Source organism: Adiantum capillus-veneris, chromosome 18 (assembly GCF_014529385.1).
Source record: "Adiantum capillus-veneris isolate H3 chromosome 18, ASM1452938v2, whole genome shotgun sequence".
NCBI classification, from domain to species: Eukaryota; Viridiplantae; Streptophyta; class Polypodiopsida; order Polypodiales; family Pteridaceae; genus Adiantum; species Adiantum capillus-veneris.
The window spans coordinates 46,063,143-46,207,321 of NC_140948.1; the positions used below are offsets into that span (position 1 = coordinate 46,063,143).

The window sequence follows — 144,179 nt, forward strand, 5'->3', positions numbered from 1 at the left end:
ATGAAATATTTCCCTATGTTGTACAACACATGGATGTGTCTGCTAGAATTACTAAATGGCTAGTTTGTCTGCAAGAGTTTGACTACACGGTATAGGTAGAAAGCACGACCAGGGCAAGTTTGGGGGGACTTATGACCTACCAAGTCTTTGAAGGGAAGGAGAAGCAATCTAAGGAAGGAGAAGTCCGATTACCTCTAGTACCACCGATGGTAGAAGGAGCATACTCTCTCTACTTTGATGGAGCCTACAAGCGAGCGTCCGACAAAGCAGCTGCAGGCATAGTGGTCTTTGATGACAAAGGGACAAAGGTATTTTCGTTGGGCCAATTGTTAGATTCACATTCTAACAATGAATCTGAGTATGCAGCACTAACCAAGGGTCTACAATGGTGAGTCTCGCAAGGTGTACAATGCCTTAATGTATTTGCGGATGCTCTACTTCTGGTAAGGCAAGTAAATGGAGCATGGACATGCAAGAATCCTAGTTTAAGGACTCACTTAAGTGGTGTAAAAACCTTGTTGGGTAAGTTTGAAGAAGTTCAAATACACCATATCCCAAGGTCTCAAAACCAAGAAGCAGATGCCCTAGCAAGTGAAAGACTACAGAAAGTGGTGGTTGGAGCAATAAAACTAAAGCTCCCTCTATTTCAAGGAAGTGATGCCTTGCCTGACATCATGCATTTTTTGGAAACAGGGGAATGCCCATCAGATTTAACAAAGGGACAGAAGCAATGGCTGACGCGGAAGGCCACAAGGTATCGACTCATCAATGACGGTTTGTACTGTAAGGGTAAGGACCAAATACTCAGGAAGGTCCCTCTCTCTCAGGAAATCACGGGAGTAATTGCCAACTGTCACGACGGGGTTTGTGGTGGTCACTTTGCCCTAGACATAACAAGTAGGAAAATCTTGCAGGCAGGCTTCATATGGCCTAGCCTCAACCGTGATGTACACCACTGGTGCAAAACATGTAAGTTGTGTCAAAAGGCCGGCACTAGGTCACTTATGCTTGAACCACAGACACCTATTCTCTCATATGGCCCATTTGAAAAATGGGGTATCGATGCCATTGGGCCATTACCTAGGGCCAACTCAGGAAAAATCTACATTATCATCGGGGTCGACTACATGACTAGATGGGCAGAGGCTACAGCCACCACTAGAATCACAACGGTAGAGGTAGCTAAATTTATCTACGAGCACATATGCTGTAGGTTTGGCACACCTTTAGAGATCATCTCTGATAGAGGGCCAGGTTTCAGAGCAGACTTGGTAGGAGAATTAATGCAGAAACTGGGCATTACAAGGAGGCACTCTTCACCATATTACCCTCAATGTAATGGCCTAGTTGAAAAGGTAAATGGAATGGTTTCTAAAATTACTACCAAGCAGGTAAACCATCATCCTGGAGACTGGTATAAGTATCTACTACCAGCTTTATGGGCCTATAGAACTTCATTTCGTACATCCTTGGGATTCACACCGTATCATCTTGTATTTGGTAAGGAAGCAATCTTGCCCATTGAAGTGCAACTACAAAGTCTCAGAGTAATGGCAAGCCAGCTTCAACAGCCCAACATGCATTTGAGAGATCACATCATCAACTTGGAAAGACTGCAGCTGGACAGAGAAGAAGCAATAAATTATTATGCAGCACAAGCAGAGCATAGACGGCTTAGTTTTAACGAGCATCTCCAGAAAAAAGAATTGAAGAAAGGAATGTTGGTGCTCCGCTACGACAATCGCTTCGACACGCACAAGGATAAGAAACTCCTACTCCGATGGGAAGGTCCTTTCATCGTCAGGAAAAAGTATGTCAATGGAAGCTACCACCTTATGGAGGCTGATGGAAAACTTCATAAAACCAGGGTAAATGGTTGGCAACTTAAACCTTATTTTCTTCGATTTGACCAGGCTCCACCAATTGACATTCCAGATGAGGACACACCATCAGCCGCCATCTCTGACGATAAAGATCAAACAGATGAGCTAGAGACATGAATGCCTCTAGCCAAAAGGGGAGGGCTAATGATGGGGGCTTTTCACAAGCCAAGCTCCCATACCCCTCTTCTCTCGTCTCCACCCCATGAAAACCCCCTCTTAGGGAGGGAGTGATAAAAGGCATTGGAAAAAGTAAGAAAAAAAATAAAGTATGATTATGTAAATATATAAGAAAGGTAAAATAGGCCACCTCATGCCTGCGGGGTAGCCCATCCCCACCTTGCCTCCTTTTTCTTCACTGTTGCCCCGCCGTGTGTCCCTTTTCCTCTCCTCCACTCAAAAGGTCAACCCCCTCTCTCTTCCCCTTGTCCTTTCTCCTTTCTCTCTCCCCTCAATCTACCCCACCTCTCACCAATAATGCATTATAACTCACCAATAATGCATCCTAACTCACATGCAACTTACCCTATCTTCCAAAATAGTATACCCCACCCCCTCTTTCTCTCTCCTATCATATCCCATGACCCAAATACCCCCCTCTCTCTCTAAAGGGCGCCATATCTCTTGTCTTGTACCTAATTAACCTTCCCCACACTCACACACACTCAGTTTCACTGAAAAAGGTGCCCACATACCCATCCCCACCCAGTGGTTACCTGATTTTTCTTGTGTTCACACACATCTGCACACAGATTCACCTCTGAACACACTCCCCTCTCTCCCCTCTTGTAATTACTTTATTCTCCATGTCACCTCTCACTTTTTTTCATCAACCCATCTCTCTCTCTTAGTCTCTCTCTCATGAGACTGCTGTTCTGGCACATATACACACAGCCAGACAAGTGGGGCCCACAGTCACATGGCCTATGTAGATAATGATTTCTTCATTTCTAAATTCTAGAATTCCTTACCCCTCCTCCCCTATATAAAGAGGGGTCACCATCACACTAAAGACACACACAACATCACCAAAGAACACACTATGCACTGTGTGTGCCTAGTGCACACACACACACCCATACCATCACCATCACCGCAATCACCATGCTTGTCTTGAGCATGACCTCTACACCCTTGGCTATGGAAGATGAAGGGCAACTAAATGAAGGATGATGGCCATAACCCTCGTGCGAGTCTTCGCTATCAACTCCCACCTATCCGCCATGTGCTCTACCACTCTCTCCCTTATTATTCCCCTACCCTATGCTCCCCATTTCATCGCCTTATTCTCTAAATAAAGCTTGAGGTTTTGTGAGTATGTTTCCTTGCAATGTTTTGCCCATGTGAGGTGTGCGGAATCGCCACCTATTCTTGTGTTTGGAGTGAGCTTGTGTATGTGTGAAGGGTGTGCGGATTCGCCATCCTTTTGTGGTGCCTAAGTACTAAGCCGCTATACCCCCTCCCTCACTCTCTCTCTCTCTCTCACTTGATCTCATCCCCTTTCCTCTTCATCATTACTCCCAAGCATCCATCTCTCTTGGATGAAAACTTTGTTATGGTGGTGTGTTGTTTGCGTCCTAGCCGCTGAAGCTAGTTGGTGCCCCTGTTTGCTTTACCATGACAGGCTCGAGGCGCGCCATTCGGTCCCCGGTGTTTTAGAGGCCGTCGGGGTTTGGGGTTCGCTTTGCTCCCGTCAGTGCCACCAAGTCTTGTTGATGCCTTGCACAATCCTTGCTTAGGACCTTTCTCCTGACATTTACAAATTGCTACAATGGTATGGATTGCCAAATAAGAAAGTAAGCTCAAACATGTATGGACAACAAGATAACCTCAAGAATTTTGATATATCAGCAAAACACATGATATACAAGCATGACTTCTTACCCACATTTATCACAACACAAGGTAGACACAAGGATCACCATCAATGGTTCTATAGTTAGACTCATCAACATGGTCTACCTATAGAAAGTAATGGGCCTTATCGTGCCAAGTCGCTCACTCGCGGCTTCACATTGATAAATTTACAAAATTATCTTGTCAAGTTGCTCGTTAGTGGCTTCACATTGATTGTTGTACATATTATCTCTTTATGCGTAGATCATCTTACTATTTTAAGTAGTGAAGAAGAGGACGAGCTTTTAGCCTCCATCTCCAATTGTGCCATGTCTTGGTTGTGTGTGTGTGTGTGTGTGTGTGTGTGTGTGTGTGTGTGTGTGTGTGTGTGTGTGTGTGTGTGTGTGTGTGTGTGTGTGAGAGAGAGAGAGAGAGAGAGAGAGAGAGAGATCGTGTGTGTGTATGTGTAGCTGTTTAAATTTAGATAATAAGACATAATTGAACTTTTACATTCAAAAGACAGTTGGCAATGGAACAAAGAACAGACAAGTATAGAAACAACTCAGTATTAGAATCATTTATGTACAAGGTTTGTAGGAATGAGGTCCCATTCTAGTATACAGATAGTAGGAAAACTTTCCAAATCATAAGTGAGTGTGCAATCCAGTGTAGGTCAGCTTGCCAAAGTCAAAAAAAGCCTCCAAGATAAGATAGTCCTTACCTGCATCCATCCAAACAAGACAACAGATATGTTAGCCTTGGATGTGTTTTACAGGTATCAATGGACTATACCAATCGTTATACATGTCCATCTTACAAACTTTTTAAAAAAACTTACAAGCTAAGTCCATATTTATGAAAAATGTTTTCTTTATTTTTTTTAATCCCAAAGTTTTCAGTAAAGTAGTGTCATTTTGATTAGAAGGCCATCATCCCTTCTAATCCAAGTGTCTGAATCCCCCCTTTTTTATTATTATTTTTATCAGTTATGTCAATTCCATCAAAAGAAGTTTTTCTTAAAAAAAGTTCCATTTTAGATATCTTATATAGTATCAAGCCTGCTTAAGTTTGTTTTTAGGTTAGATACCCATCTTGGTAGATGGACTCCAAATTATCCAAAAATCTATATTTACTTTTCTTAAGCACTCCAAGTAGCACGGAGCTTTGATATAAGCCAAGTCTTGAGCCAAATCCAAGAATTATAAGAAGAAATATACCATGCTTAACATCAATATCCAAAGCTACAAAAAGGAGTAACATCCGCCCAAGAGAATGCAGAAACTGTAATGTTAACCCAAAGTAAACACCAAGTATCGCAATATTGTGCAATCAAGCCCAACAAGCCTAAGAACCCATAAAAGTGCGCAGTAAGTCAACAAGGCACCATTACCTATGTATGTACCATAGCCAACCTAAAATAGTGCGCAGAAACTGTGATGTTAACCCAAAGTAAAGACCAAGTACTGCAATATTGTGCAATCGGGCCCAACAAGCCTAAGCACCCATAACAGTGCGCAGTAAGACAACAAGGCACCATTACCTTTGTATGTACCAGAGCCAACCTAAAACAATGCGCAATAGGATAGAAACACACCATCACCCATGTATGTACCCATAGCCAATCGATACGCGAGGCCTATCAAGGTTTCTCTATGTTAGTGCTAAATAACCTATGTAAAAGCGACAGTAGTAAATAAATCACAGTGGTTTTTGATGCTCATTAAGCTCCCCAAAGCATGTCTAGTAAAACTGCCGACAGAGTATTCGCCATGCTATGTAAAGTGGCAACACAATCCCCTAAAAAAACCCAATGTTTGACATAGAGCAATCCTCCAAAATAGAAACCAGTTTTCAGAGATTTTCAACAGCCACAACCGGTATCTCATACCCCCAAAAAAAACTACAATAATCATGACGTTTAACAGCAACCCTATTAGTGGAAGGGAAAAAAGCATGTTAAAATACCATTACAATATATATTTTTTTTCTCCAACCAAGGACCTTAACCATGTTATGTTTATACAGAGCAGCAACCTCATAAAGTACCACATTAGCTATAGCACCACTATCATAATGAAATTGCCCTTTAAACCAGTAGATATCTCAAGAAAAAACAATTTGTACCATAATCTACAACAGCATGTTGTTGTTTAATCATGGCCCTATTAGCTACAGCATGTGGTAACACCATAGTAACTATGCCATGTTATGATAATCCATGTGTGCTTCTCATCTAAGAGCATCATAACCCGATAACAGAGCAAGAGCAACATAAAAAACTGTCCTCAACAGTAGTTTTTCTCAAAAAAAACTGCAATCATAAAACGCGTGGCCAAGGAAGCGGGCCTGTGTGCTAGACGAAGTGAGCTCCATGCTTTAGTATGACGCTGAATTTTCCAGGCAAGGCAACAACAAAACAAAGCTAAGTGAGGGCCAGAGAGGTGCCCTCACTTCATTATATAAAGGAAGGAGGGGGAGAGGCGGTCCGCTTAGATCAAAGCCATGAGTAGAATCGCCATGAGTATACCGACTGTATTACACGACAATGAGGCCGTCTCTAGTTGTAGAGAGAGCCCCTGCGCCTTCACGGCAAATGACGGTAGTAGGGTAGTAAACCATAAAGAAAAACCTATTTGTAGGTAATATATCCGGACCTAGTCCCATGGTGTGGGGTTTTTTTTATAAAAAAAACCAGAAACTATAGCTAAGTAGTAATGTGTGTGTGTGTGTGTGTGTGTGTGTGTGTGTGTGTGTGTGTGTGTGTGTGTGTGTGTGTGTGTGTGTGTGTGTGTGTGTGTGTGTGTGTGTGTGTGTGTGTGTGTACCTGCCCTAACACAGGCGCCATACACAATGGGTCGATAGTAGGCCCATTGTGCATGGGCCTACTACCTAATTAGAGATATGAGATTGGTTAAAGTGTAACCCAGGTCAATTATGATGGGTGAGAGATTGTGTAATTATGTCACAAACCTAGTTTCTATTAAACCCATTGAGGCAATACTTTCTGATTAGTAAATTAATATCCTCCCAGGCAAGGAAATAATTAGAGGACAAATAGAAAATTAAGTGTAGTAGGCTGATACATGAGCTAATGGTAGCCTTGTAAGGCCTATTGCTATTCCTTTTTACAAACTCCACAAGTGGCAATTTTAGAAGATCTCTTTGCCAAACAAACCTTAGGTCATATCCTCCGACAGACGGAACATGAAGAGAGATAGAAAGGTTAAGGAATTGGACTGATGTGAAAAAAGCCCTAGTGGATGTAATGATCCCATGTAAAGATGTAGGTTTAATTTTAAGGCCGTTAGGATAAATTAGACAAATTTCTTTGAGGAAAGCCTTATTGTTGACACTTAATAAGTCATCCATATATCTAAAGGTATGTATGAACCATGAAAGATTATTTTTGCAAGATTCCATGGCTTTGAGAAACCATTCATACTCGAAGACAACAAGGTAGATATTACACATAAGTGGAGAACATGAGAACCCCATGGGGATGCCTAAGCATTGGTTGAAGCAAAGACTGCCGGAAACTATAGTACAGTTATTAAGCAGCCATGAGATGTAAAAGCAAAGCTTTTCCTCATTGAAGTGTAAGGAGTGTAAGGAGTGATTTTTTTTAATCCACCTGGGTTTTTTGGATAGAGATATGTAAAAAAGTTTCTTCTTCCTAGCATTGGAGAAAGCCATTTTAATCACCTTGGCAAGAAAGGTCTTAAGGCCAAGATCCCCATCAAGGGGAATATTTTCGTAGCATTGTGTAATATCCGCAGAAAAAATATGAAAGATTTGTTGTGGAAGGTTAAGCGAGACTTCAGTAGAGTTTTTCGTAAGCCAAAAGGGGTTGTACTGTATATGAAGGAAGTCATGGCATATTTTTTGTTTAGTGGCACAAATAAGCTCAAATTTGGCTAGTATAAGATCAAGGCAAAGCGTAATATCCTTGGTGATATCAGTAAAGATACCATTGGAAGCATCCGATATCCATCCGAACTTATGCTTATGAATCTTATAGGTGGGAAATAATACTAGTAGCTTAGTGTTCTGTACAAGATATCCTAGATTCCCTAGGCATTTTGAGATGTTATTGGTCACTGTTTGTAGTGAAGAGTTAATACTACAGAATTTCTTTCCAAATACTTGATCGCGGGCAGCCTTCCAAGCAAGGTATTTGCAAATAACGGATGCTTTTTTCAAGCCCAACAACAAACCGTTTATCAGAGATATTTTGAAAATCAAAAGCTAGCTGTGATGTAAGCCCTGTAGGATTCATGCGAGGATAACCATTTTCTAGGTATTTGTGATATTTTTTGAAAGAAGCATTCCTTCACAACTTTCTTTAAGTCCGGTAGGACTGTCATCTCCAGTTGGAGAGCACTGACAAGGTTAGTGAGGCAGCTTAGTATAGCTGATAGAGCAAGGTAGGGATTTTTGGGAAAGTTAGGTATATGATTGAGCCCATTGGCCAATATTCTACGTACTTCAATATTTTCAATAATGCTAAGATCGCATGTACATTTGGGAATAGAATCACGCCAAAGAAATTCATTACTGTAAACCAAATTCTTAACGGGTTGTTGATACTTCCATCCTATGAGTATATTATCAAGTAATCTGTGATTGCCAAAAAATAGTTCAAAGCACTCACAAAAAGGTTTTTTGGTTGAATCCAATCGAGAAGTACATTGTGAAAGAGACAGTGTATGTAGATATATTACAAGGTCCCCAACCTGCCAATACCAAGATCGGGATGGGATCCTTGACAAGTCTCTAAGTCTGATAAAAATCAGAGTCTCTAAACAAGAAAAATCCAAGGAATAGACCTTTACCATTGACAATGGCTTGGGTCTATAGCCTTAGAAGAAGACCTAGTCCTATCTCGCAGCGAAAACGGGACAATGTATTAAAAGTCCAAAAAAACTATTTCGGCCCTATAACTGCTACAATTGGGCTAAGGTATCCTCAACCAACGCTTTTTTCCCCCTAACAGATGTGAGGGCACAGCCGCTGGTGGACTCCTCTTCCAAGTGAAGAAGTTTTCTAAACGTTTTAGTGCGCAAGGATGGATAGTTACCTGACTAATCAGGTCCACCCGTCCATGATTGACAACCTTAGTCAATCCCCACTTACCACCCCGCACTCATACATGATTCATTTGTTATTTAGTTACTACCATGTTCTTATCACAATTAAAATAATGATTCCTTTTATCCTTCATAACAGGATTTTATTAAAACAACCCTTGAAAACAGTATTGAAAACATTCTTTTAGCAAACAGACATCTTTAAACTTAAGACAGGGTACTATCAATCAAAACATTGTCCATAATAACCATGACCAGTACTCTTCTTGTCTCAAGATCACCTAAGGGTGAAAAAACGGCACCCATTCCTTATTCACAATCCGGAGTGGATAAACCCCCATCCAAGGTTCTGGGTGCCCATACACCAAACCTGTTGCCCATACAACCGGGTGGCTCCCCTAGGATAAGAAACGGTATCCTAACTTATGTAGAAAGTCAACGTTCATGGGGGTAACCAACTTATCCGAGAAAGCCAATCATTATCATCAATTTATACTAAGGAGTCGGAGGTGTCTTGAGACGAGGTGTCTTAAGGATGATCAATCATATCTTTCCTAATTCAACCAATTTTAACCCAAACAATTTTTCCTACATTATAAACAAATGCACGTTGGAAGTTACCTTCTATTTTTGGTCAATTATTCATTTCCTGATTCTTACTCACTTCTTACGTATGCAATGCTAACTTATAAAAGAACTTAAACTATTTAAAGACTTAATTGAATAATGAAAAACCCACCTGGGATTGATTGGTCATTTACTTCTGCACTGGCGCCTGAAGACTCTCCTCCGTAGGCCTACTACTAGGCCCGGCTTCGTCGTCATGCGACGCTGTAGTTCGTTTTGGAGCTACGTCCTCATCATCAGATGTAGGATTTTCTCGGGTCCTTTAAGGTGCCATAACCTCTTACCTTTATAAAAAGGACGTCTAATCATTAGGTAAATAATTCAAAATCTAGACTTTAACCTATGTATTCAATCGTAACCCATCCAAGGTTAATTTTATAGTTTTAATTGGTAAATTCTTAACCTAGTAATTTCTTATTTGTCTATATAGGCATGATAACTTTTCCACAGCTTCCCTAAGGGTTTTCTAAGCTATCCTAATTTTCAATATCCTTTTTCCTAATTTTTCCATCGAATTTTAAGCTTGGAATCCACTTATTTTGAGCTTAATATTTATTCTATTTATTTTCTCTTAAAGATTTCATTTCTTCAACTTTATATCATAGGTTTACACTTACTATAATTTTCCTAAAAACTTTTGACCACAAGGTCTATTTATTTTAATTAATCTTTTGCTAAAAATAGGACTTTTGATCAATTATAATTTTCTAAACTCACTAATTAACTATGGTATATTTATCACAAGTAGATAAGGATATTTTTAACCTCTGGTAATTATCTTATTATTTTCTAATTTAATTATATAATTTCCATCTTCATTTTTCAGCTAAATTTAGGATAATTTGACTTAAATAAATATTTATACTACTTTTCTAACCTTGACATATTTAGCACGGTCTCTTTATTATGTAATCTAACTCTGATAAATAGAATGTAATCATATAACATAATATACTAATTTTCTCCTTTAAATCTCAACCAAAATTGGTATATTTTGACTTAGATAACTATCTATACTAAGTTTCTAACCTTGACATAATTATCATGTCCTTTTCATCATGTAATATAACTCTGATAAATAGCATGTAATCATATAGCATGATTTATTAATTTTCCTCTTTAGTTTTTAGCTAGAATTAGTATAATTTAACTTAGATAAATATCTATACTACTTTTCTAACCTTGACATAATTATCACGGCTTCTTTCTTCTGATAAATAGCATGTAATCATAGCACATGATTTACTAATTTCTCCCTTTAATTTATCCTCAATAATAGTGGTTTTCTACTAGGATAATTATCTATGGTTAAAATAATTATCACGGGTTACATAAGCTTTAATTTACCTTTGATAATTATCTCATAGCTTTTTGGTTTGATTTGCTAATTTTTTTCTTTTATTTTTACCTAAAAATAGTGTAATTCTGCTGAAATAATTAGGTAAATTAATTATCTAAGGTTAATATAATTATCACAAGTATCTTAACATATGATTAACCTTTGATAAATAACTCAAAGCATTTTGAATCAATTTGTTAATTTATCCCTTTTAATTTGTCCTAAAAACAGTGTAATTTTGCTGAGATAATTAGGTAAACTAATTATCTAAGATTAACATAATTATCACGGGTTTTCAAACATGTAATTAACCTCTAATAAATAAATCAAAGCATTTTGAATCAATTTGCTAATTTCTCTCTTTTAATTTTTTCCAAAAACAATTAAATTTTGCTAAGATAATTAGGTAAATTAATTTTATGAGGCTAACATAATTATCAAGGGTTTCTTTATATGTAATTAACCTCTGATAAATAACTTAAAGCATTTTAAATCAATTTGCTAATTTTTCTCTTTTATTTTGGCCTAAAAATAGTGTAATTCTACTAAAATAATTAGGTAAATTCATTATCTAAGGTTAACATAATTATCACAGGTTTTTTAACATGTACGTAACCTCTGATAAATAACACAAAGCATTTTGAATCAATTTCCTAATTTCCCTCTTTTAAGTTTTTCTACAAATAGTGGAATTTTGCTAAGATAATTAGGTAAATTAATTATCAAAGGTTAACATAATTATCACGGGTTTTGTAACATGTGATTAACCTTTGATAAATAACTCAAAGCATTTTGAATCAATTTGATTATTTTTCCCTTTAGTTTTCTCTAAAAAATTATGTATTCTGCTTAATTAATTATGAAAATTACTCAAAAATTTATAAGATAATTTTTCTAGCTTAATGACAGTCTAATACAGTTCTGATAATTATCTCAACTTAATCTAAACTTAATTAATATATATCCCATTAATTTATGATTAATATGGATAATTTCAATCCTAATATAATATAATAATTAATTAGCTTAATATCCCTAAGCTTAATTACAACAATCAGTAGAAAATATTTAATTAAGAGAGGATTTTTTAGTATATATATGATTAATCTTTAATTTATTAAGAAAATAGGTTAACTTAGCTTTGGTAATTAAGAAGGATTAGGCTAATTACCATTTAATTTAACCAACTAGAGCTTGATCTCTAATGATTTCTGTGTAGCGGTCTCTCTAGATGAGAGAGTGTGTGTCAAGGCTCCGAGTCTATCAAATTGTGAAGGAAGGGGTCCTATTTATAGTTTTCTAGCACTCATAAGCTCTTCACAGGCTGGAAAAAGTAGTTGCTTGCAGCTCAAGCAGCCCTACAGCTCTAGATGGTACCCCTTGCTACTAAATGAGTCCCTGGCAGATCAGTGATGACCCTCCCATTACCTGCCAGCTTTTAAAATATCAATTCTGCTATATTTTGTCCTATTTTTTCTTAATTGATAAATATCTTGTAAATATATAGGAGGCCTTTAATAAAGTCTATGCTTGATGATTACTCCAACCCTTCAATTTTTCTTAATAATTTAATTTACATTGAATCTTCCGGAAGGACTAGCGGGGTCAGTTTTTGTCTGAATTTAAATCTTATAATTTCTAGCCCTGGGTTTGCTGTGCTTAAGATTCCAAAAATACCAATATTTGCCACGGTCGGACAATTCTACATTGCTTTTTCAATAATCATATCAGTTTGATTAAACTTTATACAATCTCTAAGGTTTCAGAAACTGGAAACCTTACAATCACCCCAACTTAAAAATTTGAGACGCCCTCATCTCAACTGAAATTGGGAAAATCTTTGAGAAGAGAAATTCATCCTCCCAAGTGGCATCTTCGAAGGGATAACCTTTCCACTTTACCAAATGTTACTGATTACTCTAAGAGTTCTTTCTAGTTTCTGGTTGGAGTTGCTTGCTAGTCAATTTTTCCTCAAGAAACTCTTAGTGTTGAGCCCATCTTTAAAACCTTTACAAACCGTTTGTATAATCTCAAAAACCAGGTTAAATCACCCCAACTTAAAAATTTGAGATACCCTCATCTCAACCGAAATTGGAAAAATCTTTGAGAAGAGAAATTCATCCTCCCAAGTGGCATCTTCGAAGGGATAACCTTTCCACTTTACCAAATGTTACTGATTACTCTAAGAGTTCTTTCTAGTTTCTGGGTGGAGTTGCTTGCTAGTCAATTTTTCCTCAAGAAACTCTTAGTGTTGAGCCCATCTTAAAAACCTTTACAAACCATTTTTATCATCTCAAAAACCAGGTTAAATCAATTCCATAAAAGATCCGTTTATCCACCTTGTCAACATGAATGCGCTCGGTCTAGCTGACCATTCAAATCAATAGTGGGGATTTGGGTTCCAACTACTCAATAGTGGGGATTTCCTTAACATTGATCAACTCTTACGAGAGTTTGCTGAGTAATTCTCCAAAAGAGAAATCAAGAACAATACAATTCTTAGATCTATGCATTCATGCAAAAGGAAAATGAAAAAGTAAAGGAAGCTTCCCTTCGTTTCAAGCGGTATATCAAAAGATGTCCAATGGGAGAGCTACCACAAGATGATCGCTTATCGATTCTCTTTATTGAGGGCTTGAGAAACGCGCTCGGTCTAGTTGACCTTCTAGGGTTAACCCAAATCCCTCATACTATGTATGGAAATCCGTCACTTGTTCCGCTCTTAAGACTTGCTTAAAGATGGAAACATGTGCGTAAGGATATTCTCATTCACTGTACTTCTTTGGTGCGCATTTAGACACTTGGGAAGTTTGCATTCTTTGATTTTCTGCAACCATCCTCACTCTAGGTTCTACACCCATAGCATCTCTCATTTCATATCCACTGACCGGTGCTCTGGAGGGATTCGTTTGGTTGCCCTTCCTTTTGGTCTTATGTCATGACTTTTTTGCTCTGATATCTAGCATTCTTGTATTGAAGATAGTGTTTGCGATGGTACTACCTCGATGTGTTGACATAGGAACCCGAGAATCCAGGGATCCCAATGGTTTAGGTGCAAATAGATGAGGTCAACTGAATGAGTCCTCCACATGAGATTTCAAGGGACTAGCTGTCATAGTTTTTGGTTTTGTTGTCTCTGAAACAGCAGGTCTGTGCAAGCTAGGGGTGAAATAGTACTGATGGAGTGGGCCCCCAAAGTATGTATAGCCCTCCATCTCATTACGACTTACTTCTTAAAGTACTTGTCTAACATGATAACATGCATGTCTCTCTTGATTTCCAATGTAAACACGTATGAACATTTTTGCTTGGTTAACTCCCTCACGTTGGGCTCTTCACATCTGTCGTAGAGAATTTTCTCTTCGTTATCATACTTGTATAATCCCACATGCGTATTATCAATGTTGACACGTATAGCCACATTTTACCCACCTTAACTTGGCACTCGGATTGTCCAAAGTTGGTGGTTTTTCTTCAGGTTCGCATCAACTTTCTCTTTGGTCCTTGAAAACCCCAATTTGTCCACAATGAAAGGATTTAGCACAACTATAAAAACGTTTCTCTCTTCATCAAAGTATCAATCACCACTGTAATCTATCAGCACTATGAACTTAAGCTCAGCAGGTTGCGATGGTCCCACTCCCATTTTGGTCTCTTCTTTAAAACTCATATTTCTTTATCCCTCAGTCATATGGTGATACGATCTCTCCGATGAAGTGTCAAAAAGACTCTCTTCCAACATTCTCTCTAAGATGGGTTTGGTCCCTTGATTGATGCTACCCTCGGTGGAAATATGACTTGCTTAGTCTCTATTGTTAGGACTTCTGTTCTGATACAATTTGTCTGATCGCAAATACATCAAGAAAGCGAAGCTTACAAAACCCTAACCTCTTACCTTTTGTGGTGCATTTAGTCCTTCGATTGAAGACAAGTCCACACAACTCTCCTCCGCTTATCTTGCACAAAATTCACTTTGTGGCTATAGCTTTACAACCGCTGGGTTAGTCAAAATCTGCAGAAATCAAAAATTGGTCGCGCTTTTGTCACAATTTCTATTTTGCTTGTAATTTGCCCAATACAACTCCAAATTGAATTTTGAAAAGACCACTGTACTCACCAAGACTTGGGCTAGCTCTGGTATTGGTCTAGACTCTAGGGGGTCATGGATCGCGTCCATGTACACAAGACAAATTTTCTTTGAAACTTGACATACAGAGCTCCCCAAGCCTCTTGATGGTTGCTAGGTAAACTTTAGATTATTAGATGACCTTTAGTTCTCCCAAAAGTCCCCTGATTAGTCTATTTTGTTAATTTGGGCCTTGATCGTCTCCGGCTAGTTTTGAGCCTCCTTTGAGTATATTTTACTACCCTTGTTTTGGGGAAAAAACAATTGTTTTGACCACTGCTACAAATCTGAGAAGTCACAGTCCCAAAAGCTCTCAGGGGGGTCATGGATAGGGATCCATGTTCCTCCATGTTTGGACTCAAAACTTGGTCAATTTGTTACTTGAGGTCTATGTGAACCACCTATCTACTTCTTTTTGGATTTGAACCCTTTTTTCCTTCACATGAGTTACATTTGGTGTCTGCTTGTAGTTTTTGACTTACTGCTTGTTTTTTGTCTTTTGGTCAACCTTTTTTTGTTTTTTTTGGTATGATGGTCCTCACCAAAGTTGTTATAAATGATATCAATTTTTCACTGGTCAAATCTTAGTGTGTAATTTTTCAGGGGGCCATGGATCGCGATCCATATTCCATAGCATTTGGACATGAAGTTTTGTTAATTGTATATCCAAACCATGTAAACGTGACCTTTTATATTCTTTTTAAAATTGGATATCAAACAATCAAAAATTCACAATTTTAGTGTACTTCCAAGGTTCTTTGTGTTTTTTTGCCCAATTTCCTTGATTTAGTTGAGCTTTTGTGTCAGTTTTTTCACCAAAAGTTTATAGCTAGAGCTTGGAATCACTCTGGACCAAGTGGTATCAGTTTCTACCAAAAATGTCACAATGGGGTCATAGATTGCGATCTATGTTCGTGCACACCAGTCAACATGGAACTTTCCAGATTCGCTCTCTGTGGTTTGGTTATGGCTTTTTTACACTTCTTTTTTAGTTTTGGTCAGCTTGGAGTTTTAACCATCAAATTTTCAGTATTTCGGAGTTTATGATCGTTTCGACCAAAATATGGTTTTTGACATTTTTTGCCCTGATCTTTCAGCCCAAATTTGATGGTGATAGCTTCTACTTACCCTACTCCTAAGTACAGAATTGAAATATGAAAGGAAAACAGACAAAACAATATAAATTGAAGTCGAAATTGAAAACGGTACAGCACTCAGAAAGTAATGAGAAAATCGAAGAATGAAATGCTTTCGGCTCTCACTCACAACCCTCTTACCTCTCGAGAATAGATCTAGCGAGTCCTCGACTCCTAGACTCTACCAAGCACTAAACCTTGTGTTTAGTTGCTTGACTGCTAAAGTTTAAGTATAATGGAAATCGAAATCAAAGTTTCTAAGTGAAAGCTACGACTCGATCACTCACCACCTAAGGATCACTATCCCCGACAGCGGCACCAATGTTCGTGGATCGTCGCGGACGTCTATAGCATAGCTTTCCGGTACTAACATAATATCAGTACTCGAGAAAGCGACTCGGATGGGGCGCAAAGACTCTTTGAGGTTGTCAAACTCGAACAAGTGAGCCGACGGAATAACTCAATACCTAACACATGCAAATCTCTAGCTCTTGGATCTGGCAATGTACTTATGTCCTACCTCACCACACACAGTCATCAACCCATTTCAACACTCGAACGGAGTCTGAATGCTACAAAACTTTAAGAGAAGGTCAAGGACACTTAAGGTCACTATCCTACCAACTTTGGTCGCATTTTGAGGAGGTCCCAAAATCACGATCCATCATAATTTAGGTATCAAAACTACAACAGAACACATCAAATAGGTTGCCCTAGGGTTTAGGGACACTCTCCTATAGTCAAAATGTCAAAAAACACTCATTAATTCACTCAAATCAACAGATTTAGCCTTCTAATTCATAGTCAAAAATCTCAATACAATTGATAATGAGCATACTTGAATAAAAAAGCATCGAAAAAGGAACACATTGCAAGTTTCAGAATTGAAATGTCATTACCAAAACTCTAAGATATGTGGATTACAAGTTGTAGAGAAGAACTGGCTCTCAGCTGTACGCTTTCAACCTTTCAAAAACTTTATATCATTCCTCTTTTCCCACTTTATAACTTTGACTTTATACCTAGGGCTCTTTTGGCCAATGGCCAACCGTACCGGACGCAGATTCATTATAGATTTTACCCTCAGCTTCTCAAAGCTTATCCATCTTTCAATCAAAGATGATCAAAACAATTACAAGGCTTTCGGAAAAAGAAAGAGTATATTGAAATTTTAGGCTTAAGGAAGAAGAGGTCGACTTGAAGGGCGTCCGCTTGGCTTGACTACTAACATCTTCTAGTTTGAAGTACTAAACCCATTGAGTGGATGCTTTCCCATGGATGTATCCCGAGACATAGCTCACATTGGTTGAACCATGTATATCGTGTGTGCTCTCTCTTTCTCTCTCTACTATATAATCTCTCGTGTGAAAATTCTCTCTCTGTATTAAGTAACCTACTTTAGTATCTACTTAGCTACGTCGTATTTTCTAACAATATAAATTTAGGTTCAAAATGAGATAATTGGAACTGAAATGTTATTTTTCTCTTATTGGCCTATATTTGCATTTGTGACATATTTAAGAATCTTAATTCTATAATATGAGTTGATCACTCATAGCGATAAACAACATGGTTGAAGTTCTAGGTGCAAAGGCGTCTTAACAAAACTAATCTCAATGCAATTTTAATCCAAGTGAGAGGTGTTATTATACCCAAAGTTAAGAAGAGACAATTGAAGATCCATGTTAGTACTATTGGTTGCTTTGGATTTTTAAACACCTTCTACAAGCAAGATTGTAGCACGCTCCATCTTCTGTTATAAATCTTTGAAGAGGGCAACCCAAAAATGGTTGCAGACATGGATCTCGTGGTTCATTGAAAAATCTTAGTAAATTCATGGTTTGGAAGATAGGTAGTCTTCATAGAAGGCTTAGGAGCTTAAGGTGCAAAAGCAATCTTGCAAGGTAAAAATATGATTGATACAAAACGAGTGGGTGAGGATTTTTAAAACCTTTTTCAAAAAGATGAACTACATTTTGCGCATGCATTTATTTCTATTTCCTTGCCATCAATATTGTAGCTCCCCATCTTTTTCTAGCTTATATGCAATTTTAGTTTTTAATTTAGCACTTTCCAATTACTTTAATTTAATCTCAATACGGTACACCCACTTTCATGAGAGCTTCATCACATTGCAATGATTGTAGAAAGAATTTCTTGTATACCCCTACCTAAATTTTAATTATGAATCTAATAAAAGATATTCTATATAGTTATGTGGGTAAAAATTATACTCTCCTAAATGCAATGTAATTAGCTATACTTCTAGTCCTACCTTTTTTTTTCTTGTGGTGGGTTGTTTGTGTGTGTGTGTGTGTGTGTGTGTGTGTGTGTGTGTGTGAAACCGGGGGGGGGGGGGGGAGTTTCAAATAGCATTAGGATAATCCATCGTTTGATGAGGTTTCTATAGGTAGCTCATTTTTAGGACGAGCACTTTGCCTAAATTTGTCTAGTATACTCTTCCATTTTCCTGCTAATAAAGCTTACTCAAGAGAAAAGCGATAACCTACAAAGTACAAATAGTGAAAGCCCTGTGGAGCCAATGATTTTGATTTTCTTACCAAAAACAAAATTCATGTGAAGTACAATAGAACAACAATTGAAAATTCAAATTGGGGTTTTTCTTGAAATCTGTAATAGAAAGTGTAGGGGTAAAGGCATTCCGCCTCTGCCTAGGACCGGGCAATCGACCACCAGCCACGCGCCCACTGAACATCTTTCCTTATTCTTCATATACCAAAAGAATAAAGAGCTCCTCTCACTTCTTGACGGTTGTTTCACCCACACAACACAGTCTTGCTTCACCCCTTTCCTACATGCACCGCACCGCACCGCGCACACGTGTATCCGCACATGAGCACATTTTCAAAAAGCAAGACTTTAAGAAATTTAAAAGTACACTACAAGTTTGTAAATTATTTGTAGTTTTTGCCATTTGACATCACTTCACAGTAAAAGCTAAGGTGAAAAATAACATGTTTTTAAAAGAACCTTAAATTCCATTGTTAAAACTTGTTATGCTAACCAAAGCGCAAAAGTCTTAGATGGTTATTGTGAGTATTGTTAGATAAATGTATTATCATTTGTATGAGACCTGAACATTTTTGTGTAGAGATAATTCATCTCTCCAAATTAAACCCTAGATGTAAGCATTTTTATATCTCCAAATTAAACCCTAAATGTAAACATTTTTGTGTAGGGATAATTCATATCTCCAACTTAAACCCTAAATGTAAGCATTTTCAATTTAAGATTCATCTTACTTGGTGTTGTAATCACTCAGTGTAATTTCACACAATTTTTATATATTACATTTTTTCTTTAGCTTCGAGAGAAATCTTCACAAGTTGACATGTTGTGGCCAGCTTGAAATTTGCAAGTGAAAGAGCATTCAAAGCACTTTATTTCCTGTTAGTTGTTTCCTTGAGCAATTTTGAAGGTTTCAACAATATAACAGTTTCAAAAGGCACATTTTTTTATACAGTTTGGCCTCAAAGTGAGCCACCAACAATCTACATAAATCAACCATTTGTGTTAAATATTCTAAATATTACAATTATTTAGCTTCGTTACTTTCAAAAGAAATCTTCACAAGATGGGATGTGGTTTCACCTAGCACCAAAAATATACCTCTTAGCTCAAATCAAATGGGATACCCAACTTATGAAAAGTTCCAATCACCTAGAGAGATTTATCTATTTTATTTCTTTTTAAAACTCTTATCAAGCTAAGGGCCTCTCTTTGCTTCCCAAAGGCCTCGTATGAGACTCTTCAAGTGGCATGGAACAATATGCACCATTTGGTGGCAATTACGGTGGAGAGATACTTTAGCAATTTCTCTGACAACACCAGCTATTCTGAATCTGACTTACTATAAATACAAAGCCAAGTTCAAGAACTTGTGGTAAAAATGGGTTGTATCCTTGCCAGGTCAAGAAGGTGCTCCAAATTTCCTGATGCGGTCCGGAATGAATCCTCAACATTCAAAGGACTCCTTGATTGCAATTATCAGCTCTATCTACATCCTTGTAAGGTCACCCCCTGTACTCTTAACATTGCTACCTCGATTGGACTAGCTACAAAGAGAAGAGGATTATTTTCACGTTTTAGCTACTCCAGAAGACCCCATAGATCTATCCGACAAGTCTTGAACTCAATACCTGATTCTCATGAGGAAAACAGGATAACCGATCTGCCACACTTGGATGATAGAAAGGTTATTGCCTATTCCTCCCTAAGCGACACACACACACACCACACACACAGAGTAACAAATGGTAGCATCCCCCACCTGAACTAGTGGCTGCCTTCTCTCTGAGGAATGTTCAAAGAAACCTGAAACCTGCCACCCAGAGAGACAAAAATGGGCTGTCAGGATGCTTCTGTTTTACAAAAACAAACTGAAGCTACAAGGCAACACTTTCTTTCAACAAACTTCTTTCACCCACACACACACAAATGTTACCCACGTGCATGCACACACATGAGAATTTAAAACGTCGTAAGAAGAATCCCAAGAGACCTAATAGACCTATCCGAGAAGAAGAAGAAGAAGAATAGTATTTTAACATCGTAGGAAACTATCCCAAGAGACCTTACAGAAAGAGAGAGAGAGAGAGAGAGAGAGAGTAAACTTACAATCCCTTGTTGCCCCCTTTAAGGACGTGCTCAGAAATCAGGGAAAAAATTATGAGCCATACACGATCCCCAAAAATGAGTACTACTCAAATAAGTGGGCTTTACAATACAGGGGTAGCTAATTTACTGTGCTCACAAGTATATGATCAGAACAAGTGGGAAGACTAGGGCCAAAGTTTATGTTAATACAAAGAGAGGATCATATCTCCGAAGCCTCGGGGCAAGTATCAATCCTTCCGCAACTTCGCTAATATCTGATGACCGTAGTATGATGCTCCTTTTGTACTCCAGGAGCAGTTCTTTGACTTTCCCCTCCACTAATACCGTAATGTACATTGATAAGAATTGCTGCAGCTTCCTGCCTTTCAGTATACGATTTTAGCTTGGCAATTGAGAATTGGATTTCGGAAGGAGGGCTTCAACAAGTTCGACGTTGAGCATCACAGGAAGCGGCGGCATTGGATTGGTAATACCAGGCATGTCTTTGATGCTGCAAACAAAAACAGCTTGAAGTTAAAGACCATCATAAATAACGATTGCAGTTGCATTGTCTTGAATTTCATGCTCCAAATTCATCATATGAATTTAGTGAGAAAAAGAAAAGGCGGAAATTGAGAAGGGCTTCCAAGAGTGTCCACACATAATGCCGAATTCTACACTACATGATGGAAAGATTTGACAGCCATGTACCTCCATAAAGGGTACCAAACAGGAAATTCAAATCAGTTGATGCACTTGAAATGTAAGCAAACACATTGAGGACATGCGCTATGACATGATTCCATAAAGGGCACAAACAGGAAATTCAAATCAGTTGATGCACTTGAAAATGTAAGCAAACACATTGAGGACATGCGCTATGACATGATTTTTATGAATGGCATTAAGCAAACACATTGTGGACGTGCATTATGACATTGAATGGCCACAGAAGAAAAAAATATATCCTCGACAAGCCAGGCCATGCATGTAGACAAAGCTCCGGTCTCTTTGTTGCTGTCAAGTCACCTCTAAGGAGAAAAAACCGTCACAACTCAAATGCCACCAATGCAAGACAACATAGATCCTCACTACTACAGATCTAAGAAGCCACGATACTTTCAAGAAAAATGCAAAATCAAATGTATTAGTACTGTTATTTAGAAACCAGGACAATCTTTTTTTTTGGTAAAATAAAAATCGGTTTGAGTTTTCATGGAAAACAGTATTATACATGGCGATAATAGTAACCCAAGGGGATTATATGAGCAAACCTGTTGGAAATGGCCATGATATTATCCCTGAACCGAACCAGAAGTTCAGTATTCTCCTGCAGCTGCAGTAACATTTGAATTCAATAATTATCACACATACCAATAGTCATGTTTTAAGTAATTCAGGGATAAACAGTGCACCTTGCAAGCTGTAAGGTTTGCCTTTATCTGGCTTATGATCTGTGTATTTTGCTCAAGCAATTGCCCTGCTGTCCCTCCAATAGCTAGAATGTACAAAAAGTTTTCATAATAACAGTACGCTGATTTCTGAAGTGCGAAGTGGAGTAGTTCGATGTGCATTATTTGTTAAACCAAACCAAGCCTTCACAGCAACAAAAAGAGACTCCGCAATTTGCACAATGTCAGGGCTTTTATGCAACAAAAACTACTAAGTGTTTGGATGCTTGCCAACTTGCTTTTGAAATGTGGAAAAATGGATACTGCAAATGTACATAGTGGAGTTTGACAGTTTACGCCGGGCAATGTGTGCATACAGAACCAAGAGGTTAGGCCATTGGAGGCCGCTTTGTTGCCTTTTAAATGCCCTAGAGTTCTTGTAAGAGGTTTCATGAGTGTGAAGAAATAAGTGTAGTATGGGAGGGCATACATCTTGCACAGAAAGTTTACTGGCATAGCGCCAGGGTATGTTCGTCAACTGCAGCGTGTATCCTTATAAAGACTGCCGCTTGAAAGGGGCAATGCAGTAGAGTAAGCAAGGCTCTGACATTTTGGAGGATGAAGCTACAGTACACTCTGAGCGGATGTTGATGCAAAAAAGGATGAACCCTACAGCAAAAGGAGAAATGCTACATGCATTGTCGTATCCAATAAAGTTGTATGCTTTCTGAACTCCCAAACCTTTCCATCGCCTGAGTGGACTTATTTTCATCTCTAAAAATAAGTCTCGGTGGGAGAAGAATTTGCCATTGGTGAAGTTTGCTTACAACAACGCTGTTCACACTTCCACAGAAAAGGCACCATTTGAGATTGTCAAGGGTTGCAAAAAGGTTACTTCTACTTTATGCGCGAAGGACAAGATATTTCAGGCTTTGCAAAAGTCTCAAGAACGGCATAAGAAGGCAGCAGAAAAGCTCGACGCTTCTTAGATTGAAAGGCACTCCTTAGAAAGAAGGGTAAGGAGAGGCTTTTTCCAAAGTTAAGTATGTGATACTATGGAGCCTTCCAAATTTCTGAAAAGATAAACGATGTGCCCTTCACAATAAAGTTGCCACAGAATTAATAGAAACAGAGGGACAGGGAACGAACTCCTAGGGTCCGGGGACAGTCGAAGACGAGAATCGGGGATGAACAGGCATCTCCACTTGGCCTGTCAGGTGCAGCAAAATTTTCAACAGCATAGATCTCAAGAGCCACTACCACCAAATTCGTATTGCTCCTGAAGACATGCATAAGACTGCATTCCGAACAACCTTCGGATTGTACGAGTTTCTAGTAATGCCTTTCAGCCTTACTAACGCTCCAGCAACTTTCATCAAATGATGGACCGAATTTTTCATCATCATTGACAATTCACAAGAATCTTCTTTGACAACATTCTAGTCTATACAAAGGAGGAACACAAACAGACATCTGCAGACTCACTTGGCTGATGAGCAGCTGAGCAAAGAGGACCCTCGGACTTTGTACTTTGCTCAAGCATTTAATATAAAAATAAATACTCAAAGGGGTGCCAATCTTTGGGGCAATAACTCTAGGCACGGAACTATACCGGGCCGTGTCGACTCTATTTAAACTGTGATAAAGTTTTGTAAAATGTTTTAAGTTATTCTCTTGTGTGTCGTGCCAAATTTCCAACTTGGGGTGCCGAAGTCTGTTACATACATCATCAAGAATTGAAATCTCTATCCGAGATGTACCCTGAGGACCCCGATTTCGGTGAAATCTGGCAACAGCTACAAACTAGTACTGAAATTTTCCCTATTCTATTAAAGATGGTTATTTTCATCGGGCTCTTTGTGTGGCGCGTCCACTTAGAACAAAGGTCATAGATGAAGCACATGCTTCTCCTTACGCACGACGCAGAGGTAAAATGCACAACACACGCCGTAGAAAGATTTTTATTTTGGCCAACACTACGAGCTGACGTAGATAGATATGTCAAAGAATGTGTACCATGCCAAAAAGCTAAGTATGATCGCCATAAAACTCCTGGCTTGCTTCAACCCCGACCGGTACCCCAAGTTCCATGGATTTCATAATGGATTTACCACGAGCTTCGAATGGAAATGATGCAATCTGGACTATTATAGACAGATTCAGTAAGCAAGCTCATTTCATTCCAGTAAGAAAGAACAATAAAGTTGATCACGTGACCAAAGTCTTTCTGGCCCAGATTTTTAAGCATCATGACATGCCCAAAACAATTATCAATGATCGCGATCCACAAATGACCAGAAATTTCTGGCAAGCACTTTTTAGGAACTTAGAAAGTAAGCTGAATTTCTCCTCGGCTTAACATCCTCAAACAGATGGACAAAGAGAAATCGCTAACTCCACAGTCGTAGACATTTTAAAGTGCTATGTCTCACATAACCAACGAGAATGGGAGAAATATCTGCCTCCAAAATTTGCCTATAATAACACTGTACATTCCTCTACAGGAATAGCTCCTTTTGAAGTTATTTATGGCAAACCACATCTTCCCCCCATCCTTCTCGCCAAGGATAAGATATTCGCAACGGATGAATTTGTTCGAGATCTATATACCGCTTACACTCAAGTGAAGCGTGCTATCCTTAGATCTCAAGAAAAGCATAAGAAAGCAGCAAATAAACATCGTCGAGATCTCAAGCTCACTGAAGGACTATTTGTTCTTCTCAACTTTGATAAAGAGCGACTTAAGAATCAGGCCAATCAAATCGGGAAAGTTGTAAAACTTTCCACCAAATATTATGGCATGTTTAAGCTTACAGAGCAAATAAATGGCGTAGCATTTAGATTGGATCTTCTAGAGAATTGGAAAATCCATAATGCTTTTCACATGAGTCTTCTGCAACCTTTCATTGGCAAACCTCCTCTAGAACCAGTTAGAAAAGATCCCCCTGAGGTAGATGAAACTGAAGAAATACTTCTTCCAGAATAAATCATACACCATCAGGAGCGCCAATTAAAGTTTGAAAAACTCATTGTAAGTGCTTAGTAAAGTTTAAGAATTACTCCCCTCAGTGGATGACAGAATCAAAATTGCAAGATTTCTCAGACATCCTGCATAAGCATCATGAAGCCTTGCAATCGAGGACAACTGTTTAGAAGCCAGAAAAATGTAATATTTTTAGGTACGGCTACAATTAAATGAAAATGATTTTTGTACACACAGAATGAATATATGAATTTATTGGTACCAATCATCAATGGGTAAATTTTCCGATGCAATGCGCCATCTAGAAACTTATCCATGTCTGGATAGTATGATAAGTAGAACAGTAGCCGGACGTAGTGCAAAATAGTTCAGAACAAGCACATGAATAGGTGGTGTCCCCAGTTCCCTCAGAAAAGCTAAAATTTAATAGTTTTTGTGGTGGCCGCCCATGAAGTGGGTGCCCCTTCCGATACTTCTTTATATTGCTTCAACTCAATCCAAGCCGGTACTCCACACTCTGCACCTTCACCCGAAAGCGTGCTAGAGAATAAGCCCATGGCACATATTTAAAGGCCCTTTGCCTATGAAAGCAGATACATGAAAAGCTTCAAGCTCAAAAGCATATGGTCCAAAAGCGTTGAGCCCAAAAAGCTGCCAACCCGTTTTGTAGAAATCCATACAGCTACCATGTCAACATACTGCAGCGTGAAACGCAGAATTCCATACACCTGCCATGTGGCACTTGTCAGTACGAATTGCGGACCAACTGATTGCGCACTCTTTTCTTTAATATCCTTTGTGTCACTTCGGCCCCATCGGACGGGGTCCCATAAGTTGGTGGGAACTCTTCTTTAAAAATAGGCCACTCAGCAAGATTTACACCACTCTACTACTTCACACAGTGTCTAGGGCACTTCCTTGTATGGCTAATGTCTCCAGGCTGGCCACCCATAGCATAGGTTGTACCTTGTCCACCGGCCCAAGTTTGGGGCCAGCCGTCCACTTGAGTTGGGTGCCCACCTTGGGCACTCATATATATGGGGCCAAGGGGGTACACATTTCATTATCATCTAATCATTGTACGGGTCTCTTGTTCTGGTAGTCACTGCCTTTCTCCATCTCTGGCGTTTTGTGTTTCTGTCTCACTCTCTCTCCTCTCTCACGCTTCCATACACGCACCTCTCATAGTAGCACAGCTATTTATAGTCTAGGTGCTTTCCGCATCAGGTTCTCCCTCCCAGGAAGAAGATCAGCTAGAGTTTTGCATTAGCCAAGCAACCAATGGAGCTTTTCTGTTGCGGAGAAACCCTTCTCCACTTGTGTTTTTTGCTCTCCCACATAGCGATCACCTCCATGTAGAAAGTGTTGACCTCTACAGGCTTTTTCGTCGCAGAAAACCCCCTCCCTACCACCTGCGGTTTTGGCCAGATCTACGCTTTTGACTAGCTGTTGCGTTTTGCAGAAGAGGGGGAGCGCTAGCCTATGCCCATTATGGATCTTGCAACCACCATTTCGGCTTGGCATCCGGTGCCTTGCCGGCCCTAATACTCTCCATATACCACTGTTACAACCATACTTCCTTGCTGTTTTCTCTGTTTTCAGCCCTCCAGGGGTTGCTACATTGATTCCCCACCCTCCCAAAACCCCCTGCACCGCTCCAGACCTCGCCGGGAGCGTACGAGCCCGCTGAAAATCGCTGGACAGCACCACCTCCCAGTTGCGTTTTTGGGTGGATAGCAGCTACATGGTTAGTGTTTTTCACAGAGAATGAAGTTACCTCCTACCTCGACACCATTCGGTGGTGGTCCGTGTAGTCTCTCAATGACTGTTGCAGAGTAATTTCGATATCGGCTTGATCATCAAACACAACACCTGTGTGGGAGAGGATCTTGGATCTCTTCTTGGACAGGTTCATTGCTTGGATCTAGACTAGAGTGGTACTTCAGTGCTTTGGACTCTCTTGGAGAGTTTACCCGCGAGATGCATGAGATCAGGCATCCCACGACTACATCCGGAGTCACCCGGAGCTTGGCTTGGATGGTAGGGCACTTGCTCTTCTACACTCCTGATGTCACAATTGTGACTATGTTACAGTATTACACCTACTCCTAGTTGCAGATACGCAAAGTGCCATGCCAAGGAGAACCCCTACGCTTGGATGGTCACGATCCTTTGCTCAAGAGACGTGCCTCTTCACCAAAAGCCACACTCCTTCGACGACTAGTCACACCCCTTCGCTCTACGGTTGCAACTCTTCGTCCAATGGTTGCAGCTCTTCGCCGAAAGGATGTGTCTTTACGTCTAAAGTCGTGTCTCTTCACCATGGGACATGGCTTTTCATTTATGTCTCTTCGTCTCCTATATAAGGAGCCTATTGTACTCAGTTTCAAGCATTCATTCATTCAATCAATCAAACACACATTCAATGTCTTGAGTCTCAGTTTGATCTTAAGTATGAAGTCTTAAGTCTTAATAATAGGATTAGCACCACTAATCCTCACAATGGTATCAAAGCAAAAAAAAATCCTGAGACCTGAAGGTTGTGAGCCTCTCACCCTCGCCGCTACCCTCTTCCCCCCTCTTCCGGTGTTGCATGGAAGCAGAAGAAAGGTGGTACACATACACAAACAATCATGAGGTAACATGAATTTGTCTGTTCCAATTGCATAAATACAGGACAGAAACACAAATGTGTGTGTGGTGTATCCGGTGAATTTTTGGAAGCCCTCTGCTCGTGACCCTTCGTGTGCCTCTTCATCACATTGTGCCCTTTCGTGCATGAGTTCGCACCCCTTCACAACGTCACGTGAACGGTGAGCAATTCCATCATGCAAATATCCCTTCACTTTGGTGGCACCCCTTCCCCAAGAGACTCATAGATAGGGCGTGTCTCCTGAAGATAACCGGCAGGGGCTATGTCCCCCTTCGCCTCCAAGGGACACGCGCACATACACCCCCTAGATGTTGGAGCGCTAAAATTCAGCAAGCTGACATCAAAATTGAGCGGAAACAAGTCCCTGTTCAAAATCCAGGAAAGAGATTCACTCCTCTTATGACTCTCTAGAGGCCAGCGCTGCAGGGTCACACCTCTTCAAGGGACGGCACCCCTCCACTTTGGTTTCCCCCCAAGGGTTGCATTCATCTGCCCCTTCAATATTGTGCGCATCGTTTCAATCTCCAAGAGGCAGCCTACTTAGAATCCACTTCCGCTGGCATCCATTTTTTTTTCTTACACAAGCAACTTACGATTTGGGCTTAATTAACCAACGCATTCACTTTTGGCCGCAGGAGAAACAATATTGGCTGGATACTTTCAACTTATGTGGCATAATTTATTAACTTTGTTGGATCACACAAATATGGGTCACAGCAGCGTTTGACAGCATTTGCGCAATCTGCTCTACTCGCTCTTTTCCGGCAGCCCTCTCACCTCGTTGCGATCCGTGCATACATTGCTCCCGAACCTGTACTAGAGTCATCCATACACTTCTTACCGAGCCAGCTCCTCAAGGACCCATTGCGAGCATCAGTTGGAGGCCCCATCCAAGAAGAGTAGCATATGTATGTGACACATCATCACGCCACACAAGATTCCAGTTACTTTCTCTGAGCAATCAGTATGGCTAGATCATAAGATGGCGACAACCATATTATGCCTGAAGATCCGATAGAAATTCTCAAAGGGCAGATCCAACAAGCTATCTCTATTGTTACATCGATGGCATCACGTTTAAACATGCTTCCGGATTATACTTCTTTGCACTCCCCGAAGCCTACACAGTCAATTTCCTCATCAACGGCTTCAATGGCCGACCAAGAAGAACCGCTTACACCAAAGGTTTCGCATGCAAAATTGTATCACCCAAAGCATGATTTCTTAGAGACAACTAGACACAAAGTACCTTCGTGCGAGCTGCCAAAGTCTCAGCATGAATGTTCTTGGAAATGCTACAGTTCTAAGCAACCAACTTCTTTTCGGAATCATCAGCAACACAAGCAGCAATATGAAGCTTCATCAGCGATATCAAGATGGGCTTACTTAGTGGCACATATATCCGACCCTAGTCGAGTACTCGGTCGTGAACGCCACGACGCTGGACAAGTTTTCCCCCGCGAGCCATGCCCTACATTTAAGCCTTTCTTGTCTGTTGGTGGTAAAGTTGAAGATTTATTGATCCTTTCCTTGTCCAAGAGGATTCTTCAAGATTCTTCAGAGGTCTAAGAGGCAACAACTCCCTCGACCTCCCCCTTCTCAATTGAAAGCCTTAATACCCGCTGAAACAGCTGAAGATTCAGAAGATTCCAATCCTTGTGTGACAACCAACAAGCGCATAACCCCTTCTTTGGCCGTGTTCCAGGCGGAAAAAATCTCCTCGTCACTGCCCTTGCAGAATAAAGTCTTTGTTTCTGAACAGATACCAAATGCAATGAAGAATGATAATATTTCAAACTTGAAGATACCAATCCTTACCTTCAACGTTGCAAAGGATAAATCAGATGCAGACTCTTGCAACACGAGTTCAGTCACTACAATTGAATCTTTGGACACAACTTGTTCCATTGATAAACCTTTACAGATGGATAAACCTCCAAACACTACTCTGTCTCAATCTACGACATCCCTTCAAGAGGATTTTACTCTTCCAGACAAACCAATGGAATACCTTGCAGATTTCCAACCATTGGTCATCATTCAACAGAAAACTCAAGTCAGTTTACCAATAGTTTCACTTGAAGCAGATAAAGATTCAATTTTTTATTGGACAAAGCTTGAAGTTACAAATGATTTTGACAAAGGCACTAATCAAGTTGCAGATATGATCAGTTTTCAGTTTGGCAAAATAGTCATGGTCAATAATAGTGCCATGATATGGGACTTAACAGTTACAGCTTTGGATGCAGAAGCAAGCAGGAATACATTTCCTTCTCCCGGAGTTTCTACAACTACCCTTGGTTTTAATTTAAATAGGAGGGAAGGTCACGATTGTGACTATGTTACAGTATTACACCTACTCCTAGTTGCAGATACGCAAATTGCCATGCCAAGGAGAACCCCTACGCTTGGATGGTCACGACCCTTCGCTCAAGAGACGTGCCTCTTCGTCAAAAGCCACACGCCTTCGACTACTAGTCAGACCCCTTCGCTCTACAATTGCGACTCTTCGTCCAATGGTTGCAGCTCTTCACCGAAAGGATGTGTCTTTACGTCTAAAGTCGCATCTCTTCACCAGGAGACGTGTCTTTTCATTTATGTCTTTCGTCTCCTATATAAGGAGCTTATTGTACTCACTTTCAAGCATTCATTCATTCGTTCAATCAATCAAACACACATTCAATGTCTTGAGTCTCAGTTTGATCTCAAGTATGAAGTATTAAGTCTTAATAATAGGATTAGCACCACTAATCCTCACACCTGATCCTTTACATTGCTACCTACAGAGTTGCTTACACTCACCCTCGGTAACCTTACAGCAGACTTACCTCGGTAGTAGGCCACTCCCAGCTCATTCACATTGAGTGCTACACCGAGTCAAGTTTGTTGGCATTGTTGGCACGGATTATGTTTCGGTTGACACCGAAGGATTGGGGGCAGGAGATACAGGCAAGATGGGGCAGACAGATTGGTTTGGCCTTTCCTCTTCTCAGAGATTATTGACAACGCAGACTTCTTCGTCTCGCTTCCCTACTTCTCCAGGATGATTACGGTGCAGACAACTGGTCTGACCACACCTCTTCTCAGAGGCTCTTCACAACACAGACTGTCGAGTCTGGCGGTCCCCCGGTGACTGCTGCAGCTTACGGTAGCTTCTACAATGCAGACTATTTAGTCTAGCTTTCCTTGTTTCGAAGGAGTTTACGACGCAGATTGCTACATCTGGCCTTCCTGGAGTTTTACACAAGCTAGCCACCTGGCCACACTGGGTTACAGGTTCATGCATTGACAGGCTTCTGGTCATTCTCATGATGGTTCCTAAGTTTCCCCATTTTCTCCATACGGTTTGACTACAGACACCACAGATCCTATAAGGCAGGACACTTGCACGTCTATTGGCACTTCTTTTACGACAAGGGATTGTTTTCACACTAAGTTCGGGACCTTCACACAGTATCTTTACCCTGTATCGACAAAAAGCAGTTTGCTACACTGCTCGTGACGGCATCTTTCCATGGAGATTTCTTGGCGGTCGGGACACCCCACACTGCTGCTACACTCGCGGAGTATTGTCCTTCGGTGGACATCGCAACAAACATCTTCATTATTTGCCTCACATCTTCGGCTTCACGGGGTTTGTTCAGCATCCGACGTTGAGAGGGAGTGTTAGATTTACACCACTCTGCTGCTTCACACAAGTCTAGGGCACTTCCTTGTACGGCTAGTGTCTCTAGGTTGGCCACCCATAGCATAGGTTGTACCTTATCCGGACGCTCGAGTTTGGGACCGACCGCCCACTTGAGTTGGGCACCCACCTTGGACACTCCTATATATAGGGTCAGGGGGGTACACATTTCATTATCATTTGATCATTGTACGGGTCTTGTCACGATTGTGACTATGTTGCAGTATTACATCTACTCCTAGTTGCAGATACGTGAAGTGCCATGCCAAGGAGGACCCCTACGCTTGGATGGTCACGACCCTTCGCTCAAGAGACGTGCCTCTTCGCCAAAAGCCATACTCCTTCGACAACTAGTCGCACCCCTTCGCTCTACGGGTGCGATTCTTCGTCCAATGGTTGTAGCTCTTTGCCGAAAGGATGTGTCTTTACGTCTAAAGTCATGTGTCTTCACCAAGAGACATGTCTTTTCATTTATGTCTCTTCGTCTCCTATATAAGGAGCCTATTGTACTCAGTTTCAATAAGTCATCAATCAATCAAACACAGAGTCTTCTGAGTCTTGTTTCTGAGTTCAGTTCAAGTTTCTTAAGTCTTAATCATGAGTTTAAGTACTTAACTAAGGATTCACACCTAGAATCCTTACAGTCATAGTAAATTCTTTCTAGGACCCGAACGTTGTGAGCCTCTCACCCTCGCCGCTACCCTCTCCCCCCCCTTCTCGGGGTTGCATGGAAGCAGAAGAAAGATGGAATTCCACTTCTTCGTTGATGGTATGAGGTAGCTTAAATTTATTCTGTTCTAATTCTATACATAACGAACAGCAATACAAATGTGTGTGCGCGAGCGTACCGGTGATAATGACCCTTCATGAGGAGGTCCGACCCTTCAATTCCGAGAGTTTGCACCCCTTCACGCGAAAAGGCACTGACCCTGCAAGCAGCCACACCTTCTCTTTGCCCGCACCCCTTCACCAGGAGTAACCCCTCTTCCCCAGCGCTGGAGGCTGCTGAAAATTCTGAATTGCTAGGCTAAATTTTTGCAACGCTACTGGCTGCACCCCTTTGCTGCTTGCCCCTTGCGCACCCCTTTCCTCTCGGGTAGGCAGAGAAAAGTGGGCTGATAAGGCAGAGAAAGCTGGGCTGATTATGTAGAAAACGCCAGGCTGCTTATGCTGAAAACGCTTGACTGATTACGTTGAAACGCTGGCTGGGCTGCCACCTCTCGCTGGCATACCTCTTCGCTGCCCTTTATTATACATAAAACCTCAGCAGCATACAATTTCTAAAACCAGCAGCGCCAGCCTTTTAAGCAGCGCAAGCCTTTTGCGTAAACTCCAGCAGCATAATACTTTAAAAAAACTCAGCCCAAAGGTTTTCATTTAAATTGGCCAGCCAGCCTCAATTTTTCAAAAGCCCATGTGGACACAACCTCTAAACTTACCCAATGTGAACTCACTAAGAGTTATATTAAAAGAAAATGGGACAACAATGTAGTTTTTTCCTTGTGGGCAACCGTATTCCTCGTGTGTTCTCTTCCCACATAGCCCTCGCCACTGGCTCCTTGCACGTATGGGGCTCCCCTCTACCATGGACAAGGACTTCGACGTTCCAATACCCTGTCTCTTGTACATAGATAAAGTTCTCACAAGCAAACTGTGGCAAATTTGTTCCCTTCACGAGATTCTTGTCATTCCGAATTCACCCTACCCAAGCCAGAGGTTATCATTATTCTCGATTCCCCAACTCCAAAGCCGAAACCCGTTCTAGACGCAATTTCCGCTCCCGAAGTATCAGTTCTTAAGCTTATTCAGAGAAACAGTTACTTTCGCTGAACAGTCGGCATGGCTGAATCACAAGATGACGACGACAATATATTACCCGAGGACCCAATAGCAATTTTCAAAAAGGAGATGGCAGGAATTTCATCAAGCCTCGCATCGATTCACACGATCGGATGCAAATGCAAACCCCTTCTCGGAGTCAACCAACAACTTCTCGGACAATACATACATCTTCTTCAGACGCTTCAGTGATCGACCAAAAAGAACCACTCAAACATAAGCCTTCGGAACCGAAATTTTCTCACCCAAAGCATGGTTTCTTAGAGACAACTAGACACAAAGTACCTTCGTGCGAGCAACAAAAATCTCAGCATGAATATTCTTGGAAATGCTACAGTTCTAAGCAACCAACTTCTTATTGGAATCGTCAGCCCCAATAGAAGCAGCAATATGAAGCTTCCAATGGATCATCAACGATATCAAGATGGGCTTACTTAGTGGCAAGTATATCCGACCCTAGTCAAGTACTCGATCGTGAACGCCGTGACGCTGGACAAGTTCCCCTTCGCGAGCCATGCCCCACAAGTTCAAGATTTATTGATCCTTTCCTTGTCCAAGAGGATTCTTCAGAGGTCTAAGAGGCAACAGCTCCCTCGACCTCCCCCTTCTCAATTGGAAGCCTTGATACCCGCTAAAACAGCTAAAGATTCAGAAGATTCCAGTTCTTGTGTGACAACCAACAAGCACATAACCCCTTCTTTGGCCGTGTTCCACGCAGAAAAATTCTCCTCGTACTGCCCTTGCAGAATAAAGTCTTTGTTTCAGAACAGATACCAAATGCAATGGAGAATGATAATATTTCAAACTTGAAGATACCAATCCTTACCTTCAACGTTGCAAAGGATAAATCAAATGCAGACTCTAGCAACACAACTTCAGTCGCTGCAATTGAATCTTTGGACACAACTTGTTCCATTGATTAACCTTTACAGATGGATAAACCTCCAAACACTACTCTGTCTCAATCTTCGACATCCCTTCAAGAGGATTTTACTCTTCCAGACAAACCAATGGAATACCTTACAGATTTCCAACCAGTGGTCATTATTCAACAAAAAACTCAAGTCAGTTTACAAATAATTTCACTCGAAGCAGATATAGATTCAATCTTTTTTTGGACAAAGCTCGAAGTTACAAATGACTTTGACAAAGGCGATAATCAAGTTGCAGATGTGATACTCATACTTTTGACAAAGATGAGACAAGTTGCAGATATGATCAAATTTCAGTTTGGCAAAATAGTCATGGTCAATAACACTGCCATGACGTGGGACTTAACAGAAAGAGCTTTGGATGCAAAAGCACAACAACAATACATTTCCTTCTCCCGGAGTTTCTTCAACTACCTTGGGTTTTATTTAAAGAGGAAGGGAATGTCACGATTGTGACTATGTTGCAGTATCACATCTACTCCTAGTTGCAGATACGCGAAGTGCCATGCCAAGGAGGACCCCTACGCTTGGATGGTCACGACCCTTCGCTCAAGAGACGTGCCTCTTCGCCAAAAGCAACACTCCTTCGACGACTAGTCACACCCCTTCGCTCTACGGGTGCGATTCTTCCTCCAATGGTTGTAGCTCTTCGCCGAAAGGATGTGTCTTTACGTCTAAAGTCATGTCTCTTCACCAAGAGACATGTCTTTTCATTTATGTCTCTTCGTCTCCTATATAAGGAGCCTATTGTACTCAGTTTCAATAAGTCATCAATCAATCAAACACAGAGTCTTCTGAGTCTTGTTTCTGAGTACAGTTCAAGTTTCTTAAGTCTTAATCATGAGTTTAAGTACTTACTTAAGGATTAGCACCTAGAATCCTTACACGTCTCTTGTTTAGGTACTCAGATCACACCGTTTCCCCATCTCTCTCTCTCTCTCTCTCTCTCTCTCTCTCTCTCTCTCTCTCTCTCTCTCTCTCTCTCTCTCTCTCTCTCTCTCTCTCTCTCTCTCTCTCTCTCTTTTCCGGTACACACACTCACATCTCTGACCAAACCAACTTCCCCAAAGTCTCTCTAAACTCACTCTCTAACAATCTCCAAACTGTATGATATCCATGAAATGATTGGCCTCAACCATCATTTGCTCCTACATGGTGTCATAAACAGCCTCCCTCGTCCAAAAGAAGACCTCATGTAAAGCCTGAACCTTGATTTTGATCATGGGAGCTCCCTTAGGGCCAAGGAAAGAGTGACGTGATCCTAACTGCTGCAACAAAAACATGATTACACACAGTGATCCACTCCTCAAAGAGACATCTGGAGATCTCCATGGACCAAACACATAAGACTCTTCAGGCAAGATCTCAGATAATGGGACATCTGTTGGTGATGCAAAGCCTGTTGAGTAGTCAAACTCCTCCGCAAAATGAGAGGACTCACTATCCTGCTTTCCCTCAATAGCTCCTACTGTAAGGGGCACCTAAGATTGAATCTCCAAGAGATCCAAAGTCTGTTGAACTAGCTTATTCTTGGGCAACTCCTGCTGGTCCCGAACTACCACCAACTGCTGATCCTCCTACTCTTATCCCTCTATCTAGGTGCTCTGGGTCCTCCTCTTGATCCTCATCCGGTAACCTCTCCTCTGGAGGTCTATCTAGAGGTTGCTCCGCCACACCCAACCTCTGTCCCACTACCCGTCACTATCTTTATCTTCGTCTCTGTGTCTGATCAACACTATACTGCTAATGAGCACTCTGTTTCTGCTTACTCTCACCCGTTTGATCTCTATCATTGCACATCTCTCTCATGAAGTAAAAGGATCCTTGGATACGCAATGAGCACTCATCCTAAGTTATCACCATAAATTCACTTCCTTTGCATATTACAGTAGTCAAAAGTATGGTGGTTGCTTAAAGTGGGGAGTTGTTCGTCACACCTCTCTCTCTCTCTCTCTCTCTCTCTCTCTCTCTCTCTCTCTCTCTCTCTCTCTCTCTCTCTCTCTCTCTCTCTCTCTCTCTCTCTCTCTCTCTCTCTCTCTCTCTCTAACAATGTCAGACTTTGTAAATAATTAATTATTTACGAGAAAATATTTATCTAATTAGTTGTGCACGTCAGAATAGAACTAGCAGTTCTACGGCCTCACGTGGCCCAAATTTGGGCCAGAGCTCCTCAGGGAGATCCTAGCAGAAAATACCCTGAAGCCCTAGTGATTGGGAAATCGGGTCTTCAATAAAGGGGTAAATAGTAGCCTCAGATTTCAGGCTCAGAAACATACGCACGTCAATGCAAGCACAGGAATGAGATGGGGTCCTTAGAACAGTAACCCTTAGGCCTGAATTATTTTTACGCCCTTAGGATAAGTCAGTTAAAAATATTTTTTGTTTATGCTGGACCAAATGGCCGGACAAGTGCGAACAGGTAATGCCAGAGCGGTGCCGATATGACATTGAGCTGGGAAATAGCTAACATTTTCATTGGTTGCATCTGTGTGTGTAGTTGTGGTTCAATTTGCATTTCATTAATAGTTTGTCAACTTTTAAATGTGAAAGTTGAAGGGTTTTTAAGTTATTAAGTGTACCACTTGGCACACTTACCAATGCAAACTAACTCTTTCACTCTCTCTCTTCCTAGCACCACCTCTTCCTACTGGCTTGATAAGAGCACCCCCTCCCCGACTTCTCAATGTTGCCAGTGCTCCTACCCCCCCTATTGTGAGTATGCTCTACGCATTGGAGCCCTCCATGGAAGCTTGAGAGCAGCCCCTTGCGACATATGTGGCGGCCTCGTGCTCCCATTGTTTAGAACAAGGATTCTCATAGCCATAGCCAGCTTTTGGTGAAGTTTCATCGCAAAAAATTGCAACAGGCACTCTCTTCGTAGAGTGTGGTGGCTGTAAATTCTTTGTTTTCAGCCCTTAATCATCTCTTTTAGTGTGAATCTCAGCGAAGTACTCATAGAATCTAGTACTTCTCTACCTACACTACGTAGTACGCATACACAAAGTTTGGTGCGATTCCATTGCGAAAAAGGTCTCTATTTCGGCATAGGAACGTGCTCAGGTAACATTTTCAGGTTAAGTGCAGAAAATTTCAGCAAGCATGTGTGCATGCATTTTGCGTGTTTCTCCCTTGTTTTTATTGCAGGAATGATTATGCATAAAGGGACACAATTAGCGGAAGGTAGACTCTCATTTTCGAGAGCTTCCGTTGAGCTTTGTGGAAGATAGACTCTCGTTTCTGAGAGCTTCCCAAAATCTCACATCAGAGGGAAACCCTCTCAGCAGTCAGAGAGTAGTTTCCTCACTCTCTCAGTCAGAAGCAGAAAAGAAAGAATAGAGGACGGGCTTTTGCCCCGTTCTTGTGCTTGTAAAGATTCTCCCTTAGTAATAAAGATAATCTCTTTATGGGGGGCCTTCTGGTCCCCAATGAAGTGTCAAGCTCTCTCTCTCTCTCTCTCTCTCTCTCTCTCTCTCTCTCTCTCTCTCTCTCTCTCTCTCTCTCTCTCTCTCTCTCTCTCTCCAATTCTCTTTATTTGAAGTATAATTAAAAGTCAGTTCACGCTTGCGTATTTTTGTGACAGTGGTATCAGAGCAAGGTCATCTCTCTCTTTCCTAAGGGATTGACGACTCTTGGCAGACTGCAGAAATGAAAGGACGCGAGATAGAGTTCTCTATCCTTCAACAGCAGGTGGCAGAGTTGCAAAAGTCTCTCTCCCATCCAGAAGTCCAGAAGATTCTCCATACCCTTGAGAAAGGGAAGGAGAAAGTGCAGATGGGGTCAGGAGAAATCCCGCAGAACCCAAAGATGCAAGAACCAAAGAAAGATCCTTTAATTGGAACCTCCCGCATGCACGAGAGGCAGAGGAAACCTCCAAAACGTCATGTGCGGTTTAATCCAAAGGTTCAAGAGCAGGATCCTCTTGATTCTTCTCAATTCTCTTTCATGAAGGATCTGGATGACATAGTCGCTAACATAGTCGCTCCAGAAGACATGTTTCTTGACGATCTGTCGCAGCAAAAAGTGCATTCAAGGGAAAGGACTCATGTCCACAAGGAGTCTAAGCATAGAAAGGAGCACCATAAGAGGAAGCACCACAAGCGGAAAACATTCAAGTCAGTTGATAACGATGTAAAATTCGACACCTACGGTGTGATAATGACAAAGCTTTAGCTTTCATCCGCCAATTTGAAGTTGCATTTGCAAAAGGGAACTTTAAAGAAAGATTCAAGCTTCGCCATGTCAGTATGTACTTGAAAGGCACCGCCAACAATTGGTGGTTAACCCTGATCCTAGAAAAACGCAAGCCCCAAGATTGGACTGCTTTCAAGAAGGAGTTCTACGCACAACTCCTTCCTCTAGACAATGAGGAAGAGGTAAAGAAAGAATGGGATCGACTCTCACAGTCAGAGAACGAAACTGTTCCACGCTATGTGGATAGGTTTTGGGACATTCTCTTGAAAGTCACTCCATTCAAGAAGATTTGAAGATTCGGAGAAGATGCGCAAGTTTGAAGCAGGATTGCATGAAGCCTTGCAAAAGACTATGAAGCTTTACCCTCGGGGTAACTTGCAGATACTTATGGAATCAGCTCGCATAGCTAATGGAATACATGACAAGGGTACTCCCAGGAAGATGGAGCAAAGCACCTATCATGCCAAGCAGAAAGCTCTCCATGAACAATCTACCTTTACTTCTTCTTCTCAAAAGAAGAAAAGAACCGCCTCCGATGCAGAAGCAAAGCCAAATCAGCCTTAGAAAGAGAAATATCTCTCTCCTGCTGAATTGAGAACCTACATCAGCGAAGGAAGATGCTTCAAGTGTGGACAAATTGGACATATGAAGGGTGATTGCCCTACCAAAACCCCGCAACCACCTTCTTCCAATGCAATCCCCAATGTACAGGGGAATACAACCAAGGATGGAAAAGAAAGAGCTCTTCTCAAAGCATGGGGTAGCATCAACAACCAGCGGGCTCTTATTCTGTTTGATCCTGGCAGTACAAACAATTTCATCTCTACAAAGCTAGCTGATGACCTGAATTTACAGCCTAACCGTTTTGGAGTTTCTATTCAATCACAATCTGCTTTCAAAGGACAGAACTCCAGCTCTACTCCAATCATAGGGAAGTTGAATTTAAAGGCCGACAACTACAAAGATCAAGAGTCTTTCTTACTAGCTTCACTTGAAGGGTGTGATGTCATCTTGGGAATGCCTTGGCATTACAAGATGCATCCCATTCTTGACTATGTTCAGAAAACTTTATCCTTTGATCATAAAGGAAAGCAATATCTTGTACTTGCAAATGCAGGTGATTGGCGTATCCCCATCGCCAATCACATTGCAATCAAGAAAGTAATGAAAAAGTGTGTTTTAGCGTACTTAATTTTTGCAAGAGAGAGAGACAAGAGAGAGAGAGATGTGTCTGCTTCACAACTTTCTTCCTCTTTAGAGCAAAAAAGAATTAAGTTATTAGAAAGTTTTGAAGATTGTTTTGCAGATGAACTTTCAAATGAATTTCCACCTTCTCGACCTGAGAATCATACAATTGATTTGATCCCAAGAAGTTCTCCTCCAGATCAGCCCCCTTATCAAGTTAGTCTAATGCAGCAAGAGGAAATCCTCAAACAGGTCAACGAACTTTTGGAGAAGGGCTTAATAAGGCCTAGTACTTCTCCATATTGTTCACCTGTCTTGCTAGTACAGAAAAAGGATGGCACATTCCACATGTGCATAGACTATAGATCTCTAAACAAGATCACAATCAAGAATTGATTTCCAATCCCTCGAATTGATGACATTATTGATAAGTTACAAGGAGCAAGTGTCTTTACTCGTATAGACTTGAAGAGCGGGTATTATCAAATCCGCATAGCTCCTCAGGATGTGCATAAGACTACATTTAGAACAACCTTCGGATTGTATGAATTCTTAGTGATGCCTTTTGGACTCACTAATGCACCAGCCACATTCAACAGAATGATGGATAGAATCTTTCACTCATATAGAAAATTTACAGGAGTTTTCTTCGATGACGTCTTAATCTTCTCAGAGACGGAAGAAGAACACTATAAGCATCTTGTATTAGTGTTTGAAGAATTACGCAAACACAAATTACTTGTGAATGCTAAGAAGAGTGAGTTCTTTCTACAAGAAATTCACTACTTGGGCCATATAGTATCTCACAATCAGGTGAGAATGGACCCAAGTAAGATTCAAGCAGTTGTAGAATGGCCTACTCCAACTACAATACATGGCGTACGAAGTTTTCTCGGCCTCTGTTCCTATTATCGGCGTTTCATTTGATCCTTTGCCGCCATAGCGAGTCCTCTCCATGATCTGACAAAGAAGCGGATTCCCTTCTATTGGGGACCAGGACAAAAACAATCTTTTGAAAAGCTTAAGTATCTACTTAGTCACAGACCTGTTCTCACCGTCCCTCACCTTCGCAAACCTTTCGAGGTGTACTACGATGCATCTCGAGATTGTGTAGGAGCAGTTTTGAACCAAGAGGGTCACGCCATAGCCTACGAAAGTCGGCGCCTTAAAGATGCAGAGTTGCATGCTTCCATATATGAGAAAGAGCTAATGGCAGTAATTCATGCTCTTTCCATTAGGAAACATTATTTTATAATCAAAACAGACCATCAAAGTCTTCGCTACTTTCTCACACAGAGAAAGTTATCAGAAAAGCAGATGCAATGGGCCAACTTTCTTTCAATGTTCCATTTTCAAATTTTACACACTTCTGGAACAAAGAATGCGGTTGCAGATGCTCTCTCCAGGCGTCCCAAGATTAATGCACTGACAACTATCTATCATGAAGAACTAGAATCTCTCAGTGAGATGTATTCTCAAGATCCAGACTGAGGAAATCCTTAAACCTGAACAGATAATACACCACTCTGAGAGACAACTAAAGTCCGGGAACCTTCATTGAAAGTATTTAGTCAAGTTCAAAAATTACACCCCTATAGATGCAAAGTGGATGACTGTGTCCAATCTCAAGGACTACCCAGACATCTTACACAGTTATGGTGACGCTCTACAGTTGTGGTCAACTGTTTAGAACCAAGAGGGATGTAACAATGTCAGACTTTGTAAATAATTAATTATTTACGAGAAAATAATTATCTAATTAGTTGTGTGCACATCAGAATAGAACTAGCAGTCCTACGGCCTCAGGTTTGTCCAAATTTGGGCCACAGCACCTCAGGGAGATCCTAGCAAAGCCTTGAAGCCCTAGTGATTGGGAAATCGGGTCTTCAATAAAGAGGTAAATTATAACAAACTGCTGACGTGTCGAAACCTAATTCTGCTCAAACCCTAACCCTAAAATCAGAAACCCTAATTCTGTTAAAAACCTAACCCTAAAGTTGAAACCCTAACCCTAAAGTCAGAAACCCTAATTTTGTCCAAAACCCTAATTTTGCTGAATCCCTAACCCTAAAATCAAAAACCCTAATTCTAACCAAAACCCTAACCCTAAAATCAGAAACCCTAACCCTAACCTTGATTGCTGACGTGGCGGGCTGACACGTGGCCTGCTGTACGGACACCAGCACGATTTACGAAAAGCTGGCAGCTTTTGGCATTGCTTTTTGGACCAGGAGCTTTTGATTTTTGAAGGCTTTTCACTGTAATTGCTTTTTAGGCCAAGGGCCTTTGAATATGAGGTTAGGGCTCATTCTTTGGCATGCTTCTTGGAGAAGGTGCAAAGTCTAGAGTACCGGCTTGCACTGTTGTTAGGTGCAACGGAATGATTGTTTGCGCTTTGCTCAAGATGAGTGCTCCGAACCGTGCTCAAGGTTCCTTTTGTTCTTATGGAAGGTAGAACCTTCCGTTCTTAATGAGAGAATGCTATGATCACAAACAAAGTGAATGGACGATGTGCGTGCAAGTGTATGAGACTGAGAGATAGAGAGAGAAGAGAGATACGACACCAGAGACGTTGTAAAACCCTCCTCCGAAGGCCCCACTCTCGTCGGCGAGAGTGGTCTACTTATGATTGCACAATCTGGTACAATGGTGATGCATGAGACTGATGCAAGTCTAGGCTATGTCGACGAAGACGACGGTGATGACAAAGTCGACCTTAAGGGCTGAAATCTGCAATCTTTTGTCTGCTGTCCAAAAACGCTATGGGCTGAAATCTGCTAATCTTCTATCTGCTGAATTCTGACTCTATGTCGACGACGATGTTGATGGCGACCATGCGACGACAACGCGCTGAAAATGCAGATGCTGAAATCTGCATTTTCCGGGCTGAAACTGTAAACCTTGCGGAAATTGACCGTGCGGCGAGGAACTGCTGCGGGAAGGTGAGATCTGCGACGTTCGGGACTTGATTGCGAAGTCTAACTGCTGAAAACTGAAAACGGTGGTCCTAGGGCTGATTCTGTCGCGATAGATCTGCAAAACGCTGAGGTTGCTGGCAGATGCAAAAACGCTAGGGCTGAAAATGGGGTTTCTGTCGCCGGGATTCTGCAAATGCAAAAACGCTAGGCTGATCTGTTGTGTTCTTGTTCGCCAGGGATCTGCAAGAGCAAAACGCTGGCTAATCTGCGGTGGCCTGCTGATCCAAAAACGCTAGGCTGGTGCTTGGGAGCAAAAACGCTAGGTCACTTGGGGGGTTCTGCTAGGGTTCTGTTGAGAAGGTGCCTGTTGAGCATGTGCTCTTGCTGCCTCTTCTGCCATTTAGTGCTAACTTGCGTTTGCTTATATACAAACTTAGCAAAATTGCCCTACCTAATTTTGTTGGAAAGTCACTTAAAAATAATAAGTGAAAAATGTCAAAAATAGGGAAAATAGGCTAAATGCACTAGAAAATTCCCCTGACTGAATCTGGTGGATTCTGAAGGAAATACTGATGATCATGCTGTGTGCAACCAGAGGATATGCATCTACACTAAGTGATTGGGCATGCACGGTCTACGAATAGACTCACAAAAGTGCCAAATCACTTCTAAATCTGGACTGACTGGACTGACTGAACCCTGGTCATGTTGTAGCTTGTCCACGGACACATATGGTTGGATGTGTCACGTGACATCCCCTCCTTTTCAAAGTGAAATACTGATACCGAACTGTATAGCGTCGAGGGAGATCGCCAATAGCATCCAGAATCTTGGAAGGGACTCTTCGCCGGCCCACTCTGATGTGAGTCGTGCGGTACTTGAACTTCATAAAGGTCTGCAACGCTTGTTTCTTTGGGCCGCGCCGAAAGCGACACAAAGTCTTATGTGGCTCCTTCAATGCTTCAACTTCGTCGAGTGTCATGCTTCTTCCTTCTTCAAAAATCTCCATGGCTGAAAATTCCTGAAACCATTTCCAACACAAAATCATGAACATACCTATTCCATATAAAATGAGTGGAAAAAATCTCGTCTTCCTCAAAGGCTGTGCATGCAATGTAGATGAACATAGAGACGGAGTGCTAAACCGTTCACCACATACACGCAAACAATGAGATCGAATCTTTGTCTTTTAATCTAGAGCAATCAACTCTGGCAATTCACAACAAAAATGCCCATGCTTGGTGCTCATACTTTCATGTGCTCTTTCTACAATTGTGTCATGCCAAGGAAGAGACATGGAATGTGACTTCCTTACATCCATACTTTTCAGCTTTTCATGAAAAATCCGCATACATTCGTGCTCATCCATGAGAGAAACGTGCTCAACATACAATATGTCATGCCTAGGAAAAGGGATCACATAACAATGCTGACTAAAATACAGGAAACGATCACGAATGAAACACTCGAACCATGCGTGCTCAATCATGCGAACACATAATGATTCCTGTGAGGGTTCTTTGGACCTAGGCTCGAGAGCCAAGATCGGTTCTTCTTGAATGATCGAATCGTCCTGTGGGGGTTCTTTGGACCTCGACTCGAAAGCCAAGATCGGTTCTTCATGATTGATCGAACTACAACGAGGTTAGCTTCGCTAGAAAAAGCATCCACTAAGACATCATCCTTGTGAACAATCACATCATCTTCATGCAACTCATCATGCTTGTGAGAAATCACATCTTGATCATGCAAATCACCATGCTTGTCAGTGTCATCCAAATCATCATGCTTATCATTGTCATTCAAATCATTATGCAAATCATTGGCATCCAAATCATCATGCTTATCATTGTCCTTCAAATCATCATCGTGCTTCCCATAATCATGCAAATCCTGTGTATCATGCTTGGGAGAAGAAGATACTGAGAGAGTCTCCTTTCCCCAAATCTCTTGCATCTGTGCCTGAACTTCAGAATAGAGTCGCAAGAACTCTTTGTTTTGTCGGTCGCTTTGTTCTTGTATTGCTTTGGCTTCCAAGTCGTACTTACGCTCTATGGCGGCCATTCCTTCTTTGTATTCACGATCTATGGCTGCCCTTTGTTCTTCGTAGGCCTTTCTTTCTACTTCTCTTTCTGCTTTTCTTTCTTCGCGTTCTAACTATCTTTCCTTAAACAACTGCTTCAACTCCTCCATAGGAGTTAATACAATCCTTGTCGTAGATGGGGAAGGGTCGGAAAAACCTCCTGGTGGGGAAAATTCTTCTTCGCCTCTCTCATGCTCATCACCTCCAAGCGAAGTATCCATTCCGCTTCGAGTCATGACCATTCTGCAATCGTGGGTTCTTGTGGGTCTTGAGGTTCTTGAGGTTCTTGAGGTTTTCTTTCGCTTGCAAACCGCGTTTGAGAAGGATCTTCTCTTCACCCGAGTTCTCCTCTTTTCCGCGGGCGCACCCCTTGGCGGCCTTGCGCTCACACCAAGGTTGCTTTTTCCCACCTCACGTCGATTGGCCGGCCGCTAAGTACACGGTCCGCTCTCAATGAGTGAAAAGAGACACAAGGGGAGGCTGGACAAGCCCTTCTTTCTTGGGATTCCTGTCACTCTTCAAAAAACACGATTAGCAATCGACACGCCCAAGCGAACTTGGGTTCGTGCGACCGCAACAAGCAAAAAAAATTCTTGTGATTCTTGTGGTTCTTTCCTTGAGTGATACAGAACACTGCCAAAGCTCTAATACCAATGTTAGGTGCAGCGGAATGATTGTTTGCGCTTTGCTCAAGATGAGTGCTCCAAACCGTGCTCAAGGTTCCTTTTGTTCTTATGGAAGGTAGAACCTTCCGTTCTTAATGAGAGAATGCTATGATCACAAACAAAGTGAATGGACACTATGCGTGCAAGTGTATGAGACTGAGAGATAGAGAGAGAAGAGAGATACGACACCAGAGACGTTGTAAAACCCTCCTCCGAAGGCCCCACTCTCGTCGGCGAGAGTGGTCTACTTATGATTGCACAATCTGGTACAATGGTGATGCATGAGACTGATGCAAGTCTAGGCTATGTCGACGAAGACGACAGTGATGACAAAGTCGACCTTAAGGGCTGAAATCTGCAATCTTTTGTCTGCTGTCCAAAAACGCTATGGGCTGAAATCTGCTAATCTTCTATCTGCTGAATTCTGACTCTATGTCGACGACGATGTGTTCTTGCCGCCAAGGATCTGCAAGAGCAAAACGCAGGCTAATCTGCAGTGGCCTGATCCAAAAACGCTAGGTTGTTGCTTGGGAGCAAAAACGCTAGGTCACTTGGGGGGTTGTCGAAACCCTAATTCTGTTCAAGCCCTAACCCTAAAATCAAAAACCCTAATTCTATCCGAAACCCTAATTTTGCCCAAAACCCTAACCCTAAAATCTAAAACCCTAACCCTAATCCTAACACTGATTTGCTGACGTGACAAGCTGACACGTGGCCTGCTGTACAGACACCAACACGATTTACGAAAAGCTGGCAGCTTTTGGCATTGCTTTTTGGACCAGGAGCTTTTGAGTTTTGAAGGCTTTTCACTCTAATTGCTTTTTAGGCCAAGGGCCTTTATATATGAGGTTAGGGCTCATTCTCTGGCATGCTTCTTGGAGAAGGTGCAGAGTCTGGAGTACCGGCTTGTACTGTGTTGATGCAATATAAAGAAATACCGAAAAGGGCGCCAAGGTTTGGGGCCAATACTCTTTGGAATGGAATTCCGCCACTTCGTGTCGCGTGTCGTTTCTCTCTACTTCAATTCAATTGTTATTTGAAGTGCTTAAAGTTGTTCAGTCTGTTCTTTTCTATTGGCATGTGGTGCCCATCTTGTGACATAAATAGTAGCCTCAGATTTCAAGCTCAGAAACATACGCGCGTCAATGCAAGCACACGAACGAGATGGGGTCCTTAGAACAATAGCCCTAAGGCCTGAATTATTTTTACGGCCTTAGGATAAGTCAGTTAAAAAAAAAAATTATGCTGGACCAAATGGCCGGACAAGTGCGAACAGGTAATGCCAGAGCGGCGCCGGTATGGCATTTCGCTGGAGAATAGCTAACATTTTCATTGGTTGCATCTGTGTGTGCAGTTGTGGTTAAATTTGCACATTTCATTAATAGTTTGTCAACTTTTAAATGTGAAAGTTGAAAGGTTTTTAAGTTATTAAGTAAGTGTGCCACTTGGCACACTTACCAATGCAAACTAACTATTTCACTCTCACTCTTACCCTCTCTCTCTCTTCCTAGTGCCCCCTCTTCCTACTGGCTTGATAAGAGCACCCCCTCCCCCACTTCTCAGTGTTGGCAGTGCTCCTACCCCCCCTATTGTGAGTATGCTCTACGCATTGGAGCCCTCCACGGAAGCTTGAGAGCAGCCCCTTGCGACAAGTGGTGGCCTCGTGCTCCCATTGTCTAGAACAAGGGTTCTCATAGCCATAGCCAGCTTTTGGTGAAGTTTCATCGCGAGAAGTTGCAGCAGGCACTCTCTTCGTAGAGTGTGGTGGCTGTAAATTCTCTGTTTTCAGCCCTTAATCATCTCTTTTAGTGTGAATTTCAGCGAAGTACTCATAGAATCTGGTTCTTCTCTACCTACACCACGCGTACACAAAGTTTGGTGCAATTCCATCGCAAAAAGGTCTCTATTTCGGCATTGGAACGTGCTCAGGTAACATTTTCAGGTTATGTGCAGAAAATTACAGCAAGCGTGTGTGCGTGCATTTTGCGTGTTTCTCCCTTGTTTTTATTGCAGGAATGATTATGCATAAGGGGACACAGTTAGCGGAAGGTAGACTCTCATTTTCGAGAGCTTCTGTAGAGTTTTGTGGAAGATAGACTCTCGTTTCCAAGAACTTCCCAAAATCTCACAGCAGAGGGAAATCCTCTCAGTAGTCAGAGAGTAGTTTCCTCACTCTCTCAATCAGAAGCAGAAAAGAAAGAATAGAGGACGGGATTTTGCCCCGTTCTTGTGCTTGTAAAGATTCTCCCTTAGTAATAAGGATAATCTCTTTATGGGGGGGGGGGGAGACCAGCCCATCTTCTGGTCCCCAATGAAGTGCCAACCTTTCTCTCTCTCTCCAATTCTCTTGAGTATTTGAAGTATAATTAAAAGTCAGTTCACGCTTCCGTATTTTTGTGACACTCTCTATCCCGTATTTTTGTGACTCTCTCTCTCTCTCTCTCTCTCTCTCTCTCTCTCTCTCTCTCTCTCTCTCTCTCTCTCTCTCTCTCTCTCTCTCTCATACACACACACACACACACAGTGGCTACATGAAATTGTAATGGATCTTTGCGCCTTGATGTAGGGGCCTTTGAGGATAGTTTCAGAGGGAGAGGCATCATTTTCTACTCTGTGATGCATCAAGCCCCGGGGCAGTTCATGCCCCATGTGAGCACTTGCAGACAGGAGACTCGGTCAGAGCGTAGAGGACGAGGTTCAGGAAGAGTGGCAGTCTTATTCAGGGAGGAGCTACAATCTCTGATACATATAGCTCGGAGGATGAGCATGCTAGGTACATGTGGGTGAGACTGAAGGCAGAGACAGGCAGATATCTCTACATTGCTATTTGCTATTTCCCTCCTAGTACGTCAGTATATGCATCACCTAGAGGACAGTTCCCCTTCTCTATTTTACAGAGATGGCAACATTATTATCTTGGGGGATTTCAATGCTAGGACTGCCCATCACCATACAGTATTCTATGATACCTCAGAGGAGTTGATGCGGGAGCTTGATATTACAGAAACGGGCATGTCTAGATTATCACAAGATGAAGAGCACACTGAGTATGGCAGATACTTGATTAATATGGGGACTCCACATGGATTGGCCATTGTGAATGGCCTACAGAGATTCTCTGCACAGCTGGTGGTTTTACATGCTTTCCACATTGGCATGGCGCTAGTACAGTGGATTATGTTATGGCTCCGCCGGGACTCATTCCTTCCTTTCACGATTTCGTGGTGGGAACTAGGCCGGTTGGGGTAGCAGTCGATCATGCTATCTTGTCTTTCACTCTATGGTTTCAGCTCAACACAGCTCCATTGGGAGAGGCCTCCACACATACTCGGTATACCTTCACAAGGGAGACGGATCACGTGTACACTAATGAGATATACATGTAGCTATGCACTCAGGAGCCACGACGACCACTAGATGAGCTCACCCAGTTTCTGACAGAGACGCTACATGATGCAACATCAGAGGCATATCCCCACAGCCAACCTAACGCAGACGATGTGGGAGCATGCCTCAGAACAGTTAGTATGATGAGGAGTGTAGAGAGGCGAGGATCATATTACAGAGAGAGGTGCTCATCGGTACTACTACACATAGACAGTCACGGATTATCTTCCGCCGCCTAGTGCGACGAAAGAAGAGGGCTTACCTATCTCAATTAGAGAATGATCTGTACCAGTTGTTTATGAGTCAGGACTGTAGTGAGGCATGGAGGCTTTTCAATGAGCACTCTTCACCGCCAGCCATCACTTCCACAGAGACATGGGGGGAATATGCTACATCTCTCTATACAGCATCGGGGAAGCCACCTTTGCTTGACCCTCTAGAGGCATGCCCAGAAACATGTACTTTTTTTTACTGCTGAGAGGGTAAGGAAAGCCATTCACAAGATGAAGATAGGAAGAGCACAGGATCATGATGGTCTGGTAGCAAAGCACTTTATCCATGCCAGAGATATGCTTACAGAGCCTCTTGCTATGATGTTTAATAGAGCCTGAGACTTGGAGTCTGTCCACTATTGTGTCTATCTTCAAGTTCGCAGATCCTATGCTTCCTGAGAATTACCGAACCATCATGGTTGATCACACTCTGGCTAGGCTATATGCATCAATTCTTGAGCATGAGTTGAGTGGATGGGCAGAGAGAGAGGGCATACGAGCAGCAGGACAGGCAAGGTTCAAGAGAGGTTTCTCCACTCGACCAGATTTTGACACTCATAGCCATTACTGAGGAGGGTAGACACCATGGCAAGAGGATATATTGTAGCTTTGTGGATTTCCACAAAGCCTTTGATACAGTGCCACGAGCCAGACTCATACGCAGATCGCAAGACATGGGGATGCCCACAGAACTAATCTGGGGGATCTTACCTTTATACAAGACAGTGGTAGGACAGGTACGCACTACTCAAGGCATGTCCGACATGGTTCACTCCACCATTGGGGTGAAGTAAGGTTGTCCCCTATCTCCGACTCTCTTTGGGATATATATAGATGAGTTTTCATATTATGTACATACAGAGGGTGATAGAGGTGCTCAGCTTGCAGGGACATGGATTCCGTTACTATTATATGTTGATGATATTATGCTGATCTCCGATTCTCCAGAGGGGATGCAGCGTCATTTGGATGCATTGCATGTATTTGCACGAGACAGTGGATTGTCTGTGAACCTTGGTAAGACCAAGGTAATGGTATTTTAACACCACGGCGTAGTGGGTAAGGAGGTCCGTCCCCACTTATACATATGGTCGAGAGACTGTGGAGTATGCAGATACATACACTTATCTTGGGGCAGTTTTCAGTGCTCTAGTATTTTCTTTGAGGCGTGCAACAGATACGCGATTGACCAGAGCCTATGTAGCATTGGGGAGACTTGAGAGGATATGTTCGCAGGTTCAGTTCCAGGAACCTCGGACAAAACTTAGGCTCTTTTGACACTTTGGTCACTTCGGCCATGATGTACGGAGTGGAGATATGGGGCCCCTCAGTTGATCATCATAGCAGAGCTGGCAGTACTGATGGATGGAGATGTATGGAGAAGCCCTTGGTGTCTATGATTTCTCGGATGATTAGGGCCAAGGCCTCAGTACCACATGACATTGTTAGGGCGGAGCTCGCTGCTCCTCCATTGGTAGTGGAGGCACTCACTCGATCAGTTTCATTTATGCATAGCACTTGGGCTCTCCCTAGAGACAGATATGCTCGATTAGCAATAGTCTTCGCGACAGCTGGCATTACAGGGAGATAGATCATGTTGGTATGTAGAGATGGCATCTTGGTTTCAGTTACATGGCTTTAGTATGGACCGGCTACCCCCAATTCAGTACTCTCTGGATGCACCCTCCATCTCCCTCACTAGGACAGAGATTACCAGGCTCATCAGACAAGACTTGAATCTTGATTCAGTTCGATACGAAGAGGACATGGATACAACCTACACATGAGCTAGGTACGAAGATGACTTTCTATAGAGAGTAACTTCTCCAACTCACGGAGGATGGTTTTGTGATCAGACCAGGATACATGGATACTCATCTATCCCATGGGATACGATGTGCTATTGGTCAGATACGCACATCCTCACATCACCTAGAGATCGAGACAAGCAGATTTAGAGGAGTACCCGCTAAGTCCAGGATTTATCAAGTGTGCCAAATAGAGCTAGAGACAGAGCTACATTACATATGTCACTGCCCAATATACTATGAGATACGAGGCCGCTTTCACTGTCTATTCACAGCGGGTTTTGGGCCACTTTCTAGAGTCATGAGATACCAGGATCAGAGATGCCTCGGATTATACTTACTAGAGATTCGCAAACACAGAGAGGACCTCTTGAAGAGGGGCACAATGAGAGAGATCCAGCACAACGGAAGATTACAAATTTCTTTCAGTCACAGACAGAGGATTCGAGCAACCCCCACAGCATAACAACACCAGAGGCACCAAACGCATACTGCTTGATCGGGCGATAGATTGGGACGGTCCCGTCACCCACGGATGAGGGGGCCCTCTCGATATCGACACAGATTGCAACAGATGATCCATACTATACTAGCACGACATAGGAGCCGTCCCAGATACTGATGTATATGTATATGATGCCTCGACTCAAAGAGCTCCATTGTATCAGCTCATACTTCGTATTCCCTTTGTATCAACTTTCACCCCACCCCTACCCACTATTTTCTTCTCAGTTTTTTGTACTTTTTGTACCCAGACCAGGTATTAGATTCACCACATGTAACCTTTTGGTCTCATAGGTCATTTTGGCCTTTTGAAGATGTTAGTATTACATTTCATTTCTCTCTCTCAAAACACACCTCTCGCTGCACTCTTGAAAATTGCAACTTAGCAAAGTACACCTGAGTGATATAGTGTCACCAACCAGTGGCAATTCCATTTTTGTTTATTTTCTCTTTCTTTGGGGAATTTCATTTGTTTTACCTTTTGGAAACACCCCTCTGGAAATCTAACTGACCTGCATTGCATAGCCAGTGTGGAACTGTTCAAAGAGAGTCCAGGCCTGAGGGCTAGAGAGCACTAAGGTTGGACAAAGACTATGGCTAGCGAAAGTGGGATCATTGGCCAGCCAAAGCAGAATCCTTTGCTACATAGGCTACATTTCAGTTCTGGGTGTGGCTGCAATGTACAAAGAGGGTCAGATGACCTAAAAGAATGTAATGGCAAAAACTTCTAAATTTTAGGGACTGCTATTTTTGGACGGCAAAATGTCTTCGCGTCATTACGTGCAGTTTGACATGGGGATCATTTTGTTACTCTGTGGCCAAGTCAACAGAGGCTGCAGGTGAGATATTTTTAGACCCGAGGGTCTAAAGCGGGAAAATGCACAAATGAGTGACACTTGACACTCTGAAGCCAGTTTACTACTTAAAGAGAAGGCAAAAACGTGATTTTCAGCTGTGAGCTCGTTTTTGAGTGCTGTCACAGGTGGGAGAGCTTCAATGGAGTGCTAGCTTACCCTCTATGTACAGTGAGGTGCAGGATGTCATGACCTGCACACCTCTCACTGCTCTCTCTCTCCCCTATTCTTTATGGTTATGCCCCTCTAGTGGGCTTTTCATTTGACCAATGTACAGTTATGTGGTTCATGCGCGATTGCCGAGGCAAGAGCCTCTTGCACAGGTACTGGATTAGCTAGCGGCTAATCCCCCGTAGGTGCAGGTGAATTCGGATAGGTTTCACGTGCGAAATCCCGTCCGATTCAAAGGGCAAGTAGCCCTACAAGTGCGGGAGCTCGAGGACTTGCTACAGATGCGACCGGCACGCAAAACGGAGCCCGAAACAGTGAATTACAGCCTGCTGTGTATTTTTGCAGGTTTAGGGTTTTGGCCCTAAACGGACCCTAATACCCCCAGGAGGTTCGGGGACGCGAGGGGACCGCTGTACAGGTGATCTGGCGCATTTTCAGGGCTGAAAACAGAGAATTCAGCATGCTGCAGATTCTCGCCAGGTTTTGCAAAGTGCCCGTATGCGTCGGGAAAGTCATTCAATGCATGGGAATACTGACTGTGAAGGGTCCTAGTACAGTTATGCTGCCGAAATCAGGCCGGAACAATTGAAATTCAGCCAACCTTGTGCGGGGCAGCTTGTAGGGAACCACAGCATTTATTCCCTCTTTTAAAGAATAAAGAAATACCGAAAGGGGCGCCTATTTAGGGGCCAATCTGGTGTCTGACTCGCATACAGATGCATTCTTGCATCTGTATCCCATTCCCCTCTCTTGTGTCATTATAGCACAAGTAGAATAGACGACTAATAATGGGTAAAAGCTAAATCAAGGTTTGAAGTAAAGTCTACCGCCCTTTTTGAAGTTAACAGGCCGGTTACATATAGCCTATTGTAACAAAAGAGTGCCACCTAAGAGTATGTGTAAGTCAAAAGACATTAGGGCATTCACCATGAGAGGTGCATTAAGACTCAAAGACTCGACTCTGGATTTGATGAGTTCTATCTAGATGTATCGAGCAGAGGCTCAACCTAGGGTTGGCTAGGCCCAGGGCAGCAACACTCCTCTCAATTCATTTACTCAAAAAGCAAATCTAAAGTCTGTTGGAGAGAAGAGACAAGCATGAAACAATGGTACAATATTCTTTCAAGTAGCTTGTGGTTTAAAAGTTGACAAGAGAGACTAGAAAACTGAGGGGCACCGAGCCAGTGCAGGGTATACCTTCATTGGGGATGCCATCATCACTCTCCAATGACAACACAGGGGCTGCATATGCAGGTGCCGTGGCACGAAGAGGAGCAGGAACCACAACAGGTTTAGAGTCTACTGGCTTGTCCTGCAAGCATAGCATGCAACGCGAGAAAAATAAGTTTTCTGCATATAAAACATAAGCTACGTTGACCTGAGCTGCAGCTCAAAACAGAAGTTTTTCAAGCAAGAAAACACTACCTTCTTATCCTTGCTCTTTTTAGGTGGATTCTGTTCTTCAGCTTTTCGCCTTTTCTCATTGTCTCTCTTCTGTAGGTCCTCATGAAAAGAAAAAAAAGGATTACCAACTTGAACTGTACTCTGTAAAATCAAAGCATGTACCAAAAACTTACCAACATCCACCTACATCGCAAGGCCACATCACGGACTGTCTTCTCAGAAAGTGTTGCAGCAATCTTAATATACTTGTTAATTGGTAATTCTGAAGCATACCTACCACAAGAGAGCTTGACAATGATGTTAGAAGAAATAGAAAATTACTTTATAGTTGAAGCATGCTGACACTTGGCCTCTTATTCAAATTACTCACAGCCAAAATCACATCAACCTACTTAAGACCTATACACTATGGAGATGTCTGACACAATTCAAAGAGTGAGCCTCTCATGCTTTGAAGTTGTTAAAAGCTCCTCTCAAGAATCCTGGCAACCTATGACTCCATGAGACCATGACCACAATTGCCGTGAATTATGCAAAAGCAGGCATCTGCGATCATATAGAAAGGCAATAAGACCGTAACGCCAGACACGAAGACAACTGTGACAGTATTTGTAACAGGATAGAACTTGCAATTGTGTTAAAGTGGTAGCGGTGTTTGCACAAATCAGCGGCAACAGGTACACACCACTCCAGGATGGTGGACACCAGGCAACTCCATATTCCACTCACAAACATGAAGGGGCAGCTCTTGTCATGGGCAGCCAAGTCACCCTTAGACTCTAAACCAGAAACCAGCCAAGGGGTGAAAAGAACGTGACACAAATACCCTATGCCTCAACACAACGCACTCACCCTGGACTTGGGATCATACAGCATACACACATATAAGAGGAAGAAACGCTAGTGTATCGGTACAGGAATAGAGGGTGCTGGTCACAAGGCAAAGAATAGAAAAGCAAGGATAAAAACATCTTATCTCTAAAAGCTACAGGTGCATGCCGCTCTCCAGAATGGTGGACAGCGCTCCAATTCCAGAATCCATTGACAAACCAATGGGGCAGCTGTCACCAGCGTGTGACTACTATCTATCCTTTTTGTTGATTTCTTTCTTATTATCTATTTACTTTCACTTTTTGGAAACACCCCTCGGGAAATCTAACTGCCCTGCATTACATAGCTAGTGTGGAACTGTCCAGAGGGAGTCCAGGCCTGAGGGCAAAAGAGCACTAAGGTTGGACAAGGACTATGGTTAGCCAAGTGGGGTCATTGACTAGCCAAAGTGGAATCCTTTGCTACAGAGGCTACATTTCAGTTCTAGATGTGGCCGCAGTGTACAAAGAGGGTCGGATGACCTAGAAAGATACAATGGCAGTATCTCCTAAAATTTAGGGAACTGCTATTTTGGGACCTGAAAATGTGTTGGCGTCATTACCTCCGGAATGACAAAGGGAACATTTTCTTACTCTGCCGTGAAGTCAACTAGGCAACCGGTTGGGATATTTTTAGGCGGCAACCCCGAAACGGGAAAATGCTTGTAAATGTGCCAAGTGGCACATTCTGGTGCACTTGCCTCATGCAACAAGAAGTGGCGCTGAATTTGAAGAGGGGAGAGCCTCATTTTCAGATTTTGTCACAGGTTAAGAGCTATGGAGTGCTTGCTTTCCCTCTTATGCACAGTGCGGTGCCAGGAGTGATGCCCTGCACGCTACGCACTGCCCTCTCTCTCCCCTTTGGCAGTATGTTATGCCCCTCTAGTGGGCTCTTCATTTGACCAATGTACAGTTGTGTGGGTTCATGCGCGATTGCCGAGGCAAGAGCCTCTTGCACAGGTACTGGATTAGCTAGCGGCTAATCCCCCCGCAGGTACAAGTGAATTCGGAGAGGTTTCACGCCAGAAATCTCGTCCGATTCAAAGGGCAAGTGGCCCTACAGGTGCGGGAGCTCGAGGACTTGCTACGGATGCGACCGGCACGCGAAACGGAGCCCGAAACAGTGAATTACAGTCTGCTGTGTATTTTTGCAGGTTTAGGGTTTTGGCCCTAAACGGACCCTAATACCCCCAGGAGGTTCGGGGACGCAAGGGGACCGTTGTACAGGTGATCTGGCGCATTTTCAGGGCTGAAAACAGAGAATTCAGCGTGCTGCAGATTCTCGCCAGGTTTTGCAAAGTGCCTGTATGCATCGGGAAAGTCAGTCAATGCGTGGGAATACTTACTGTGAAGGGTTCTAGTACAGTTATGCTGCCAAAATCGGGCTGGAACAGTGGAAATTCAGCCGAGTTTGTGCGGGGCAGCTTGTAGGGAACCACAACGTTTATTCCCTCTTTTGAACAATAAAGAAATACCGAAAGGGGCGCCTAAGTTAGGGGCCAATCTGGTGTCCGTCTACTCATACAGGTGCAATCTAGCAGCCTGTATCCCTCTCCCCTTTGTTGTGTCTTGAAAGTACAGGTAAAATAGACGGCTAATAATGGGTGAAAGCTAAATCAAGGTTTGAAGTAAAATCTACCGCCCTTTTTGGATTGAGCAGGCCGGTTTCATGGTTCCATCGACGGGATTAAATCACTTTTTCCCATAGAAGTGAGCCTTGGTCAGTTTTGGGCTTGAAGACACAGGGGATTATAGACCAGACTCAGGGAATTGCAATTATGGCTAACAGACCAGATGATGTGACTGAAGAGGTCTCCTCTTCATAGGGTCAACAGACACATGAAGTGGGTGAGTCCTCAAGACCACCACAGACAGATGATGATATATTCAGGACCCAGTAAGCTACTGCTGTCGCTATGTTCACACAAGTAATGCAGAATCCGAGGTTTTTAGCCTTTCTGCAACCTCCTGTTCCGTCTCAGCAAGTTGGGTCACTGGATCATATTCAAAAGCCTGTTAAGGCTCGAGCACAGGTGATTCATACCGCACAGTCAATGGAAACACCTGTACACTTGACGGAGAACATGCAGTCTCCACAACCTATGCCTAAGGTGCAAGAACAGGTGGCTGAGATGCCAGTTTTTCAAGCTGTACCAGTTCAGCCCGCCACCTTTCAGCAGCCTATAGCTGGTTCTAATGGGCAGGGAAGCAACCTACAGGCTATGCAACAGGTCTTCCCACCACCTTCAGTACACCCTGGCTATTTTGGAGGTGGATCGGTATTCCAGAGCATGGCTGGTCATGCACCTGGAAATCAGTTTTACACGCCAGAAACAGTGTTCGGGGGTGCTCAAACGATGATGCCTAACCCCATGTACAGTGTCATGGGTATGCAACCAGGGTTTCAGAGCACTCAGGGCCAATTTGGGATGCCACAGGCAAATTTTGGTATGGCTGGAATTACAAATCAGCAGCCAAATATGGCATTTCCAGGTCAAGTTAATAGCGGCCAAGGAACACAGATGAACCCTAATAGTGTTCCCATGTTTCAGTCACTTCCATATGACAATTTAACGTCGTTGGAGAGGCCAACTCCGTACAAAGAAGGTGGCAAAGGTGTGACATTCACGACCTTTACAGGGTTTGATGACAGGAAGAAGGCTCTCTCATTCCTCCAGCAGTTTGACAAGGCCTATGCAGGGGGAAACTTTACAGAGGCTTCAAAGGTCCGCAAGGCAGCCACTTTCTTGACAGGGAATGCGGGACAATGGTGGACAACTTTATTGCTTCAAGGGCAAGCTCCGTCCACATGGATTTACTTCAAGCAGATTTTTGCAACAGCATGGTTATCTGATGACTTTGAAGCAGATGTCATGACAGAATGGCACCAGCTAAATGCTGCCACTTGCAGAAATCTGGATGATTACAATCGGAAGTTTTGGAAAGCTCTACTTCCAGTAACTTCCTATAGGTTTGTGCCATTGACAGAACAGATTGAAAAATACTGTTGTGGCCTACCCAAAGGATTGAGAAAATACTGCACGAAGACAAAAGTCACTACTTTGACGCCGCTCATCGAGGTAGCAAACACTGGCAATGGTTTGCTCAAGGGAGAAGATTGTGAATTTAACACTGGCGTCAACGCAGGATCAAGCCAGAAAAATTCAGCCAAGAAGCACATTCCCAATGAGGCTCCAAAAGGGACTCAGGAGTCAGCCAACGCAGGGAAAGATAAAGCTACGGCTGAATCAGAAAAAGGACCAACGAAGAAATGGAAAAAACTTTTTCCCCGCAAGTCAGAAGAGCAAAAGAAAGTCCTGAGGACAGAGAACAAATGCTTTATATGTGAGCAGCCTGGCCACATTGCTTACAACTGTCCTACAAAGAAAAGGCCAGCTGATTCTGATGACAAGGAAGACAGGAAAGGAAAGAAGCCCATGGCTGGTCTAGTGCCAGATATGGTGGGCGACAAGCCAAATTCAGATGCAAGTGAGCTTTGCAGAGCATGGGGAAAGGTCAGGGATCAAACAGTGCTCATCTTCTTTGATCCAGGTGCCAAAGCCAACTTCATTTCCCCAGAATTGGCTTCAAAGTTGGGAATCAGACCGGAAGAGATGGGGTATACAGCAGAGGCAGGTTTGGCATGTCCTGGCCATACAGAGGCTGTGACACCCATCATTGGAAAGTTGCGTCTACATATCCAGTCCTATGTAGATGCTGAAGAATTTTACATCATGCCACTGGACGGATGTGATGTGTTGCTAGGTATTCCTTGGTTGTTTCGTGTACAGGGAATCATGGATGCCTACAACAAAAAGATCACTGTACAGAGCAGGGGAAAGACTCACATTCTAGATGTAAAGCTTAAAGGGGAGTCTATTCCTACTGTATCAGCTTCTGCTATTACTTCTGTAATGAAAAAGCATCTTTCTGCGTACTTGGTTTTTGCACGTGAAGTGTCAGATTGTGATGAATCAAATTTATATGTGCTAGATAAAGAAAGGTCAATGTTTTTACAACAGTATAGTGACTGTTTTTCCGATTCATTACCGTCTCAATTACCGCCAGAGAGACCCGAGGACCATGCGATAGATTTGGTGCCAGGCAGTAGCCCACCAAATAAGCCTCCGAACAGGGTTAGTGCGGCTCAGCAGAAAGAGATAATGGGCCAAGTACAGGAGTTGTTAGAAAAGGGGCTGATTCAGCCTAGTTCATCTCCATTCTGTTCTCCAGTGTTGTTGGTGCAGAAAAAGGATAGCTCATGGCGTATGTGCATCGACTACCGTGCACTGAACAAGAATACCATCAAGAATAGGTTCCCTATACCTAGAATTGATGATATTATGGACAAATTAGAAGAAGCAGCTATGTTCAGCAGGATAGATCTAAAGAGTGGGTACCATCAGATCCGCATTAGATCAGAGGATGTGCACAAGACTGCTTTTAGAACGACGTTTGGCCTTTACGAATTTTTAGTGATGCCCTTTGGTCTCACAAATGCTCCTGCTACGTTCAATAGGATGATGGACAGAATTTTCCATCCACACCAGCAGTTTGTTGGTACATTCTTTGATGACATGATAGTCTACTCAAAGAATGAAGAGGAGCATAGGCATCACTTGGCCATTGTGTTCAAAGAGCTACGCAGTCATAGGTTGCTCATCAATGCAAAGAAAAGTGAGTTTTTTCTGGAAGAGATTCACTTTCTGGGACACATTGCCTCAAAGGATGGTGTCAGAATGGATCCTGCAAAAGTTGAAGCGATCAAGTCATGGCCAAATTTGAAGACGGTGCATGATGTCCGAAGCTTTTTGGGACTATGCTCCTATTACAGAAGGTTTATCCGAAATTTCACTGAGATTGCTTCACCTTTACATGCTCTTCAAAAGAAGGCAGTCACTTTTAGATGGACACACAAAGAGATTTCAGCTTTTAATCTCTTAAAGGAAAAGATGACTTCAGATCCAGTCATTGTGTTGCCAGATCTTAGGAAGTCATTTGTGGTCCAGTGTGATGCCTGCGGTAGTAGCATTGGTGCAGTGCTAATGCAAGATGGCAGGGTAGTAGCCTATGAGAGCAGAATTTTGCAAGGGCCAGAGATGACCATCCAGGTCTATGAGAAAGAGTTACTGGCTGTGATTCATGCGCTCTTAAGTTGGAAACACTACCTGCTAGGTGCAGACTTTGTTGTCCAAACGGACCATCAGACCTTGCGATACTTCTTGACACAAACAAAGTTATCTGAGAAGCATATGCGATGGGCAAATATCTTGTCCATGTTCCATTTTCAGATTGTGCATGTGGAAGGCAAGAAGAACGTTGTGGCTGATGCCTTGTCAAGGAAGCCACAAATTTCAGCTGTGTCAATTCCTTATCATCATGAACTTGATGATATGAGAGAACAGTATGCAAATGATGAAGATTTTGCAAGGGTCTTCGAGCAACTAATGGATGGACAACGTCATGAACACTATCTTCTTAAAGACGGGTTCATGATGATGCACGGCAGATTGTGTGTCACAAAGCCATTGCGACGCAAAGTTATGGAAGAGAGTCATGTCCCACTGTATGCAAGGCATCGTGGTATTGATGCTACAGTTAAAGCGGTTGAGACATTCTTCTATTTGCCTACATTGAGAAGGGATGTGGATGCCTTTGTGCGAGAATGCCTAATATGCCAAAAGGTCAAGTTTGACAGGCAAAAGGCACCAGGGTTATTGCAACCACTACCTATTCCAGATAAACCATGGGAAAGTATTGCTATGGATTTTATCTTCGATCTTCCGAGAACGCAGACAGGAAATGATGGTATTTGGACCATTATTTGCAGATTCAGCAAACAGGCTCATTTTATTCCTGTCAAGAAGAAGATAAAGCCAGATCACATGGCACGCTTCTTTATGAGCAATATTTTCAAGTATCATGGCATGCCACAGTCAATTGTTAGCGACCGTGATCCACGCATGACAAGTTTGTTCTGGAGAGGTTTGTTTGAGAATATGGGCACAACGCTCAAATTCTCTTCGTCATTTCATCCTCAAACAGATGGGCAGTCAGAAGAGGCAAATTCTACTGTCCTAGATTTGCTGAAGTGTTTTGTGTCAGAGCATAAAGGAAAGTGGGAGCAGTATTTGCCATTGGTGGAGTATGCATACAATAATACAGTGCATTCATCAACTGGCAAGGCACCTTTTGAGATAGTTGAAGGTGGCAAGAAAGTTCTTCCCATACTGCATACAAAGGACAAGATATTTGAAGCAGATAAGTATGTTCAGGACATGGATGAAATGTACAAGAAGGTCAAAGTGGCCTTAGAAAAGACTCAGGCAAAGCAAAAGAAAGCAGCTGATCGTCACCGTCGTGAAGTGGTATATTCACTTGGTGATTGGGTGCTTTTACGCTTTGAAAAGGCAAGGTTAAAGAAGATGAAGGGCAAGGAAAGACTGTTTCCAAAGCTCAGCATGCGTTACTATGGGCCTTTTCAAGTATGCGACATAATCAGTGATGTTGCATATAGGCTGAAATTGCCTGACAATTGGAAGATTCACAATGCGTTTCATGTGAGTCTTCTCAGACCCTATGTGGGTGATGTGCCAAAGGATATGCCAGCTGAAGATCAGCCGGAAGTCGAGGAACTTGACGAGATCTTGGTCCCTGAACAGATTTTGGCACACAAAGAAAGGAAAGTGAAAGGCAAGGTTGCTAGGCGTTACTTGGTAAAGTTCAGAAACTATCCACCAATGGATGCTAAGTGGATGGAAGAAGGTGAACTTGCAGAGTCACCAACTGTGTTATCACTTTACCTTGAAGCCTTCGGTTTGCAACCTACCTTGACCCCTTGAGTTTCAAAGCTACATGGATTGTCAGTGTGACAATGGCTTCTGAAACAAATGATGTACATGGTATTTAAAGTGAGCTCAAATCAAATACCTGTTACATGAATGTTAGAGCTGTACAGATTGTCAGTTTGACAATTGCTCTTATGGAATGTCCAAAACTTTGGTTAGTGCTATAGAAGTGAGTATTTCTTGTCAGTTTGTCAAGGATACAGTGATTGCTTCTATTGAAGAGAGTACATGTGTAACTGCATTCTTAAACTGTCGGTTTGGGTATGCTCGAGAGTGTTACGGGATCCAACGTGTACTATAAGACAGTGGCAAAATGTGCAGCTACCATTTTGTCATTGGAAAGTTCGTGACTCAAAGCAATGGCAGAGTGCGCAGCTACCACTATGTCATTGGGACAGGGTTCACACGCAGGCAATACATGAGTTGACGAGGTGTTGAATACACCAGGGTTGACAATGAGCATGTATGTGTCGTACATGTGTCGACAGGTGTTGAATACATCAGTGTTGACTAGGAGCATGAACGACATAGATGCAAACGAGGACGTTTGAGATTTCAAGAGCGGGTATGTCACCAGCGTGTGACTACTATCTATCCTTTTTGTTGATTTCTTTCTTATTATCTATTTACTTTCACTTTTTGGAAACACCCCTCGGGAAATCTAACTGCCCTGCATTGCATAGCTAGTGTGGAACTGTCCAGAGGGAGTCCAGGCCTGAGGGCAAAAGAGCACTAAGGTTGGACAAGGACTATGGTTAGCCAAGTGGGATCATTGACTAGCCAAAGTGGAATCCTTTGCTACAGAGGCTACATTTCAGTTCTAGTTGTGGCCGCAGTGTACAAAGAGGGTCGGATGACCTAGAAAGATACAATGGCAGTATCTCCTAAAATTTAAGAAACTGCTATTTTGGGACCTGAAAATGTGTCGGCGTCATTACCTCCTGAATGACAAAGGGAACATTTTCTTACTCTGCCGTGAAGTCAACTAGGCAACCGGTTGGGATATTTTTAGGCGGCAACCCCAAAACGGGAAAATGCTTGTAAATGTGCCAAGTGGCACATTCTGGTGCACTTGCCTCATGCAACAAGAAGTGGCGCTGAATTTGAAGAGGGGAGAGCCTCATTTTCAGATTTTGTAACAGGTTAAGAGCTATGGAGTGCTTGCTTTCCCTCTTATGCACAGTGCGGTGCCAGGAGTGATGCCCTGCACGCTACGCACTGCCCTCTCTCTCCCCTTTGGCAGTATGTTATGCCCCTCTAGTGGGCTCTTCATTTGACCAATGTACAGTTGTGTGGGTTCATGCGCGATTGCCGAGGCAAGAGCCTCTTGCACAGGTACTGGATTAGCTAGCGGCTAATCCCCCCGCAGGTACAAGTGAATTCGGAGAGGTTTCACGCCAGAAATCTCGTCCGATTCAAAGGGCAAGTGGCCCTACAGGTGCGGGAGCTCGAGGACTTGCTACGGATGCGACCGGCACGTGAAACGGAGCCCGAAACAGTGAATTACAGTCTGCTGTGTATTTTTGCAGGTTTAGGGTTTTGGCCCTAAACGGACCCTAATACCCCCAAGAGGTTCGGGGACGCAAGGGGACCGTTGTACAGGTGATCTGGCGCATTTTCAGGGCTGAAAACAGAGAATTCAGCGTGCTGCAGATTCTCGCCAGGTTTTGCAAAGTGCCTGTATGCATCGGGAAAGTCAGTCAATGCGTGGGAATACTGACTGTGAAGGGTTCTAGTACAGTTATGCTGCCGAAATCGGGCTGGAACAGTGGAAATTCAGCCGAGTTTGTGCGGGGCAGCTTGTAGGGAACCACAACGTTTATTCCCTCTTTTGAACAATAAAGAAATACCGAAAGGGGCGCCTAAGTTAGGGGCCAATCTGGTGTCCGTCTACTCATACAGGTGCAATCTAGCAGCCTGTATCCCTCTCCCCTTTGTTGTGTCTTGAAAGTACAGGTAAAATAGACAACTAATAATGGGTGAAAGCTAAATCAAGGTTTGAAGTAAAATCTACCGCCCTTTTTGGATTGAACAGGCCGGTTTCAGCAGCTCCTGTCATGGGCAGCCAGTCACCCTAACCCTTGGACTTTAAACCAGCCAAGCTGTGACACAAATGCCCTCTAGCCTCAATACAACCCACTCGGGGGTCATACAGCACACACACAAACACACACGCACGCACGCACACATACACACAGAAACAATAGTGTCCGTGCAAGAATAGAGGATGCCGGTCACACGGCGAAGAGTAGAACCCTTGAAAAGCAAGGTGAGTCTACACTATGAAAGGTAAAGCAGCCTCAGGTTTTCGGATTGTATACAACGGATCTCCGAGTACACCACAGAGATTTACCACCTTCAAGAGTTGCGGAGGACAGTGTGAACGACTTGGACCAGCACTCGATGTGGCTTCTTTGGAAATCTCGATCAGCATACAAACTTGCTCCGGATGGCTTGTCCCCGACTGGCCAGTTGGAGTGGTTCCCAAATGCAAGCTTCCAGAGGGTTTTCGGGAATGCATGGCCAGCTGATTGGAGTTCAATTGGCTCAAGTTTGACCTAGAATGGGAGCAGTTTTACACTCCACCTTCCTCATGCTACCAATGCAGCGGGGGATGAGGGGGAGTTCCTCACGAACAATCATAATATATACCCCTCTCAAATGCTTTTACTAGTTCTGGTAAGTGATATGCACGGGAGGCAACTTACTTCTCCTTCCGAGTTCCTTGGGCACAATGTCACGGACGCACCTTACTTCTCCTTCCGAGTTCCTTGAGCACAATGTCACGTGCGCACTTCACTTGCACCACGTGGACAAGCTACTACTACAGTCTAGCGTCAGTCTTAGCAAGCTTAGGATCTAGCCTGGCATTTTGTGAGCCTCGAGAAGGACGTGCATGATCAGGCAAGTCATAGTTGCATACCCTCACTTGCACAGTTAAGTCACTTAAGCATATAGGCATATGAACAGTCACTTAAGTCATTTATTAATAAGTGACTTTGACATGACAGTACTATGCTGAAATGTTTGCCCATCTCATCTGCTTGTTGGACAATTTTAGATGAGATAAAAAAATACTAGAGGCTCTATGTGCACTATAGAGTCTGCACCAAGCAAGCAATGCTTCCGTTAACTCCAAGCATGAATCACTGCTTAGAAGCTCTCTAATGAATCTGTGCAACGCTCTCTAACTTAAGAAAATACAACTCTCATAAGCTACCACGTGGCCATCTATCACGTGCACATCTAACCCTACGTGCATGAGGACAAGATGTAACTCCTTGTGAGCTAGTATGTAGGGCATGCATGTCCAGGCACTTTAGCGTAGTTGTCACGTGCGCACTTCACTTGCGCCATGTGGACACGCTTCTGCCATAGTCTAGCATGCGTGTTAGCTTAGGACTGAGCCTGGCACCTTTGTGAGCCTCTAGCAGGACGAGCATGTCCAGGCCAATCACATTTGCATACCCTCTCTTGCACAAGAACAGTCATTTCATTGTCCAAGCATTTTATCGCGTGAACCATCTCTTATAAGTCATTTTATTAAAAGTGACTTTTGGAATTCTTTTTGTAAGTTTGTTGGAAAAGTAGGTAGGGCAAATTGCTAAAGATCTATAAAAGAAACCCATTCGGCACTCAATAGAAGCAGAAGAAGCAGGGACACAAGGAGGCAGGCACCCAGCAGGCAGGCAATACCTCAACAAGAGCCCTAGCGTTTTCTCAAGAACAAGAAGACCCAGATCAGCCTGGCGTTTTCAGATTTCAGCAGACAGCCCAGCGTTTTCAGTTTTCAGCCTTGATGCCGTCATCGTTGACACCATCGTCATCGTCGTCGAAGTCCCTATCTTGACGATGACACCATCGCCATCGTCATCGCAAATCCCTATCTTGACGACGACACCTTCATCATCGTCATCGTCATCGTCATCGTCATCGTCATCGTCATCGCAGTCCCAAACTTGATGACGACACCATCGTCGTCATCGTCACAATCACCATCGTCGTCGTCATCGACTTCATCGTCGTTGACATAGACCAGCAGTACCCATCGTCGACGTCACCATCTTCGACATAGACCCCGTCGTCAACATCACCCCGACATCCCTACGTCGTCTTTTTTCTCTCTCTCGTCTCTCTTTCTTTCAGTTCCTTTCAGTTCTTCCAAGTGAAGTAAAGTGTCCCTTGTGTTTGTGTGCGGAGTACTAGATCCGAGCAAATCCTTATTCTCTTCCGCTGCACCTGACATTGGTATCAGAGCTCTTTGCGTGCTTCGGGCTCACGAACTCAAGGGAAGAAACATCAAGAGCCAAGAACCTCAAGAACTCAAGAACTCAAGAACCCAAGCAAGACCAAGAACCCAAGGAACCTCTCCCAAAAAAAAAAATCCCGAAGAATCTTTGAGTCCCGACAATGGACTTACCAGATCCCATCTTCATTACCATGTCTTTGAAGGAAGATCGACATCGGATACACGAGAACCCAAATCTTGAGTACCAAGATCTCCTAGCCTTGTATGCGGATATGGAAGGAGTTGGAGACAGGATCCCTAACCTCTTTTGCATTCACATTCGCATGTAGCGTGCATCCATTTGCCTCATCATTGAACCTTTGGAAAGGACTCCGGAACCAAACCTCAGTCCATTAGCACCGGTAATGTTTTCACCACAGTAAGTGTTCCGGGAACACCTCTTGCTACAGCAGGCAGAGTCAGCACTATCTGGTATAGAGCCCAAGCTGATATTCCACAATCATAGTAAGACTAGACAGTGCCCCTTCCACGGTGTTTGCATCGCCAGCAATACCCACAACACCCACAGCACCCGCAGTACCATCAGTCCCTGGTTTCGAAGGAATTTTGATCAGTGATGCATCCACAGCATCAGAAGCATTCATCAGTCCGCATCAGAAGTACAGAAAGAAGTTCAACAGCTGTGCCTCACTTTTAACAAGGGGGATGTCACGTACGCACTTCACTTGTGCCACGTGGACACGCTTCTACCATAGTCTAGCATGCGTGTTAGCTTAGGACTGAGCCTGGCACCTTTGTGAGCCTCTAGCAGGACGTGCATGTCCAGGCCAATCACACTTGCATACCCTCTCTTGCACAAGAACAGTCATTTCATCATCCAGGCATTTTATCGCGTGAACCATCTCTTATAAGTCATTTTATTAAAAGTGACTTTTGGAATTCTTTTTGTAAGTTTGTTGGAAAAGTAGGTAGGGCAAATTGCTAAAGATTTATAAAAGAAACCCATTGGGCACTCAGTAGAAGCAGAAGAAGCAGGGACACAAGGAGGCAGGCACCCAGCAGGCAGGCAGTACCTCAGCAGGAGCCCTAGCGTTTTCTCAAGAAGAAGAAGACCCAAATCAGCCTGGCGTTTTCAGATTTCAGCAGACAACCCAACGTTTTCAGTTCTCAGCCTTGACGCCGTCATCGTTGACACCATCGTCATCGTCGTCAAAGTCCCTATCTTGACGACGACACCATCGCCATCGTCATCGCAGATCCCTATCTTGACGACGACACCTTCGTCATCGTCATCGTAGTCCCAGACTTGATGTCGACACCATCGTCGTCATCGTCACAATCGCCATTGTCGTCGTCGTCGTCTTCATCGTCGTCGACATAGACCAGCAGTACCCGTCGTCGACGTCACCGTCTTCGACATAGACCCCGTCGTCAACATCACTATCTTTGACACAGAACCGTCATCGACACAGAACCGTCTTCGACACAGTACCGAAGTTGACTTCATCATCATCGACAAAGACCCTTAGTACCTCGTCGTTGACTTCATCATCTTCGACATAGACCTCGTCGTCGAGCTCCCTGTCTTCGACATAGAACCCGCACTACCCGTCATCGACATCATCGTCTTTGACATAGAACCTCAGTACCCCTTCAGTACCTTGGTACCCAGTACCCAGCATCAATAGGGTAAGTACCCATTAGCATCAGCATCTCAGCATTTAGTCATTGTAGCAGCATTGTGCAAGAATAAAGAGAGTACTTGCTCTGGCAACAGAGCAAGGGGGCCCTTGAGGGTTGGGACCCGACATCCCTGTGTCGTCTCTTTTCTCTCTCTCGTCTCTCTTTCTTTCAATTCAGTTCAGTTCTTTCAAGTGAAGTAAAGTGTCCCTTGTGTTTGTGTGCGGAGTACTAGATCTGAGCAAATCCTTATTCTCTTCCGCTGCACATGACATTGGTATCAGAGCCTCACTTTTAACAGGGGGGGATGTCAAGTGCGCACTTCACTTGCGCCACGTGGACAGCTTCTGTCATAGTCTAGCGTGCGTGTTAGCTTAGGACTGAGCCTAGCACCTTTGTGAGCCTCTCGCAAGACGTGCATGTCCAGGCCAATCACACTTGCATACCCTCTCTTGCACAAGAATAGTCATTTCATCATCCAGGCATTTTATCACGTGAACCATCTCTTATAAGTCATTTTATTAAAAGTGACTTGGAATTCTTTTTGTAAGTTTGTTGGAAAAGTAGCTAGGGAAAATTGCTAAAGATCTATAAAAGAAACCCATTGGGCACTCAGTAGAAGCAAAAGAAGCAGGGACACAAGGAGACAGGCACCCAGCAGGCAGGCAATACCTCAGCAGGAGCCCTAGCGTTTTCTCAAGAAGAAGAAGACCTAGATCAGCCTGGCGTTTTCAAAATACAGCAGACAGCCCAACGTTTTCAGTTTTCAGCCTTAACACCGTCATCGTTGACACCATCGTCATCGTCGTCGAAGTCCCTATCTTGACGACGACACCATCGCCATCGTCATCGCAGATCCCTATCTTGACGACGACACCTTCGTCATCGTCATCGTCATCGCAGTCCCAGACTTGATGACAACACCATCGACGTCATCGTCACAGTCACCCTCGTCGTCGTCAACATAGACGAGCAGTACCCGTCGTCGACGTCACCGTCTTCAACATAGACACCGTCGTCAACATCACCATCTTCGACACAGAACCGTCGTCGACTTCACCATCATCGACACAGAACTATCGTCGACTTCACCGTCTTCAACACAGTATCGTCGTTGACTTCATCGTCATCGACAAAGACCCGTAGTACCTCGTCGTCGACTTCATCATCTTCGACATAGACCTCGTTGTCGACCTCCCCGTCTTCCACATAGAGCCCGCAATACCCGTCATCGACATCATCGTCTTCAACATAGAATTTCACTACCCCTTCAGTACCTTAGTACCCAATACCCAGCATCAGTAGTGTCAGTACCCATTAGCAGCAGCATCTCAACATTTAGTCATTGTAGCAACATTCTGCAAGAATAAAGAAAGTACTTGCTCTGGCAACATAGCAAGGGGGCCCTTGAGGGTTGGGACCCGACATCCCTGTGTCGTCTCTTTCTCTCTCTTGTCTCTCTTTCTCTCAGTTCAGTTCAGTTCTTTCAAGTGAAGTAAAGTGTCCCTTGTGTTTGTGTGCGGAGTACTAGATCCGAGCAAATCCTTACTCTCTTCCGCTGCACCTGACAGTAGTTGCATACCCTCTGATTGCACATCAGAATAGCCAAGATGTAACTCCTTCTGAGCTAGTATGTAATGCGTGCATGTCCAGGCACTTTAGCGTAGTTGCATACCCTCTGATTGCACATCAGAATAGCCAATAACTGCTAGGTCTGGGCATTGGGGACTGTTCCCAAAGTATAGTTTCAAGCCTAGGTAGTCCATTGCATGGGAAACACCTCTTATTAACGGTTCTTTAACTTATTAATAAGTGACATTTCAGCATTATTTCATAAAGTCGGGTTTGGCATCTCACTCTACTCGACCCAGCTTTCGAATGGTATACAAGAGCCCCTAGGGATCATCCATAGAAGCATAAGTTCAGTACCCAGACCAAGGGCAGCAATACCCTCCAGCGTTTTCAGCCAGCCCTAGGGCCAGCAAATCAGCACCAGTTAATCAACCAGCCTAGCAGTTTTGCTACAGATCAGCCATCGCAGTTTTCAGGCCTCAGATCCATCATCAGGACCATCATTTTTCAGTTTTCAGCCTTCATCATCATTGTCGTCATCACCCTCAACATCGGCCATAGCTCATCAGCCCATAGCCTTGTCGCAGTCGCAAATCCAAGACATATTCCCTAGGTTTTGCATTTTCAGCCAATAGCCTCGCATATCCAAGCATCTACCGCAAGATCCCATCAGCATTTCAGCGATCTAGGACCACTGTATCAAAATTTGTGTCTAACGATAGAAGTGAGCATAATACCTTTAGCATTTGTAAAAGCACTAAATTCGTATGTACATTTTATGTGCTAGCTCCATCATTACTGTCACGAGATTGTGATAACCACTATATATATTTGTTGGTTTCTTTCCCTTGATTATTATTTAATTTTTGGGACCCTCTGTTTGAAATCACAAATGCCCGGACATTGCATGGCCAGTGAGAAACGTTGTTGGCCAAGAGTTTCACCCGCAGTCAGAAAAGGGAGGTCGCCACGAGATGGTCGAGCCAATCGGCATTGAAATCCAAGCCGTAAAAGGTTGCTAGGCTCATCTCAAATTCATTTAGGCCCCTCGGCAGGACTTTTAAGTTGGTGGGTACTAGGTAAACCAAAGGGAGTGAGTCAGTTGGCAATAGGGGAGCTGCATGCAAGCCTACACACAGCTTCCAAAAACCTCATCCAAGAGGGGGCGCCCATTTTTGAGTAGGGGCTGATTTTTGGACTTCATAAGTGTGCTACAAAGTGTATGAGTCGTGGATGCAGGTGCTCACAGCTTTAATGGAAAGCTAGCCTTCTCCCTTGCTCTATGTAGCATGATGATTTTCTCCCATGCATCTCTCTCCCCTTTGCACATGTGGTAATGCCCCACTAGTAGGGCTTCTCAGATGACCATGTACAGATTTGGGGATTTTATCCGTGTTTGCCAAGGCAAGAGCCTTTTGTACAAGAACCGGATTAGCAAATTGCTAATCCCCTTCAGCTACGCACAGTTCCATCACGAAGAAATGTGAAAATGGAGAAATTTCTCGCGTGAAAACTCGTCCAATTTACAAGGAAACTGTCTCATTGCGTGCGCGAGCTCTTGACACACGGGTAGACACGTTTGCTCTGCTTAATATGCTGCGAAACAAGGAATTACAGCCTGATGTGTTTTCTTGCAGGTTTAGGGTTTCGCACCTAAACTGAAAGGTAATGCCAAGGGAATCGTAGTGCAAAACAGAGAATTACAGCTTGGTGTAAATTTTTGCAGGCTAAGGGTTTTGGCTAGTTTTAATGCCTACAGGTCCCAGGAGCTTCGGGGAAGCTAGGGAATCACCGAACAGGGATTGTGGCGCAAATCGGAAGCCAAAAACAGAGATTTCAGCGTGCTGTAACTTCTTGCCAGGTTTTGTAAAGTGCTATAAAGTGCGTGGAAAGTCATTGTTTGCTTGGGATTTTGTCTGTGTGGACTGTGGTTATCCTGCCGAAATTGGGTTAGAGTAGGGTAATTTCAGCCCGATAAAAGTGGGACAGCTTGTAGAAGTTTACATGTTTTTCTCAAGTGCAATAAGAATAAAGAAATACCGAAAGGGGCGCCAGTCTTTAAGGCCAACGTGGTGTCACTGTCTGATTGGAAGCACTCTAGCTCCCAAGCCGTGTGTCGTTTGAAGTGTTAAGTTCCAATCACAGGTTTGTTCGTGAAGTTTTCCTCAATGTCGAAAAGTCAAGTAAAGTTTTTCAAGTAAAGAATCAGGTGAAAGCTAAAGTCTACCGCCCTACGGCTTGTTTCATGGTTCCGTTGCCGAGAGAGAATCACTTTTTCCTTAGAGAGTGAGCCTTGGTTGGGTTTCGGCGAAGACACAAAGCACGAGAACTTGGAATTACACTATGGCTGACAGGACAAATGTAAGGTGCAACGGAAGTGAATGTTGAACTTTGCTCAAGATGGGTGCTCCGAACTGTGCTCAAGGGTTCCTTTTACTTACGGAAGGGAGAGCCTTCCGCTCCTTTAATGAGAGAGTGCAAATGATCACAACAAAGTGAATGACACTGTGAATGAAGGTGCTAAGACTGAGAGAGAGAGAGAGAGAGAGAGAGAGAGAGAAGAATACGACACCAGAATGTTGCCAAACCCTCCTCCAAGGGCCCCCCTCTCCTTGGCGAGAGAGGTCTATGCTATTGATTGCACAAATCTGGTACAATGGTCTAGATGCAATGGACTTGCTGACGATGTCGACGACAATGATGACGACGACGAGACGGGCTGGAGTCTAAAAACGCATGCTGAAATCTGCGAATAACGGACTGAATCTACAAACGTTGGCTAATCTGACCATGCGGCGAGGATCTATTGCGGGAAGGTGAGATCTGCAAGGTTCGGGACTTGATTTGCGGTGTCTAAGTGCTGAAAAACTGAAAACACTACTGCTAGGGATGGTTCTGTCGCCGAGAATCTGCAAAAAGCTGATGTAGATCTGCAATTGCAAAAACGCTAGGCTAATCTGTGGGTTGCAAAAACGCCAAGGCTGATCTGCTGTCTGCAAAACGCTAGGCTAGTCCTGAACCAAAACGCTGGTCTTGCTGAGAAGGTGCAATGTGAGTTGGTGGACTCTTGCTACCTCTTCTGCCAGATAATGCTAGCGCTAGCTTTTCTTACATACTTGCTTAGCCAATTTGCCTTACCCAGTTTCCCAACAAAGTCACTTATTAATAATAAGTGAAAAATGGCTAAAATAGGGAAAATGGGCTCTATGCACTGTAAAATGCTCATGATGGCTACTGACTGTAATTCTGATGATCATGTTGTGTGCAACTAGAGGATATGCAACTACTCTTAAGAGTCTGGACATGCATGGCCTACGAACAGACTCACAAAGGTGCCAGAACACTTCCTAAGCTGACTTGAATCCTAGACATGAAGTAGCTTGTCCACATGCACATAGGGTTAGATGTGCACGTGACAACAAATGACGCCAAGGAAGAGGGTTCCTCTTCGCAGTACAGACAGGTTGTACCTCCAGTGTTCAAGCGTGGCCAGAGTTCACAGCCACCACTGTCTATGCCTTTTGTTGATGTGAATGGTCCACAAGTTCAAGAGTTTATGATTGGGCAACTAGAACGAGGATGCGTTTGGACACAGTTGGTTGTTGCTGTGAATGTGTTTTCTCGATTGGTGCAGAATCCTAGGTTTATGAAATTTCTGGCATTTGCAAGCGCCACCACTGTCACAGCAAACAAGGCAACTTTCTCATGCTGGAGAGCCCATTGAGGCTCAAGCCCAGGTCCCTTATGTGTCCCAGTAGGGCAGGGAGCACTCGCATGTTGCGGAGTCATTTGGGGCTCCAAGGAAAATTCCTTCTGACCATGAATAGGTGGTTAGGATGTCTATTCTACAGGCTTTATCAGTTTAGCCAACCACCTTTTCGAGTCCAAATGTTGGTTTAAATCGACAGGGAGTCAATTTTCAGGCTATGCAACAGCTTTTTCCACCACCCATGGTACATCCTCGGTATTTCGAGGGTGGATCAGTGTTTCAGAGCATGGCTGGTTATGCGCCTGAAAACCAACAATATATGCCAAAAACAATCTTTGGGGGTATGCAAGGCATGATGCCAAACCCCATGTATGGTAACATTGGCATCCTGCAAGGGTTTCAATGCAATAGAAGTGTACATTGTTTGACAAAAGTATGAAGGTCTCTTCAAGTCATTTAGACAGTTTTTCTTGCGGATGCATGCGATGATAAAAGGATGCTTACCACACTAAATCATCTATGGCATGTACAGTCACCAAATGTATTGCAGTGTTATCTTAAAGCTTTTGGTTTACAACCCACGTATTCCCCAACTCAGGTCACTTTAGTAGAGCAAAGGTCAAAGGGCTTGGCACGTGCTCAAAAGAGGGGTGATGATAGAGCTAATACTTGACATGTACTTAAGGATCTAGTGCAATGGAAGTGTACATTGTTTGACAAAAGTATGAAGGTCTCATTATGTCATTTGTACACGTTTGACAGTCTTTCTTACGGATACATGCGATGATAAAAGGGTGCTAACCACACTAAATCATCTATGGCATGCAATTGAGGACGTTTGCGATTTTAAGAGGGGGTATGTCACGAGATTGTGACAACCACTATATATATTTGCCAGTCTCTTTTCCTTGATTTTTATTAAATTTTTGGGACCCTCTTTTTGAAATCACAAATGCCCGGCCATTGCATGGACAATGCGAAACGGCCGTTGGCCGAGAGTTTCACCCGCAGTCAAGAAAGGCAGGCCGCCACGAGATGGTCAAGCCAATCGGCACTGAAATACAAGCCGTAAAAGGTTGGCTAGGCTCAGTTCAAAGTCATTTAGGCCCCTCGACAGGACTTTTAAGTTGGTGGGTACTAGGAAATTAAACCAAAGGGAGTCGATTAGGCCAACACACAGCTTCCAGAAACCTCATCCAAGAGGGGGCGCCCATTTTTGAGTAGGGGCTGATTTTTGAACTTTATAAGTGCGCTACACAGTGTGTGAGTAGTGGGTGCAGGTGCTCACACCTCTAATGGAAAGCTTGCCTTCTCTCTTGCCCTATGTAGCGCGATGATTTGCTCTCACGCATCTCTCTCCCCCCTTTGCACATATGGTAATGCCCCTGTAGTAGGGCTTCTCAGATGACCATGTACAGATCTGGGGGTTTTATGTACGTTTGCCAAGGCAAGATCCTTCTGTACAGTAATCGGATTAGCTAATTGCTAATCCCCTTCAGCTACGCATAGTTCCATCACGAAGAAATGCGAAAACAGAGAGTTTTCTCACGTGAAAATTCGTCCAATTTACAAGGGAGCTCTCCCATTGCGTGTGGGAGCTCTTGACACACACGTAGACGTGTTTGCTCCGCTTAATATGATGCGAAACAGGGAATTACAGCCTGCTGTTAGGTGCAGCGGAATGAATGTTGTATTTTCTCAAGATTAGTGATCTTTATTGCTCAAGCTTCCTTTTAGTTCTTAGGGAAAGAGAGAGCTTTCCGTCTTGTAGAGTGTTGTGGTCACGAACAAAGTGGGTGGATATTGTGCGTGCAAGTGAATGAGACTGAGAGAAGGAGAGAGAAGAGATACGACACCCGAGAGGTTGTAAAACCCTCCTCCGAAGGCCCCACTCTCGTCGACGAGAGTGGTCTATTCTTTGATTGCACAAAGGTGTACAATGCGTATGCAATGGACTATGCAACTTGGTCTATGCCGATGACGACGACGGTGACGACGACGGTGACTTAGGCTGAAATCTGGGATATTCTTGATGCTGAATTTCTTGGACTGTTTCAAGGCTGAAAATGACTGTTTTGGGCTGTGTTCTTATGGCTGAAAATGGGGAATCAATCTGCAACCTTCTTGGGGGAAACTGCTACGGAGTCGGAGGCTGAAAACCTGCGTTTCTTCAAAGGCTGAAATCAGCGTTTATGTTCTTGCTGAAAAACGTTGGGGAATCTGAGATCATGCTGATGGGCTGGCTGCGTTTTAGGGCTGATCTGTACCTGCAATTGTGCTTGCTGAAAACGCTGATATGGCTGATTTGTTTAACGATTCCAAAACGCTAGAGATGGGGGCTGCCTGTAGGTGATGAAGATCTGAGATCCCAAAACGCTAAGGCTTGGGTGTTGATGCAAAAACGCCAGGGATGGTCTGAGGGTGGTGTCTTGCCCGGCGAGGATTGGATCCAAACGCTGGGGGTGCTGGGGGGTACTGCTGAGAAGTTGCCTGTTGAGCGGGAAGCTCCTGCTGCCTCTTCTGCCATTTAGTGCTAACTTAGGTTTGCTTATATAGAAACTTAGCAAAATTGCCCTACCTACTTTTATTGGAAAGTCACTTAAAAATAAAAAGTGAAAATCCCAATAAATAAGAAAATAGGCTAAATCCACTGGAAAATTCCCCTAACTGATGCGAATGGATTCTGATGGGAATTCCGATGATCATGTTGTGTGCAACCGGAGGATATGCATCTATGCTAAGTGACTGGACATGCACAGTCTACGAATAGACTCACAAAAGTGCCAGATCATTGCTAATCTAGACTTGACTGAACTGACTGAACCCTGTTGTGGTGTAGCTTGTCCACGGACACATAGGGTTGGGATGTGTCACGTGACATCCCCTCCTTTTCAAAGTGAGGTACTGGTATCGAACTGTATGGCGTCGAGGGAGATCGCCAATAGCATCCAAAATCCTAGAAGGGACTCTTCGCCGGCCCACTCTGCTGTGTGGGTCGAGCGGTACTTGAACTTCATAAAGGTCTGCAACGATTGCTTCTTTGGGCCGCGCCGAAAGCGACACAAAATCTTCTGAATCTCCTTTCTTGCTTCAACTTTGTCTAGAGTCATGCTTCTTTCGTCTTCAAGAATCTCCATGGCTCCAACACAAAACCATGAACATACCCATTTCATGTATAGTGAAGGAAAAAAATCATGTCTTCTCTAAAGACTGTGTATGCAATGCAGATGAACATAGAGACGGAGTGACAACCCGTTCATCAAACACATGCAAACAATGAGATCGAATCTTTTCTGTTTGATCGAAATCGATCAACTGTGGCAAATCACAATGGAAATGCCCATGCTTGGTGCTCATACAATCATGTGCTCTTTCGGAAACTGTGTCATGCCAAGGAAGAGACATGGAATGTGACTTCCTTACATACATACTTTTCGACTTTTCATGAGAAATCCGCATACATTCGTGATCATCCATGAGAGAAACGTGCTCAACATACAATATGTCATGCCTAAGAAAACGGATCACATAACGATGTTGACTAAAATACAGGAAACCGTCACGAATGAAACACTCGAACAATGCATGCGTATCAATCATGCGAACACATAATACTTCCTGTGAGGGTTCTTTGGACCAAGGCTCGAGAGCCAAGATCGCTTCTTCGGGATCTATCAAATCTTCTTGTGGGGGATCTGTGGACCTCGACTCGAAAGCCAAGATCGATTCTTCGTGACTGATCGAATCTACAACGAGGTTAGTTTCGCTAGGAAAAGCATCCACTAACACATCATTCTTGTGAGCAAGAACTTCTTCTTCATGCAACTCATCATGCTTGTGAGAAATCACATCTCGATCATGCAAATCATCATGCTTGTCATTGGCATCCAAATCATCATGCTTATCCTTGTCATTCAAATCATCATGCAAGTCATTGTCAATCAAATCATCATCATGCTTCACACAATCATGCAAATCCTATGTGTCATGTTTTGGAGAAGAAGAGACTGACAGAGTCTCCTTTTCCCAATCTTGTTGCAACTGTGCCTGTATTCGAGAAAAGAGTCGCAACATCTCTTGCCTTATTGCTCTGTTCTCGCAATCAAACTTGGCTTGCATTTCTTTGTTCTCGCGATCAAATTCTGCTTCTCTTGCTTTGGCTTCCAAGCGTGCTTGCTCGCTCTCACACGCTATGGCTACAATTCTTTCTTGGTACTGGCGCTCTATGGCTGCCATGTCTTCTTCGTAGGTTTTTCTTTATGCACTTTCTTGGTCTAACTCCTCCATAGGAGTTCGTGCAATCTTTGTCGTAGATGGAGAAGGGTCGGAAAAACCTCCTGGTGAGGAAAATTCTTCGCCTCTCTCATGCTCATCATCTCCAAGAGAAATATCCATTCCGCTTCGAGTGATGATCATTCTGCACTCGTGGGTTCTTGGGGGTCTTGGTGTTGCTAAATTGGCTTTATCTTACAGAAAAATAATTCTAAATGAATTATTGGAATTTTAAGTGAGAGGGTTTTTCTCACTGGAGACATCCGAGTACAAAGTATTCCTAGTGCGTCATTTAAAGTAATGACGGGAACAATGAGAACGGGAATCTGTAGGGCCACCAAGAACGGGTACTTCTAATGCGTCACATCGGATGGGTGATAGGGAGCATCGGAAAGAAGTATCCGACCATCCGGGAACAGACATCTCTGATGCGTCATAGGATGGGTGACATAGAGCATCGTGAAGAAGATTGTACCGTAAGTTCGGTAGGAAAGGACTAGGTGATGGGTATTCCTGATGCGTCACAAGGTGGGTGACGGGTGCATCGGAAAGGGAATATCCATAGTCGAGAGGAAATTCCGAACTGTGTTAGAATTGTGCACAAGGAAATAGCAAGCACTTGAATGAAGATGGGTTCAAAGGAAACTTTGAGGAAAAACAGATGCTTTCTGAGAAAGCGGGATTGCTTTTCGGGAAAGCAGATGCTTTCCCGCGAGGAAGTCTATGTCTGCATTGCAACTGTGCATGTGATTGCATCCAGGGACGCCTGGGAAGTGCTGTGAAAGCATTGTTTTTAACTTATAAGGTTTTATTGAGTTTTTGGGCAGGTTCAGACTATTTTTAAAATACGCCGGCCACCCACTTAATAAGTGGGCAGCCATCTGATAAATAAGGCAACAGATCAACCAGCGTTTTCTCTCTCTTTTTCTAACAGAACAGAAAAAAAATAATGAAAAAAAAATTATTATTAAAATTATAAAAATTTTATAATTTAAAAAAAAAAAAAAACGGCCCCGATCTCGACACGAGCAACTATTCGTGCCCGTGGCTAGGAGCTATAAAAGCATCACATGCCCTCACTCAGAGAGGAGGACCAATCTTTGCAAGGAGGAGATGCTGCTGCAAATTTCAACCGTAAAGAAGACGTTGCCGGTGATGCCCATGGCTGCCCCAAGTGTACCAAATGTCGCCAAGACCCAGTGCGCGAGTTCCCTCGCGAAGAAGTGCCTACGAAGCGTGTTTCCATCGCGACAAGTTCGTGTTTTTCTCTGTTTTCAGCCCATAAACGTCGTAGACGGGGCTGATTTACAAGAAGGAACCCGAGAACACACCTCTTTTGTGTGTAGGATTGGAAGAGAGGATTTTCTATGGAGAGATCTCTTCCGGGGAATTGCTTTTCGAGAACGGAGTTGCGTTTCGAGCGTCGAGACTTTGAAGGTAACGATTTTCATGTTCTGATCTTTGAGTATTTGATTGCAGGTGTACCTCCTCTTCGTGAGGGAGTAGGAGCAGAGGAAGGCATGAGCCTCTGCAGGAGAAAAGCGCTCTGAGGAACTAGAGCCAGATCAGCCCAAGGGTTTCGTACCCGAGTTTGGGAAGTAGATCCACGGATCGGAGAGAGGTAGTCTCTCAAGTTGTGATCCGGAAGTTGGGATTCCCAAGTAAGGACTTCGTGTCCGGGAAAGCAGAGTTGTTCTGCGGGAAGAGGACTCTGGAAAGAGAGTTGGAAAAGAGTTGCAGGGATGCCATGCCCTGAGTCTCGAAGGTGAGATCCAGAGGCGAGAACCTTGATTCTCGAGGAATTGGAATAAGGAACGGAAGTTCCTTGGAATAGGGTTTTGCCCTAGGAATCGGAAGTTGAGGCTTCCAGGAACCATCAAGTCTTATTCTAGAACGAACGTGGTAATACGTTCGGTTCAAGTGCTTGTATAGACTTCTCCTCAGTAATAAAGATACTATTACGGGGGGGGGACCAGCCCATCTTCTGGTCCCGAGTACTGTGTCGATCTTCTCACTCTCTATCTCTCTCTCTATTTATTTCTCTCTATATCCTTTGGTTTCAGTAATAAGTGATAAATCCTATTTATCCGAATGTATTTTATATTGTTATGCACTCCCGTTTGTGACAATGGTATCAGAGCATGGTCTCCTCTCTTTCTCTGTAAAGGAGGACGACTCTGGGAAGATACGGGAATAAGCCATGACAAGCCAAGAGAGAAGTAAGCAGGCGGAACCCTAAGTCCTGCAAGGAAAAGCTCGCAGAGTTGGAAATTTTTTTCTCTGCAAGAAGCCGACACAAGACTTGGGATTCTCTGAGAAGGCGACAAGAGCATGATGCTCAAGAACCTAGAGAATCCAAGGAGCGGAATGCTCAAGATCCTTCAAAATTTAGAAAATATCCATAAACATCAATCCAGAACCATAGCCATGAAATCCCGTCATTTCGGGAAGGATATGAAGAAGGTCTCTAGACCTAGGAACACTCCGGTCAAGTTTGATACTTGTGACGGAAGAGAAGATGTTCCGAAAGCTACCGCTTTAATTCGACAGTTTGAAGTTGCCTTTGCAAATGGCAATTTCTCAGAAGCGTCGAAGGAGGCATGTGACTAAACTCCTCAAGGGGGATTGCAAGTACTTGGTGGTATACCAAAGCTCTGCAAGGAACTTACAACAAGACTTGGATTCAATTCAAGGCTGAATTTTTTGATAAATTTTTTTCCTCTATGCTTTGAAGAAGGCATCCAAGAAGATTGGGATCGGTTTGCCCAATAGGAACACGAGTGAGTCAAAGCAAGTAGTGGTTCACTCTTGCCAAGGTAGCTCCATTCTTGATCCTCTCTGAGGAAGGAAAGATGAACAAATTTAACGAAGGACTTTTGTCTGAATTTGTAAACCCATCTGCAAGATACTTTGCAGCAGATGGTGGAGTCAGCAATACAAAGCTGAAAGTGTACACCTTAGTGTACATAGAATCCAATCCCCGTGGTGGGACGGGAAACATTGAACACAGAAAGTTTGGAGTAAGGGAATTAAATCTAACTCCTGAGTTCTTGAATAGCAGACCCTTGAACTTTAAGTGAGAGGGCAGGTTTTTAATCAAAGTTACATCTTTGAGGAAATCATAAAGTACATTATGCTTGTTTGCTCTTTTGCACGAGGTATGGTTGTGTCTAACCAGGACAATCACTCTCGAGTGTTTATGAGAGTAAGGTTGAGCCAAAACATTGTTTATACGATAAACTGCTTTGCTTAACCATCCGGAAGGTCCATGATTGATCTGGTATCCGGTAGTTCTCCAACAAATTACCTGCTATTGCGGGTAGGAAATTATGAAGGAACCATTCTGAGTTTTAAAGCAAAGAAAAGCTTTCATGAAGATTGAGTACTCTTTAAGCCCACACCCCCTACCCGGTAAGGGAAGATATGGTAGTGCTTTTTGCACAAGTGAATGAACACTCTCTTTACGAGGGAAGGAACAAGCGACGACTACGACCTGTGCTTGAGGAATCCAAGGATTAAAATCCTAGATTATTTGATGAGCGGGTTTTGCTCTAAGATCGAGCCAAGTGATCGTCAAGTTGAGCCTCTTCGCTCTAAGGATTTTACGAAGGGAAGGTAATTTCCCAGGTTCACCGAAACTCTAACACAGCTTAAGAATTATGTACACTTTTGAGTACATGGATAACACACGAAAATGCAGACCTATGCCAAGGAACTGGACGAGAGTTTGTTATACTCTCTTGGGAGGCGCGCAAGAATATTCCGACACGAGAATCTCTATTTGAGATGTGTTTGGTAGAAGGAATTTGAGTTTCTCTACGGAGAAGAGGTTTTCCGATGGTCGTTGATCATTGAGTACGCTATGTGCCTTTACCATTACAGTAGCAACTTTTGGTTGCGGTATATGTTTCTCCATGAGAAGGTCAAGTAGCATTTACACGCTACTGGAATAAATTCGAACTATTATGTTCATAAGAATATAGCTCGCCAACCGTTTCAAGATGGTAAGAATTACATATGGGAGAACATCCCTAAGAATCAAAGAAGGTTCGCTCTATTGTGAACCGGGTTTGAACGTACGTTCAGAAAATGCTATGGCTAGAATCTTATCTGCCTGAGATTTTGCAAGGCGTCATTGATGCTTGCAAGGAGGAAAAGATTGGAAGGAAGTGCGCCGTGCATAAAGAATCTTCGGATTGGAAGCGTCCGCCTACGTTGAGCGACGGCCCAAAACAAGAACCTTCTTTAAGGTGATCGCAAACTTTGTTTGTGAAAGAAAGACATTGAGCTTAATGCTCTATGACTTGAGCATTCCCTATGTGGGAGGACACAAGAGGTTTAATACCCTCTAGACTAACAGCGCAGGATTATACACAAGGATGATACCTAGATTGATTTCTAGGAGGATTATTCTTCTCGGATTCAGAAGGTGGAATTGAGTTAACAGACTCTCGAATGAGGAAACGTTCGATCTGCTGGAAAGACGCGAATGACGAGTCCTTCCACGGCCCGTAACTTTGATGATGGTGAAGGATATCCTTGAAGTACTAGAGGAAGGACATGAACCGGTAAGGTAAGTATTGAATTATTGAATTTTTGAATTTCTGTTTAAATTAATTTTAAAGTTGTCTTTTGAGAAAGAACTAGCTCAACTCACCATTGAGCAAGATTTGGAATCTTTCCGGTTTCTCCCCGGTAGTTCAGTTGGACCTCTACAGTTGAGGACAACTGTTTATAAGTGAGAGGGATGTTGCTAAATTGGCTTTATCTTACAGAAAAATAATTCTAAATGAATTATTGGAATTTTAAGTGAGGGTTTTTCTCACTGGAGACATCCGAGTACAGAGTATTCCTAGTGCGTCATTTAAAGTAATGACGGGAACAGTGAGAACGGGAATATCTGTAAGGCCACCAGGAATGGGTACTTCTGATGCGCCACATCGGATGGGTGACAGGGAGCATCGGAAAGAAGTATCCGACCATCCGGGAACGGACATCTCTGATGCGTCATAGGATGGTTGACATAGAGCATCGTGAAGGAGATTGTACCGTAAGTTCGGTAGGAAAGGACTAGGTGATGGGTATTCCTGATGCGTCACAAGGTGGGTGACGGGTGCATCGGAAAGGGAATATCCATAGTCGGGAGGAAATTCCGAACTGTGTTAGAATTGTGCACAAGGAAAAAGCAAGCACTTGAATGAAGATGGGTTCAAAAGAAACTTTGAGGAAAAATAGATGCTTTTTGAGAAAGCGGGATTGCTTTTCAGGAAAGCAGATGCTTTCCTACGAGGAAGTCTATGTCTGCACTGCAACTGTGCATGTGATTGCATCCAGGGACGCCTGGGAAGTGCTGTGAAAGCATTGTTTTTAACTTATAAGGTTTTATTGAGTTTTTGGGCAGGTTCAGACTATTTTTAAAATACGCCGGCCGCCCACTTAATAAGTGGGCAGCCATCTGATAAATAAGGCAACAGATCAACCAGCGTTTTCTCTCTCTTTTTCTAACAAAACACAAAAAAAGAAAAAAATAATTATTAAAATTATAATTTTAAAAAAAAAAAAAACGGTCGCGATCTCGACGTGAGCAACTATTCGTGCCTGTGGCTAGGAGCTATAAAAGCATCACATGCCCTCACTCAGAGAGGAGGACCAATCTTTGCAAGGAGGAGATGCTGCTGCAGATTTCAGCCGTAAAGAAGACGTTGCAGGTGATGCCCATGGCTGCCCCAAGTGTACCAAATGTCGCCAAGACCAAGTGCGCGACTTCCCTCGCGAAGAAGTGCGTACAAAGCGTGTTTCCATAGCGACAAGTTGCTGTTTTTCTCTGTTTTCAGCCCATAAACGTTGTAGACGGGGCTGATTTACGAGAAGGAACCCGAGAACACACCTCTTTTGTGTGTAGGATTGGAAGAGAGGATTTTCTATGGAGAGATCTCTTCCGGGGAATTGATTTTCGAGAACGGAGTTGCGTTTCGAGCGTCGAGACTTTGAAGGTAACGATTTTCATGTTCTGATCTTTGAGTATTTGATTGCAGGTGTACTTCCTCTTCGTGAGGGAGTAGGAGAAGAGGAAGGCATGAGCCTCTGCAGGAGAAAAGCGCTCTGAGGAACTAGAGCCAGATCAGCCCAAGGGTTTCGTACCCGAGTTTGGGAAGTAGATCCACGGATCGGAGAGAGGTAGTCTCTCAAGTTGTGATCCGGAAGTTGGGATTCCCAAGTAAGGACTTCGTGTCCGGGAAAGCAGAGTTGTTCTGCAGGAAGAGGACTCTGGAAAGAGAGTTGGAAAAGAGTTGCAGGGATGCCATGCCCTGAGTCTCGAAGGTGAGATCCAGAGGCGAGAACCTTGATTCTCAAGGAATTGGAATAAGGAACGGAAGTTCCTTGGAATAGGGTTTTGCCCTAGGAATCGGAAACTGAGGCTTCCAGGAACCATCAAGTCTTATTCTAGAACGAACGTGGTAATACGTTCGGTTCAAGTGCTTGTATAGACTTCTCCTCAGTAATAAGGATACTATTACGGGGGGGGACCAGCCCATCTTCTGGTCCCAGTACTGTGTCGATCTTCTCACTCTATCTCTCTCTCTATATCCTCTGGCTTCAGAAATAAGTGATAAATCCTATTTATCCGAATGTATTTTATATTGTTATGCGCTCCCGTTTGTGACACTTGGGTTCTTAAGTTCACAAGGAACTTGGGTTCTTGGGGGTCTTGGGTTCTTAAGTTCACGAGGAACTTGAGGTTCTTGAGGTCCTTGATTCGTGAGAATCTAGGGTTCTTGAGGTTCTTCAGTTCTTGGGATCCTTGATTCGTGCGAATCTAGGGTTCTTGAGTGCTAGGGGTTCTTGAGGTTTCCTTTCGCTTGCAAATCGCGTTGAAGAAGGATCTTCTCTTCATCCGAGTTCTACCCTTTTCTGTGGGCGCACCGCACCCCTTGGCGGCCTTGCGCTCACACCAAGGTTGCTTTTTCCCACCTCACGTCGATTGGCCGGCCGCTAAGTGCACGATCCGCTCTCAGTGAGTGAAAAGAGACACAAGGGAGGCTGGACAAGCCCTTCTTTCTTGAGATTCCTGTCACTCTTCAACAAAACACGATTAGGAATAGCCACGCCCAAGTAAACTTGGGTTCGTGCGATCGCAACAAGCAAAAGAAATCTTGTGGTTCTTGTGGTTCTTTCCTTAAGTAATGCAGAACACTTCCAAAGCTCTGATACCAATGTTAGGTGCAGCGGAATGAATGTTGTATTTTCTCAAGATTAGTGATCTTTATTGCTCAAGGTTCCTTTTAGTTCTTAGGGAAAGAGAGAGCTTTCCGTCTTGTAGAGTGCTGTGGTCACGAACAAAGTGGGTGGATATAGTGCGTGCAAGTGAATGAGACTGAGAGAAGGAGTGAGAAGAGATACGACACCCGAGAGGTTGTAAAACCCTCCTCCGAAGGCCCCACTCTCGTCGACGAGAGTGGTCTATTCTTTGATTGCACAAAGGTGTACAATGCGTATACAATGGACTATGCAACTTGGTCTATGCCGATGACGACGACGGTGACGACGACGGTGACTTAGGCTGAAATCTGGGATCTTCTTGATGCTGAATTTCTTGGACTGTTTCAAGGCTGAAAATGACTGTTTTGGGCTGTGTTCTTATGGCTGAAAATGGGGAATCAATCTGCAACCTTCTAGGGGGAAACTGCTACAGAGTCGGAGGCTGAAAACCTGCGTTTCTTCAAAGGCTGAAATCAGCGTTTTTGTTCTTGCTGAAAAACGCTGGGGAATCTGAGATCATGCTGATGGGCTGGCTGCGTTTTAGGGCTGATCTGTACCTGCAATTGTGCTTGCTGAAAACGCTGCCCTTGCTATGGGTTCCAGGCTGAAAAACGCTACACAAAACGGTGATATGGCTGATTTGTTTAACGATTCCAAAACGCTAGAGATGGGGGCTGCCTGTAGGTGATGAAGATCTGAGATCCCAAAACGCTAAGGCTTGGGTGTTGATGCAAAAACGCCAAGGATGGTCTGAGGGTGGTGTCTTGCCCGACGAGGATTGGATCCAAACGCTAGGGGTGCTGGGGGGTACTGCTGAGAAGCTGCCTGTTGTGCGGGAAGCTCCTGCTGTCTCTTCTGCCATTTAGTGCTAACTTGGGTTTGCTTATATAGAAACTTAGCAAAATTGCCCTACCTACTTTTGTTGGAAAGTCACTTAAAAATAAAAAGTGAAAATCCCAATAAATAGGAAAATAGGCTAAATGCACTGGAAAATTCCCCTAACTGATGCGAATGGACTCTGATGGGAATTCCGATGATCATGTTGTGTGCAACCGGAGGATATGCATCTATGCTAAGTGACTGGACATGCACGGTCTACGAATAGACTCACAAAAGTGCCAGATCACTGCTAATCTAGACTTGACTGAACCCTGCTCTGGTGTAGCTTGTCCACGGACACATAGGGTTGAGATGTGTCACGTGACATCCCCTCCTTTTCAAAGTGAGGTACTGCTACCGAACTGTATGGCGTCGAGGGAGATCGCCAATAGCATCCGGAATCCTAGAAGGGACTCTTCGCCGGCCCACTCTGCTGTGTGGGTCGAGCGGTACTTGAACTTCATAAAGGTCTACAACAATTGCTTCTTTGGGCCGCGCCAAAAGCGACACAAAATCTTCTGAATCTCCTTTCTTGCTTCAACTTTGTCTAGAGTCATGCTTCTTTCGTCTTCAAGAATCTCCATGGCTGAAAATTCCTGAAACCATCTCCAACACAAAACCATGAACATACCCATTTCATGTATAGTGAAGGAAAAAAATCATGTCTTCTCTAAAGACTGTGTATGCAATGTAGATGAACATAGAGACGGAGTGACAACCCGTTCATCAAACACATGCAAACAATGAGATCGAATCTTTTCTGTTTGATCGAAATCAATCAACTGTTGCAAATCACAATGGAAATGCCCATGCTTGGTGCTCATACAATCATGTGCTCTCTCGGAAACTGTCATGCCAAGGAAGAGACTCACAAAAGTGCCAGATCACTGCTAATCTAGACTTGACTGAACTGACTGAACCCTGCTGTGGTGCAGCTTGTCCACAGACACATAGGGTTGGGATGTGTCACGTGACACCTACTGTATTTTTTTGCAGGTTTAGGGTTTCGCACCTAAATTGCAAGGTAATGCCAGGGGAGCCTCGAGAAATCCTTGGATGCTTGTACAGAACAATTTAGAGAGATTTTCAGCAAGGAATCTCGTCTAATTCAAAGGGCAAGAGACCTTACACATGCGAGAGCTTGAGGGCTACCCACAAAAGTGATCGACAAGCGAATCGGACGCAAAACTACAGCTTGCTCTAAATTTTTGCAGGTAAAGGGATTTGGTCAGTTTTGATGCCTACAGGTCGCAGAAGCTTCAGGGAAGCTAGGGAATCACCGAACAGGTGTTGTGGCGCGTATTGGAAGCCAAAAACAGAGATTGCAGTGTGCTGTAATTTCTCACCAGGTTTTATAAAGTGCGTAGAAAATCACTGTTTACTTGGGATTTTTTCCGGGGAGACTTCTATGGTTATGCTGCCGAAATCGGGTTAGAGTAGGGGAATTTCAGCCCGACAAAAGTGGGACAGCTTGTAGAAGTTTACAAGTTTTCCTCAAGTGCAATAAGAATAAAGAAATATCAAAAGGGACGCTAGTCTTTGGGGGCAACGCGGTGTCACTATTTGCTCTGAAGCACTCTAGCTACCAAGCCGTGTGTTCGTTTGAAGTGTTAAGTTCCAATCACATGTTTATTCGTAAAGTTTTCCTCTATGTCGTAAAATCAAGTAAAGTTTTTCAAATAAAGAATCGGATGAAAGCTAAAGTCTGTTGCCCTATGGGCCGGTTTCATCGCCCCTCTTTCGAACACGTTGGGTTGGGACATACGTAGCTTGAAACCCAAAGGCCTCAAGGTAAAGCTAAAATACATTCGATGACTCTAGCAATTCACACTCTTCCATCCACTTCGCATCCATAGGTGGATAGTTCCTGAACTTCACCAAATACCGTCGTGCAACTTTTACCTTAACTTTTCTTTCCTTATGTGCCAAGATTTCCTCAGGTACCAAAATTTAATCAAGTTCCTCAACATCTGTTGCCCACTCTCCATGCCTTTGTGTGTGACGGCTTATCCACCCCCATCATGGATGTGAGGATTGTGACCTCTTTTTCCACATTGTTTATGTCCTTGAGGCCAGCTACCCCCTCACATGTAGAGCCCGCATCCTCCTTCTTTGTTCCTCTTCAGTAAGAGTGGGTGTACAAGGAGCTTCCTTACCTTTCCCTTTCTTGGTGACCTCAATCCGTTTTTCGGCCTCCTCTACTTTCTTTTGTGTTGTGGAGATGACCGCGGCCCATGACTTCTTCTCCTCATCTTCCTTATAACCCGTATTTCTTCTTTCATGGTAATCAATTCTTCCATCATGGCTGGCTGAATTTCGCCTTCTTCAACCGCCCACTTTTTGCTGCAAGAAGTTCACCTTGAAGAGTTCGGATTGTGGCTTCTTGTGAAGCCGCTTGCTCTTCGACGCGAGAAATCCTTTCGCATAGGTTCTTCTTCTCCTCTTTCCATTCCGAAGAAAGGTTGCCTCCATCTCTTTCTTCCACTCCTTCATTTCAACTTCAAGTGTTGATATCCGCTTGTTGGTGATCGAGAACTTCAGGTTGAGAGGAAGGCGGGCTATGGCCACTAGGGAGGCCTTGTGAAAGGGGTCAATGGGTAGCCCAATGGAGGGAGACCATGAGAAAAAGAGAGAGAGAGAGAGAGAGAGAGAGAGAGAGAGAGAGAGACACTAAAACAACCAAAAAAACAAACTTACACTTTAAATGACTACAAATCTTATTTAACTTATCAAACAATCTAAAATATGGTAGACCTAGAGTGCTCTTACACATCAACAAACAAAAAAGTCCAAATTTCTTCTCATTAACTTTGATAAACATACATCTGTGAACAACTTCCAAGGAGTAGTGCGGTCATAGTTCTTACATCTATTCCATGACATGGTATGCTCATGGGGTGACCTATCACATGAAAATATCTTTGGTAGGAGTGCCCTAATGTTAGCAAAGGGTGTGTTGCTGCTGGTGAAAAGTTTTTGCATTGTCCTAGTAGGGATCTCTCCATGTTAGTATAATGATTTTTGGTGTAGTGGGAGCCACATTGCCGCTGACGAGAGCTTTGTGCCACCGTCAGAGCTTCATGTTATGCCAGTTCCTTGAGCCATTCTTGCAAACAAGAAAGTATAGAAAACAGCAAGAAACGCTTCTGAAATTTAAAAAAACAGAGAAAATCAGCTTCAAAACTTTAAAAACCAGCAAAACAAATATTTGAAACCCTATAAAGCAACAAAATACAGTGGCGAAACTCTAAAAACGGCAAAAAAAAAATGAAAAAACCCTTTAAAAACAACAAAAAACAGTGACAAAAACCTTAAAAAACAGCAAAAACAAGTGACAAAGCCGTAAAAACCACTAAAAAAGAGGTGCTGAAACCCTAAAATCAGTGAGAGAGTCCAAACCCATTGGGGGGGGGGGGGGGGGGTGTTGCTAAATTGGCTTTATCTTACAGAAAAATAATTCTAAATGAATTATTGGATTTATAAGTGAGAGGGTTTTCTCGCTTGAAACACAAAGGAAAAAATAATTCTAAATGAATTATTGGAATTTTAAGTGAGAGGGTTTTTCTCACTGGAGACGTCCGAGTACAAAGTATTCCTAGTGCGTCATTTAAAGTAATGACGGGAACACTGAGAACAGGAATATCTGTAAGGCCACCAGGAACAGGTACTTCTAATGCGTCACATCGGATGGGTGACAGGGAGCATCGGAAAGAAGTATCCGACCATCCGGGAACGGACATCTCTGATGCGTCATAGGATGGGTGACATAGAGCATCGTGAAGGAGATTGTACCGTAAGTTCGGTAGGAAAGGACTAGGTGATGGGTATTCCTGATGCGTCACAAGGTGGGTGACGGGTGCATCGGAAAGGGAATATCCATAGTAGGGAGGAAATTCCGAACTGTGTTAGAATTGTGCACAAGGAAAAGCAAGCACTTGAATGAAGATGGGTTCAGAGGAAACTTTGAGGAAAAACAGATGCTTTCTGAGAAAGCGGGATTGCTTTTCGGGAAAGCAGATGCTTTCCCGCGAGGAAGTCTTTGTCTGCATTGCAACTGTGCATGTGATTGCATCCAAGGACGCCTGGGAAGTGCTGTGAAAGCATTGTTTTTAACTTATAAGGTTTTATTGAGTTTTTGGGCAGATTCAGACTATTTTTAAAATACGCCGGCCGCCCACTTAATAAGTGGGCAGCCATCTGATAAATAAGGCAACAGATCAGCCAGCGCTTTCTCTCTCTCTTTTTCTTGCAGAATTGAAAAAAAAAAAAAAAAAAACGGCCGCGATCTCTACGCGAGCAGCTATTCGTGCCCGTGGCTAGGAGCTATAAAAGCATCACATGCCCTCACTCAAAGGGGAGGACCAATCTTTGCAAGGAGGAGATGCTACTGCAGATTTCAGCCATAAAGAAGACGTTGTCAGTGATGCCCATGGCTGCCCCAAGTGTACCAGATGTCGCCAAGACCCAGTGCACGAGTTCCCTCGCAAAGAAGTGCCTACGAAGCGTGTTTCCATCGCGACAAGTTGCTGTTTTTCTTTGTTTTCAGCCCATAAACGTCGTAGACGGGGCTGATTTACGAGAAGGAACCCGAGAACACACCTCTTTTGTGTGTAGGATTGGAAGAGAGGATTTTTCTATGTAAAGATCTCTTCCGGGGAATTGCTTTTTCGAGAACGGAGTTGCGTTTCGAGCGTCGAGACTTTGAAGGTAACGTTTTTCATGTTATGATCTTTGAGTATTTGATTGCAGGTGTACTTCCACTTCGTGAGGGAGTAGGAGCAGAGGAAGGTATGAGCCTTTGCAGGAGAAAAGCGCTCTGAGGAACTAGAGCCAGATCAGCCCAAGGGTTTCGTACCCGAGTTTGGGAAGAAGATCCACGGATCGGAGAGAGGTAGTCTCTAAAGTTGCGATCCGGAAGTTGGGATTCCCAAGTAAGGACTTCGTGCCCGGGAAAGCAGAGTTGTTCTGCGGGAAGAGGACTCTGGAAAGAGAGTTAGAAAGAGTTACAGGGATGTCATGCCCTGAGTCTGGAAGGTGAGATCCAGAGGCGAGAACCTTGATTCTCGAGGAATTGGAATAAGGAACGGAAGTTCCTTGGAATAGGGTTTTGCCCTAGGAATCGGAAGTTGAGGCTTCTGGGAACCATCAAGTCTTATTCTAGAACGAACGTGGTAATACGTTCGGTTCAAGTGCTTGTATAGACTTCTCCTCAGTAATAAAGATACTATTACGGGGGGGGACCAGCCCATTTTCTGGTCCCCAGTACTCTGTCGATCTTCTCACTCTCTATCTCTCTCTCTATTTATTTCTCTCTATATCCTCTGGCTTCAGTAATAAGTGATAAATCCTATTTATCCGAATGTATTTTATATTGTTATGCGCTCCCGTTTGTGACAGGGGGGAGAGAGAGAGAGAGAGAGAGAGAGAGAGAGAGAAGAAGGAAGAGAATTTGAACGTCGTAAGAAACTATTCCAAGAGAGCTTAAAGATCTATCCCACGAGGAGAGTTGAACTCATATATGAGAGAGAGACAGAGAGAGAGAGAGAAAGAAGAAGAAGAAGAAGGAGAAGAAGAGAATTTTAACGTCGAAGGAAACTATCCCAAGAGACCTTAAAGATCTATCCGACGAGGAGAGTTGAACTCAAGACCTGTTATGTGTGTGTGTGTGTGTGTGTGTGTGTGTGTGTGTGTGAGAGAGAGAGAGAGAGAGAAGACTAACACCTGATGGGGTCCCAAACGGTCCATAGTTACCAGGAACAGGAATTCGAAACGGGGAACGAGGAACGACAACTGCCACAAAATGCCATTCCCTATTACGGGTACTCATGTTTGAAACACGAAACGGGGATTCCGCACGGAAACTTAGAATGGGAATGGGGAATGAAGACTTGAAAACGGCCACTCCTTGTTACTATGCCCAAACGCCTCTCCAAGGGCCCCCCTCTCTATCGCTAGAGAGGTATTTGCTTTAGATTGCACAAATACTGATACAATGGTCCTAGATGCTGAAATGTTGTTGGGATCTTGCGGTAGATGCTTGGATCAACGAGGCTAAGGGCTGAAAATGCAAAACGCTACGGAATTTGTCTTGGATCTGCGACTGCGACGACAAGGCTATGGGCTGATTAGCTATGGCTGATGTCCAGGGTGGTGACGACAATGATGATGAAGGCTGAAAACTGAAAAATGATGGTCCTGATGATGGATCTGAGGGCTGAAAACTGCAATGGCTGATCTGTAGTAAAAATGCTAGGCTGGTTGATGAACTGGTGCTGATTTGCTGGCCCTAGGGCTGGCTGAAAACGTTGGAGGGTATTGCTGCCCTTGGTCTGGTGAAAGCTGGGTTGAGTAGAGTCAAATGCCAAACCCGACTTTCTAAAATAATGCTGAAATGTCACTTATTAATACGTTAAAGAACCGTTAAAATAAGAGGTGTTTCCCATGCAATGAACTACCTAGGCTTGATACTATACTAGACTATAGGAACAATCACCAATGCCTACACCTAGCAGACACTGGCTATGTTGATGTGCAATCAGAGGGTATGCAACTACGCTAAAGTGCTTACACGTCCTGCGTACTAGCTCACAAGGAGTTACATCTTGTCCACATGCACATAGGGTTAGATGTGCACGTGATAGATGGCCACGCGGTAGCTTATGAGAGTTGTATTTTCCTAAGTTAGAGAACGTTGCATAGATTCATGAAAGAGAGCTCTTAGCAGAGATTCATGCTTGCAGTTAATGGAAGCATTGCTTGCTTGGTGCAGACTCTATAGTGCACATAGAGCCTCCAATATTTTTTATCTAATCTAAAATTGTCCAACAAGCAGATGAGATGGGCATACATTTTAGCACAATTTGATTTTTAGATTGTCTATCTTGAGGGCAAGCGAATTTGGTGTTTTCTGCAGGTTTAGGGTTTCGCACCCAAACTGCAGGACGTCGCCAGGGGAGCCTCGGGATGGTTAAACAAGGCTTTGGGCACTTGACAGTGACAAAACAGGGAATTACAGCACATTGAAATTTGAAATTGACCTGTAGCTCACTGGAAAGCTTCCAAATCGCAAGGAAAGAGGTCCTTGACGTGTACTTCTGACCTACGGACGTGTCGTCATGTTGACGAAATTGGGTTAAAAACTTGCAATTACAACCATGGACAGGTTTGGATAGCTTGGTGAGAGTTAGGTGAAAGCGTTCGGATCGTCTATTTGCAATAAGAATAAAGAAGTCGAAAGGGGCGCCAGTCTTTGGGCCCACAGGGTGTCGCTGTCTGCTTGGTAGCACTCTAGTAGTCACGAGGACGTGGCAACTGCTAACCTTAGTTTTTGGTTTCTTTCCGATGATTTTTTATTAATTTTGGGACCCTCTTTTGGAAGTCACAAATGACCGGACATTGTATGGCCAGTGTGAAATTGCCGACGGCCGAGAGTTTCGTCCACAGACAGGAAGGCCAGGTCGCCACCGGGGAGTCGGCTCACAGATTTAATGGAAAGCTTGCCTTATCCCTTGATCTATGTAGCACGATGATTTGCTCCCGTGCATCTCTCTCCCCCCTTTGCACATATGGTAATGCCCCACTAGTTGAGCTTCTCAGATGACCATGTACAGTTCTGGGGTTTTATGCGTGTTTGCCAAGGCAAGAGCCTTCCGTACAAGAACCGGATAAGCTAATTGCTAATCCCCACAGGTACGCACAATTCCATCGCAAGGGATTGCGACAACAGAGAGTTTTCTCGTGTGAAAACTCGTCCGTTTCAAAGGGGAACTATCCCATTGTGTGCGGGAGCACCTGAGACACACGTAGGCGTGCTCGCTCCTCCCAAAACGATCCAAAACAGAGAATTACAGCCTGCTGTGTTTTTCTGCAGGTTTAGGGTTTCATACCTAAACTGCAAGGCAATGCGAGGGGAGCTTCGAGAAAGCCTTGGGATGTGTAAACAGGGCTTTGGGCACCTGACAGTGACAAAACAGGGAATTACAGCACGTTAAAATTGACCTGCACCTCACTGGAAAGCTTCCTAACTGCAAGGGAAAGTGTCCTTGACGTGTACTATTGACCTACAGAGGGTTTTACGCCGTTATCCTGGCCAAATTGGGTCACAAACCTGCAATAACAGCCATGGACGGGTTTGGACAGCTTGGTGAGAGATAGGTAAAAGTGTTCGGGTTGTCTATTCACAATAAGAATAAAGAAGTATCGAAAGGGGCCCCAGTTTTTGGGGCCAACAGGTGTCAGCGTCCTCTCTCTCTCTCTCTCTCTCTCTCTCTCTCTCTCTCTCTCTCTCTCTCTCTCTCTCTCTCTCTCTCTCTATATATATATATATATATATATATATATATATATATATATATATATATTACAGGTCTTAAGTTCAACTCTCCTCGTGGAATAGATCTTTAAGGTCTCTTGGGATAGTTTCCTACGTCGTTAAAACTCTCTTCTTCTTCGTCTTCTTCTCCTCTCCTCTCCTCTCTCTCTCTCTCTCTCAACCTTCACAGTATCTCTTCTCTCTCTAGTCGATTGCACATCTCTCATGAAATAAAAAGGAACCTTGAGTACGCATTGAGCACTCATCCTAAGTTATCTCAATAAATCACTTCCGTTGCACATAACACCATCTTGCATCAGCCCTACTCCCAAGCTGCTACTACATGTATTGAAATGCACCTCAAAAGGCCTCTGTAAGTCTAGAAGTACCAAAACAAGTCCAGTGGTCAACTTCTCCTTCAGATGCTCAAATAATGTAATTTGAGTAGGTCCCCAAGTGAATTGTACACCTCTACGATAGTCAGAAGCAACCACAAAACAGCCGTCATCCCCTATCATCCACCTCGGCAAGCTCCAGCGATGAGGAGATAAATTTAACAAGCTAAGCATGCAGCAGTAGGCGTTGAATTTGTCCTGATAACATAGACTTGTATCAAGATTGACATCTGAAATATAAAGTGCAAGAAGATAGTGTTCTCAGATGTTTTATGGATGACATTAGACAAGCAGCAAAAAAAACTCACTGGATTTCAGAGCAGACAACACCTTCAACCATTGAAAACTAAATAGATTACAAGCTCCTACCGAGCATCACTTTTCTCCGCCTTTACATTTGCCTTGGTATATCCTTACTTGTGCTAAGAATAACTAGGAAAAGCAAAATCTGGCTTCAACAATGCTTTCATAAAACCAAAAGTCATACATTGTACGCCTTTGATAAGAATCCTCCCTCACTTATACAATTCAATGCAAGAATTCCTTCAATTCAGAAGTTTTCGGATGGACAAGCTGCATGAAAACATGGAACTCTTCTTTTTCTTCCAAAGCTTTAACGATGTGATAGAATGGAGTATGCTGATCACAGGTCTCAATGAACAACATTCAATGTTTGCACCGAGGTATAAAATAAAGGCACCCATGCTCACATTAAAGCCAACCAAAGTCACCTTAAACAAGAACATACTCAACTGAGATCTTTGTACGTAGACAAAAACACTGTTATGTACAAGTAGAACCTATTAGCAATATTCTGTCCAAAGAAAATCTCAGATATGTTCCTATAACCTCTCTTCATGTTCATAGGCATGCAAAACTCATGAGATATCCCAGGGACAACATATTAAAAAGGGGATACCTACTTTGTCAAGCCTTCTTCGAGTGCTGTTTGTTCCTCAGTACTCCAATCAGTCGTAATACCAGGATCATGCTTAAGAGCATGATGCTGCACGTCATTGCCATTGAGGACACCAGGCATGGCAGCTGCATCCATGGACGCTGCACCTTGCTGTTGTTGAGGATGAGGATGCGGCTGAAGATGTTGATGATGTGGATGATGCTGGTGCTGATGGTAACTCTGGGTGGCACTTGGAGATGAGAAAACGGCCATGACAAGGCAGGCAAAAGAGCACAAGATAAGAATCGCCCCGTAACAAGGCCTTACGTGGAAATGTCGCAAAGCCCACTGCTATCGAGCTTGTATCGCCATGGAAACGCAGATACAAGCTTGACGGGGACGTGTTTGCAGATGCATTGCTGCTTCTCTCCTCTCCCTTCTCTGGTTCTGATGTGCACTTTTACGCCGGAAGTGTGGCACCTTCGTTTTATAAAGGTACTAAACACTGATATTTCAATCATAATGCGTATGGCCCCGCAACTCCTGTGACAACCACAGAACGCTCTGACCACCGTTCTAGCTCTTTCTCGCGATGCCCTTTTGATACACACCAAAATGCCAACCCCATGCTTACACACAGGGCCTTGCGAATTTCAAGCTTTGGACAAACTTTGGTGGGTAAATTCTCCCCCTTTATATCTTGCTCTCCCTCTCCCACCATTCTGTCAGCATCTTCTGTTTCAAAACAATATTTAATTGCTTTGTTTGACCTTCTTTGGTTTTGCAAGAGGTGTGGAACGTGGGCATTGGCAATTGTTTGCACATTACACAAAGGAGCATGACATTGTCATCTAGTACGGAGGAGACTGTGGGGCAATGGATTTATAGGGGAGCTAGATGGGCTGAAAGGTGACAATATTTGAGAGCAACGAGCTCTTTGCCACCAAACTGCATAGCGTTTGGATATGCAGCCCTTCATCTTAGAGAGATGCAGGAATGTGGAGAGAGGCATGCAGATTTGGTGGACCATGCATTGAGAGAGGCATGTTTGGTGGAGCCGTTACCAAACATTGTAGAGTTAGATCCAGCATGCCATGGCTCATAATAGATACTTTATGTTGCACATTACATTGTGCAAACACTAGATTTTTTTGTAAACTATTACAAATGGTCGCTTTTTACATGCAAATCATCATAGATGAATTTATTCTCTTGTGGAATTCTCTTGTAATTGTATGTATTTATTATGTTCTTGTGACCCCGCTAAAGGCCTTAGAAGTTAGTACCCAAAGGGTAAAGGTCGTTCAAATTTCTTTGGAAGACAAGTGTCCCTAAGGATCTCAAAAGTCTTATGAATAGAAAGCTAAAACTTTTGAATAGAAAGCTATTGTCCAAAACTGCATTTACTTTTTTTTGCATGTTTGAAAAAGACTTCAAAGTTCAAAAGATTAAACAATATATTCATAGGAGTTTGATCCTATGATGCAAAGACTAGTGTTCGAGAAAGGTATGCCTGAGCTTACCCTAAGCTGGTTGAAAATCAAGATTAGCCAGTTGCAAAAGGTGGTAAAGGGGGAAAAAAAGGTGATAAAATATACTAGAAAATAGTTCAAACTTCTTGCAAATTTAAAATTTTCTGTTAGTATTTCAAGTTTGCATCTGTACAAGCAAGAAACTCGTCGCTTAGGCAAAAAAACTTTCCCGAACATTGTGTGAGGTATTGATAAACGGTCCCCTCATTTAAGGATTTTTTTTTTTAATCACTTCATTAAATTGTTTTATTATTTGCTATGCTTATTACTTCTATCTTTTATTATAATACAAAAACATTACAATATTCTTTTGTTTTTATTTTTCATGTATCTTTTATTTTACTTCCTTTTTATTTTGTTTTGTTTCAAAATTATGAGGTGCAATGTGCACCATTTATCTTATTATTTAAGTGGGGGCCTTTGTAATATATAAGCCATTTGCGAGTACGGGGTATCGACTAAAAGAAAATAAAAAATGGCCCATTAGTGGAGTTCACGAGAAGATGCCTGGGGAGATTTAGAGGTAGAATATTGAGAAGGGGGAGGTAGGACATGTGGAAGCCATGCCTCCCAATAAGGGACCTCTCTTTCTCTCTCTCTCTCTCTCTCTCTCTCTCTCTCTCTCTCTCTCTCTCTCTCTCTCTCTCCCCCAATTCTTGCATCCTTCCTCGACATAGGCACAGTGGAGATGACATGGGGGGGCGGCTCTGTAGGTGGAAGTGCATGATAGGCGAGGGAGGCTTAGGTGCAAGCTCACAAGAAAGGCAAATTTATAGGCTCGCAGGGACGCGTCAAGAGGTAGGAAAGTGCAACACACAGGCGAGAGAAGATTTTGGCAACATGAGCAGGAAGTGAGGACTAGGCGATGAGGGTAGAGGGAATCTTGAAGGCATCTTTCAATTAATGTATTTTATTTTAAGCGAACCAATGTCACTTTTTAAAAATATATAATATAATTTTATAGTAAAACACAACAAAAATTTCATATGATTGTAGGCACTTATTTGAACTTACTCTCCTTTGTCCCCCCTTAACTTAGCAAGCCTTCGTGCCTCTTCACCTTGTTTGAATTGCGAGAGAGAAATATAGAGATTTGATGTGTGGCAAGGAGAGAGAGAGAGAGAGAGAGAGAGAGAGAGAGAGAGAGAGAGAGAAAGAGAGAGAGAGAGAGAGGAGAAAATGGGAGAGAGGAGTGCATGAAGCGTGGCAACACCTCCTTTTATGGAGCAAGATTTTTCGAGACGAATAAGGATTCTATGACAAACTAGTTGGAGAGAGATTTTTCAAAGATTTTGCTATTCACTCCATTTTCCAAAAAAAGCTCTCTCCGAAGCTCGCTCCATACCCCTACTTCAATTCAACAAAGCAAGGATACAAGCAATAGAAGAGAGGAAGTCCTCTATCCATCTTGTGGATGTAAGGGTCATACACCACAAACCAGGTCAATAAATCAAAGGATTATAATGGGAGATAGTTCCTATATCATAAAGATAAAATTTCATTGACATACCTAAGATCTATAAACAACGCCTTTTTCCCCACGTCGAAGAGGCATGGCCGCCATTTATAAAGTCCTAAATGTGGAGACTTATTCTTAAAACTAACAAGTAGACTTGTGAAAAGTACCTGACTAATCAATTCCACCCTTGCATGACATTTTTAAATCATCACCCTTGCATCTTGAGAAGATTAAAGCCCATTGAAGAAGGAGGGAAAAAGAAAAGATCAATCTAATTTTAGCTTGCTTGAAGCCTAAATGGAGACGATTCAAAGTTTAAATCTCTACTTTAGCCCTTTGAAGCAAAGTTAATTGAGCCTAATTTTCACAGGATTAAGACCACTAATCTCCACCTACTTTTAGGTGTGTATGTATAGTAGTATCTCTCTCCCATATTTTCACATGGGGAAAAGACCTTTAGTTGGTCAAATTGTCCACAATTAAATAATTGGCACAAGGGCAGCTGGCCCAACTAGGATAGTGGGAACAAGTTGGGGTGCTTAATTGGTTTGGAAGAATTTTGAGGTCCGTCGTCAACGGATAGACTCTCCTTAACTCAAGTGACGCTCTAGCCATGCATTGCACGAACGGAACTCCCCAAGTGACCACCCATTGGCTGCCAAATGCACCAAACTATGTTGCACAAAGGCTTGAGATCCATCTCAACCTAGGCTTCCTTCATACGAATGCACCACCCCCCCTCATAAACATCAAACGGTTGTTCCCACACCTAGTGCCAAACCTTTAAGATCCTTAAATCCCTCCCTCCTCCAAAGAGGAGCTTCCCATGGTCAATTTACCTTGCTAGCCATCTAAGTCTTATTCCCACCTTCCATTTAGGTGTTTCCCTCTATTAGAGGGTATCTCCCATAGGCAACAAAGCTTCAAGGGTTAGCTAAGCTTCAAAGGAGTGTCTCCAAGTCCATTGAGGTCTTCCCAAAGGATCTTCAAGCAAGCGAGTGAATCTTAAGAGCTTAAAATTATAAGGAGAAATTCATCAACTCTCTCTCTCTCTCTCTCTCTCTCTCTCTCTCTCTCTCTCTCTCTCTCTCTCTCTCTCTCTCTCGTCCTACAATTAAATACAAAATCTTTTCAACCAAGCACGATATTGCAATGTGTGTTAGTATATGCATCTCTAGGGATGATTTGTTCTTGGTTGTGCTATTGTAAAGACAAGAGAAAATTGATCATAAGAGAGTTTCATTTACTAAGGCCCGTCTATAGCACAATGGGAGAGAAGGGCATTTAGCATTTTAATGGGGATGGGCTTCACACATAGGAAAATAGGTTTAAAGGTTACCTAATGAAGAAGGGGTTATGGGGAATAGTCAAGCCAACCATTAGTGATCCCTCTTCAAGTGGTGGGGCACCAATCGAACACGGACCATGAGTGCACATAACCAAGCAGCAAGCATTAGTAATTATAACCACATCATTTCATGAAAATCACGCACACCATAGATGATTGTGAGACTTTATCAGTCACATGAGAGACTTTATAAAGGACTATGATCACACAACTCACCTATGTGAATTGTGGTGTACATGAAGGGGACCAGATTGTTATCATGTTGGGTGCTTTTCTATCTAGCTTATGACCAAATAGCTACCATCATTGAATAAAAGGACCCAGCCTCCAACTTGCATGATGTGATCAACTCTTTACACCCCACAGAGAAGAAGCAAAAGGAGGAACTCAACTTCAAGGAAAGGAGCATTTTCAATCATGTCTAGAAATAAAACTTGTTTCAAGTGTGGCAAAGAGGGACATACAACCAAAGATAAAGATTGTTGGGTCTATTATTGCAGCAAGAAGGAAGGTGAGTTAGGCAATTTCTGTAGGAGTAGCTTCATCCACTTGCGTGAGCAACAGGCTACTCGCAGCAAGGACAAGGTTGACAAGCGTAGATCATGCAAAATTTGGAGCAATCAACAAGATTGGTACAAGGGTATTTTTGGCATTTTCACAAATTTTAGGGCTATTTTGATAATTTTCCCTAAATTTTGACCAGCAATTTGTCATGCTGTGGCATGCACATAATGTGACATCAATTTTTAAACCTGGGTTTTATGCTTTTTCTTGTATGGGAGTGATGTACAAAGTAAGTAGTGCAACATGTGTGAAAACATAACTAAGGTTGATGTCATGTACATACTTGACAAGGGAGTTATGGCCCAAGATGGAGCATCATTGGTGTTTTCCCACTCTAGATATTGCTTATCATGCTTTTTGAATGATACATCATTTGAATCATGGTGGCATGCTTGTCTTGCCTTGAAATTTTGATGCTGGCAATTATCGTCTGAAAGTAGAGATTAGCATGTGTGGTCCAATATAGATGTGTCTAGAGATCATGACAAGTGTGACAATGTTGTTTGACATGAAAATTTTGTATCAAATTAGGGTTTTTCCTAGCTCATTTGCACAAAAAGGCCATTTCAGGGTTAAATTTGTCAATAAAGATCAATAAAATGTTACAAAAATGTATGCTCGGGTTCAAAAATGGTTTAAAATAAACAAAATAGGTTCACGTGCACCATGATCCTATGTTAGACTTTAGAGAACTCAAGAGATAAAATGTGGATAAAAAGCACAATAACTATAGTAATGGATGCAACTGATGCATGCTAGCACTAAGTTGGCATATGATGCATAGAACCACAAATACAAGACTCTCACGACTATGAAAAGAAAGTGGAGGTAGAGGTATTTATACATGGAGTAGGATAGATAAATCTTCATGACTAATAGGATAAGGATGGTTTTATGTAGAGGTGACCATTCTAGACCTAGTAAATATTACCAGGTAGATACTAGACGTAAAACTGATGATAATACTAATAGTCTCATGGGGCAAAAGAAATATTGAAACCCTGTCATGATACCTCATTTTAAGTTCGGTGGTGAGAGAGAGAGAGAGAGAGAGAGAGAGAGAGAGAGAGAGAGAGAGAGAGAGAGAGAGAGAGAGAGAGAGAGAGAGAGAGAGAGGCAAGGAGCACATCTATAGAGTTGCAGGTAAATCTAGACCTCACCCTCCCCTCTTTCTCCACCCTCTCTTGCTATTACTCTCCCTTCCCAAGCACACAAACATGTACATTCGTGCACGCATGCACGTGCGCGCACACACACACACGTCCACAAATAAACATGCATAAAGAAAATAAATGTAAATTCTTTCATGGAAATGGGAGCATGAAACTTTATTTTGAGAAATGAACTCTTAAGAGACTGGCCATTCATTTAAGTTTTGTTGTTGCATGCATGCATCCGAGAGAGAGAGAGAGAGAGAGAGAGAGAGAGAGAGAGAGAGAGAGAGAGAGAGAGAGAGAGAGAGAGAGAGAGAGAGAGAGAGAGAGAGAGAGAGAGAGAATACACATACTTTTATAAAAAAGGCTTGGTTAGCATTGAATTCATACTCACTTTAGACTCCCAAGAAAATTAGAAAAGGAGCCCATTGAAGCCTAAATTTGGAGTATAAGGAGTCATCAAAAAATTATTCAAGCCTAGTAGTGAGTCGTAAATTTGAGTTTTCTATCATGTAACCTTTAGCTCCATGGTAGTTCCAACTAGCTAGCCTATTCCTATTTATGCATGTTTGTAGGCATAGGTGTGTATGTATTCAAAAAATTATTCAAGCCTAGTAGTGGGTCGCAAATTTGAGGTCTGTATCATGTAGCCCTTCAACTCCAAGCTAGTTCCAGCTAGCTAGCCTAGTTCTGTTTATGTATGTTTGTAGGCATAGGTGTGTATGAGTTCTTGATTTGTACCCAAGAGCACAACATTGTCAATATGGTCTTTCCCAAGAGAAAAAGATCATTAGAATTTATATCTTTTTCTCAAATGAAGAACGTGAATTTTCTTCTTGTGGGGCTTTGACCTAGAAGTTAAAACTCAGTTTTGTCATCTGTAAACTCAAATAGTATAGTGGCTTTACTTTTACTAGAGCATGAATTTTCTGACTAAAAACAAAAATTCTTGGTTGTAATTTTATTGGACGTTCATAAAAGGAAAGCATCTTTGACATGTGTAAATAGCTATTATGAGCAATAACGACAAAGTGGACCCGTTTGATCAAGATGCCTATCTCTCTGCCAAGGTTTCATGTCCTTGCAATCAATGCAAATGAGTTGTGCATTAATACATTTCAATGCAACATGTTAAAGACGGTGGGAAATTTGATCCATCTATCATAGATTGAGTTGTTATTGACGACAATTTGTCGATATGTTTGGGCCAAAGAGATTTTGTTGGCTTAAAACTAGGACCTTCCTTATGCATGCATCCTGCATGTTGTGTACTGAATCTCATCTGTTAGGAATAGTGGTGGATGTTGGGTAGCAATCTACAAGCTACTAGGTGTGTTCACAAAATACCCTCTTGAACACAGAATAGAATGCATCCTTAGTTGCATTTGAGTCGAGATATTGGACAATGTGGGCAGCAGAACCAGAGATACATTGACATGATTTCCACAATCATGAACATAGAGGGGTTTTCATACAAGGACATGAAGAATGAGGTTGACATTTGTGTCCAGATTGAAGAGCCCTTGGTGCTTTCAAACATGGAATCTATTAAGATATGAGTGATGGAAGTCAGACCATAGGATCTACTATGCTTTATCTAACTCTACAAAAGAGCAAACTTTGTACAAACAATTTAATGCATTAATCAAGCTATCTACTTTGCATCCATTCTCTCTCTCTCTCTCTCTCTCTCTCTCTCTCTCTCTCTCTCTCTCTCTCTCTCTCTCTCTCTCTCTCTCTCTCTCTCTCTCTCTCTCTCTCAAATGAAAGTAAGCTTGAATAATGATGTTTCCAAGAAGAAGTTTTGGCTTTCACATCGCAAAAAAAACCTCTTGGGACATTGATGTATTTATTTAGGGTGCAAAAAGTGTTTTTTTTTTTAAAATCAAACCAAAGCTTAGGTGAGAAAATCCCCTTGGTGGAGGAATGGCATTTGATGCCCAACATCATTTGCAAGGACTTTGCAAGCAATGGTGTGAACAAGCGTTAGAGTTCAAAGATGTGAGAAAACCAGCTTGGGGAAAAGAGGTGACTTGAAAACCTATCAAATTAAGTGAACCATGGGTGGTGGAGTCCACAAGTAATCAGCTTTGTTTTGGAAGGTGCATTTAATGACAACTGGTAGTTCAAAAATGACACCAGGACTTCCTCAAGGGCCAAAAATATGTGCACCACCAATGATGTTTATGCTGTGCCTACTACCAAGGCATCAAACACCTATGCTTTGCTACAATTACAAGTGACTAGGTAGATACAATCACAAGCATACAACAAACAACCAACAAGCATGAAATGTAAAGAACAAATGACAATAAACTTGGCTACAATAACTGCTACAAATGTGAGCACAGAGAGCCCTGTAAATATCGAAAATAACATAATACAAACCATCAAATTGATAGATCTGCATACTTGGGTAATATCATGTGCACCATAATCGAGCTATACACAAACAGAGAGCAAGAGGAGGCAAGGGAGTGCGTGCAAGTGCACGTCCTAGAGCAGAGTGCTACACCAGCACGGTGAGAGAGAAGAGAGGAGAGAAGAATAGACACAGGCACTGGGTGCAATCTCCCCCCGTGTAAGAGTGAGCATTTTCCTCTTGCACGTATTTATTTATAGATTTCTTAAATGCTCAAAGTGAATACATACTGGCCAATTGGACATTGTCAACTACAGGAAACTTTCTTAACACTATGTGCGAGCCATAGCGGCTAGAAGCACACAACCTGTGCACACAGACAAGTTCAACAACTACAGACGGCATGTCACTCACCTCCTGCACTAATGTCATTGAGGGGATACGCGCACTGAGAGGAAGAAGAGGCTGCTATTGCTCATCCTCCTCGTGATTCCGTTGTACTCATCATTGTTCGGTCCCCCCCCCCCCCCCCTCTCTCTCTCTCACACACACACACACACTCTCATAGACCGACAACCCAAGAGGATACGACAAAAGCAACCTTCGTACTTTCAGAATGAGAAAATCCTAGGTTTACAATCCTTTTCTATGGGTCTGTCCCTTTCACATACGAGTGCCCACATTCGGCCAATCAACACTAAATAAGTCCGGTGCACCTATCATCGGTGATCACTAAACCTTGACCATAAAATTACGGAATCGATAATCCCGGCCCATTACTAAAAATATGAAAAAGAATAATAATGGCATCATGGGTTAACATGCCCCCCTTCCTGGTGTAGATTCCATCCTCGAAAGCTATGAGCGTGGCAATTGGAGCAAGTGCCAAGGATGACTAGTAGTAGTGGACATCCTTATGAGAGTAGTGGTCCATGGATGTGCTCACAATCAAGATGTCCAAGTTGAAAGACATGACCACGTTCTTTGTAACATCACGACTTCTTAGTTGCACTCGATCCCTGCGAAATCATAAAGAGAATAACACAATGATTGCATTCTCGTAGAATATGGTAAATTAAAAAGTATATGCAATAAGTCTAAAGAATAAGTCAAACTTCTTAACACGTGTTTAAGTATTATACATTACAATGCAATATAATAAAACTCACTAGCACTTGTAGGGGTCAACAAATCAAGGACTCTAGCCTTACTAGTTTCACTATCAAGTAGGCAATAAAGGTCAATTGTTAATCCCATAATCAATTATTTTAATTATCCTTAGTCAATTAAGCTATTTAACCACGAGAGTAGAGTGTTTCATGTCCAAGAGCTGACTAGAGGCTATACCTAGAAGACCCTCAAGTTAAGGTATGATAAAGGAAATCACACATGAAATCATTGCGTGAATTGATTCCCATTGGTTGAACTCCAAAAGTATTTGTGCTATAGACTTTGTTGCCACGTAGAGTCTTAATTGACTTTTTGGTCTTTCTCTCTCTCTCTCTCTCTCTCTCTCTCTCTCTCTCTCTCTCTCTCTCTCTCTCTTTCGTGGCTTTACTTTTTTAAAAAAAATTTCAATTGTGTATTTTTGGGGGGCCATTTTGACACTATTACCCTCCACATGCTCATCACAATAGTCAAACTACATTTATAAGACTTAAGCTAGAGTTCAAGAGGGATCAAGCCCACTAGAAAGCACTGACACACTGCACATAATGCTTCGATATGGGATTAAGAGCCTAAAGTAACCACCACTGAGAATTAGGAAGGCTCTTCTATGGTATTAAGAGAAGATCTCTAACACCCTACCTAGATCAAACTAGCTCAGCCAAAGCTCTTGATTAACAAACCTAGACAAGGACTATGAGATAAAATTAAATGGAATTTTAAGGTGGAATACTTAAGCAAGTATGTTAGAGATGTTGTTACCGATTACTTTTGAAACAGACAAGCATGCACGTTAGAAAAACAGGAAAGTAACAATAATGGATATGAAACACCTGTTTTTTGTTGGCTACAAATCTTCGATCATTTTGATGTGGACATGCCAAGGACCGCATGATGCTAAAAAGTTGAGCTACTGCAATGTCTTCCTATACACATTAGCAAACAATACCACATACCTCCAGGACGCTCAACAGTGGGAGAAGGCATTAACCACATATTGAACAACAATAAAACAAAATATGAATCGTAACCTATGTATCTACTCCACACTACAAGACCAAGGAAAGAGGATATTATATAGACTGGTTGGTAGCCTAAGGCTAAACCTCTATCCTCATCGTTGTCAAGATAAATAAAGTCATCCTCAGTGAGACCATGGGTCTCATCCCTGAAATCAGATAAATCTTCCTCATCATCCCATGCACATAGGTTCACTAAGAATTTCACTAGGTGTGGATATTCATCTTGCTCAAAGGATAAGCTTGTGCAATTGGGGTGACGTTCTCTACTGAGTAGGGATCACTCATGGTCAATAGATGTATCAACCATTCTAATTTCTCAAAATTTTCCTCATACGCTAGTTTATATACCAAATCCCATTTAGAGGTAAGCACAGGGAAGACCATGTGAAATACTTGAGAAAGTAAAGAGGGTATCTCTCAGTAAATGTAGAAGTGGATGTCTCTGGTGAACTGTCCATATCTATGAACACAGATAGATTTTGATTAGGTTCGAGTAATTCTAGAGAATTGGTGTGCATGGTATGACATTGTGAGTTTTGTGGATTTTTGATGTCTCAATCTCGTTATAGATGGCTCTTGCTCTTGTACTTTTTTTTTCCCCTTTACTTTTTCGGCTAGTCTAAGTCTAAGGATATTCCTAGTGGCTACATTAACCTTCTTGAGGTCCATGCACACTTCGAGTTTCCCATTCTTTTTTGGCACAATGACTATCGGAGAAACCCATTTCAAGTTCTCGATAGGGTATATGAATCCACATTAGATAAGTTTTTTAATCTCTTCTTGATAAAAATTTGCATACTTAGGATTCATTGGGTAGAGTCGTTGCTGAGTTGGTTTAACAATGCTAATAATGGGAATTGTATGTTGCACCACGAAAGGTGGAATGCCCTTCATATCATGATATGTCCAAGCAAATATATCCTTGAATTTTTTGAGAAGCTCTCTAAGTACAACCTCTTTAGTCTCAGTAAGGTCTTGAGCAATAAAAACTGGTTTAAACTCCTCAACTAGTTTTGCTAATTCTTGTTAGATTCTTCATCTCCAGATGCTTCGCACCCTGCCTATAGGCTTCACACACATCACGTGCACTGGACCTTGGTTGTGGGTTGGCCATCCGTACACCTGCTAAACAGGGATCTTTAGGCACATTTAGGGTTTTGGTCAACACTTTGCCCGGATGGACCTATTTTGGTCCTTTTTCATTTTTTCCACATTCATGGGTTTTATGCATGGTCGTTGGGGCTTGTGGTCTGCCATACCTACTCCCTATTTTTCCTATATATAGGAAAGGGGGATGCACTCTCCCATTCATATCTTATCTTGTACACAACAATTTTGCCATCTGAAGTTATTGGGGCTTGCCAGCCTTTTCCATCCATCTCTTGTGTGTCCACCATCGCCATTCTCTCTCTCTCTCTCTCTCTCTCTCTCTCTCTCTCTCTCTCTCTCTCTCTCTCTCTCTCTCTCTCTCTCTCTCTCTCTCTCTCTCTCTCTCTCTCTCTCTCTCTCTCTCTCTCTCTCTCTGCTCACTCTGACATGGTATCACAGCTCTAGGCTTGGATCTGCCATCGCCTACCCCTGGGAGGACTCTGTGGAGGAATTCATCCTGAAGAACTACTTCATCTCCATTAGCGTTTTTTTAGGGACCATCGTTTTTTGCTTCAGCCCTAGCATTATGTGGATCTGCATCATCTTCTGCACCCTCTTCTCGCGCCCTCCCTCCCTCTACCTCAACGCCACCACCTACCCTCTCCTTTGCCTTGCATTTTTCCCCATCCTTGGCCTAGCATTTTTTGCAGTAGATACTCCCTTGCATCTGCGTTTTTTAGCCAGCTTGTGGATCTAGTGTTTTTGCAGGACGGTAGCCCCTTGATCTGCATTTTTTAGCCCTAATCCCTACCATTTTTGGGCAAGACAACAGCCGGCATTCCTAGCCTATTTTGTGGCAGTTAGGAAACCATTGGACCAACGTTTCTTTTCATCTTCACTTCAGTGTTTCTTCTTCCAGATCTTGGACAACCGGAGCCCCGCTCCTTGTCCCTTGTCTTTCCGCTTGGAAGTTGAACCATCATGTGCCTTTGATGACGATTTCTCGACCTCTCCATTGCTGATTTCTAGCCTATTTTGGTGCATTTACAGTCCTCATTTATTTCTCGACATCCGGTGTTCATCACCTGGCGTTTTTGCTCAAACCCCTGCGTTCTCGCAGTGATTCAAGCTCCCTTTTGCTGCAATTTTAGGTTTGGACAACACCTCGACTTTGCTTCATCAGCATCCCTTCGGGTTTCCCTTGCCTCTACCGTCACATACCCCCAACTTTGCGGTCTTCTAGCGTCTATTCAGCGTGGTTTTCCGATCCTATCCTCACCTTTGCTTCTGATTTTACACACGAGACTTCTCTGCTGATTTTTTGTCTGTATCTATGGCAACACTCCCAGCCATGCCTATCTTTCCTCCGGGCGAAAAGCTTGATGGTTCCAACTTTGTCGTCTGGAAGATGAAGATCCTGGTGATGCTTATGCAGTTTGACCTTTGGGACTGGCTTACCAATACTGCCAATGCCATGTGTCTCGACCTTGCTCCTACATCTGGTGCTCTTATATCGACATCATCAGCTACTACTTCTGTAGCTGCACGTGCTGGCTCCTCATCTACTTCTTCTCATGATACTACTTCTCGTGGATCAGGTACTGTGGTTACACAGGCTATGGTGGATCAGTGGAATCTAAACCATCGCAAAATTTACTCTTTCTTACTCATCAATTGTGCGGATAGCGTGTTGACATCTTTACGCTCTCACACCATTGCACATGAGGTATGGGGTTTCCTTTGCAATATGTACGAGGTGAAGACACCCGGAAGGATCCTCGCTCTGGAGAAGACTTTGATGGACTTACAGGTCTTGTCAGTTTTTACTATCTAGGACTTCATATCCCGCATGCTTTTGCTCTGTGATGAGCTAGCAGCTTGTGGACACCAGATCTCTTCCGAGAGCATGGCAACTCGGTTGCTGCTCAAGCTTCCCGATACTTATGATTCCTTTTTCTAGTCACTTACTACCTCCACGCACCCTACTCCTATCACTTGGGAGGAGCTCTTACCCACTGTGCAGTAGATAGCTTTGCGCATTTAGGACAGAGCCACCTTAGATGCCTCTACGTGTGCTACTGCATTGGTTTCTACATCCAGTAGGGGTGGTAGTGCTCCCGAACAGACTAGACCTGGTTGTACACCTTCTCGCCTTGACATTACTTGTACCTATTGTGGAAAGAAAGGTCATTTTGCAGCCAAATGTTATAAACTATGCAAGACTGCAAGAAGGATTTAGATCCCGAGGATGGGATGGCTTCTTGACAGACGTCTGCCACCACTACCATCTCTAGCCCTTCACAGGCCGATGGCTTCACCCTCTCCTTTTTCCCTCTTATGATCGAGATCACTTTTTGGCTTGGATTTTGTCGGTTTACCACCTTGGTCTTCTATCCTTTTGTGTCAGAGTGCTCTACTTCAGGGGGGACTCTCTCTCTTCTGTCTCTCACTTTTGCCGACCTCCATCGATGAGCTCCTTGCTCGTCTTCCATCTTTCCCTCATATATCCTCTTTAGCGACTTGTTCTATTGTTAGCCTCTCCATTAGCTTCCTTGTGTGACTTGATCAGCTTGACCTAGCTTCAGTCATCATCACATTGGTGTTGAACGGTTCGTCATTTTTTGTTTGGCTGGCGCTTCTTCTTTCACACTCCAGATTTTCCAGGCGTGTTGCATCTTCTTCCTCAGCGATCGCATCTGTCGTTGAGGGGGGGTGTTAGATTCTTCATCTCCAAATGCTTTGCACCCTGCCTACAGGCTTCACATACATCACGTGCATTGGCCCTTGGTTGTGGGTTGGCCACTCATACACCTATTGGACACGGATCTTCAGGCACATTTAGGGTTTTGCTCTGCACTTTGCTCGACCGAACCTATTCTGGTCCTTTTCCATTTTTTCCACATTCATGGGTTTTATGCATGGTCTTGGGGCTTGTGGTCTGCCCTACCTACTCCATATTCTCCTATATATAGCAGGGGGGATGCACTCTCCCATTCATATCTTATCTTGTACACAACAATTTTGCCATCTGGAGTTAATGGGGCTTGCCAACCTTTTCCATCTGTCTCAACAGTTTTGCCATCTGGAGTCATTGGGGCTTGCCAACCTTTTCCATCTGTCTCTTGTGTGTCCGTCGCCACTCTCTCTCTCTCTCTCTCTCTCTCTCTCTCTCTCTCTCTCTCTCTCCACCTTCCGCTGCTCACTTTGACAACTACCGCCGGACCATCATAGACTCCACTATTTCCATCGATAGGTATTCGTTGGGCTTTGGTATACACAACTTTTTGCTCCCCTATGCTATAAGTTTCAAGATGTTCATGTGCAGGATGTAAGTCTACGGGCTCCTCTTGAGTTAATGAATTTTCTTGATCTTCCACTTCCTTTTATTGTTGAGCTAACTCTCGATTTTGACGTCGTCTTTCAGTACGACTCATTTTTGTCTTCTTTGTAATCCGTAATTGTGCAAGGTCAAGGGGTTGCAGACTGCACCTCATGACACTATGGAGATACTTACCCCAACTATCTACCAACTTTTGATGAGCATCACATGCCCCCACATAACTGAGCCATTTTGTGGTGGATCCCTTTAATTTTATCCTAGCACGTACATTCACTCGATATCATTGCCTCTTATATCTCTTACTCCTCTTGTTTAATTTTTGGTTTTGGGTTACTTCTGGCATGGAATGACTAGATTCATCCTCATTTGTGTCCTCTTCACTACAAGCTACATTGTTATAGGAAGTGGTGCTTGGCCTTGAGGGTTTTATTTCCCAACTTGAGCTAATATGCGAGTCAGATTCCCTTTCAAGCTCAAAATCAATTTTTGTCAGTGATTCATTCTCTGAGTCACATTTTGAGGATTTTGTTTTTCGACTTGAGCTAATATGCGAACAAGATTCCCTTTCAAGCTTAGAATCGATTTCTGTCTGTGATTCAGTCTCTGAGTCACATTGATCACAATCTTTCAAGACACTAGTAGCTTGGATGTCATTCAAGTCATCACTCTTTGCATCCTTAGAAGGTATATGCATTGCACTTAACATATTCATTGGTGCAACCTACATTATTTTTTCCACCTCAGGTGTTACCCAAGTTGTTCCTCTATTGCCCCAAGTGTCTATGGTTGCTGCAAGGTGTACCCAATCAATGTTGTTCGACTCAGCCATTCTAGGTAGGACATCCATATAAGGAGAGTCTTCCCCAATATTCGTGTCCTTTTTACATGGGTAACAATAATTCAATGGAGTGGAGTGAATTGTGGTGTCTGATCAATTGTCAATGATAAACCTGTTTCCTAAAGGATGCGCTCAATCGCTTACAAGATCAACTCGAATGACGGAGTCTTGGAACTGTAGTAGACGTGGTTTCTAGACCATTCATGCACCATTTTTTCTTCCCTCATAAAAGGATGCCCTAAGATCATCTCAAATGACATAGGATGCTTGGAGAAATCCATAAACGATGAAGGTATGCCTTACCTTGTGTCCAAGGACCTTGATCGGCATGACAATAGATCCATTGGCGGAATATTATACCTCAAGAGGATTTATTATGATTGTTGGGATATGATCGGCATGAGAGGAGAAGAAAAGGACTGTGATCGACAAAGCCAAGGTCGAAAAGGACAGGTTTTACTCTCTTCTTCCGCTGCAATAATTTTTCCAGTACCCTTGCTAAGCTTATTTCTAAAGATGATCAATATAAAGGGTTTGTGGGTTGCAAAAGTCCAAAGGATGTGGTGGCATATGCACGAGGAATTTTGAATGTACACGAGCGTGTTGAGAGCATCATCAAGGATAACATATTTCCATGGTTTGTGAAAGATTCCACCCTTTGCAACATTGTTGGAGGTGGTGGTCTTTAGAGGGGAGAATATTGGAAGGCTTTGGAAGGAGGTGATGGAGGGTCTTACAACAGACAGGATGTTGCCTGGATAACAAAGAGTTTCTATAAGCAAGTTCAGGATTTTTAAACAGGTAAAGGCACAGTCAATAGCAAGGATGAGGTCATTGATGTCATTAGTGTGCTTCTTGAAGCGACCATCCATTACTTCTATTATGGTCGTCCTTATATAGCTTCTAGGGATTTAGCAAAGGACAAGGTGTGAGCGTGAATGGCCAATTGGCAAAAGAAATCTCTTTATAAAGGAAGGAAAGCAACGTTAGAAAAAGCGGGGTCCAACCACCAGTGTGACGAGGAGGGCGACCATGAGGGGCTTCTGTAGACGAGGGGGCAAAACACCTCCATCAACTGCAGATTAAGGTTGACAAGACAGAGAGCGGCCGAGAGCACAAGGTAGGAGGCCAAGAGTGCTAGCTTCGGTAGAGGACGAGGGCAGCTCCATAAAGAGGGCGCAGAGAGAAAAGGTCGAGGGGAGCACCCCAGGAGGTAGAATAAGGAGGCAAGAAGGGTGTTGTTTTTGTTGGTAGGCCTCTTTGGCGTGCGTGCATGCAATGATATCAGTGTAGCGCGGGTGGCAACAACTTCAAGGAGCAGCGTGAGGGAGATCCAGGTGGTCAAGTCGGCAACTGTAGGAGTTGAGAAGCCAGGAGCAAGGGCTCTCATACGTGAGAAGCTGGTGTCTCGGTCGTGAGCAGGCTTTGAAGGGCCGCTTACTGGAGAAGGGTGGTACACACACTAGTACAAAGGGGAGGCTTGCCATGCTCATCAAGGTCGCATTGAGTTAGGAGATACATGCTCATATTGTACACTTTATGAAGGGTTGCCCCAGAAGTAGGCGGTGTTGGCGAGTACATGAGCAACAGGGTGGCAGTTGGCACTAGATAGGAGGGCCATGAATAGAGATGGAGGATTGTGTCCTTTGAGTGCATGAAAGGAGGGCTGCAAGTTGAGTAGAGGGCGGCCAACACAAGTGAGAGAGGAGCACTATTAATTGGATGACCAGTTGGGCATGCTACAATCTGGAGTTATCTTTTAATTGCACTCTTGGAGCAAGAGATGTCAGAGTCCAACAAGGAGCAAACCAAGCAATTTAACTTGTGATTCGGGAAAGCATGAAGGGTAGAAACTTCATCAAGACTAAAAGCATCAAAGGAAGAAGATCGATAGTGGGCAAAATAAAGCAAGGACGAGAAGTTGAAGCTCACAAAAGTTATGTCGATGGAGAAGCAGATCTTTAGCTGTTTTCAGAGGTTTGTTTGATTTAGAGGAGACCAAAACAAGTGACGGCAAAGTGAGTGCACGTGAAGGTGGTCTAGAAGAGCAAGGGAAGGGCATTGAGGCCATACAGATTTGGCATCCGCACTTCCGATCATAGTCTCAACGGGTTCAAGAGCACATCTTACCTATTGCGATCAAGTTATTTTTTGTATTAAGATTTTAGTTCATTTAAGTAATTCAATTCAAGTTGTACAAGGTGTTCTTTTGTGCTATATTCTCTTGAGATGTGCATCTTTCTCTCATTGTTTCCCATAGTGAGCAGCCCGCGGTGCTGACCCGGCTCAACTTGTGAACATAAAATCCCCCGACATCTTTGGTGAACCTGACGTGAAGCGAGCCGGGATGGGAAATTCTGGCAAAGAGGATGATGAAAACATCTCAAGTAAAAATGATGTAGCAAATGATGCAACTATTTGATGCCTTCTTGCAGCAGCAGCAGCAATAGCAGGTTACTTATGAGAAATTTGGTTTGGGCCAAGCAGATTTATCGCGAGGATTTTCTCTTCCAGCGAGAAAAAGTGGATGAAGGAGTGGAAGAAGCATTGGATAGAGTTTATGTTGAAAGAGGTACATTCGACGGTTATGATACTGATGGATATCTTGCATGCTACGGGTCAGAGATGGAGCTTATGGGTATTCCAACTAAGCATATGATCAAGGATGTTGAAGATGATGAAACAGGAAACAGAAGGAAGACAGCAACTCAGAGTAGGAAGAAGATGGAGAAGAAGAAGACACAGAGCTTGTGTACGAGATCTCTGTAGTCTCTCTCTCTCTGTATTGGAATAATAATTGTGTGTATACAAACTCAGAGCTACAAAGCTTATATGAAACCCTAAGAGATAAGGTGTCCTTTCACACCAGATGTCCAGGGGGAAAAACCCAGTGGGAGAAAAGTGCCCCTGGTGAAGCGCGTATACACACTAACACTACTACATGTCTACAAATCCCCCCTGTAGTGATAGTGTGAATCCGTACAAGGTAGCAGATCATCATGTGTATGAGAGTAAGCCCAAAGCTTTTCGGAAAGCTTCAAACTTTTCTCGTGATAACGCCTTCGTAAATAGATCTGCAATGTTATCCTGTGTAGGACAGTAAGTTAGTGTGATCTCCCCTGCATGTAGCCTTTCCCTGACATAGTGGTAGTGAACCTCTATGTGCTTTGTTCTTGCATGAAATACTGGATTCCTTGCAACTGCAATAGCACTCTGACTGTCAGTGAAAATGGTAGTGGGTGCCTGTTGACACTCACAAAGATCTGCCAATAACCTGCGTATCCATACACAATCAACTGTTGCCGTGAAAGCTGCCCTGTACTCAGCTTCACAAGTTGATGTAGCCACTGTGGGTTGCTTCTTGCTTAGCCAAGATATACATGCATTTCCCAAGAAAAAACAATTGCCACTTGTGGAATGTCGTGTGTCAAAATCACCAGCCCAATCTGAATCGCTGTAACCAAGAAGCTGCATAGAACTGTGCTTTCCATACATATCCCCCCTTGGAAAGAACATGGCAAGATTAGGGGTACCTGAAAGGTAACGAAGTATGCGCTTCACAGCCTGCCAATGATGCATACCTGGGCTGTGCATAAATCTGCTTGCTTGTGAAACCCCAAATTGAATGTCTGGACGAGTGTTGCCTGCCAAATATATCAAGCAACCAACCGCTGCTGCATAAGTATGTACATCAAAAGTTTCTCCAGCATCATGCATGCTCAACTTTGATCCAGTTTCTACGGGTGTAGAGATTGGCTTACAATTTTGCATACCAAACTTGTCCAAAATTTTATGCAAATATTTTTCCTGCAACATGTATATGCCATCCTCTGATTGCACAAACTGAATACCCAAGTAATAATGTAGCAAACCAAGATCAGACATCTCAAAGGTTTTTCTCAAAGCATCTTTAAACGCTTCAATTTCATCTGCAGTATTGCCTGTAAGAAGCATATCATCCACATAAAGTGTTAGCATAATGAGAACTCCATCTCTCTTTTTGACATACAAAGTACTTTCTGTTGGACTATTCTGAAATCCCTGGCCAATCAAATAAGTATGTATCTTCTCATACCATGCTCTTGGAGCCTGTTTGAGACCATACAAAGCTTTACGCAATCTACATACCTTTTGCTCTTGACCTTTTACAACAAAACCACTTGGTTGACTTACATAAACTTCTTCCTGCAAATCACCATTCAAAAAAGCAGTCTTGATATCCAACTGATGCACTTTCCAACCATGATGAGCAGCAATTGCAACTAGTGATCTAACTGTGGACGCACGAGAAGTAGGAGCAAAGGTTTCATCATAATCTATGCCTTTCTGTTGCGCATAGCCTTTTGCCACAAGCCTTGCTTTGTACCTGTCAACAGTACCATCTTGTTTCCTTTTTACCTTAAAAACCCACTTTGTACCAATAGGCTTTTTACCTGTAGGCAAGTCCACTAGATCCCATGTATGATTCTTATGAATAGAATCAATTTCTTGCTGCATAGCATCTTTCCACTGAACACACTCTAAAGCTTGTTCAAATGAATCAGGCTCATCTGCATCACAAAGAGTACTAAAGCAAGCCAAATCTACTTGCTCTCTGCCAAAAGTAGTACCAGCACGTGTTTTCCGTGGCAACGGTGCATCCAACTTGCTATCCTGCAAAGTTTTCTGAACCCATTTAGGCAAGGTTCTTTCTTCCCTGAGAACTTCTTGCTCTTCACGCACAATTTCCTCTACATCATGAGGTGTCACATGCTGATCAAAAGATTGATCAAGATTATCAACCTGTTGTGATTCTTGATTCTCCACAAAAGAAGGAAGCAAACCTTCAAATACATCATGTGTCTGCATATGAGGTACGTCAAAAGCAACCATAGGTTGAGCAGTAGTTTCTGCAAAAATTACATCACGACTTTCAAAAATCTTGTTTGTAGCAGGATTGTAAAGTCTATAACCTTTACTTCCACTACTGTACCCCACAAATATACATTTGATTGCCTTATCATCAAGCTTTCCACGTAACTGCTGAGGGATGTGAGCATAAGCAAGACAACCAAAAACACGAAGATAACTGACTGAAGGTTTTTTGTCATACCAAGCTTCATATGCAGTAATGGTCTTCAAGGCACGAGTAGGACACCTGTTCAAAACATGTGCTGCACAAGCAATTGCCTCCATCCATAGCTTATGAGGCAAACTCTTAGCCTTGAGCATACATCTAGCTGTCTCCATTAAAGACCTGTTCTTCCTTTCTGCAACACCATTCTGTTGTGGTGTGTACGGCATAGTGCATTGGTGTTTAATGCCTTTCTTTCCCAAAAAATCCTTAAATGCACCTGACATGTATTCACCTCCTCGATCGGTACGAAGAGTCTGTACTTTGCAACCTGTTTCATTTTCAACCATGGCGACATAATGTTGAAAAACTGCAAACACATCTGACTTTGCTTTGAGTGGATACACCCAACAAAACCTGGAAAAGTCATCAATGAAGGTCACAAAATAAAGGCTGTTTCCCAAAGATGGCGTCCTCATAGGACCACATACATCACTGTGTACAAGCTGCAACTTTCGTGTCGCTCTAACTGAACCATCCTGCGAAAATGCAAATCTGTGCATCTTTCCAAGAACGCAACCTTCACATACATGTCTTGGTGGCATCTCCAATAAAGACAAATCATGCACCATATTATGACGTTGTAAAGTCATCAAACTGCCATAACTAACATGCCCAAATCTAGCATGCCACAACTCAGCATCCTGCATGGCCTGAGTCTTTGTTTCTGCAATACATACCTGAATCTGCTTTTCATAACGATCTAGCACAAATAGTCCATTTTCCAGCGTACCTGTAGTGATAAGAGAATAACCATTCTCTCGATCTCGTACAACACATCTGTCATCCTCAAAAATGACCCGAAGACCATTTTTTGCAAGAGAGGATACAGACAACAAATTCTTCTTGATCCCTGGAACATATAAGACATCTGGCAAGCATAAATCTGAACCATCTGAAATGGTAATCAAAATCTTACCAACGCCTTTGATTGGATAAGAAGCATTATTTGCACATGTCACCTTCTTTCCTGCTGGAGCTGCATCCAATGAACAAAACAAATCCTTCCTTGAAGTAATATGCATGGATGCACCACTATCAAAGTACCAAATCATTTGTGTCTTGTCAACACTGTAAGCAGAAAAATTTGAACATACTACAAAAGCATAAGAATCCTGCATAAAGTTTGCAGACTCTTCTTTAGCTGTAGAAGAATCACCAGAAGCTGAAACAACCAAACTTGACTCTTTCTTCTTTTCTTTAGCAATTCGCTTTTTACACTCACTAATGTAGTGACCAGGTTTCTTGCAGTAGTGACATTTACCTTTCTTCTTGGACTTGTCGGAATCACCTTTAGACTTCTCTGAAGATTGTCCTGCACTAGACTTGGAGTGATGAGCACTCTCTTTACCCCTGTTTTTGTTCTGTACAACAAGAGCATGATCCATACCATCCACCTGTAAAGACTTGTTCTTACGTGATTGATCCTCCTGCAATAGCAAAGCCACTAACTCTTCAAAATGAAGAGGGTCAGGATTAGCTCGCAAAGACAGAGTCAAAGAAGTCTGAAAAGTCAAATAAGATGGTGGTAGTGAATTGAGTGTTTTGGAAACCAAGTCCTTCTCTGGAATCACTTCATCAATGCTAAGCAATTGCTCTTTAAGATCCCTGATTTTTGTAAGATGCTCGACAATATCGTCACCTTCGTCCATCTGTATTTTGTCAAGTTGTTTCTTCAAAAACTCTATTCTGGCAGCGTTTCTTCCTCCAAACATAGCTTGCAGAGTGTTCCAAGCATCCTCAGAAGTTCTGCAAGATCTGATATGTGGTGTGATTGTCCTCTTTATGGTTAAGGCAATCACAGCCATAGCCTGTGCATCTTTAGTATCCCATCTCTTTTGCTCTGGAGTGACTTGTGAGGGTCCTGCACCAACAGCTGCACCACGACCAGGCGTGGCAGGTGCAATGCTACCTGGACGAACTTCATCTCCAGATACATAATCCCACAATCCTTTACCAACCAAAACATTTTTGGCCATAAAAGACCAAAGAGAATAGTTGGTACCATCCAATTTGTCTTCGGATGTAAACGCACCAAAAATCTCTTTCTCCGTAGATTGAGCCATACTGTAGATGCACACAAGAGAGCAAAAGAACCTCCAAGAGATTCACAAATCTCTTCTCCAATCCAAGCAAAACTCTACACAAAATCTCAGCACAAAGCTAAGACAAGCTGCTTCCCAAAAGAACTGTTTACCTGAAGAAAATCTGTCAGAAAGCACACCCTCTTGATCTAAACGCCTCGGAAAAGTAACTTCTGCTACGCTGCTCAGAACGAAATTCTGAGGGCTCGAACGGCTTCGAAAGGGGGGTAAAACCCCAGGTCGCCCGCCTGGTCAGAATACTCCCGGAACGTCGAGGATGCTCCCACGAACAAATTTTCCGAAAACTGCCTGAAAACTGCGATTGCGCGCGCGGACGCGAAAACGCAAGTAGAGGCTCTGGAAATCACCTTGCTCTGATACCAATTGTTGAAGATGATGAAACAGGAAACAGAAGGAAGACAGCAACTCAGAGTAGGAAGAAGATGGAGAAGAAGAAGACACAGAGCTTGTGTACGAGATCTCTGTAGTCTCTCTCTCTCTGTATTGGAATAATAATTGTGTGTATACAAACTCAGAGCTACAAAGCTTATATGAAACCCTAAGAGATAAGGTGTCCTTTCACACCAGATGTCCAGGGGGAAAAACCCAGTGGGAGAAAAGTGCCCCTGGTGAAGCGCGTATACACACTAACACTACTACATGTCTACAAAGGAGTTTAACCGGTTAGTAGCTCCAAAATCACGTGATCAAATACAAGAGCTTATTGGTATGTATGCAGATAACTGGATAAAATTTGAAGAAGCAGTTGTACAAGTGGGTGATTGGCATATAGCCTTGGAAATAGAGCAAATGACTCAACATAAACAGGTTACTTTCACTAAAGGTGATGGAGATCTATCGTAGACAATTAGCTATAGATTCAGTAAAGCTAAAGCAGATGCAACTTTGCAAGTATCAGATTTAGCCCCAACAGAGGATCATGAAATTTAGGTAACCTAATATGGGTAAATAATGAAGTCCATCTTAAAACCATTGGTAAAAGTTTTTTAAAGCCTACTCACCTAGAAGCTACTTCCATCATTGATGCTTGTGTAGATTTAGATGAAGATAGAGATAATGCTGACGTGCTTCCTATGCAAACGTTTGTAAAGAAATCCGAGCCAAGATTGAAGCTGTTGTGAACGAGTGTCTGCTTGAAAATGACAAGTTATTGCAGATTGCAGATGATCAAGGGATTGCAGAGATGGTTTATGTAAAGCTTGGGATTCCATATTCGACAAATCCAGTTATGCCATTGGATAAGAATGATGCTATCCATGGTCTACAGATACATGAGGATTCAGATGGTTTGGATGTGCTAGAGCAGATATCTATTGAAGCTGTAGATGTACATGGTTTGGATGTGCAAGAGGAGATATCTGATGAAGTTGAAGATTTGCATGGCTTGTTTGTACCAGATGAAGTTCCACAGGTAGAGGAGTATAAATGGCACACTCTAGATTAGCTCGATGAACCTACAGAGGGACGCAGACAAGTGCATATATAATTACAATCATATACAATGCAAGCTAGGGTCTTCAAGTATTGGGATACGGTACTTAAAAGTTTGCACAACTTTGTATATACGCTTGCATTACAAGCGGTGGATGTGTAAGAATGGGAAATGGATACCTCTGTTAAGGCACATGCTCTGGCGGGTGCCTGCGGTGAGGTGCCATGATAAGATGCAATGGAACGAGAGGACGAGAGCCGGAGAGGAGAGAGAGAGAGAACTCAACACTGCAATATAATCACGCTATTATTGATGTATCTATGCTTTGTAAAGCTTACAACATATATAAAGCAAAAATGTGTATCATGCAAACTCCACTAAAGCGATGGTCTATAGCTACATGCACTATGAGGGAGTTCCCACAGGCTAGACATCACTGCAAAGGGCTTGAATACCCAACACCCCCCCCCCCCCCCCCCCCCCCCCCCCAAGCCCAACTACTGACAATGGACTCGAGACAGACAGACCATGGCAGAGTTCAATCACCTGAAACCATGAGTAGAAGCCCACCTCCCCTTGACTATAGCATAGGTGTGTGTGTGTGTGTGTGTGTGTGTGTACTTCCCTCAAACAACCATCAGTGTGAGACATACCAGAACCCGACCAAACAACAAAGGGTGGTCTTACCACTTGTTATGTGGCAGTGTCTATAATCCGTACAAAGTTTTGACATGATGCAACTGACAAGCATGACAATAGCTGACAATAGATAATCCAAAACAAGGTTTTGGACAATGATATTGACAATGGACAAAACCATAGATCTATGACACTAAACAGACGAATATAGTTGGCGAAACTGGTACCATAGTCTTGAAGTAGTTCTTCATGTATCGGTCATTGACTTCCTCAAGAATTGGCAGCTTAACACTAATTGGATAACCAAGTCGATAATTCTTTACCAGTTATGGGGCCGCATGTCTCAGTCTTACTTGAACCACATCTACTCTCATGTTTATTCAATAATCATCATCTGTCTTTTCTTTAAAAAACTTTGTTGTGGTAGCATCTAGCGCGCAAGCCATGAGTCGATTGTAGTTCTTTTTGATATGCATGCTTGTTGTTTCACGGTATGGTTGCTTCATTGCTTGCAGGTGGACACAAGGCGTTTGATATGCTGTGAAAAGCTTGCTTGGCACTTGGAACATGCCTATGCAGTGCATGTATTTCAACTGCAAGTCAACACCTATCATAGGTGACTTCACAAACCGCATCTCGCTCCATAAATCCGGAGTGAGAAATCCATAAGTCGTCAATAAGCAGTCAAAGGTGGCCTTCACAAAATTTCCCAGAGTTTTCGTAAAGCCACGTGAGGCCGTAAACACATCCTCAATTCCAGCAAACTGGAGAATCTTCTTCGGCACATGAGCAACGACGAGACAGGAACAAGGCGTATTGCAACAGAGCTGCACTTAACCATAACCTTGCATGGAACAATGTGGGGCTTACCGATTTTGTTACCCCAATAACCTCTACGCACAGGTATCATAAAGAGTTGGGCAAGAATGATAGGCCCCCGGATGGTGGTCGCCACTTCCTGGCTTCACTTCACCCCAAGACCCACGTGCCCATTATTGTCACCCACAACCACGAACACCATGAATCGGGTTTGCTGTCAAGCATGAGTCTGATTCTGCACCGGCATGATCTTCGTCACCTTGTCTTTGAGCGATGCAGGTCATTCAACCTCTTATGCCTGCAACACCAGCCTACAGCCACCAAACTTGTGTGCAGCCCGCCTGCAGACAGCAGCCGCCAAACTTGTGATGCTCTTTGAGATGCAGCAAAAAACGGACCCCGCCTGAGAGCTTGAACCGCTTGAGAGCCTAAAGCTCTGATACCAGTTGTTAAGGCACATGCTATGGCGGGTGCCTACGGTGAGGTGCCATGGCAAGATGCAGCAGAACGAGAGCGAGAGAGGAGAGAGAGAGAACTTGACACTGCAATATAATCACGCTATTATTGATGCATCTATGCTTTGTAAAGCTTACAACATATATAAAGCAAAAATGTGTATCATGCAAACTCCACGAAAGCGGTGGTCTATAGCTGCATGCACTATGAGGGAGTTCCCACAAGCTAGACATCACTACAAAGGGCTTGCATACCCAACAACCTCTACAAAGCCTTGGAGGAAATCTTGTGACATTTGACATACATATTACAATTCCAAATGATGTCTCTGAAACTGTGCAAGTTAGTGATCACAATTGCTGACATAGTTGCCTTGGTCCCTTCAAAGATTGCAGTTGTAGAGCAGGCAAATGTCACGTAGGAGGAGTTCTTGGCAACCTAAGCCAAGGTTGTGGAAAATTAACAACCTCTTCCTGTTGAGTCACCTGACTCTGATGCCCCAAACATTCTAGATGAGAGGAGATCTTCCCTCAACCTTTACCTCACACCAACTATGGACGACTACGACAGGCTGCACGCAGTAATTGTCTTCCTTGTGTAATTGGCCATACCAATGTATTTTCCTAACACAAACTTTTGCCAAGAAGTTTTGGACATGGACGTGTGGGCAGCTCGAAAGGGGGGAGAGCGCAAAGTTTTTGGCTCGCAAGCAGTGCTGGAAAACTACATCAACAAACTACCCATGGGCGACATCTGCATTATCCACAAGGACTTCTCCCTTGATGAACATTTTGCTTTACGGATCTTGAAGGCTGTCAACAAGCTCTTGTGCTTGTCTATTATACCTTAGACTGTGCATGTAATTTTTTTAATAAAAAAATCCCTTGTAATGGCCACTTTTGGCACAGGTTTTCATGGCAAGGCATTAGCCCATGTAGCTATCAATCAAGCCTTAGGAGTGGAAGACCCACAAGCCATATCGGCCTCAGTCCTAACTTCCATCCTACCTAATGTTGAAGCAAGATGCAAGGAAGTTGCACAATGCCTGCTAATAGAAACCTGTAATCAGTCCCATTTGTAATTTCATATATCAATATAATATCAGTTCCACATGTACTTTCCTATCTTGACTTACAATTTGGTGTAAATACATGGATTTCAATGAATTTTAATTTTCTAGTTCTGAATGGGTAAATTTATTGTGAGTTTTCTTAGCTGCCGTGAATCTTTATTTGGTATAGAGACATGGTGCTCATTAGATTAATTTAAAAGCTATGCTTGTGCAAGTGCTTTGTGCTACAGTCAAAAGCCTAGCTGCCCTGCAAAATACTCGAAATAGCACATAGCAAGACATAAATGAATAAATCTACGTACCTGTCGACTCGCGCAAATCCATAATCGAGCACAACACAAACAGAGAGAGATAGAGAGCGGGAGAGGGAAAGAGAGCGCATGCAAGCACACCTCCTAGAGTGGAGTGCTACGCCAACACGGTGAGAGAGAAGAGAGGACAGGGGGGAAGAATACACAGACACTGGGTGCAATCTCCCCCCGTGCAAGAGTGACAATTTTCCTCTTGCACGTATTTGTTATATAGATTTCTTGAATGGTCAAATTGGTTACAAACTGGCCGGCCGGTCATAAATGGCCAAAGCTCATAAAAAGAGCACTTGAATAATAAAATGTACAATGTATATATTTTCATTTGCATAGGCCTAGCTCGGTCTAGTCTTTTCCACCTGTCACAGCTGCAATAAATAATAAAATATCAATTCCATTACATACCTCTCCGTTGGAAAGCAAGTGTCCTCAGTTGCAAAGATAAAATCTGCAAACAATACTTGTCAAAAACAGTGATTAGTATGTTGTGCCAAAACATCACATAATAAAAGAAAAGTTTATGAAACAAAAAAACATTAGTTTATGCCTGCCGTCATCCACGTACTACCTATTCTAGTGTCCCATACCACTAGAATAAGCAGTATTTGTCATACCCTGATGAATCAGAATATCATTGGTCACACTCATTATAATCAATTCGCATCAATCTCAATCCAATTTCCATAAATACTGCCGCGAAAACCCACAAAATTCAAGTCCAAATATCTGCCAACATATATCCGTTTCAAATGCAAAATCTAAATATCCAAATCCAAAATCACTTTCATTATGTACCCGGGTAACAAAATCATACCAGTTACAGTGGTGGCCAGCCACTGCAGCATGATTTTGTGATCGGTGTTTCCTAAATCGGCGAATCTACACCAATAAGACGTGTTGCCTAAATCGGTGAATCTGCACTAATGCTACCTAAATTGGCGTATCTGCATTTGATATTGCTTAAAAATCATGAATTTGTTATTTATGAATGTGCTGCCTAAATCGGCGGATCTGCACCAAGATGAGTATCTACACACTGCCTAAATCGGCAAATCTGTGTGTCTGTGACCAATGGACTAGGCTAGGCATAGAAAAAAGTGAAAAAATAAATGACCTGTTTGATATGAAATTGGAATAGAATGGAATGTGGAAGCATGTACCAAATCTTAGCGATCATCGCACACCAATTGAGCTCATGTAAGTAGTGGTATAACAAGTCATCTCAGTAAAGAGTCCAATCAAAGAAAGTAGAAGCCATGACATTAGAAACAATGGATTTAACAACATAAGGAAGTTCTGTCTTCTTAAAAGCATAAGGAAAAATTGTTGCATGTTGCAAAGGTTCTTGGGTATGCATAGGGGTGTGAGAATGTCTACAAAAAGACTCACTTAAAAGAATTTAAATATAATAAACATTAATTTATCAAACCATTATTAAACTAGATGATTTGCGCATAAGCAGATGTGAGGGGTGGGAGAATTTGGAGGGGCCAAGATAAGAGAAGAAACGGGATAACCCCTTTGGGGAATTAGATAATGTTACTTATAGGCCTAAAGATACATAGAGAGATTGTATTTATCAAGGAGAATTGTAATGATGTTTCAAGGGGGGTATTATCAAAATGTATTAAGCAATGTCATACCTGGAGCTTGATATGTGAACATTGTATGTAGACTTATCTGCAAACTTTTGAGAAAAAACAAAGCACTAAAAACAATTTTGTGTTAGATTCAACAACAATCTAATTATACATTGAATTTATGTGGCCAATATCTAGAGTCTATTGATTTTAAAATTGATTATTCGAGAGAGAATTTGTACAAAATGGGAACGATCATAGTGATAGACATACAAGGGACATGCCATGTTAACAGTGAGAAGTTGACATGAATGTGTGATATATCTGCTTACCATTGGCATTGAAAGTGGAATCATAAGGCACAAAGAGTGTGTGTAACTAAAATTTAGATAGAGTCGTTTGAAAAGAATTCTAAATAAACATAGAACACAATTATGAACATTGTAATAATAGTAGCAAGAACCTATCAAGTGTATGAGTAGGTGCAGGACAACTTGTGCTCAAACAGTTTTGAAGCACTTAATTGTGGTTGAAAGGTCCATCAAAAGACTGTTTTCGACTCAATGACCATGTTCAACTAGAATGAGCAAAGTTGCTCGGGAGAAGCTGCAATTTTGAGGGCGGTTAAGGTAGCACACTGATGTCCAAGTTATATATGAGCCATGTCTTTTGTGTTTTTTTTTTCACATACCAGGTAGATGTGTGTCGCTATTGTGTCTTTTTTTTGGGTGCAATTAGTGGATTATTATACATTGCATAATTATAAAAAATATAACGTGGTTGACGTGAATTATCAAAACATAACAATAGGGGGATGGTGGGGGGTTGTGAAGAGAGTGAAATGAAATGAAACTAAGTCCGAAATCATCATATGAAATGCAGCCGCATCGTCGTGAATGTCCGATCGTGCATTGTCAGGGAAAGTATTGCATTGGAGTCGTAATGGGATGGGTAAGAGTGAGAGAGAGAGGAAATGAAGTGTTATATTAACTGTCTCCTAGTGTGTATGGGACCAAAACCATACAAGCCTTATAGATCTAAAACAATGTTCAGATACAAAATGAAATGAAGTAAAGTAAAAGCAAAAATGATCATCAATCTGAAGATGGTTGACGCCATGCGCTGTCTGAGGAGATATTACATCGATCGCCTGCAGAGCTTCATCAATGCCCACTTTTGTACTTAGTCGTAGCGAGACTGTTAGAGTGCCTTTCCAGGGGCTCCTTAAGTCCCATTAATAACCCAAAATTGCTCATGCTGACACGCTTCCTCATCATGCCCTGCATCGATGCTCGTCGTGAGTACTGTTGAGATTCTGGCAAGCAATGAGCTTCGCGCGAAATAATCGGTTACACTCTCATTGTGTTGGCGTGCCCGCCTCCCGCACTCATCTGAGTCTGAATGCCGTATGAAGTCACTGTCGCAACCTTGGATTATTGAGGCTAGACTGTGCTCCTCCATGTCGTGCTGCAGCGTTGGATATTGTGTGAGAGAGAGGAGGTGATGCAAAACACACAGACAGTGATGTGTGGGAATCTACAAGCTTTCCAAAATGAATAACGTGACAACTACACCGATGGTCACCCGGTAGGAGCGACAGAATTGCAGCTCATCTCTGATATGAGGTGGCGGGGGTGTGGGACTGCAGGGCAAGCCGAGGAGAGAATTGCATAGTGGGGTGCAGTTATGGCCAGTACAAAGTGGATGGGGTTTTCATCAACTGCTATGCCTCTTGGAGGGGGGTAAACGAGTGATAGCGCAGACAGTGATAGCGCAAATGGTTCTCAGCTCTTGCCCCCCGAAGCTTGTCCGGATTGGAACCAAACAGCAACCACTGCGCCATAGCAGTTGCATTCCATGCTGCGTTCAGCATGAGTAGGGAGTCCAAACTGGGTGTGCGCGCACCTTGTGTAGTAAACGAGGGGCAGAGGGAGAGAGTTGCATGCACCTAACGTGGGGTAGAGAAAAAGGTGCACAGAGAACTGCTCAACAAAGAGAGAGAAATCGAACAGCTCAAGCTAACTGAAGTGGGTGGGTGAGAGGCAGCAGCATGACAGGTGTGTGTGTGTGTGTGTGTTTGTGGGGATTTACAACCAGTTTGGAGTCCGCATGCAGCGGAGAGCAGTACCGAGAAGAGTGGTAGTTGATGGCATGTAATGGAAATGGCCTATGAACTTTGAGAGTAGCGGAATTAGGAAAGTAGGTGAAGCACTTTTAAGAGATTACTTTGTGAGAATAGCGGGTGAACTTAATTGATGGTAGCAACATAAACATGGTACTTAGTTAACTTGGCATGAACAATACTTTTGCAAGAGAGAGAGTGTTTAGAGAACATGACAATAGTTGAGGACCGGATTCATATGGAGCCGGTCCCCCCTCCAATAGGCATTTGTATTATAGTTTCTCCCATCAAGAGAGACTTGGTACAATACAATCTTTGTGTTCCTTGTGACCTTGGTGATGCAATGAAGATGGAAAGCTTCATGCATCACAAACATAACATAAACTTGAAGAAAGCATTAAATATCCCAAGCCTCAGTCCCAAGGCCTCAAACACCTTCAAAGGTGGAGAGAGCTAGCGGGGAATGAGGATAGGGAAGAGGAAGAAGAAACATTCCATAGAAGAAAGAAGTAGTTCCTCACATATCATTACTCTTCTTGCTAGCATACATAATAGCATAGTAATGGAGATGGAGAATATGACAAGCTTAAGCATTGAAGCATGACTCTTGGTTGGATTTGCATTCCATAGCCAAGAGTGTTGGTGTAGGCTTTCACTCTCACAAGCTTGGAGAATGAGGTGGTGTTCCTCAACTTTCACCAAGTGAGAATAGTCTTGCCAATGAGTGTGTGTGATGGTATATACCCCCCTAGCTTGCTTTGGGCGAAATTTGTTCATATTGCAAGCTCATTGGACCCCTCTCCCCTTAGCCAATCACATGCCACATGCAGTCAAGCATATGGGTATTGTTTTGACAAGTGTCCTCCTTACCCCTTAGAGAGAGAGAGAGCTTGAAAATATCTAGATATTTGGAAGTGAAATCTCATTGGACCCCTCTTTATCCCAACCAATAGCATTCAAGCTCCCATGTGGTTAAGCTTAGTGAGATTCTGACATGTGTCCCATGTGCTCTTTTAGAATTTCCCTAACTTTGAGATTTTTATGCATAGGAAGTTTCTCAAGCAACTTCCTCATTAAATGAGTAGGTTCTCTTTTTGACTCAAGCATCTTACCCCCCATGCATAGGAAGCTTCTCAAGCAACTTCCTCATTAAATGTGACAAGTACCTCAAGTACCTTAGTCATCAAGCATGACAAGCACCTTAGGTGGGGTTCCCACCTCAACCACAGCCTTAGCTTTCTTAAGATTAGGTCGGGTTCCCACATCAAGCATAGCCCTAGTTTGCTTAAGTTTAGGTCGAGTTCCCACCTCAAGCACAACCCTATCTTGCTTAAGCTTCCCACCTCAAGCACAACCCTAGCTTGCTTAAGGTTCCCACCTCAAGCACAGCCCTAGCTTGCTTAAGTTTAGGTCGAGTTCCCACCTCAAGCTCAGCCCTAGCTTGCTTAAGGTCAAAGGACTTTTAACACTAACCATTGGAGGTCTTTAATGAAGCTAACCCTAAGGTCTTTTAAGCTTCATTAGTTAACCTTGCTCTTTGACAAACCATCTCTCATTTGGGCCCCTTTACCATTGGCCCCGTGTTGAGATAGATCCGTAAGCACATGTCTATATTCTAACCCTTGTTCCCGTTTATTATCCCATATTAAGTGATCAATTTAATATGAGAAAATCATTTGGGTTGGTTAGATATTAGATATTTGATGACATGGCAGCTTCTGTGTGGATGTCAGTTTGACGGCCAGTGAGAGAGGGTAATTTGATGGCGGTCGTGGAGGGAGAGAGAGAGAGTTTTGCGGCTGAATTAGTTAAGGATACGTTTCAGAGTAAGTTTTGGACCTCTAGTCTGATGGTTAAAAGTGGGGCCACTTGGGGTACGCCTTGAACGACCCTGCAACACTAAAGGGAGCCGCAGGTCGTCACAGCCAGTTGGTGGGTGTGCAGAAGCGTGGGTTGCATGGCGGTTTGAGACAGAGAGTTTTTTTTTTTTTTGGTTGGGTGCAACTGCATGCAAGTGGGTGGTGGGTGAGAGCGTGCAGGTGAGTAGTTGCGCTCACTTTGTGCGAGTATGAGAGCACCCATCACCTATACCACAGTTCGACGTTATGCAGGAAAGGAGTAAGAGGGATAAAGAAAAACAAAAAAAAATCCACCAGTGTTTACTTCTTGTGCATAACGGCTACATGCAGCCCGCGTAAACTCGTAGTTGGAATACATGGGGGTAAGCATAGTGTACTGCTTCAGCATTCGGACCTGCTTCTTGGAAAGCTTCAGTTGCTTGAATGTAGATTGTTGCAAGGCTTGGATCATCTCGAGCGGCTAGGCTTTCCTTCAACTTTCGGTTGCTTTACTGCACTCTGGCTCCTCGAAAGCCAACAAAGAGTCCTTCGTTGCAACACAACAAGGCAATGCAAATTGTAATGCTTTATCAAGTCACTGATGACGTCGGAGCAAAACTACTGAGGGTAGTGGCGTCATCGCTACTCTATCGCCCGTCGCAAGAGCTGCACTATGTGCTGCTATTTTTATATATAAAATTAAGGTATCCTTCACCTTTGGAGGTTCTCGTGCTTGTAGCCCACATGAACTTGCTCATTTATCCCTTAGAATTTGATCTTGACCTCCACTCATCACAGTAGTTCCTTGAGACATCTAGGATTCCTTACCGACTCCTTCTACCTCCCGTTCCTCGAAAACTCCAACTACTTCTGCTTCATCTCCTCACTTATTCGATCTATGTTAGTGTATGTATGCTACTATTATGTTAACTAGTTTTATCGATATATTTATTTGATGTGCTTATCAAATAAATTATTGTACTTCTGCTATCTAATCGAATCTCTAATATTAATCACAAATTAATGAAAGATTAACGTTAAAGTCTTCAAAGATTTTGCTAGAATAAAAAAGAAATCAAACAACAAAATTTTAATGGAGTAGAAAGAATTGAGAAAAAACTTATCTGTAGTGCAAAATTTGCAAGAATCTATGTTCTTGGGAAGCAAATCATAGAACTTTGCTTGGATACCCAATTGTGGATTCCTTTGATTTGTTTGTTACCCAGAGCGTGGCCTTGTGCTCTGATACCACTGCTAGAGTCGGAAGCCTGGCTGCCCTGAAAAATACTCGAAATAGCACATAGCAAGACATAAACGAATAAATCTACGTACCTGTCGACTCGCGCAAATCCATAATTGAGCACAACACAAACAGAGAGAGATAGAGAGCGGGAGAGGGCAAGAGAGTGCGTGCAAGCGCACCTCCTAGAGTGGAGTGCTACGCCAGCATGGTGAGAGAGAAGAGAGGAGAGGGGAGAAGAATACACAGACACTGGGTGCAATCTCCCCCCGTGCAAGAGTGACCATTTCCCTCTTGCACGTATTTGTTATATAGATTTTTTGAATGGTCAAATTGGTTACAAACTGGGCGGCCGGTCATAAATGGCCAAAGCTCATAAAAAGAGCACTTGAATAATAAAATGTACAATGTATATATTTTCATTCGCATAGGCCTAGCTCGGGTCTAGTCTTTTCCACTTGTCACAGCTGCAATAAATAATAAAATATCAATTCCATTACACTTTGTGGGTCAGTCTTTATGTACTATGACGACATCGGGTGTCCCAACTTTCTAGACAAAGGGGTCAGTGTATATGCAAGTAACTGTCACAGGATGTCTCATTAGCTGTCAAATGGTATGCTAAATGCCAATGTTGTGCTGGATTTATCCTACAAAATGCAAAAAAAACCATGTCCACAAGGCAGCGATTTTGGGCGGCCAAACAAGTGCACTTGTTTTGCCCAAAATTGTTGTCTTGTGGACAGGGGTTTTTACACTATTTGGACCAAAACAAGCATATCTGGTGCCTTCCAGATGTCAATCAAAGGCATTTTGGTTGTCTCTCAATCTTCCATGGGTACATAAGGTTAGGAAGGCATCGATAGCAAAAAACTGTCAATGAATACTTTGTTGGTTCTCATTTGCCATTTGAAAGGCACACATCATATTTGTTTTGGCCCTGGAGGTGCAAAAGGCCCTTGTCCACAAGGTAGAAATTTTGGGGTGCCTTGTTTTGCCCAAAATCGCTGCCTTGTGGACAAGGGCCTTTTGCACCTCCAAGGCCAAAACAGATATGATACGTGCCTTGATGTGTGCCTTTCAAATGGCATTTGAAGCTTGTTGTGAAGGTTTTGTAGCACTAGCCAACAAAATACTCATTTACACCTCCCCCTCTCCCCCTCCGCATTCAATGGCATGGTGCGCAAGAACCGCCCGACAATGTACAAAAGACTTATAAAAAATATTAAACACAAATTAAATACAAAGAACTTAAATGACATAAGAAGCGACACATTATAAAATGAGCAACCATCATTTCATTTCCAAATTTGAAGTCATTACATATCCATTGTAAAAAGGTATTGTTGTACATATTACTAGCTATGAGTTTCCTCGTATCACACGGTGTAGTGCCAAATCTTTTTGCATTATAGTTACACGCTTGGCAGGCACACAAGTTGGTATCCTCAAATAAACCCACCAAGTATGCCTTTGTGGCTTCTTGAGTGCTTTGAGGTCGATGGGCTGCATGCGTAATTCAGTGTTGTAGCTTTGCAGAATCTCCTCACATATCCGTGCAAAAGGAGCCTTCTGGATACCATATCAGATTTTTGCAAACGCAGCAAACTGACAAAATTCAGATGCCCAAAACGTGCATGCCACAGTTTTGCATCTAAAACAACCCTTGAATCTGCAACTGCATTTGCAAAATTTTTTCCACACTTGTCATACAAAGTAATCTTATACAACCCACGGCACAAAAGGCCAGATGCAACAATTTCATCACCAAAACTGAGATCATGAACTGTACATCTATCATCCACAAATTTGACTACAAGTCCAAGTCTAGCAAGTGCAGATATAGACAAAAGATTCTTCTTGATCCCAGGTACATAAAGTGCATCAACAAGTGTGAAAGAACTACCATTTGCAACAGTAAGAACAATCTTTCCAACTCCCTGAACAGGATAAGAGGCATTGTTGGCACAAGTGACTGAATTCCCATGAGGGACAGACTTGAGAGAGGTGAACAATTCACGATGTGAGGGAATGTGTTTTGTAGCACCAATGTCAAAATACCACACATGTGAATTTGCAAAAACTAACATGCATGCATCATGGACAATAGGATTGTAAGTGCACTCTACACTAAAAGCCCATTCTGCATCAACATCAACATCACAGTCTCCTTTCATAGAAGACTCAACAATGGCTGCATTTATAGTGGAACCAGCATTTGCATTGGAACCACCCTCTTTCTTCTTAGCCTCTTTGGCCTTCAACTTAGGACACTGCTTGATCAAGTGATCATTAGATTTACAATAATGGCAACACATCTTCTTTTTGCCTTGATCACCACTATTTACAGATGAAGTGTTGCCAACAGAAGCATTGGAAACAGAAGTTTTGCCACTCGCAGCAGAACCATAAGAAGTGGCTGCATTGTTGCTACCACCCGTTTCTTTGAGAAGCAATAAAAGCCTGTTCAACTGCATGCTATCTAGTCTTGTTCTTACTTGAAAGTGACTCTTGCAACAGCAATGTGCACAATGCATCAAACTTGACAACTTCAGGATTTCCTTGGGTCATAAGTCTCCAAGTACTAGCAAGAATCTGGCAAGGCATCAAGAACAGTCTGCATAAGGGAACTGCCTGAAATGACTTCACCTGCAGAAATAAGTTGCTCATTGATATCCTTGGCACCAGCAAGGAAAGTGTCCATATCATCTTCCTCATGCATATTGTTTGATTCCATCTCTTTACATAGTAAAACAATTTTTGCCTCATTGCGGCTTGCATAAAGATCAGCTAGAATATCCCAAGCATGTTTTGCAAATTTCACTGAACGAATGTGAGGAGTAACGGTGCACTTTACAGACAACGCAACCATTGCATGAGCCTGCGCATCCTTTACATCCCAATGAGCTTGTTCTGCCGTGGCAAAACAACTTTAACAGTAGCAATTCTTGTAGCAAGACCTACAACATCCTCAATATTGCCTACATCCTCAGAACCAGAACGTACATCAATGCCCTGCACAATATTCTAGACACTCTTTGACACAAGAATATGTTGCATCATGTCCACATAGGGTAATTGTCCCCATCCAACGTGTTCTTAACAACAAACATCTTGAACACATCTGTGTTGCTGTCAACCATGGAAAATGTTTGCACTTGATGTGAAAACTGCCCAAAATGAGGAGAAACTCAGTGAGAGCAGCACATGCTATATAGCACAACCCATAATAGACTGCATAGGACCTGTTATGCAAAAAACGGCACTGACAAAAATTCTGCACTAAATGACAAAATTGCCTGTGTAGACATGCCTGGTGTGGAAACAGAGGTCGAAATGAGCCCGAATTAGAAATCTGAACAGATTAAGCTCTGCGAGCAATACCAAAATTTTTGTCGACCTGCGAACGCTCGACAAATCTCACAAAAATCAAAGAAAGTGAGTAGGCATGTGCTGGAGCTGCTGGTGACTAAGCCCGGGAGGATGCAACCTGCTCTCATACCAATTGTTGGAATTAGGGTTGCAGGAAAACACACACAGCTTGGAGAAGATGAAGGAAGCTCAAGGCACAAAATAGAGAGTGTATTACTTATGCAATGGAAAGATTGATAGCCCTAGAGTGATGGGCGTATATACAATGCACGGGGAAAAAACCTCCTAAAGAGGGAAAAATGCCCCGGTGGTCCTAGTGTGTGTTCACACACATCACTACCACATGTATATGGTAACACCAATTTCTTGTAAAAATTTGTTTTTCTGGCAGCGCTTGGGGGTGGGGAAGTATCCTCTGGGACAAAATCATCGTTGCTAGACTCCTCTTCTTGAGGTCTTAACAATAAAAATATGACACATCCTCTCTAGCCTTTGTTGCTTCACAAATTGGCACTTGTCAAGCTTGAGAACAAACACCAACTTAGTTCCCAACACTGCAAGAGAAGAAAGGAAATAAGTGAAGGTCATACAACGATAATGAAAAGGAAATGTCACATGATTCTTTCCTCACCATTAGAAGGTAGTGCTTAAAAGACAACCATTGCTTGTTGAAGCCTCTTCAAATTGACAAAAATACTATTTGACTCAGAGTAAGGAAACCCCTTGTCAATATTATGTGCACGATTCCTTGCATTGGTAGCTTTCTTAGCAATTTGTGGAAATTCTACAAAGATAAGTGAGGGCATTGTCTCCTCAATGTGCAAATAGTGACCTAGACATGAGAAACCATCTTGATTGGAGGTCCGTCTAGCAAGTTTCACCTTGCGTGGCATTGGGAATATATTCTCAGTAACTCCTCGTTCCCTCAAAGAATCCTTGAGGAGATCATTTAGTGCAATGTAACCCTTTGTACTAATGTCCACTTCATCACATGCCTTCTACACATCAACATCACTCATAAGATTAGAAAACTTTATCGTGCTGTGGATGGGAGATTTGTAATGTCATTTAGATCCATAGCATGGAGAAATGGGTTTTGTTAGGAAATAGGGTGTAGCTAAGTAGATAATTGAGTAGATTACTTAATGGAGAGAGATAATTTTCACAACAAGAGATTATAGAGTAGAGAGAGAGAGTTAACATGATATACGTGGTTCACCCAATGTGGGCTACGTCCACGGGAAAGTAGCCACTCAATGGCTTTAGTACTTCAAACCAAGAAGTAGGTTAAAGGGATTATACCCTTTTGGAGCTCTCGCCTTGCTTTACTCTCACCACCTCACACCCACCTTGTTGCATCAACTTCACACTATGAAATGTGTATAGAAATGGCCTCCTTTTATAGGCCAAAAGTGCTGCCCTCTCTCATGAGAGGCAACCATGTGTAGCTGCCTTTGTGTAGATAAGTCCAAATCGGACCCTCCAATCTGCCCATGTGTGTCCGCCCTTGAGAAGACAAGTCTTCCTTTGAAATCGGCCACCAGCCATTGAATTCGGCCACCGGCCATTGACTTCCGACCACCGGCCACCAACCGTTGACTACCGGCCATCGACCAACCGACCGATCATTTTTCGACCACTTTTCGGCCGCCGTCCGATCATAATATTCCGACGAAAAGGAATATTTCGGTGAAGCAAGTCTCAAGCTTGGGCGTGAAAATTTTGGTTTTCGGCGAGTGATTTTATTTTTCGGCGAGTTGTTTTTCTTCACGCACGATGGCTTCTCCTCATAATGGGGGCCTTACAATTGTGCATTTTTAACACAGAAAATTACAAGGGGTAAATCAGGCTCCATACTTAACAATCTCCCACTTGGAGACTGATCTCCAAACCAAACCTGTGACTGCTTTCCATCCTGGCTTCTTATCCTTGAATGCCGATTGAAGATGAGCAAAAGCTCAACTTCTCCTTGTTGACCACCTTTGTAAACATGTCTACAAGATTTTCACTTGTATGCACCTTTCCTAGCTTTAGCTGTCCCTCTTCCAAAAGAGTGTGTATGGAGTGATATCTCACCTCAATGTGCTTTTTCCTTGAATGAAAGGCTGAGTTCTTTGCAAGATGGATAGCGCTTTGGCTATCACTGTACAAGACACAATTGTCTTGTTTGAATCCAAGCTCTTCTAAGAATCTGTGAAGCCACATAATTTCTTTGCTTGCCTCCGTCATTGCTACATACTATGCTTCCATGGTAGAAAGTGAGACTACCTTCTGCAGCTTTGAAGCCCAGTTTACTGCCGTGCCTCCAATTGTGAAGACCTAGCCAGTAGTGCTTCTTCGAGTATCTTTGTCACCTGCCATATTTGCATCAGCATACCCTTCTAGAAAAATATCAGTTCCTCCAAAATACAAATCATTTCTTGTTGTCCCTTTTAGATACCTACGTATCCACTTCACAGCTTGCCAGTGCTCTTTACCTGGGTTGTCCATGAACCTACTTACAATTCCCACTGCATGTGCAATGTCTGGCCTTGTCCATACCATAGCACACATAAGAGAACCTACGGCTACAACATATGGAACTTTAGACATATAGGCTATCTCCTCTTGTGTCTTTGGACACATATCTTTGGTTAGTTTATAGTGACCAGCCAAAGATGTAGAAACCGTTTTTGCATTTTGCATTGCAAACCTTTCTAGTACATTCTTGATATAATCCTCTTGAGATATCTTTATTGTCTTCTTCGTCCTGTCCTTTGATATCTTTATACCAAGTATCCTCTTTGTAGCACCTAAATCTTTCATTGAAAAAGATTTAGACAGCTTCTCTTTTAGGTCTTTGATGTCGTGCATGTTAGCACTTGCAATCAACATGTCATCAACATACAACATTAGGATGATGGACTTCCCATCTCCCATATTCTTCGTGTAGACGCAATGATCCGAGTTGCATCTTGTGAATCCATGATCCAACATCCATCGATCGAACTTCAAGTACCATTGTCTTAATGCTTGCTTTAAACCATACAAGCTCTTCTTTAATCTACAAACCATTTTCTCCTTACCTTTTACTTTATACCCCTTTGGTTGAATCATGTAAATTTCCTCCTCTAAGTCACCATGAGGGAATGCTGTATTTACATCCATTTGCTCTAGATTTAGATAATGAGCAGCCACAAGGCTTAAGACAAGCCTAATTAAATTCATTTTTACAACAGGAGAAAGTATTTCATTGAAGTCAATACCTTTCTTTTGAGAAAACCCTTTTACCACAAGCTTAGACTTGTACCTTTTCTTCCCACCTTCTTCTTCCTTCAACTTATACACCCATTCGTTCTGAATTGCTCGCTTACCTTTAGGCAACTCAACCAACTCCCATGTTTGGTTGCGATGTAATGAGTCCATCTCCACTTGCATGCTCTTCATCCATTCTTCTTTGGATTCATGATGCATAGCTTCTTCATATGATTCCGGCTCTCCAGAATCTTAGATCAAGAGATATATATACCCTACTCCCTCAAGAGAGAATGAGAGCATGTGGGACAAGTCCTCCACTCTCCTCCTTTCTCTTCCCACTTGCACCCTTAGACTTTCTAGTTTGGGCCTAGTTCCCTACTGGAAATTGACAGTTTTAGGGATTCCGAGGGCATAGAGTGACCAAACGGAGGGCTGTAAAGCACGGCACGACCCTCTGACCGATACGCTCGTTTCGAGCTATCACACGGCCCATTCCACGACACACTCTAAAAAATCTAGCAAAAAAACAAACAAAAAACATGCTAAAAACTAGTCACAAGGCCTCCTAGAGCAGCTTTTTGACACCTTAGGGTATCAAAAGCACATGCACTTACGCTCTGGGCGGGTGCTAGAACACGAGCATATTGAGGGTGCCTTTGTTCATACGGACACCCATTACCCATCCACGATAAGCTCTAGACCCTCAGCGGGGACACAAGGTAGCACCACCCAAGACCCTAAAATAGCCGCTAGTGATTCCTCCTCCGACTCAGAAATCATGGAAGCATACCCTACCCAAAACACTGAGAGAGAAGGCCATGCACCTCTCGAAGCTCCACAGCCTAGTACTAGTATGTTTAGCCGTTTCATGGAAACATTAGGTAGAGCTACTCGCTCGGAACCTGATGCAAATGAAGCCCACGAAGGGGGTGGGGAAGTGGACTCTCCTTTCACATCGCACGTGGACCCCACACCCCCAAAGAGTGTCCATGTGGATATCCTACCAACTTCTTACCAAGAAGGCCCTGTTGAGCTGCCTCCTTCAGAAGTTCCCTCTAGAGTACCGTTGGTGACAAGTAAAACCACGGGGAGCAACATTGCTTCTACCTCACAAGAAACCGTTAACACGTCGACTCTAGAAGGATTGTTCATTAATGATCATTGGACATACGACCTCCACACTGAGGTGTTGACGGATCTACACTCTGGCCACGCCTACCATGTAGGATGGATAGAGATTGTACAATCCACCTCTAGTGCCACGAGCATCGAAGATCAACAGAAAATGATCTGTAATGTTATCCATGGCATTATTCAATCAGAAAGGCAAAACCAAGGGGTAAATATACTCTCAACTGGCCCCATGAGATTTCTGGATACGAGCAAGGCTCAACAGCCTACTCTATCACAAATGGAGACTCCTCTAATGAGCCCCATGGACCCATCTTACGTCATTTCACCTGGGGTCTCTATGCAATCTGAGCCTCCGAGCGAAAACTTTAGCTTCCCTAACTTGGCTCAACCCTCTATTAAGGAAAACACAGTGCTCACTCCAGGGATAAGCCTGACAGAGAATGTACCGATGACATCTACGGTTAGCGCAGTGCCACTACCTAGTGTCGTAGCACCTAATATGGGGCCTCGACCATATGTGCCTCTAGCCCCTTATGCACACATGGTCCACACACCTCCAATTGTACCACTTGCTTATGCTCCTCGAGTGCCGCTCCCTAGCTCTTATCCGAGTGGACCTATGCCCGGTTATGTTCCATATCCTGCATCATCCACACATATGCCAAGACCGGTACCCATTCCTCTCCCACATATGATTCCAAGAGTACCTCCACCGGCCCTGCCTCCTCACATAGGTGACTTGGCAGCGTTTGCTCAAACCATAGGTCAATCTATCGCGGAAAATATGCGTCATGCATCTGATAGAGAGCCTAGAAGTAAGGCAGTACAAATTGCCAAACTCACGCAAAAATTCAATGGGGACGAAGATGCTAGGAAACACATTGAAGTGTTTGAACAAGTATGTGATTCCTTAGGGGAACGCAACGAACTACATAAGTGCAATGCCTTAAGCTTGACATTAAGTGGGAAGGCTGGAGATTGGTATAGGACCCTAAGGGTGGACGAGAAAACAATCTACCCTACCCTTCGAAGGTTGTTTCTAAAGGAGTACATACGAGAAGGTGTGCTTTGGGGTGTAGCATCTCAGCTACAGAAGGCCGAACGTAAGGAAGGAGAGTCAGTAAGGGACTTCATTAGTCGTCTAAAGCACTTAAACTCTCGTTGCCTTGTAAATGAGCGCTTCAACAATAACCAACTGCTTGATCGATTCATTCGAGGGTTGAGGAATGAAGGAATCTATAATGGACTAGTGATTAGAGGTATCACAACCTGGGAAGATGTCACTGCCAATGCAATCCAATTAGAGGACAACTTGATGATAGCAGGCATGAGGGTGTCTACTGACACGAGATCCACTAGCTCACAAGCCATTGAGTATGAACCCATGACTGCAAAGCCCATTGCCAATGAGCCAAAGGTATTTGAGACATTCTTGACAGACCTCACCAAGGCAATCCAAGAGTCTCTTAAGGATAATCGACCCCCTCAAAATAGTCACATGTATCCAAGAAGGGAGCAACAATGGTGTTCCATTTGCTTAGGTCCACATAGCACTAGTGAGTGCCCTACGTTTAGAGTAAAATTTAATGGAACTTGCAACGCATGTGGTAGGTATGGTCACCAAGCTAAGGATTGTTTAATGATCAAACGTATGATGGCAAAAAGACCACCTGTAGCCTGGACGGATGCGCCTCGAGCTCCTGTATTGATGCCTACTCCACCTGTTGAGCAACTACCGCAACACATGGTCCCTAGATCTCAAAATGTTGTACAAGCTACACCGCTACCTGTGCTAGGACCGCAGCCCCCGCATCCAAGAGTCGCCCCTATGAACCAAGTGGGTTGCGAGCCATCTAATGCTTATGCAGATGGCTGTGAGGAGGAAATAGACACTAGTATTGCCTACGGACTTGATACATTGGAAGAGTGTCCTATATACTACATGGAAGATTGTTGGGGGCAAGTCAAGCCGGTTTATCAAGCTGCTGCTCTCGCATCCAGAGGTCAAAATATCAACACCCAGGCTAGGAGGCCACCTCTTCAATGCTACGAGTGTGGTGGACCACATCGAGCAGCGGAGTGCCCTATTAGGCTGCAAAAGAATGCTGCACAGATGCAAATGAATCAAGGGAGCACGTCTGCAATGCCAATACTCACATGTAATCGTTGTGGCATAGATCACTTGATTGCCCAATGCCCCTATAACCCAAATGCGCCTAAAATCACACCCCTAAATTTGGTCGAAATCGCTAGTGTGACGTCGCCAATACCACCCGTCGCACCCGCTTATGCGATTACACGGTCCATGCTTCAAGGGCCAGGCCATATCCTCGAAGAGAGAGATACCGCGTCAGTTATCCAAGCAAAGAAAAAGAAGACACGAAGGAAGAAGTCGCAGAATACGGAAAATTCAAAGCCAAGTTCCAAAACAAACATAGGAACAGGAGATGACCCCGTGTATATGAATGACCTTGAGGATGATTCAGATTCAGTCGAGACAATGGAGACTAGAACCAATACCACAAAGAGAAAGACTGACAAAGAAAACCGTAACATGGAACCAAATGAAAACCGAATAAGAGAAAACCATAAGGAGCCTCTGAAAACACCACAAGTGTTTCCAAATCCAATCCAAGACCCCCAAGATAAACCGCAGGGGCAAAAAGGGAAGAATCGTAAAAAGAAGATTGGGACGTACCCAAACCCAGTAGACGAGATTGAGTAGGTGAAACATCTAAGAGGTTTAGTGGAGGAGACTCAAAGGAAACTAGAACCAGAACCCATGCAGGTCAAAATTCATGACACAGTGTTTCCCACGCAAGTTCATCCACCCCACATGAACCATAGACCGTTAGCCATATCTAGTATCATCCAAGAAGGGAGTGAGGACGGGACATCAGAAAGTGAGCATACACCCTTCTTGTTAGAAAGGATGTTTAACGAAGGAATACCTGATCCTATTGAGGAATATGAGATTCCATCCTCACCAGTTCCTAGTCAAGGACCTACACCCTGCAAAACGCCAATGAATGTTGCCAAACTAGTGGACTTCATGTCTTCTGAGGTCCGAACCACGATCATAGCAAAGCTGTATGGAGATCCTGAGTTATTCCTTGCACTTCGAGCATTCCTTAACGGAGAGCTACGAACGGGATTTCCGCAGTTTGCGCAACCAAATAGGCCTGACTCGATTATGATTGATGAGGAAAATCATGTGCAATCACTTGACTTAGATGGACACGAGTCTGTGATCGAGGTACCCATTAACGAATTAGGGCAGTATTTTGAAGGCGACGAGTCTAATGCGACCCTACCCATCACTACCAAGGGATTAACTATAAAGGGAATTCTTGATGGTGGTGCGGGAGTTAGCATCGTTACAAAATATTGTTGGGAATCCATGGGAAAACCCCGCCTCGGTGTTACTAACATTGTGGTAAAGATGGCAAATGGTACCATAGCCAAACCTATGGGGATGCTCAAGGATCTTAAGATCAAAGTTCTAGGACACAAGGTACGACATACGTTCATTGTAATGGATTTCTCTAAACACCTTATGTCATATGAGATGATTTTAGGCCGACCATTTATGAGGGAAGCACAAATGGTTCACGATTGGTCTAAAAATCATGTCTATTTGCAATTCCAAGACTCTGTCCTTAGAGTGGATTTGGTGACTGGTAAGGTACACCCCTTAGGGAGTAAAACCATTATTGATCATCGCTCTGACACCACAGTTCACTCGGCCCCACTACAATATTGTTACACTTGTAAGAAGGATACATACATTGGCCAAGATTCTCCTTATATGGATATCCTACCTGGGATGACTGAGTCGGACAATGTGGATTGGGTCCACCTAGCATCTACCATAGACACTTGGGGAAATAGAGGAACCACTTGGGTAACACCTGCGGGGGATGAAATTCCTATACCCTTAAATATGCTACAAGCAATGCATATCGCTTCCGACAAGACTCATCCTAATGTAACGAAAAAAACATACAAGTGGGTCCCTAAAGCTTCCTTAGTGACCATAGCTAGTGCTAAAAAACAGAAGCCTTGTAAGAAATGTACCACTCGCTCCAAGAAAAGTAAGAAAATGTTGCGATGGATCCCTAAACGACTATTGGAAGCCCAAGGCTACTATCAAAGAAATGATCAAATCTGGGTGCCAAAACGTAGATTGTGCTCTTACCTATCACCTGACCCAAGTGAGCCCAATCCCGTAGCTCCAAAACGAATCAATGATCGTGGAAAGAAAAAAATCACAGAATGCTACACACCTAGTCCAGAGCTAGTTTGGGTACCAAAGAAAGAACGATTTGTTCCACCTAGCTCAGGAAGGGGAGAGTCCCATGGAGATTCTAGCTCCTCATGTAATACATCCATAGAGGTAAAAGCTTCTACACAGCCTCCATCTATAGTAGTGGACCTCCATGAAGCTACAAAAGAATCCACACCTCCCAGTGTTCAAGAATCACCTGATGAACCACTTCAAGTTCGATCCTGGGAGAGTACCTTACCACCCTTGCAACTTGACGAGGCACCTAGGGTAATAGAAAACTACTGGCAAAAATCCTCACCTATTACCAACTGGAACAATTGGTTTCAAAGGGTGACAAGCTCATTTCAAACGGTATGATCTACCCAAGGAAGGGGGGAGTGTTTGTGGACATCCATCATTCATTTGTTTCCCTCTCAACCTTTTTCCCTGACCTCTTAATCTCCAATCTTAGGGAATGTACATATAAAGCTTTATACTCAAAAAAAAAAAAGAAGGAGCAAGAGCAATTAGCAAACGAGTATGCACATTAAAGTCAAAACATTGACTCAGACCTACACATGTCACATCTGGTACAGTGAAACAGAAACCTATGCCATAAAACACCTTCGATCCTCATCACTTGAGTGATGGAGGGTAGGTAAGATTAGTACGATAGGAGTGTTTCTGTTTTAGAGTTGAGTGATTAGCAAAGTTCTCTTTTCCCACTGATGTGCCTCCTAGAGGTATTGTTTGTGTTTCATAGTGTGTACAGGAGCGTGTTGCTATTGATAGGATTTGGACCTTCATGGAACCTTTCTCTCGTTCACACTTCAAATCAAGCGCGACCATCAACACAAACAGGTGTTTCATGTCCTTTAGCATTGCCCTTATCTTTTTGCATCTATGATTGTCTGCTTTGATTGTGATTGGTAGCATACTATTCACCGCATTGGCTTAGTATCAAACATTTAATTCAATGTAATGTTTTGTCATAATCACTTGTCTAGGTTTAAAAATCAAGCAGTCCGACTAAGCTAGTTTGACCAAGTTAGGTGTTAGAGATCTTCTCTTAATACCATGGGGAATGCCTTCCTAATAAGCAATGGTTACTTAAGTTCTTAATCCGATTTAGGCAGCATTGTATGAAATGTACTAGGGCTTTCTAGTGGGCTTAACCCTATTGACCTTTAGCTTAAGTATTATAAAGGGAGTTTACTAATGTGATGAGCCTGGGGAGGGTAACAGTGTTATATGACCCCCCAAAGTTACAAAATTAAAATGCTGAAAATGAACAAACAAAAAATCAAAGTGCCACAATGTAAAATCTTACGCTGAAAGAGAAATCCCTGCTTAAATTGGTACTTCACTCACATGTATTACCTATGGTACTAGAGCCCTAGAGGTTCCCAGTGTGGGCGCTTTTCCTTGAAAAGCAAAAAACCCAAGGCATACAAAATAAGCACACACATCATAATTGAATCAATGTGAAAAGACCTTGGGGGGTCAAAGAAAAAGTAATCAGTCAGGCGATGATTTCATGAGAAATTCCTTTTATGGTAGCTTAACTACAAGGTTTTCTAGATGTAGCCTCTAGTCAGCCCTCGAACATGAATACTTGGCTCTCGCGATTAAACAACTTAATTGACCACAGAAAATTAAGAAGCTTACCCATGGTATTAATATTCGATCTCTAGTGCCTTTCGACCGTCAAATTAGCGACCCCAGACTTGTTTAATTTTCTACCTTTACATCTGTTTATGCATTTGATTACATTGAAATTTAATGTTCATTGCTACCAAATTGTTTGAAATTCTTTAACCAATCAATGTGTCTACCTAAAACTGCATATGCTTTTTAAGAGAATGCAATTACTGTGCCAATGCTGTTTGATTTTGCAGTGACTGAAGAAGGCTAAGGACATTCATCTCAAATGCTCTTCCACCTCGACGAACCAGCTTCAACTCAATAGCTTCCGAGGACGGAATCTACATCAGGAAGGGGGGCATGTTAACCCTCACGGCACACGGACACCCTATGATCTATAAACGTTGTATTTGGTAGAGTCAGGTACCGGGCTTGTCGGACCAATAGGAAAAGGGTAAGAGTGATCGCTGATGAGAGGCGCACTTTAACTTGGACATTCAAGGGATTAGTTGGTTAAGCATGGGCGCCCAAGTGTGAATGGGGTGAGCTCCTATAAAAGCCAACTAAACCTAATTTTTACTCATTCTCTCATTTGTGCAATAGAAGAGTGCTCTTGCTCCATCTCCATCTTCTTCTTTTTCACCTCCTTGTGTGTGTGTGTGTGTGTGTGTGTGTGTGTGTGTGAGAGAGAGAGAGAGAGAGAGAGAGAGAGAGAGAGAGAGAGAGAGAGAGAGAGAGAGAGAGAGAGAGAGAGAGAGAGAGAGAGAGGGAGAGTGTGTGTGCGATCGAGCATTACGAAGGCACGACGGCGGCGAAGCGGTTGAGCGCGGCACGACTGCAGCTTCTTCTTCATCGCGGCGAGGAATCCACCACGAAGGCGAGCGTAGAGCGGTGAGTGACACACCCTTTGTTTTCTTGAGCTTGCTAGTTTAGGCTTGTTGTGTGCTTGGAGCCGTTTGTGGCTCGCACACGGTGTATTGGCAAGTCCCTTGCTTCGACAGTGCGGCAAGGAGCGCACACCATCTATGCACATGTTCTTTTCCCTGTACTTGAAATACATTCTCCTTTTAGGGAACTTCAAATTGATAGCCATGCGGTTGAACCATGGTGCCTCTAGGATAACATCTTCATGCTTGAGAGGGGAGATGAAAAAGTCTTTGTTGTCGACATAGTTCTTGGACATGAAGCCTCAATTTCCCAATCAAGGGAGTAACTACGGCTTCTTGTCCCTTGAAAGCTCTATTGGCCATAACGATGTCTTCCATCTCATGAGCTTGTATGCCTAACTTAGTGGCCGACTCCGTTGATATGTAGTTGTCAGTAGAGCCAAGGTCAAAAAGGATAAAGGCATCATGCTCCCTCACCTTTCCCCAAGCATAGGAAAGGGATAATCCTTTGCAATGAGTATCCT

The 144,179-nt window shown here is 42.9% G+C and overlaps 2 protein-coding genes and 1 pseudogene across 5 annotated transcripts; all 3 read right to left on the bottom strand.

The window, feature by feature from the left end:
• Positions 1 to 19,426: 19,426 nt before the first annotated feature.
• Positions 19,427 to 21,005, bottom strand: LOC147435596 (uncharacterized). Of its 2 annotated transcripts, none has more exons than XR_015185092.1 (3): positions 20,670 to 20,851; positions 20,323 to 20,373; positions 19,427 to 19,643 (listed from the first exon to the last, which is right to left on the bottom strand). XR_015185092.1 is itself a non-coding variant. In XM_086488614.1 (3 exons), the coding sequence occupies exons 1-3, from the start codon at positions 21,003 to 21,005 to the stop codon at positions 19,620 to 19,622; spliced, it is 222 nt and encodes a 73-aa protein (XP_086344740.1). In that variant the 3' UTR covers positions 19,605 to 19,619. The 2 variants fall into 2 exon arrangements, 1 of the variants encoding a protein (XP_086344740.1); XM_086488614.1 differs by lacking the exon at positions 20,670 to 20,851 and adding an exon at positions 20,859 to 21,005 and having other exon boundaries at positions 19,605 to 19,643.
• On the bottom strand, positions 20,900 to 95,161 carry LOC147435597 (uncharacterized). Of its 3 annotated transcripts, XM_086488613.1 has the most exons (8): positions 94,843 to 95,161; positions 94,541 to 94,755; positions 53,747 to 53,846; positions 53,595 to 53,672; positions 53,367 to 53,481; positions 22,064 to 22,146; positions 21,923 to 21,984; positions 20,900 to 21,159 (listed from the first exon to the last, which is right to left on the bottom strand). In XM_086488613.1, exons 2-8 carry the CDS (start codon positions 94,669 to 94,671, stop codon positions 21,048 to 21,050), a joined length of 681 nt encoding a protein of 226 aa, XP_086344739.1. In that variant the 5' UTR covers positions 94,672 to 94,755; positions 94,843 to 95,161; the 3' UTR covers positions 20,900 to 21,047. The 3 variants fall into 3 exon arrangements, with proteins under 3 accessions (XP_086344739.1, XP_086344736.1, XP_086344738.1); XM_086488610.1 differs by having other exon boundaries at positions 94,541 to 95,159; XM_086488612.1 differs by having other exon boundaries at positions 53,595 to 53,663; positions 94,541 to 95,156.
• Positions 95,162 to 120,059: 24,898 nt separating this feature from the next.
• LOC147435598 (uncharacterized) lies at positions 120,060 to 120,778 on the bottom strand (annotated as a pseudogene).
• Positions 120,779 to 144,179: the final 23,401 nt, after the last annotated feature.

Coding starts and splice junctions, on each gene's coding strand:
- LOC147435596 (XM_086488614.1), bottom strand. CDS start 21,005: ATGTACATTACGGTATTAGTGGAGGGGAAAGTCAAAGAACTGCTCCTG. Junction 20,374..20,858: donor GGAGATATGATCCTCTCTTT/GTATTAACATAA, acceptor TCTGGGTGGCAG/GTTTCAGGTTTCTTTGAACA. Junction 19,644..20,322: donor GAAGGCAGCCACTAGTTCAG/GTGGGGGATGCT, acceptor TTTTGGTGCTAG/GTGAAACCACATCCCATCTT.
- LOC147435597 (XM_086488610.1), bottom strand. CDS start 94,788: ATGGCCGTTTTCTCATCTCCAAGTGCCACCCAGAGTTACCATCAGCAC. Junction 53,482..53,594: donor AAAAGAGCAAGGATAAGAAG/GTAGTGTTTTCT, acceptor CTATGCTTGCAG/GACAAGCCAGTAGACTCTAA. Junction 21,160..21,922: donor ATCATGGCCATTTCCAACAG/GTTTGCTCATAT, acceptor TTTTGTTTGCAG/CATCAAAGACATGCCTGGTA.